Genomic DNA, 144,179 nt, shown 5'->3' on the forward strand with positions numbered 1-144,179 from the left:
TAATGATTTCATATATTGAATCATGTTATAGGCCTTAGTATAAATGCTTTATTTACACATTATCACATGAAACTTTTAAAAATCTAATGAAATAAATAACATGATGTCTTTATTTTACAAACAATGACAGTGAGGAGAGAAATGGTGGAGCTGAGATTTAAATATAGGAATTCTGGTCCCAGCAACCACGCTATTAAGCATTTACAGTGCTACCTCCCTTGAAATGTATCTATTATAAGATGGCATTTAAGACCTAACTGCCAACCTTGGAGAGAGGAGTTTTATTAAAGTTTGGGAGTAAAATAAGACTTGTTGAGAAGAAGTCCCTGAGTTTCAATTATTATTTTTAGCTTTTGGCAGAAAGAAGACAAAAAATGATAGTAGGCCATGTGGTTAATAAGAGAAAGGGAAATTTTCACTTTTTTGCTTTTGTTATTGTTGTTCTTTAAAGGTTAATAATAATCCAAACAAAGAGCTACTAGAGAAAGAGAAATTAAAGATTCAGGAGTGACTGTAGATAATTGAATAAGGTCCCCATGGTAGAAGGAATTGAGGTAGGAAGCATAGGTAAAGTTTAAGGTTGTTAGAGGCTATTTTTGTTATAAAAATGAAATTCTTTTCCAAGCTTAGAGGTTGAGAGATTTTTCAATGTAGTAAGAGAATTATATTTAAAGCTAAAAAGGACTTTGCAATTAGATGAGATAAAAAAGAAACAAGTACATTTACCTTATAGAAAATAGCAGTGTTGCCAAATACCAATGGATTATACAAACTCAATTAAAATGAATTATTATTAATAGTTTTTCATGTTAACTGACAATATGGATACATTTAGATATGATTAAAATAATTATGTTTCTAGAAGCTAGTCTAAAATCTCATTTATCTAATCAATGCCTTCTATGTCTGTAGTGGAATAAAGATTCACTTTACTTTCCAATTAATAGCGAAGATAAAAGAGATAAACTTTAGAGATAGGGCAGATGTAAGTAATAAAAAAATCAAACAAATCATAGCCACATGTGGATTAGCTTATGTACCTGAAAAGAAAAATGTGTGCTATGATGAGATTCAATAATAGTTCAATTACAATAGATCTTATGAAGGGCCAGTTAAGGGCTTGAAACAAATATATCAAGTTCAAAAATAGTTTCTAAGAGTCAATTGAAGGCACTGACAAGCAATTATATATCTACATAGGAATCCAAAATCAAATAAAGTTGGCTTAGTTATCCATATAGCAGCTAATTGACCAGATGTATTCCAAAATAAGACAATCTCATATTTGCATTACAGAAGTAAATGAAATTGTTAAACCAATTTCTTCTAAATAAAGAGAGAGAATAAAATGAAATTTGCAAGCATTAAGATAAAATTCAATAGCTGACATGAAGCATTTGTGAAATTGTGAAGAGCTCATAGAAAACTAAGGAAAATGCATTGCCTTAAATGTCCTTCAAAAAAGCCTTAAAAGTGTCTAATATTAACTAAGAGTAACATAATACTAAACAATAATAAAGATTTATAGCAATCTAATATGGAAGTACTAAATGCCTTTTAACTATCACCTTTCTGTAGTGTATTTTTCTGATTATTTATTCTGATGATGTTAAAGTTGAACTGAAAGTAAAATTCTTACTTATGTTGTGCAGTGTTTAAAAATGTGATTTTCAAAAACTAATGGGGGCCAGTCACAGTCACTCACTCGTGTAATCTCAGCCCTTTGGGAGGCTGAGGCAGGAGGATTGCTTGGGCCCAGGAGTTTGAGATCAGCCTGAGCCACATAATAAGACCCTATCTTTATAAAAACAAAATAAAGTGAGCTGGGCATGGTGGCATATGCCTGTAGTCTCAACTACTTAGGAAGTTGAGTCAGGAGGATTGTTTGAGACCAAAAATTTGAGGCTATGGAGAGCTATGATGGGGCCACTGAGCTGCAGCCTGGGCAACAGAGAGAGATCCTGTCTCCAAAATAAAAACAACAACAACAAAAACGAATGGGTATGCCATGTATCCCTGTTTTATTTGTTATATGATCCAAAGAAAAACTATCACTATATTAAATTTTATTGTTTTCTTGTCCTTTCCAAAAAAAAGATGAAAATTTAAAACACTTTGCAACAATAGTCCTTCTATAAGCAAACATCCACAACAAAAAGTGAAGTCTCCATGGGCTGGGTATTTGGGAGAGAGCTGTCAGAGTGTTATGTAGAATATGAAGGAGGAACCAAGTTTCATTGCTTTCTAATCCAAAAGGCAAACTATCAGCTAGATGTCTGGCTGTTTTCAAGTAAAATATTCTAAAGTTGTTTATAAAATACGCTTTCAGACTTTTCAAGACAGTGCATTTCTTATCAATAACTTTTTGGGGAGCGGGGAGATGGCAGGTGAAAATGAAAATGAAGGCTATATAAGAAATATGAAACAACACAAGGAAAATAGAAGATATAAAAAGTTCTAAGTATCTGTTGATAAATGATTGTATGATAGCTTCCCCATTAGTGAACAAGATTAAGAGGTACTAGCCACTTAAATTTAACCTAAAATCAGATCTGTTTAAAAGAAAGATGGTTAGACCATACTTACACAGGTATAAGGTTAGAGGAGCAAATTATTTGACAGCTAAAACCATTCCTGCACACTTCTACAAAATATCCCAGATTTCTCAAGTATTCATCACCTCATGGGTAGATGAGAATTGTGCATTCTTCTGCAGCACTGTGATAGGATTCACACAATTGGACCTGGATTCCAGCTGTAAGCCAGGAAGGTCAAATTTAATTTCAAGAATTCAGAATAAAACCAATGTTCAGCCTGTGTTTAATAAATGAAGTTTATTGCTTTCCTTTATGCATTTTAGTATTATTTTAGCAATTAAGAAGCTACTTTCAGGAAATTTCCCTTTCCTGTAAGATCTGGAACAAGACAAAGATGTGCACTTTTAGCACTTTCATTTAACATTGTACTGGAAGTCCAAGCCAGAGCAATTAGGCAAGAGAAAGAAATAAAGTGCATTCAAATTGGAAAGGAAGAAGTCAAATTGCCCTTGCTCACAGATGACAAGATCCTATATTTAGAAAAACCTAATGACTCCACCAAAAAGCTGTTAATACTGATAAACAAATGTGTATAATTATTGCATAGCAATAAAACAATCTGTGAAAATATATAGTTAAAAGAATGTATGTTGTGACATTGTTTTTTCTTAAAAAAGGAAATATATTTTCATCAGTTATGTGTTGGTGTATTATGATCTCAATATAATGAAAAACTAGTAATTGAAATAAAATTATACATAAATATTAGTTGATACGGAAACATTTCCATACATTATTGAATACAACTAGTTTTAAAATAACTGTTCATGAAAATATAATATTTTCACTAACCTTCTTACCTATTTTACTTCCCTATCCAACATACATAATTTAAAAGTTTTAATGTGTTATTTTATTTTATGGTTCTCCTATGTAATGGAGAGAGTTGCTCTTGTTGCACATACGTTGTTAACGTACATAATTCTTATTGTTCCCTCACCCCACTGATTGAATAAGCAATATGTTCTTTGTAATACAAATCTGTTTCTCTATATAAATATGAACTTTACTTTTCCCCAAATATTGGTTAGTTACTCTATTTGATAAATTTATCTTGAAACAAATGTGCTGTTCTTGCGAGTGAATCCCCAGCCAATCCTCAATGAGCATGTAGCATGATTAAACCTCAGTTGCATAAACTTCTGGCTTTGATTTTTTTTATCCCCAATTGTAATGTAATCAATAGACTAATATATGTAATTTGAAATCAAAGTATACTAACACCATAAAATGAGCTGAGTGGCTTACACCTTTTTTATTTTCTCAAAGAATGTTGCAAGGCATAAATCATTACTTAAATTTTTGGTCTGTTTTGCCTGTCCATATATTAAAACTTGTTTTATTTATGATTTTTATTTTTTTCTTTTTGAGAGAGGGTTTTGCTCTGTCACCCAAGCTGAAGTGCAGTGGCACAATCATAGCTCACTGCAGCCTCAATTTCTTGGGCTTAAGTAATCCTCCCGCCTAAGCCACCACCAAAGTGCTGGGATTACAGGTGTGAGCCACTGTGACTACCCTTGTTTTATTTTTTAATTAATTTATTTGATACTTACTAATCAATTAAGTTCATTCTGTCTTTTCCTCTGATTTTGGGCCCTATTTTTCCACGGTGAATATATTTATTTTATTAAACAACAAAATTTATCATACAATAAATTATAAAAGGAATCTGATTTTTTTCATCCTCATTTTGCAGTAGTCAGAATGGATAGACTTACATAGTCATTCACTCTACAATTTTGAAGTGAAATCATTTTTATCTTTCAATATCTTATCAAAGTGGAAAACATCCTCTGTATGGTAGTTGAAGAAAACTAATACCATAAAATGTTGAGGAAAAGCAAGACAACAATAAAGTGTTTATTGAGTACTTACATTATGCCAAGCAATATTGTGAGTGGTCTGTGTTTAAGAGCACAGATTCTAGAATCTGATTTTTTGAGATTTTTGAACCTAATTATTTTACATCCCATTTGTGTGATTTGGAGTAAAATATTGATTCTTTATGGGCTTCTGGTGTGTAATTTATGAGATTAAAATAATAACAATATGTATCTCACTAGACCACATAAAGATAAAATACTTTATTTTGGTGGCTTTGTCTTTTTCCCACCAAACTCTTTTATAAATACAGAGAACCTTATATGTGAGAGGCAAAAACAGAGAGGCAAAAGCAAAACTATTCTTTTGAAATGGGTAGGAGGGCTCCTTGCCTTATTCTCCCTTGTATGTGTTCTACTCCTTCCCTCAAACCAGGTAGCTGAAGAAAGTACCTCTTCAGAAATATAGGCATTAAAGGAACAGAAATAAAAAAGAGAGAGATGTCTAGTATTTTTTATCAGAAATGAATCATCAAGCTACATGGTTAATTTTGCCTTAAATAGAATTTTGCCATCTTCTGAGTGGCATAGATATGTAGGAAGGAATGATATATATTTTCTTTCTTTACATCATCACCACAAACATTCACCTTACTGTAAGCAAGTCACTATGCCATGTTTTGGGTATGCAAGTAATAAATAATTGGGCATAGGCAGCATGGGGCTGGTGTCTCTCTGTGTTGTTTCAGAGGTCGGGAAGAAACTTGTCCTTAATGATAGACGAATCTTGGCATCAGATTCTGGCCTCACCATTTACTAGCTGAAAACTGTATGAAAGTTAGAAAACCTCTCTGAGACTGAGTTTGTTTGTTTTAAATTTTATCATATGGCAACCTTCAATGAATATTTTGAAGAATTCTGATGATATGAGGTCACAAGTTGATTGATTGTGATATACCTCTTAGGGCTTTCCATATAGTGTTAGTAATTTCCTATTTCTCTAAGGGATGTTTAAACAATTGTCTCTGTCTGGAACTACACATGGTGCTTACAGCAGTCTCTGACTTTATCAATGTGAATCAATAAATCCAATCTGATATTTTATTCTGGAAAGACCCAGGTTTGGCTCCAACTTGTTTTGACCACTACCAATATGTAGACTTTCTTGTGCCCATTACTGGCCCTAATCCTTATCTACATGAATATATCTTAGCCTAATCCACTAAGAGTAATTGTGCATGTTTGATACCTGGATCAAATAATTTGGCACTCTTAACTTTAAAAGGAAACAGAACAGTCATTGAAAGCTCAAGTTTTTAAAAAATTAAACTTATATTACCATACTATAAGATTATAAGTGCTGAGTGACCTTCCTAGATGGCGGTTGCTTCATCTTAAATCATGTAAATAGATAAATCAAGAAAAAACTCATTATGAAAATGTACTTGATTTACATGTGCTAAATGCTTACAACATTCTGCTATAGAAAAATATACACTTTTTAAGGGAATTAGGGGAGAAAATGATGGATAGGAGGCAGAATTAATTTGAAGCCCCTACTTGGATAGACAGAGCAGCATGTGGTGGAGGCACATCATGAACTTTAGGTCCACGACCTACTGCAGGAACATCCCAGGAAAGCTGAGAAAATCCATGGATGCTTTGAAGGAAGTGAATTGCTGCTGCAGGCTCAAGGAGACAGCCAAAAAACTGTGAGTGCCCAAAGTGTGAAGGTGTGAAAGGGAGATCATCTGCCGCCCCGAAACACACATCCTCACTGGGAAAGCTAAAGGTCCAGGTCGCAGGAGATGGATTTGACCTCACCTGGAGCTGATATGAATTTATAGAGCCCAGTGAAACACAGGTGTAGAGGAAGCAGCAGCAAGAGCCCTGTGGGCACTCTCAGTGCCCAGAGAAATATTTGTGACTTTGTCTCATAGACGTCCTTGGGGAGGGCTACCAGGGGAATTAGGGAAAGATCATAGGGAGAAGGAAACTTCCAGCTGACCTTAGTAACAATTTTAACCAAACGAGAAGTTTCCTGGACAAAACCTGGGGGAGGGGGCAAACCAAGAGTGCAGAAAGGAGAACAGAAGCCATGGCAGGCGAGGAGGTGCAAAACCTGAAAGTCCTGCTTGCTTTCTTAGCAGGAAGGCTTATAGCCTGGGACAAGTTCTCAACCCTGCTCACTCACTGCCTGATAATAAACTCGGTGTTGTGTGGGGCACAATGGGAGTGCGACCAGCCTTGTAGGCTGTGTGGGAGCTGGGTGAGGCCTGTAAATGCCAGTTGTCCCCCACTTCCTTGGCTACCTGTAAAATTCAGCATAGGCAGCCATAATCTTAGGAACATAGTTCCATTGGCCTGAGAACCACACCCCCATCCTCAACAGCAGCCACAGCAAGCCCTGCCAGAGGAAAGTCTGAGCTCAGACATGCCCAACACTGCCCCCACCTGATGGTCTTTCTCTACCCACCCTGGTAGTCAAAGACAAAGGACATAATCTCTTGGCAGCTCTATGGCCCTGCCCACTGCCTGAGAAACCAAGTACTTATCCAGCTGACCCTAGAGCAAGCTCGCATCCTCCCTATACTACCACAGGTGATGCTGTCTTGAAAGTGCTACTTCCTGGCTGGAGGCCAACCACACAAAACTAGATCCATAAACAAAAATACCAAGGAACCTCACAGAGTTCACTTTACTCCTCTGCTACCTCCCCTGGAGCAGGTGCTGGTATGTATGGCTGAGAGACCTGAAGATGGATCAGGACATCATGACTTTTTGTAGATACTCCCCAGTACCAGACGAGCACCTAGTAGCTCTGTTGGATGGCTATATCCAGAAGAGAAACAACAATCACTGCAGTTTGGCTCTCAGGAAGCTACAACCCTAGGGGAAGAGGGAGAGCACCACAGTAAGAGAGCACCCTGTGGGACAAAATAATCTGAATAGCAGCACTTGAGTCCCAGATCTTCCCTCTGACATAGTCTACCCAAATGAGAAGGAACCAAAAAACAATGCTGGTAATATGACAAAACATGGTTCTTTAACACCGCCAAAAGATCAAATCAGCTCACCAGCAATGGACCGAAACCAAGAAGAAATCTCTGGATTGCCAGAAAAAAAACTCAGAAGGTTAATTATTAAGCTACTCAAGGAGGCACCAGAGAAAGATGAATACCAACTTAAATAAATTTTTTAAATGTTACAGGATATGGAAGAAAAAATCTCCAGGGAAATAGTTACCATAAATAAGAAACAATCACAACTTCTGGAAATGAATACCACACATAGAGAAATGCAAATACACTGGAAAGTCTCAGCAATAGAATTGAACAGGTAGAAGAAAAAACTTCAGAGCTTGAAGACAAGGCTTTTGAATTAATCCAATACAACAAAGACAAAGAAAAAATTTTTCAAAATGAATAAAGCCTTCAAGAAATTTGGAATTATGTTAAATGACCAAACCTAAGAATAATTGGTGTTCTGGAGGAAGAAGATACATCTAAACATTTGGAAAACATATTTGAGGGAATAATCATGGAAAGCTTTCCCAGCTTTGCTAGAGATCTAGATATCCAAAAACAACAAGCTCAAAGAACACCTGGGAAATTCATTGTAAAAAGATCATTGCATGGGCACATACTCATCAGGTTATCTAAAGTTAAGAAAAATGAAAGAATCTAAAGAGTTGCAAGGAAAAAGCCTTGGGTAATCTATAAAGGAAAACCTATCAGATTAACAGCAGATTTCTCAGCAGATCCCTACAAGCTAAAAGGGAATGGGGTCCTATCTTTAACCTCCTAAACAAAATAATCATCAGTCAAGAATTTTAGATCCAGCAAAACTAAGCTTCATAAATGAAGGAAAGACACAGTCTTTTCTAGACAAACAAATGCCGAGCGAATTTGCCATTACCAAGCCAGCATTACAAGAACTGCTAGAAGGAGCAAAAGGAGCACTAGATCTTGAAATAAACCCTTGAAGTACATCAAAAAAGAAGCTCCTTAATGCATAAATCTCCCAGGACCAAAAAACAACAACACAATTAAAAAACCCAAGGTACTCATGCAACAAATAGCATAAGTAATAGAATGGTACCTCATATCTCAATACTAATGTTAAATGTAAATGGCTTAAATGCTCCACTTAAAAGATACAGGATGACAGAATGGATAACAATCCACCAATCAAATATATGCTGTCTTTAAGAGACTCACCCAACACATAAGGACTCACATAAACTTAAGGTAAAGGTGTGGAAAAAGATATTCCATGCAAATATACACCATAAGCAAGCAGGAGTAGCTATCAGACAAAACAAAGTTTAAAGCAACAGCAGTAAAAAAAGGCAAAGAGAGACATTACATGATGAAAAGACTTGTCCAACAGGAAACTATCACGATCCTAAATATATATACATCTAACACTGGAGCTCTCAAATTTATAAAACATTTACTGCTAGATCTAAGAAATGACATAGACAGCAACACAATAATAGTGGGGAGCTTCAGTACTCCATGGAGAGCACTAGACAGGTAATCAAGACAGAAAGTCAACAAAGAAACAAGGAACTTAAACTATACCTTCAAACAAATGAGGTTAACAGATATTTATGGAACATTCTACCCTACAACTGCAGAATACTCATTCTATTCATTAGCACATGGAACATTCTCCAAAACAGACCATATGATAGGCCACAAAACAAATCTCAATCAATATAAGAAAATCAAAGTTATATCAAGTACTCTCTCAGACCACAAGAATAAAATTGAAAATTGATATGGTTTGACTGTGTCCCCACCCAAATCTCATCTTGAATTCCTACATGTTGTGGGAGGGACCCATTGTGAGGTAATTGAATAATAGAGGTCTGTCTTTCCCATCCTGTTCTCATGATAGCAAATAAGTCTCATGAGATCTGTTGGTATTATAAGGGGGAGTTTACCCTACACAAACTCCTCTCCTCTTTGCCTGCTGCCATCCATAAAAAATGTGACTTGCCCTCCCTTGCCTTCCACCATGATTGTGAGGATTCCCCCAGCTATGTGAAACTGTAGGTCCAATTAAACCTCTTTCTTTTGCAAATTACCCAGTCTCGGTATGTCTTTATCAGCAGAATGAAAATGAACTAATACAGTAAATTGGTACCAGTACAGTGGGATGCTGCTGAAAAAAATACCCCAAAATGTGGAAGCGACTTTGGAACTGGTTAATAGGCAGAGGTTAGAACAGTCTGGAGGGATCAGAAGAAGACAGGAAAATGTGGGAAAGTTTGTAATTCCCTAGAGACTTGTTCAATGGCTTTGACCAAAATGTTGATAATGATATGGACAATGAAATTGAGACTGAGGTGGTCTCAGCGGAGATGAGGAACTTCTCAGGAACTGGAGCAAAGATGACTCTTGTTATGTTTTAGCAAAGAGACTGGTGGCATTTTGCCCCTGCCCTAGAGATCTGTGGAACTTTGAAACTGAGAAAGATAATTTAGGGTATCTGGTGGAAGAAATTTCTAAGCAGCAAGGCATTCAAGAGGTGACTTGGGTGCTGTTAAAAGCATTCAGTTTTGGACTGGGCATGCTGGCTCATGCCTATAATGTCGGCACTTTGGGAGGCCGAAGCAAGAGGATAAGCTGAGGTCAGGAGCCTGAGACTAGCCTGGACAACATGATGAAACCTCATCTATACCAAACATACAAAAATTAGCTGGGCATGGTGATGGGTGCCTATAATCCCAGCTACTCAGGAGGCTGAGGCAGAAAAATTGCCTGAACCCGGCAGGCAGAGGTTGCAGTGAGCAGAGATTATTTCATTGCACTCCAGCCTGTAGAACAAGAGTGAAACTCCATCTTAAAAATAATAATAATAAAATAAAATAAAGCATTCAGTTTTAAAAGGGAAACAGAGCATAAAAGTTTGGAAAATTTGCAGACTGACAATGAGATAGAAAAGAAAATTCCATTTTCTGAGGAGAAAATCAAGCCTGCTACAGAAAATCAAGCCTGCTGCAAGCCTGCTGCAGAGGTCTTCATGGCAGCCCCTCCCATCACAAGCCTGGAGGCCTAGGAGAAAATGGTTTTGTGGGCCAGGCCCAGGGTCCCCATGCTGTGTGTAGTCTAGGGACTAGGTACCCTGCCTCTCAGCTACTCCTGCCATGATGAAAAGGAGCCAAGGTACAACTCAGGCTGTTGCCTCAGAGGGTGGAAGCTCCAAGCCTTGGCAGCTTCCACGTGGTGTTGAGCCTGTGGGTGCACAGAAGTCAAGAACTGAGATTTGGGAACCTCCACCTAGATTTCAGAAGATGTATGGAAATCCCTGGATGCCCAGGAGCAGTGCTCTCGTGAAGAACCTCTGCTAAGGAAGTGAGGAAGAGAAACGTAGAGTCGGAGCCACCATACAGAGTCCCTACTTGGGCACTGCCTAGTGGAGCTGTGAGAAGAGGGCCACCATCCTCCAGACCCTAGAATGGTAGATCCACTGACAGCTTGCACCATGCACCTGGAAAAGCCCCAGACACTCAATGCCAGGCCACGAAGGTAGCCAGGAGGGGTGCTATACCCTACAAAGCCACAGGGGTGGAGCTTCCCAAGACCATGGGAACCCACGTCTTGCATCAGTGTGACCTTGATGTGAGACATGAAGTCTAAGGAGATCATTTTGGGGCTTAAGATTTGACTGTCCTGCTGGATTTTGGACTTGCACAGGGCTTGTAGCCCTTTGTTTAGGCCAATTTCTCCTATTTGGAATGGCTGTATTTACCCCATGTCTGTACCCCCATTGTATCTAGGAAGTAACTAATTTGCTTTTGATTGTACAGGCTCATAGGCAGAAGGGACTTGCCTTGTCTCAGATGAAACACTGGACTGTGGACTTTTGAGTTAATGCTGAAATTATTTAAGACTTTGGGGGACTGTTATGAAGCCATGATTGGTTTTGAAATGTGAGGACATGAGATTTGGGAGGGGTCAGGAGCAGAATGACATAATTTGGCTGTGTCCCCAACCAAATCTCATCTTGAATTCCCACGTGTTGTGGGACAGACCTGGTGGGAGGTAGTTGAATAATAGAGGCAGGTCTTTCCCATACTCTTCTCATAATAGCAAATAAGTCTCATGAGATCTGATGGCATTATAAGGGGGAGTTTCCCTACAAGGGCTCCTGTCTCTTTGCCTGCCATCATCATTGTAAGATGTGACTTGCTCTTCCTTGCCTTCTGCCATAAGTGTGAGGCTTCTCCAGCTTTGTGGAACTGTAAGTCCAATTTAATCTCTTTCTTTTGTAAATTGCCCAGTCTCAGTTATGTCTTTATCAGCAGTGTGAAAATGGACTAATACAGAAATCAACTCCAAAAGGAACCCTCAAAACTATGCAAGTACATGAAAATTAAATAACCTGCTCCTAATTGATCATTGGGTCAACAATGAAATCAAGATGGAAATTTAAAAAGTCTTTTAACTGAATGATAATAATGACAAAACCTATCAAAACCTCTGGGATACAGCAAAGGCGATGCAAAGAGGAACGTTCATAGCATTAAATGCCTATATCACAAAGTCTGAGAGAGCACAAATAGTCAATCTAAGGTCACATGTCTGGAACTAGAGAAACAAGAACAAACCAAATCCAAATGAAGCAGAAAAAAAAAATAACAAACATCAGAGCAGAACTAAATGAAATTGAAAAAAAAAAAGATAAATGCAACAAAAAACAGGTTCTTTGAAAAGATAAATAAAATTGATAGGTCATTAGCAAGATTAACCAAGAATAGAGAAGATCCAAATGAACTCAATTAAAAACAAAATGGTAGATGTTACAACTGATAGAACAGAAATACAGAAGATCATTCAAGACTACTATGAGCACATTTACATGCATAAACTAGAAAACCTAGAAGAGATGGATAAATTCCTGGAAATATACAACCCTCCTAGATTAAACCAGGAAGAAATAAAAACATTGAACAAACCAATAGCACGCAGTGAGATTGAAATGGTACTAAAATAAAATTGTCAACCAGAAAGTCCAGGACCAGACAGATTCACAGCTGAATTCTATTAGACATTCAAAGAAGAATTGGTACCAATCCTATTGACACTATTCCACAAGCTAGAGAAACAGAGAATCTTCCCTAAATCATTCTATGAAGCCAGTATCACCCTAATACGAAAACCAGGAAAGGACATAACAAAAAAAAGAAAACTACAGACTAATATCCCTAATGAATACAGATGCAAAAATCCTCAACAAAATACTAGCTAACAGAATCCAACAGCATATCAAAAAGATAATCCACCATGATCAAGTGGACTTAATACCTGAAATGTGGGGATGTTTTAACATATGTACTTCAATAAATGTGATAAACCACATAAACAGAATTAAAAATAAAAATCACATGATCATCTCAATAGATGCATAAAAAGCATTTGACAAAATCCAGCAACCCTTTATGATTAAAACCCTCAGCAAAATCGGCATGGAAGGGACATACTTTAATGTAATAAAAGCCATGTATGACAAACACAGAGCCAACATTATACTGAACAGGGAAATGTTGAAAGAATTCCCCCTGAGAACTGGAACAGGACAAGGATGCCCACTTTCACCACTTCTATTCAGTATAGTGCTGGAACTCCTAGCCAGAGCAATCAGACAAGAGAAAGAAATAAAGGGCATCCAAATCAGTAAAGAGGAAGGCAAACTGTCACTGTTTGCTGATGATATGATTGAATTCCTAGAAAACCCTAAAGGCTCATCTAAAAAGCTCTTAGAACAGATAAAAGAACTCAGCAAACTTTCAGGATACAAAATTAATGTACATGTATCAGTAGCCCTGCTATACACAAACAGTGACCAAGTTGAGAATCAAATCAAGAACTGAACCCCTTTTATAATGGCTGCAACAATAATATAAAATACTTAGGAATATACCTAACCAAGGAGGTGAAAGACCTCTACAAGAAAAACTACAAAACACTGCTGAAAGAAATCATAAATGACACAAACAGATGGAAACACATTTCATGCTCATGGGTGGGTAGAATCAATATTGTGAAAATGAGCATACTGCCGAAAGCCATCTACAAATCCAATGAAATACCCATCAAAATACCAATATCATTATTCACAGAGGTATAAAGAGCAATCCTAAAATTCTTATGAAACTAAAAACAAGACCACATAGCCAAAGCAAGACTAAGCAAAAAGAAAAAATCTGGAGGTATCACACTACATGACTTCAAACAAAAACATAAAGCGGGGAAAGGACACCCTATTCAACACATGGTGCTGGGATCATTGGCAAGCCACATGTAGGAGAATGAAACTGGATCCTCATCTCTCACCTTATACAAAAATCAACTTAAGATGGATCAAAGACTTAAATCTAAGACCTGAAATCATAAAAATTCTAGAAAATAACACTGGGGAAACGCTTCTAGAAACTGGCTTAGGCAAAGACTTCATGACCAAGAGCCCAAAAGCAAATGCAACAAAAACAAAGATAAATAGATGGGACTTAGTTAAACCAAAAAGCTTCTGCGCAGCAAAAGAAGCAATCAGCACAGTAACACAGACAACCCACAGAATGGAAGACAATCTTCACAATTTATACATCTGACAAATGACTAATAACCAGAATCTACAAGGAACTCAAATAAATCAGGAAGTAAAAAACAAACAATTCCATCAAAAAGTGGGCTAAGGACATGAACAGAGTTCTCAAGAGAAGATATATAAATGGCCAACAAACATGAAAAAATGCTCAGCATCACTAATAATCATGGAAATGAAAATCAAAACCACAATGCAATACCACCTTACTCCTGCAAGAATGGCCACAATTAAAAAATAAAAAAAAAAGAAATAGATGTTGGCATGGATGTGGTGAAGAAGGAGCACTTTTAGACTGCTGGTGAGAATGTAAACTAGTATAACCACTATGAAAAACAGTGTGGAGATTCCTTAAAGAACTAAAAGTAGATCTGCCATTTGACCCAGCAATCTGACTACTGGTATCTACCCAGAGGAAAAAAAGTCATTGTAAGAAAAAGATACTTGCACTCACATGTTTATAGCAGCACAATTTGCAATTGCAAAAATGTGGAACTGGCCGAAATGCCCATCAATCAATGAGTGGATAAAGAAAATGTGATGTATAAAAGAAAATTTTGTGTGTGTGTGTGTGTGTGTGTGTGTGTGTCTGTGTGAGAGAGAGAAAGAAACAGAGATGCACTTGTAATTTTAGGAAAATTCTATATTTTTCATTCACGTATGTCTTTTATATGTGTCTAAAAATCTCACTATAAATGAAATATGTATATGCACACACACACACACACACACACACACACACACACACACACCATGGAATACTACTCAGCCCTAAAAAGAAATTAAATAATGGCATTCAAAGCAAGCTGGATAGAAATGGAGACCATTATTCTAAGTGAAGTAACTCAGGAATGGAAAACCAAACACCCTATGTTCTCACTCATAAATGAGAGCTAAGCTATGAGGATGCAAAGGTATAAGAATGATAAAATGGACTTTGGGGACTTTGGGGAAAGGGTGGGAGGGGGTGAAGGATAAAAGGCTATACATTGGGTAGCATGTACACTGCTTGGGTGATGGGAGCACCAAAATCTCAGAAATCACCACTAAATAAATTATTCATGTAACCAAACATCACCTGTTCCCCAAAAACCTATTGAAATAAAATGTTTTTTAAATTAAAAAAAATGTTGTTGTCACTGTATAAGGACTTCACTAATGTACTTAGCATTCTTGATATGATAAAATCCTATCATCTATGCTTTTTTAAAAAAAGAGAAAAATATATACTTTTTATGATAAATATGATTAACAAATATGTAATATTTTAGTCCCATTTCTACATTTAGTTTCCCAAGGTTTATAAGCATAAATAAAATACATTAGGAATAACTAAAGAAGTATATACATGTTTATATTAGATTTTAATTTTATATATATTTTATATACATGTAGAGAGCATATATGCATATATTTGTGTGTGTGTGTGTGTGATATGCACTCGCAATTTTAGGAAAATTCTTCTACATTTTTCATTCACGTATGTCTTTTACATGTGTCTAAGAATCTTGTTAGAAATGAATTAAAAATCAAAGTAAATTGATTTCTACCTTTGAATAAGGTGGTACTTTTAGTTTTTGACAACCCAGTGGGATCCTGTTTGATATTCTTCTTAGTTCTTCTGTGAAGCCTAACCATGTGTATGTTAAAGACAAAATGAAATAAAACAAATGACCCTGATACAGTCTCAACTAAGAGAATCCTTGAATAAAATTGTGGGCTGTAACTAGACCTTCTTCCTATCATCTAGAAGGTCGGATTCTACAGAGTGGCATTAGGAATCAGAGGTCTATCTCACTGTTCAGCATGAGTACTTTTGTTTCAGGAATATTTCAAAGTAAAGCTAACTGAAAGAAGTTTTTGACTCTGAGAAGAGTGCTCCTTGGGACCTTACCTTATAAATTAGGAGAGGTTTTCTCTTATTCTTATTGTAGTAACTGGGAGGAAGGAAGCATGATAATTATGACAGATTAATGCTGTCCATCAAAATTATATTTTCTCCCTCTTTTTAGGTGAATAGCAGGATTGGGTTTTCCTGCCACCTTTAAATGTGATTATGTGACTGGTTCCAGCCAATGAAAGGTGAGAAGTGAAGCATGCCAGTTTGGAGCAAGAAGTTTTAAGTGCAAGCACACTGACAATGTGCACTGTTCTTTACTTTTGAAATGGTGATTTGTGTGTTCTAGATAGTGGCTGTTGTGTCATCATCAGGTCCAGAGAGAGAACATGATGACACAGAGCAGAGTTCTGTAGCTGACCTGAAATGGACATGTACCATGTCTGAAAAATAAATCATTTTTTAACCCTTTGAGCTTTTTGCATGTATTTATTATGGTAGCATAACTTAGCATATCCTGACTGAAGCAATAAAGTATTAAACTACTGGTTTTAGAAGTATACCATATTATACCATAATCATGACAAGAGTGTTATCATTGTGTATAGCAGTTCTTTTCATTTTGAAATTCTTATATTTTCCCACTTATGTATTAAATTCTTAAATCTATCATCTTACTGAATCCTTACAATGACTTTAAGAAATAAATTAAACTTCTCTCCTACTCGTACGTTAGAGAAAACAGAGGCTTATAGAAATTAAGTAAAGTCCCCAATACCACACAGAAAGTAAGTAGAGGCAGATCTCAAATACAGATTTATTTTAAATGGCAAATCTCATACCCTTAAACATTATGTTACATTATTTCTCTTATACAATGCCCCAAATCAACAAATAAAATGAACTAACCAAACATTGAATAGTTAGCAACTAAGTTACTGTTTTATCCATGTGTATCTAGGAACTATATAAGTGGGAGGTGAGGAAGTGGTAGCTGAAGGATCATACAAAAATGAATATATTAAGTCTCATAATGAGCAAGCTGGAGATTGGGACAATGTGGCGAGGAAATTGAATTGAGAGTCAGGGGTATGCACCTGGAAGCAGGAAACAGGAAGGAACAAAGCACTGGAGCATGACATGTTGAACCTGAAGTGGCCCATATCAGAGAAGACTGGTCATGCCGAAGTGATGAAAACCATAGTTACATAGTGGAAGAACTTAGGGAAATTAAGGGTTCCAGAGTAAAAATGGCCAACAAATGAAAGTATGAGTGCACAAATAGGATAAACTTTACAATCATTGCTGTCAAGTATCCAATATTAGGACAGTGTGTATACCTAATGATATCTGGAATGGATTTGCACTATGGAAAGTGTGATAAACTGGTGAAGGTAATTTGTATTTATTTTGTACATCTAAACTTCTGCAATGAAATTTAAGAATTCATTTTAGTTATTTACTATATGTTTTATTATTTATTTATTTATTTATTTATTTATTTATTTTTGAGACGAACTCTTGCTGCATTACCCAGGCTGGAGTGCAGTGAAGCGACCTCGGCTCACTGCAACCTCCGTCTCCCGGGTTCAAGGAATTCTCCTGCCTCAGCCTCCCAAGTAGCTGGGATTACAGGCATCCATCACCATGCCCGGCTAATTTTTTTTATTTTTAGTGGAGATGGGGTTTCACCATGTTGGTCAGGCTGGTTTCGAACTCCTGACCTCAGGTGATCTACCTGCCTCAGCATCCCAAAGTGCTGGCACCCAGCTATTATCTGTTTTATGTATATTATCTATATAGATTATAAAGAATGCTTGTGGTTATTTATTTTTCGTATAAGATGAGTAAATACCTTACATTTAAACTTAGTGGAAAATTTCTAAAAATAAATGGGAAATTTTAAATAAATGACACTGAACATGTAGATATTTTAGATAATGATTTGAAAGCAAAGTATATTTCTTAAGATATACTTCTAAACATCAAAATCTTAAAAACTGGGAGAATCAAAACACTATATATGTTTGGGTTCTTTGAGACCCACAAATAAAGATATAATTGGATGTGCATTTTTGTCCATAATATTTCAGGACTGCATATTAACCAGTTCTAAGGTGCAGTGAAGTTTTCTTTTTTAATATATTGAATTATAAAAAGTATCACTTTGAAATGATCTGTAGGTCACCTAGTATACTTAGAGAGCAAATATGATGATTTTAGAATCCTTTTTCAAAGCACAGAATTGTAATAAACAATGAATCAAATTATCAAATATTTTCCCAACCATTTTTGCTCAATATATTTAGCAATTAGAGATTTATCATGTGTAAGCTTTATTCCAAATAAAGCAAGGATTAGGGAAATGCACAATTAAATAGTCAAATGTTTATTTAAAGATGATTTTCTTGAATCTCCTTTAAATAGGGAACAATTATACTTAAATTGTTATTCTTCTTTTCTTTTCATAAACCTTCTTATTCTCTGTTTGAATTCATAATGATGTGGGGTATTATCATATGAAGTGAAGCATTGTGGAACATTACACAAAGCTTTAGAGTTAAAAAATAAAGCTGAACAACTTTCACATTTTTGGCTAAAGATTTTGTTGTCATGGTTTATAATAGCATTCACACAGTCTCATCAGTCTTAGGTGGTTGAAGATTTATTCCTTGGTAGTTTTAATTTTTGTTATTTTTATTTTATATTATAGGTGGACATGAAGACCATGACATCATCGAGAAAGACCACCAGCTGCCCAAGCCAAACTTCTAAACAGTCTACATTTAAGCTTATGTTGCTTTTTCCATGAACCCCAAAGTACATTTTCAAACTCATCATAGGTGGCTGAATTCTAGCATCTATTACAAGGATCTAATACAAGGATCACTGGTCCAGTTGACTGGTCCAGTCAACTGGGGAGGTTAGGGTGAAGACACAAAGCATGAAGGTCCAGGTGCAAGTTTATGCTCATGACTACTCTGGCAAACTGATTCTTGGAACAATATCATTTAGACATTCATGAACTAGCTACACAAAAGCAATACAAAGCGGCAATTCTTATTTCATGGTATTAAAAAAAGTTGTTTTTTCTATTGAACTTCCCATGAATTTTTATCTAAAATAACATGTTGTTGTAGATTCCTTGTTTACTTTATCCCTGATACTATTTCTGGCTTATTTGGAATTTCCCAAATCTGCCTTTAGATCACAATTTATACTCCACAGCTCAACCCCTTGAGCTATCTGGATCTACCCATATAAACTAGAAGCCTAATTCTAAGTTTTTTGAAGATGACACAATTCTAATATGTGATATCATATCATAAGCCCTACTAAGATAGCCTAAATTATTTTATAGTTGCTGAGAAACGAAGGTGCTAAGTTTAAATTCTGTAAGTCTATGAACAGCTATTTTTCTGGACCAGTACCTAATTTTGTCGAACATAAAAAAAGTTGTCTGGTTTCTTTCAAGACAATTTAGATTTTCTAATTTCTGTGAGAACTACAGCCAAAACTTCCAAAACGAGAGATTCTTTGAATTCAGCTGTCCATTAAAGTGTTGTCCAATGCCTGCTTTTGCTGTCAATTTGTTATACTTAAACACTGTGTGAAGAATTAAATTAGAATAAGCGTAATTCACTTTGATCTCAGTTATGACATTCCTTACTTTCTGTGTAATATACAACCTGTCTTATGAGTTGCAAACTATATTAACCTTGAATATATCAACATTTTAGCCTAATGTGCCCTTCCAATATTTTCTGATCTGATATGTGCCACCAATCAATACATTTCAGACACTTTTTCATACTCCACAAAGCTGTTAACATGTTAATCTATTCAGTCTATTCTTGTCCTTCACATGTCCTGACATTTTTAACTACTTAAAATAGAGGCATTTTCATCTTAAAGTCTTTATACAAGATTTTATTTCCAATACATCTCTTATACCTTGCCAACATTCTTAAGGATTCAAAAATGAGTTTTTTCTTTCTCGTTTATGAGCATGCCAGAGTATATCCAGTGATGGGGTGGGTGGGGCGGGGGTACACTCTAAAGCCATGTAGGTCTTCACGTTCTGTAATATTTATTCTTTCTTTAAAATTTTTCTCTATAGGCTTCTCCATGAAATTTCACAGAGTATAAAAATATCTATTTTCATATTCAGTTGGGACAGGGTCCCCAAGTCATATTCATTATATAAATTTGTCAATATTGTAATCAAAATCTATTCATTACTTTAGACTGTATACAGTGATTTCAAATAAATCATTCATTTAACTAGGCATGTGTACCATTCTTCATTTTAAGGAGAGGTGCCAAGGAGTGTAATGACTTGCCTTAAATTATGTAGCTAGAAAGTGTGAAAAGATTCCAACTCAGGAACTCTACTTTCAAATAGTCTGAACGTCCTATCAGACTATTTGACCCTAACTTCTCACTGCTGGACTTAACAATATGTCATGATTTAAAAGATAATAAGAATTATACCGTGATGTAGTGATGCTCTAAATTACTTAAAGATTTTGCATTGATACATGAAAAGGGACAGAGGGAGAATGAAAGCCGTGACCTCACTTTCAGGAATGTTATAGTGAAAATTATATTTATATTATCTGTTTAATTATGCAGTAGTTGATAAGAGCAAAGTTACCTAAATACTAAAGCTGGAACAAGTTCTATTCATTCTAATTATTTATTGTTTATCCCATCCTGAACAGGAAAAACAAATACAACCATTTAACCCTTCCCATGCCTCCAGCTTTCACCTGATTATTTTGATCTCACATACATGCCCCTTAACTCATTTTTTTTCTTTCTTTTGACTGCATCTTCTATTACACTATGAACTCAGCTGTGATATAATATAGGGCAGATAGAAGTAGCTCAATAGTCTGGGCGCAGTGGCTCACGGCTGTAATCCCAGTATTTTGTGAGGCCGAGGCAGGCAGATCACCTGAGGTCAGGAGTTTGGGACCAGACTGGCCAACATGGTGAAACCTCGTCTCTACTAAAAATACAAAAATTAGCCGGGCATGGTGGTGGGCGCCTGTAATCCCAGCTACTCAGGAGGCTGAGGCAGGAGAATTGCTTGAACCCTGGAGGCAGAGATTGGAGTGAGCTGAGATCGTGTGACTGCACTCCAGCCTGGGTGATAGAGTGAGATTCTGTCTCAAAAATAAAAGAAGTAGCTCAGTAAACATTATCAAGTGAGTTAATAAGATGTTCCATACATCAAAAATTAATCATTTTGTAGTAATTCCACTACATAGCCAGTTGTAAATATTTTTTATGTTAGAATGGATTATACTTTCAAGATATGTATTCTCTTCTGATAACCTTTTTAAAGTAGGCTAGAGTACTGTAGAAGACCTTTGATTACTCCAGGTCCAAATAGATAATTTAAGTATGTCTTATTCCTCTAGCAACATTTGTGCTTGATGCCTATAGTTAAAACTTGGGATTCAGATAAACAAACTGGAAAAAATAAAAGGGAACATATTTAGCCAAATTTAAAAACAAAGATTTTAAATAACTTCATAGGCCTCCATTGATATGCAGGAAACTACTGATGCTAATTACAAATATTTATATAACAATACTTAATGATCTATAGCTATTTACAGGGTAAGTAAAAGTGAACAATTATAATTTACGTGAAAGTAATAGTATGATTCTATTTTCTATGTTTATGGAATCAGGTTTTGGAAAGTTAAATAATGTGTATGTATTTTTCTGATGTTGAAACTATTAGTGGTAAAAAGCAATTCTAAATTTGAAATATTAAAATATGTGGATAACACATAATTAATATCACATCAAGTAAAATTTAACATCTTAACAGAGCTGATTAGGATGTAAATATGCTGGAGTTAAATATAGGCTCTTCTTTATTCTTCTACCTTTAGTATATTCTAATTAGAAAAGAAATAGTGTAAGACTTACCTTGGAATCCCAGCACATTTTGAAGGACCCTCTTTATTTGCACTGCCAGAATATTCATAACATCAGCGAATATTTACCTCTTTTTGCCTAAAGCCCTAACTGCAAAGCAACTTCAAATGACTCCTAAGTGAGTACTCCGTTACAGCAATCAGCTATCAAGGAGCTTCCACTACTCTAGTTGGCTTTACAAGATCCTCAACAAACAAAATCCAAACAGGAATATTAGTCAAATCTTCTGGTTGAAAATTAACATACCAGGCTGATCTGCAAAACCGCCTAAATTTATATTAGAAAAAGTAGTTGAGGCCAGTTGTAATGAACAGTTTTGGGGTTAGGATGGGTGAACATTATTATTTAGATTTGAAGAATTTTTCTTACATTCACGGATGGAATTTTCAGTCCTTAATTTTTATGACTCCTAGAGGCATTGGCCTTCGTGCGGATTCCACTCCATCACCATTCTTTGTGATTTTTTCTCTCTTATGTACCTTCCCTCTTCATGCTTCAATTTGTAAAAATCGTGATTAATAAAAAGATGATTATGATGCCACATGCCTTACAGAAGTTGAGGACAAAATGAAGGTACTTTCAATTAATATTTTTATCCACAGTATAATGTCATCTTTTATTCTGTGATCCCTTGTGTTCTCATTTTTTCTTTCTGTAGTTCAGCCAGGGGTACCACTCCATTAAATAGCCAGTTACTGCAGCCCAAGAGTTCTATTTGCATGAAGACTAAAAGTTCAGTCGTCTTCCATGTGTTTCACACATCTCCAGGGAATATTTTCCTTTTCATAATCTATCCTGGTCTGACTTTGCACCTTTACTCTCAGCTACACTAACTTCAAATAACATGCTATCCCTGTCTCTAAACTACTCATCCCCATTGTAAACAGAGCTCTTTGTTTATTTTTCTAAATACCAGATTATGGTATTAAATAAAACTTTACCTGAAGGGGTGGGAAGAAAAGAAAAGGTAAAATAACAGTCTATCATTGCTTTATAATGAGGAACCCTAGCTTTCTACAAAAGTGTCCTTATTAGCTACTTTTTTCCTTACCCGACTTCTTACACAGAAGTCGTCCTCATATGTGGAAACCCCATCAGAGAAGAAAATTCATTTGGCATTATAATTTTTGCCTAGGAAGTTGAAAAACTTTTACATATTATACAGACTCATTTCCCTAATTTGGCCCAAACTTTCCTTTTCAGAAAGGAAAGTAAGATTGTACCTTTGTGTAACCATGGTGTCTAATAAAGCGTGTTCCCTAAACAAGAGAATTCTCAAGAGAATACTGCTTTTGTTGAAACAGTGTTTTGCTTCCTTACACTAGAATCTGTCAGTAGAGATTCTAGAATCTGTCAGTAAAGATTCTTTCAAATTTTTAAAAGATTAAATCACAATATTACCATAAATTGAACGTTAAAAGGCCTTTGTAATTAAAACAAATAAAAATAGTATTGTAAATTCTCACCAGAATATCTACCTTAAATAAAGGTAATTAGAAATATATGGTTGACTTCTCATTTTCCTTCAGAAAAATGTTTACCAAATGGACATATTGACCTAAAATGCATTTTCTCTGTCTGCTTCAAGTTTGTTTCTGCAGCCAATTCTTTCTCAACATGAGGTAAAATTATGTTCAAGCCCAATCAAAAAAAAACTTCAGAGCCAAAAATAGTTGTGGACTTTTTCATTAGTTAAATTAAAATCAAATAAATATATAAGTGGAGCAGTGTTACTATGAGAAAATACGCCTATTTTCCAAAATTTTCAAGAGAAATGTGATGTCTTGTTTTATAGGAAGAAAAGGAATCCTGTGACTTGCTTTGGTCTTTCCAAGGTAAACCCTTCTCCTGACTCTATTTTTTGTGAACTATGCTAAATGGATTTATTCTATCATAAAGAGTTGAACACAGAGAGGCTACTGAAATAAAAGGTTTTACAAAACAGCTACTGCTATCTACCTTCTGGTTCTGAGCAGAAAGACTATTGAATACATATACAGAAGTATTAGTTTTCAGTCTACTTGAGGTAATCTAATGATTCATTTTCAAATTATGTGGTTATTGAAGAGAAATGGACAGGGTTTTTTAACTGTTCACAGATGAAAGCAATTACCACACCAGTGAAAGCACAAGAACTGTAGTGCATGGAAATTATAAGAAAGAAAAGCAAGGACTGAAGATACTTTTTACTTTTAATTCAATGTATAAAATATTTAGAGTAATGGAATCAGATTCATTAAACACTTTTCAATTTGTATTAAATTGTAAAAAAGTTATTGCAAAATCAGTCTTCCATCTAATTAAAAAATATAAAGTCTAGTTTCTATACAGTGCTACTAATTGAACACACCTGAATAATTCATTTACCATAATTCACCCTGGTCATCATATATCAAAACTGGCCCTGACTAGAAGCACCTAATTGTTCTCTCAGCAAACAATTTCTGGAAATATGCTTTTGGCTATGCACAATGCTAGGTACAGGCCCATGAGCTTAATAAAACTTTAATATGTAAATAAGAATAACGTGTACTTTAAGTTACTTATATACTATTGTATTAGTCCATTCTCACATTGCTATAAAGAACTACCTGAGACTGGGTAATTTATAAACAAAAGAGGTTTAACTGACTCACTGTTTCCCAGACTGTACAGGTAACACAGCTGGGGAGGCCTCAGGAAACTTACAATCATGGTAGAAGGCAAAAAAAGAGGCTGATACTTCCTACATGGCTGGAGTATGAGGAAGAAAGTGAAAAGAGAGGTACTACACACTTTTCAACAACCGGACCTCGTGAGAACTCACTCACTATCACAAGAACAGCAAGGGGAAATCCACCTCCATGATCCTATCACCCCCTGACAACCCTCTCCTCCAACAATGGGGATTACACTTCAACACAAGATTTGGACAGGGAAACAAATCCAAACCATATCAACTATATACCTTGTGAAGTACATAGGGCAGGGTGGTGAAGTTGAATGGACAAAAATGGCTTAATTCAAGAATACTGCAATATGAGAGAGAGGTTAGAAGTCCATCACAGCTCAACTACTCTGAAAATAAGAGCTGGAGAGTTATGAGCTGGGGTGTGGTGAATTATATAAGCCACCTGTGTTTGCTACTTGGCATTACCCAAAGAAAACTGGCAAGAAAGCTTTAAAATGATTTACATCTTAAAGGGGAAGAGAAAAAAATTACAAGTTTTCTAAAGTAAAATCTCTAAGAAAAGGGAAGTCAGGCCAGGCTTGGTGGCTCATGCCTGTAATCCCAGTACTTTGGGAGGTCAAGGCAGGTGGATCATCTGAGGTCAGGAGTTCGAGACCAGACTGGTCAACATGGTGAAACCCCATCTCTACTAAAAACACAAAAAATTAGCTGGGCATGGTGTCAGGTGCCTGTAGTCCCAGCTACTAGGGAGTCTGAGACATGAGAATCACTTGAACCTGGGAGGCAGAGGTTGCAGTGAGCCGAGGTTGCACCACTGAACTCCAGCCTGGGCAATAGAGTGAGACTCCATCTCAAAAAAGAAAAAAAAAAAAAAAGAAAAAGAAAAAAAGAAAGAAAAGAAAAAAGAAAAGGGAAGGCAGGAATAGAGTAAAGAGAAAACTATATAAAATGTAATCAAACTGAGGGGAACATTAAGGCCATCTTGGTCAGTGAAGAGAAAATACAAATTGACTGTAAACAATTTAAACAAATGATGCAAATTACACGGATAATCTTAATTAAAGCATATGTGGTACAATCACATTTTTGCTCATTTGTATTTCCTTTTGAGTATCTATTCATGTCTGCAAGCAGTAGAAATCAAAAAATGGCAGTTTCACTTGTCACAAGAGTGGATATCAAAATGAACAATCTTTACATTGCATGGATTACACTAAAAATTTAAAGGTGCCATGAAATTTATTTGGGCATAGTACAGTGCTTCAGTTTACTATAGCCTTCTAGACTGGGCCTACAGAAGCCATTGAAAACTCTCATTATCTTCTACTTTTTAAAGCTTGCCCTTGAGGTTTTTGATGAAAGAAAGGTACAGAAATGCATTTATTGTGGCCCTATTGATGTTTAGCATCACTGTAGACAACATTTTAGATAAGAATCTTCCTTATATTTTGTAGGTATAGAAAACCTTAGAGAACACTAACACAAATTTGCTCCACACACATGCAGCTTTTGGAGGAAGAAATACTATCTCACCTTATAAGACATATCACAAAAATAAAGTACAAAAATGACCAGATATTGTAGGAAAAAAATAAGTATTTAAGATGACCTTACTAAAAGTGCATTGTGAGAAGGCCTCTATGATCAGTGAAATAGTCTGAAGAATGAAAATGATGTTGTTTTTCATAACTGCCCTAATATCAGACTGGTTCTCATTGTTTCTCAGAATAAAATAATTGAAGCAATTTGTCCTCAAGACAAGTACTATATAACTCTATCTATTATTGCTGTTGTGAGTGTAGTCAAAAGTGTTAAACTACAGTTTGAATGAAACTTTCCAGATGTATAAAAATTGTTGCTTCTTTTAGTAGTTGTGGAAACCTTGCTTGCCAAATTACAGTGACAAATGGCCAAGTATGTACTAGTCTGCGAGCTTCTTGTGAATTGCTGATGTCATATTTCACGTTATGCACATATTAGCTCCCATTAAACATTTAAACATTTCTTGAACACATAAATAAGGGAATGTTCTTTGTATTTGGATCTTGGCAGAGTTTCAGTTCAGAAAAGGGAAATTAATCAATAGAGGTTTAATCCCTAGGAAAAGAGGAAATTTGTAAACTAAAGCTATTTGAAAGTGTTTTGTTTTTCTCATAATTGTAGAGTTACCATGTCATTTATTGTTCATATCAGAAAACGTTTGTCCAGGACAAGTATTAAACTAGACAGGAATCCCAATCATATGTTGAAGTTTCTATTACTCTACCCATTCTACAGATGATGAAACTGAAATTTATTTAGGGGTCAGACTTGACTCTATATAAAGTATCTGACTATGAGGTAATAAATAGGCCAAAATCATTAGAGAAAATGTGTTTCCGATTTCTATTTTGATAAGCTTTGTGGGATGCAAATTTTCCAATTTCTCTTGCTCTCACTAGCAAGTCCATTTGGGGACCACACAGGATGTTGCAGTCCTGATGGGAACTTCATTTGTCATCACTAGAAGCTTCCTTTGCTTAGGGCTTTGTAAAGTTAGAAGTGAATTAATTGAAAATAACCTGGTATATTTAAAATAATTATAATTATATGAAATTTATAAGCCAGTATGTTTAAATAAAAATACATATTTTAGGGACTATAAATAAGGTGTTATAGGGTCCAACTTTTAAACTTTCATTGTTCCCCTAGTAACCTTTCTATTCCCCAGGAATAGGGAAAATTGTAACTAGTTGATTATTTTTAAGAAAATTGTTTCTTTTCTTGTTCCATCAAAATTTCTCTTCTGGTCTAGGTTTAGCCTACCATTTTCTGTGTAGCATGATGTTTGAGTTTGCTGTTGTTTATCAGGAGTTGACTTTTTGTTTTGAGGAGAATAGTTTCATATGTGAAAAATGTTCATGCTTCAAGTAAGAACATATTATTTATATTATCTATTTCTATTTTTAATTTCCCAGCAGTTATACAGATCCTCTGTCTCAAATATAATTAACAATATCTGCTATAGAATTGTGCTGTGTTGTATAGCACTGGGAAGCTATTATTTTGCCCCCCTGTTCACCTTCCTTTCCTTGTAATGATGAGGAAAATCATGGGGAAAGCACATTTTAAAAGAAGTCTGAGCCAAAAATGAATCATCCATTGGGCAAAAACTACAGCTGTCATGTTACTTAGTGTGTTGTACCAGTAAACCAGTAAACACACTTCTTGGCTACAGAACACCAGAGTTTTAATATTGAAACATTTTATGTCATAAATTATACAGTTGCACATTCAAAATTCCCTAGTTCAAAAATATTTGTGTTTTTTTTCCCCAAAGATGGCAGATTAGAAGCTTTTAGGATGCCTAAGCCATTTGAAAATAGCAAGATAGTGCATAACGATCAACTCTGTGAGCTTTAATTCGAGAAGGGAAATGGGAATCCACCAAAATCATGAAGGACATCCCAAATCCTGGGGAGGAGAATGTGGGCAAACAGCCCCTGCGAAGGCATCTGGCTGATAAAAGTGAGTGAAGTCATTATGTGAGAGAGTCAGAGAGCCTCCCTCATAATTCACCTTTCCATTGGGGATCTGAGCAACCCAGGACAAAAGAGAACACTGCGTTTCTCCTAAGCCACGGAGGTAACTTGGGAGGCGGCTTGGAGACCCTGAGAAGGAAAGACACTAGGAAGAGCTGCAGGCATTTCCCCCAACCCAGGACCTAGAGCAGGATGGCATTTTTAATCCAGACACATACGCAGCCAGGCGCAAAGCCAGGCACGAAGCCATTATTTGGTGACCTGGCAGTGTGCCCATACCAGCATTGTAATCTCAGGCCAGAGATTGGAGCACTTGCTCTGGAAAGTGCCTGAGGACTAGGCACTAGAACTGTGCTGTCCCCCATCACAGGCCTGGAGTGGAAGGAGAGCTGCTACAGCTCTGGTTTCTCCTAGATTATAAGACATGCAGCCAGGGCCAGCTTGATGACCAGTAACCGGTCTGGGTGTGTCTTTGCTGGGTGCTCCATTCTGCTCCCCGGATATCCTGGTGCAGCAGAGCCCTCTCCACTCCTCCCCCATGCAGAATTTCAGGCATTTGGAGTGCCACCTTGCCTAGATCAGCAGCCTGAGATACCCACTCTTTCTGTGCATAGATTATGGTGCATTGCAACCCTCTCTGCTCCACACCCAGGCAGATTTCTAGGCATTCAGAGCCCTGCCTGCCTGGGCCTGCAGCATGAGCTCCTATCCTTCCTGGGCATAGATCCCACTGAAGCAGGACCCTCCCTGTTCCACATCCACACAGAACTCCAGACATTCGGAGTGCTCCCTTGCCTGGATCAGCAGCCTGAGACACCCACCGTTTCTGTGCATGGATCATGGTGCAGAGGGACCCTCTCTGTTCCACATCCAGGCACATCTCCAGGCATTTGGAGTATTCACTCACATGAACTAGCAGTCTGAGTCACCCTACCCTTCCTGTGCAGAGATCCTGTTACAGAGGGTCCCTCTCAACTTCAAGCCCAGACAAATCTCCAGGCACTTGGAGCACCTGCTCAACTGGCTCTGCAGCCTGAGCCACCTCACCCTCGCCATGTGGACACTGTGGTGCACTGAATCTTTATCCACTCCACACTTAGGCAGATCTCCAGCCAGTCAGAGCACCCACTCACTCAGATGAGCAGCCTGAACAACCCAGATTTTCCTCTACAGAGACCATGGTGAAGTGGGGCCCTTTCTACACCATGCCCAAGCAGACCTCCAGACATTAGGAGTTTAGGCTGCACCCACTCCCCCTCACCACCCCCGTGCAGAGAACTTGAGGTAGGGTTGGAGGGGGGGGGAGAGAGAGAGAGAGAGAGAGAGAGAGAGAGAGAGGAGAGAGGAGAGAGGGAGAGAGGGAGAGAGGGAGAGAGGGAGAGAGGGAGAGAGGGAGAGAGGGAGGGAGAGAGAGAGAGAGAGAGAGAGAGACTACAGAACCTTGAGCATAAACAGCATTTATATGAATGTGGTTACTTTCTCTTTCCTTCCCACTTGTTGAGGAATGCGTCTTTAGCCTTAACTTGTGAGTGTAGACCAATGCGTGCTTTAAACCTGAGGTTTCTGAAACTAATTACACCATCCAGGGTCTTCAATGTGCTGCTTGAGTTGAAATACAACTGCTAGGAAAAATAAAAACTCAGATATTATCTTATCTGGGCAAGTTATAGGGCAGTACGTTGCTAAGCGCCACCTGAGTAAAAGGATTTATTGACATGGAAACTACTATAATTCACTCACATTTTGTTATAAGTTCAGCATGTTTTATAGTTTCCTTATACTTTCAGATAAAAAAATCTCTTTTTGAAGTTACTGTAAAACACATGGAAGAACATTGAGTTTGACAGGTAACCTCTAATAAAAACAACAAAAAAAGCAAAAACAAACAAACAAAAAACACTTTTAGAATATATAAAGGATAAAATGCAAAAGTATTTTATAAAATTTTGTGGAAAAGGACATTCACTAGAAGACACATGCATTTGGCTCTCTAAAAATTCAAAACATGAGACAAAGGACAAAGCCAGGGAGTCTATTTGATGCTTCCTATCTCTATAGAAACTGTATTATTGATACCCACCCCTTTTCTATTTCTATGGTTACAGAACACAGAAGACCCTTAAAAAGCAAAAGGATAAAGAGATACATCTCTTAAGTGTCCATGGTGGTGAGTGGAGCCTGATGATAATAAGAAGAATGGATGCTCACAAATTCTTGACAATTTCTTAGAGTTATGGAAAAATGTTTAAGTCAGGGCTTGAGCTCAGAAGACAGAGATGTCTTGTTCACAGGTGAGAACACCATTAAGCTAAACTGAATTCATAAGATGAATTTAGTGTGACCCCACATGAGTTATTTTATATGCATACCTTAGTAGGTTTTCACAACTGAAGCAGAATAAAAGTTTTAAAAGTTTAATAAAAAAAACGAATATGTTCTTTTTTATATTTATACACTGGTGTCTCATTTTTTTCATTAAATTGCTACATAGAAGAAAATAACATAATGTTTGGTACTTGGAGGAAATAAGATGGAATGAAATACATACATAGAGACTACTTTAGACATTTAGTTGTTCTTTGTTTCTAGCTTCTCCATGTAAATTTATTCTTGAATTTTTTTTTTCTCCAAAACACCAAAAGTTTAGATGGTAAAAAGAGGAGAGAAGAAAAGGAGTCAGACAATTTCAATACTTTAGTAGTAAGAGAATGAAATTACTCACAGCCAGATAGGTTCTTAGCTTTTCTTCCCCATTGACATATGCCAAACACAATACTGACAAAGAAATGAAGGACAAAGACATTTTGTGCCATCTCCTGAATTATTTCCTACAATTCCTTTAAAGTTAAAATTACTTAACATTGCAGGGGAAAATGAATCAGGAAGTCACATGGCGAATTAAACAGTATAAAGTACACTTACTGACGTACTCTGCTACTGAAAGTACCAGCTCAGTTGGAAGTGAGCAGTCATCTAAGGTCTACGTGCTCTATTCTGTGTAGTCAATAGAAATCTCATGAAAATAATAAGATTGGTTTATTCTTCTTTAAACAGAAGTGCTTTATTCTGTATGTGTGTATGTTTGTGTGTGTGTGTGTGTGTGATTTTTTCATGTGAACCTTCCTTGTGAAGGATTATTGATTTATGACCATATTTATAACACCTTTGTCTTAACATTTTCTCCATGAATTAACTCCTTCTTGTTTTGAAGGAATAAAAACAACTCTTGTGGAAGATTTGCCATCTTGCTTTCTTTTCCACTTATGCATACTTCAGTGGAACAGTTTTCCTGGGAGGAGACAGTGAGATTTCACACTCTCAGATCTGAGGAAATGAGGTAGCTGTGGCAATGATAATAGGACCAGGTGTAGAAGGTAAATAATGTGCCTTTTAAAATTGGTGTGATGGGAATGGCAAAGCCTTCTTGAAATGCGAAAATGTCTAATTGGTGTCCGCAGAAAGTTTCACTCAATAAAACATTTTAAGTCAGGATGTGATCATTTTAATCAGTCATGGATGAAAAACGTAATTTTGAAAATAAGTCCAGTTAAGAAAGCAAGAACAAATATGCCAGCTTTTTTTTTCCTTATATGAGACACTAACATGAGAAAATTAATCAAATCACATTAATGTCTCCTTGCTCAATGCAAATTCTTTATTCTTATTTTGTGCAGTTTTAGAGTTGAGTGAGATAAGATTGTACCTGTACCATAATATTTACTTCATTATTTGAGGACAAAACTAGTCAATTTTTACAGAAAAAAAATCAGTGAAACTAGCTATTTGATATAAGTCTTCAATTCAGACAAAAAGTCACGTTAGTAGTTTCTCCAGAAACAGTTCCATATATGTCTATGCCTGCATTTAAATTTTTGTGATAGCTTTAAAACCCTTCAGATATTTTATTTTATTTTTTATTATACTTTAAGTTTTAGGGTACATGTGCACAACGTGCAGGTTATTTACATATGTATACATGTGCCATGTTGGTGTGCTGCACCCAGTACTCGTCATTTAACATTAGGTATATCTCCAAATGCTATCCCTCCCCACTCCCCCTACTCCACAACAGGCCCTGATGTGTGATGTCCCCCTTCAATTATAACTAAAATTGTGCATTCATTATATGTATATCACTAATGAAGAAATTTTAAATTGGTCAATTCATATGATCAATGTTGCTAAAATAATCATCTACATGCTTTGTATTATACCAAAATTACAAATTTATTTATAATCTTAAAATCTGAAAAATGGGCAAGAAGAATGATATCTGAATTTTTACATGTGAATTCCAGGACTTCTTCAAATAGGTATTCCAATAAAAACATTTGGTTTTGCCTTCCTATTCTAATATTTTTATCTAGATCTTATTTAGAAATTCATCATGAGTCACTATGACTGTGGGTATGACATTTGTGGTGTGCATGTCATTGCTTATTCAACAAATAACTTGTCACTATGGCCATTTAGCCCATTACTTGTCTTTATGGTTGGCTTTCCATAAGGCAATAAAAATTTCATGTGTTATGAAATAAAAAATTCAGTGTTCAAGTAAAGGTTTTATCCTTCATCAGATTACAAAAATCTTTCTTTCCTCTAAACGACTTTTCCATTTGTTAATTTTCAAAATTGTAAAACACTTTGCCAAACTAAGGATAGTATGGGGTGATGAAATGGAAAAAAGTGGACTTGAGTGGGGTAGTCCTGCTGTTTGAATCTGGCTCTTCCAATTCCTTACTAGAGATTTTGGTCTCATTAGTTATGTTGCCAATTTTTGATTTGCTCATCAAACTAGAAGAAACAACATTTATTTAGGAAGATTTTGTGGTAATGAGAAACAACATCTATAAAAACATAACCAATAATCCAGAGTATGATACATGTTCAATAACTGTTAGACCAAATATCATATACTTTTAATTTAATTAGATAAAGTTTTCCATGAATTTCCTCTCATGTTGTAAAGGAGAGGAAAGGAAAGAAACCTAATATATATTGACCATTTACTGTACTCCAGCCACCACGCTAAAGTTAGAACTTTGATTTCTAATTCAGGGCACTTGGGATAATTTGGACACTCACGTTAAATAAAACACTACAGTGTTTCTGCTGAACCTCCTCCCCAGCATAACTAAGTTCATGGTGTTAACAAATAGGCCATATATCCCATGTCTTACTCTAGGCATAAAATTTCCAGAACTTCAGTTGCTACCACAACAAAAATGAACAAAACTGTGTTTTTCTGGATGTGTCAGTCCCCTTCCTGTTAACTGGACCAAGGCTATCATTTCATGGCCGTTCGGGGATTGGGGAGAGTGGAGGGTAAGACACACCTCTCTTTATCTCTCCAGCCCCCACAAAATGTCTTCTCTAAGATTCTCTGTGTTCAAATATTTCTCGTTTTAATAATAATCTCTCTATATATACTAGAATACAGATTATTTAATAATCTATATATAATAATTAGATATGTATATGTGTATCCCCAATACATAGAATTATAAATTATATATTATAGATATTACTATATGATTATGTTATATAATTATATATAAATTATATATTATATATTTATATAGAACACATATCAATTTTATATTATATATTATTGTATAATATGTATTATATTTATTGTATAATACATATTATATATTGCATAATATGTATTATATATTATCGTATAATATATTATATTGTATAATATATTATATATTATCGTATATAAATTATATATTATATTACATGTTATATTATATATTATATAGTATATTATAATTATAAATTAATACATATATTTTATATAATTACATAATTATAATTATAAATTACATATTATAATTTATATTATATAATATGTACTATATATAATAATTACATATATGTGTATATATATCATATGTGTATATATATATATCTCTCCCCAACCTTAGGTATTTTTATGTGTGTTATCACCTTTAATAACTTTTGATACCTCAGACTGCCTCCTAAATTGCCCTTTTAGGAATGAAAAGAAAATATTATTATTAACCACAATGCCAGTTCTGTACAATTAATCTACTAGATTTCACAAGGCTGGAAGAACTGAAGCATTTGAATTGAGTATAATCTTCTAAAATGAGAAAATAGGATGTAACTGTTTCTGGGGGCTATTACATGTAATTGAGATCGAGTTTTGTTTATCAATGCTAACAAATAGGAAGTAATAAGTATAGAATGAATAATCTTAGGCTATAACCCACAAAAAGCAAATAACTAAGAGTCATTCTTTGGATTTAAAACACTCGATTTTTGTTGGTATGTTAATGTACCTCGCTTTCATCTAATATTCTGTACAAATCTATCTGACATTAAAACCTGTTCTTTTCTGGGTTCATACAGATTACTAATTAAGAAAAGGTACTGACTGGATATATAGATATTTCTTCTCTATTTTAATCAATGTTGAATATAATTTATCAGAGAAGTAATAAAATAGTAATGTGGCCTTATGAAAGTCATGAATTCAGATTATTACCATTTTTTGATCTTAGTAGATAAATTTTTTTTGTATTATTCAAAAAATATATAAATAGCTTTTCCTGAACTCACCATTGCTGCATCTCTAGGAATTTTCCTTAAGGACTTTCTAGGCCTTGTGTCACTTAATCCTTATAAATTGCCAGATTTAGCAAATAAAAGTAGTGGATGTCTAGTAACATTTGATTTTCAGATAAACAGCTTATTAATTAATTAATTTTTGACACAGGGTCTCACTCTCTCATCTAGGCTGGAGTACAGTGGCACAATCATGGCTCACTGCAGCCTCGACCTCCCAAGTTCAAGTGATTCCTCAGCCTCAGCCTCATGAGTAGCTGGGATTACAAGGGTGGCTAATATTTGTATTTTTCATAGAGACAGGGTTTCACCATGTTGTCCCAGGTTGGTCTTGGACTTCTGGGTTCAAGCGATCCACCTGCCTTTGCCTCCCAAAGTTCTGGGATTACTGGAGTGAGCCACCATGCACAGCAACTTTTTTTTTTTTTTAATTACAGGTATGTCCCATGCCATTTTGGGCATGTATACACTAAAAAATAATACTTGTTTTTCTGAAATTCAAATGTAACTTGGTATCCTATATTTTATTTTGCAACCCTAAAACTACTTCATTGGCCAGCCACTGTTACTGATCATCCCCATTTTAAATAAAAGAAATTGAGGTGCACAGTGATTGTCATGTGCTCAGCGTTACATGGATTTTAGTACGGATTAAAATCCAACTCGTTTTATAGTCTGGTTTCCTGGTTCATATTCCCAACCATTTCACCACTTTCTCTCTCAATATCTACTCCTATGAGTTTTAAGACTGCCTGATATTATCACTGTGGTTCCTCTCAAATCCAACCCTCCATGACCTAATTCTATTTATCAAGGTAAAAAGGGGCTTATCCTTTAAAAGCTTATTCTACCTCATCGCTCCAAAATGAATGCCATTATTTTGGCAGCATCAGTAAAATATCACTAATATAAATAAGGTCTACATTTCTCTTGAAAAACTTTCCAGAGATCAATGTGGCATAACTAGCCAACCACCGTATCAGAAGAACTGATTTTTGTAACGTATTCAGTGAACCTTGTAGCTTCTCTCCAAAGTTTACCTGCTAATTACTATCTATTTACTTGTAAAAATGCTAATCGAATATACGTGGATTTAAAAACACGGGGAAATTCCTCTTCAATTACCACAATGGTTCATTCTCTTCACTGTGGAAAGGATGCAGTCCATGACAGACAGAGTAGCCTGTGGAATTGAAAATTAAAAGGAAAAAGGACCTCCTTGTTATGTAAAAAGTAGTTTTATTCAGTAGAGTGCTGGGTAAGTGTGGCAAAATGTGTTCCACATTATCTGGGTGCAGTAAAGGATTTTAATTTATCTTGTCTACGATCACTTTAGGCAGCTCCAAGTGACATCTTTCACACCATTAATTCATTGATATGGGTCCAAGATCCCCTTTTTATCTGTAATGGAGGCAGCATAGAGGGTGATACAGACTCTTCACCTAGAGTGGTCAATTGGGGAACTGACCAATGTCTGAGGTCCAGAAACATTACGTACTGATAGTAGAGACAATTGTCCCATGCTAAAGACAAAACAAGAAAAATTTATAAATATTCTGGTTACAGGCTATATAAGGTGTTCAAGAGAAATCAGCAGATGCAGACTGGACCGTCTGTGGGTCTGAGTGACTGCCAATCATCTCAGAGATACTAGTGTTAGATGGTACTTTCTAGGGCAGTGGCAAGAGCCAAGGACTTGACAACTCTGTTCCCTGCCCTGGAAAACTGGCTACTCTTGCTGGATGAAAAAGAAGACCTCACAATAGGGTGCAACTAAGCTTAGAGGACAAGAAATCATGTTTAGTAATGAAAACCATTGTTCTCATCTGATTTGCTATTTTATACCTTCACTATTCTACTGGAGTGGTTTTTATATTTTTCTCTTTCCTACAGTAATATTTCAATCATGTACATATGAGACACATTGTCTAGGATCCCAAATAATAAATGTTGTTTTGATAAAATACACTGCTGGTCATGCACAACACCTAGATAACTATAATCTCTTTTTCTGCTACATTAGAAAGCGTGTCTGAGTGAGAAACACTTCAAGTGATAGTCTTATAGAATTACTAATTTATTTTTTAAAGGAAAATATTTGCTAACTCATTGTTAGCATAAAAGCATTGCAATGTGATGACACAAACATCATAATACCTTGAATAAGAGCCACTATGTATAAAAGTAGGAAGCTACCCATAAAATTATGATAGTTCTCTGCTTAAAATCCTTCAAAGACTCCCTCTAAAGTCATCACAGTTCATTAGACACGCAATGCCCTTTATAATGTGGCCACAGCTTATCTCTCCAGTCTTTCTTCTTTCACTTTCTCCTATGCTTCCCTGGCCCCCAGAGAAGAAGAAGAAGAAAAAAAAAAAAAAAACTGGCTATGTCTGAATTACATCACGTAATTTAATTTTTAGGGCCTTTGCTTGTATTTTCCTATCTGCTTGAATCACCCTTTCGCTATATTCTATGCATACTCATCTTTCAAAACTTAACCAGAATGTTACTTTCTTCATGATATTTGCATGCCTCAAAATAATTTTTTCTCAGTGCTCAAATAAAATTTCTTAGAGCTCTGCTTGAATAATAGCATTCTTTGTTGATAAATTCTTTGATATTACATAATGAAATCTCTTGTGATGGGATTAAAATGTATTTCTCATTATATCTCTAACATGATGTATGTGATTTAGAAGTTGTTTAATGAATGTTTGTTAAAATAGTAACTAAATGGCAAACAATTATGTATAATCTCAGACTATCACCAAATACATACCACTTATAAGCAAGGAAATTCTGCAATACTTATTTCACAGTTAATAGGGACTAAAAATAATTTTGAGGATCAATAAATTAATTATGTGATTGGGGTGAAATATGGAAACAGTATAGTTTAAAGAAAAAAGCATGGTCTTTGAACTAGACAATTAGATTTTCATCTGAATTTCTCCACTTTTAGTTGTGAAGTCAATGAGTAATTATTTGACATCTTTGAGGTTCATTTTTGTTGTCTTAAGGAGAAGAAGAAGAAGAGGAGGAGGAGGAAGGAGAATGAGGAGGAGGAGGAGGAGGGGAAATATCGGTGAACCCAGTTGCTGGTACATAGTAGGTGATCATTAAATATGAATTCACTTTCCCTTTCCTGAGTTCTTCTGAGCTAAATGCGTAAACAGAATGACCCATGATGATGGAACATACCAGGTTAAAGCTGTCTAGAAATAGGGAAGTAAAAGGAAAATGCAGAATATGTAGAAATTAAGCTATTTGATTATGAGGATAATAAGATAAAATATGCCAAAATAGATTTAAACCATTTTAAATACTTACTTTTGTATTCTAATGTTGCCTTTTCCTAAATCCAATTTTATAATATTCCAGTTTCAGGTGCAAAATAGAATACTAAAATTCTCTTGGCATGTTTGCAATGTTTCTTTTATTATCATACCCAGTATCCTTCTTTATTGCAGTGACTCCACGTAGAAGCCAGCCTCTTTATAGTTTCTTCTTTTGGAAACTATGTCAGCCTCTCTGAATCTCTCTGACTATCACATTCATCTTGAGCTTTCCGGTATGTTATATAAAACAATACTAGCACCTTCTGTTTGATGTAGATAAAAATGACAGGATGAAAAGCTGACTATGAGACAAACTCCTGGCTCATTTGTAAAATAATAAAACACTTTCAGCTGCCTCATAGATAAACATTTTGAAACAAAGTATAGCTTGGGTCCATTTTATACTAATTTTGTTTCTTTAGTATTTAGAGGTCTGAACAGGACTCATGATAAAACTGACATTTTTGGTAGTTAATTCACTACCTACTTCATTGACTTCTACTTGATAGGAAAAGAATGTCTAGACAGGAAGACTTTCTTTTCATTAAGAGACTAGGAACTTGGGTTAAATACTAAGAAATAATTTATGATTCTGGCTGGTCACGGTGGCTTATGCCTGTAATCCCAGCACTTTTGGAGGCTGAGGTGGGTGGATCACTTGAGGTCAGGAGCTCAAGACCAGACTGGCCAACCCAACCTCTCCTAAAAATACAAAAATTAGCCAGGTATGGTGGAGGGTGCCTGTAATCCCAGCTACTCAGGAGGCTGAGGCAGGAGAATAGTTTAAACCTGGGAGGCAGTGAGCCTCCCGGGTTGCAGTGAGCCGAGATTGTGCCATTGCACTCCAGCCTGGGCAACAGAGCAACACTGTCTAAAAACATAAAAAGAAATAATTTATGATTCTGAAGGATTAAAAGATAAAAGATTAAGTATGATCAACAATCTAAATAGTCTATATACAACTTGACTACAGTGATTTAAGTATTCACACAAATACTATTATCAGGAAATGATCTCAGGTTTAGGCAAATAGGTATATCTTAACTTACGGGAATTAGGAAACCCAGTAGCTGTTCTCTTGAGGGTAACCAGAAAGGCTGTTCCACATTTACCTGTACTTACCTTACAAGGCTAAACCCTTGAATTTTCTAGAAGTTCCTAGAATATGGTTCTCTATAAACAAAGAATGTCAATAACATTATAATATCAAATATCTTTGGAAGTTTATTTTTAGCATGCTGTGCATTTATATTCCAGGAGAGGACTCTAAGGAGCATCTATAGAGGTGCTAACTGTGTGGCCTATATAGGCTACTGTGTGGCCTAACATTTATTGAAACCTCAGTTACAGAACAAGAAGGCATAGACACATTTTCCCCTAATTGTAACTGCTATGTACAACTAAAAACCCCAGAAGTAGGGGAGAAGGAAACAAAAGGGTGGTAGGCAGAATGCAAACTGATTTGGGATCCAAGCATTGCAGAAAATGGTCATCTGGGTCCAAGATTTTCCAACACTTAAACTAGAAACAGAAGGCATTCCAGGCAGGCCCATTTCTCTCTCTCAGGCAAAATGGGAACTGTACATAGAACACCATGTTAGCCCTGGCATATTTAGCAAGGGAAATTGATTGGGAGCGCCACTAACAATAAGTAGTCAGAGTGAATACTCTCTTTCCTTACTAGTCCTGTGAATTCCCTACTGGACCTAGAGATGCTGGAGAAGCTGATGAGATCACAGGGGAGGAGAGAGAAACCTCCAGGGAGATGTAGTGAATTATTATAGTTTTATGTTGCCTCAGGATCCATTTTGAATATAGGTTTAATTTTCTCATGCCAAAAGCAGGACTTAGTCACCCTTGACAGTTTCCAGGTCTCTGCCTTCTCCTGGTTCCTCAATATTGACAATCCAGATATCTACCTTATACAACCACATCCTGGTGATCAGTTTCCTATGAGACAGCTAGATCAAACTTACTTGATTTGTCTCACTCACTTCCATATCCTGTGTGGACTGTGCAGATGTGCCTCAGGGATCACCTCTCAGTCACAGTGTGTCTCCAAGGATCTCATACCTACTCGTTCAAAACCCAGTTAAAATTTCCTGAGGAAAGCCTGCTTGGGTAATGCTTGGAACCCCAACAAAGGCTTCATCCAACAGACCCCTCTCTCTTTAACTTTCTCCCCACCTGCTTGTTGAGAGTGCATGTCCCAGAAAGCAGCCCCCCTTCCTGCTGGACCTGCAAGGTATGCCACCCAACTTCTCTCTGGGAACTGTCAGTAATAAAACTGCTTCTGTTATTTTATGTGTTTTGTTGTCTTGCTTCCTCTGTGTTTTATCCGACCAACACACCTGAGCCTAACTTCTTTCCAAGTTAGGGCTCTGTTAGAGAGTGACTATATGGGTAGAAATAAACTGGACACAGGTCAGGCAAAAGCCACGAAAGGGTCTTCCAGAATAAACAAGTTTTCTTTGAGAGGGACACCTAGTCAAAGGTTGACACTTAGGTATTAGACTGTTCTCCAGGATAGAGGTATCCCATGAAGGGCACACTCTAAACACACGAAACAATCTCCCTGAAGCCCTGTCGAGGTTATACTTTATATCCACTCTCAAGAGAGAAACCTCAAACTCAAATTAGAAATAAAAAATAGAGCAGAGGCCGGTCGCAGTTGCTCACGCCTGTAATCCCAGCACTTTGGGAGGCCGAGGCGGGAGGATCACAAGGCCAAGAGATCGAGACCATCCTGGCTAACATGGTGAAAAACCGTCTCTACTAAAAATACAAAAAATTAGCCAGGCATGGTGGCACACACCTATAGTCTCAGCTACTCGGGAGGCTGAGGCAGGAAAATCTCTTGAACCTGGGAAGTGGAGGTTGCAGGGAGCCGAGATTGCGCCACTGCACTCCAGCCTGAGTGACAGAGTGAGATTCTGTCTCAAAAAAAGAAAAAAAAAACACAGCAGAAGATCACATCACAACAAGCAGTTGGGGAGCCACTATCCATCCCCAACAGACAAAGATTGAACTGTCACAACAAGCATCTAACAGGGAAGTGTTTTTACACCACGGTCCAGGGACTCCTTTCCTCCTTCAGAATACACCAAGTAAGTGGCCACACAGAGGCCACCTTTCTGCCTCTGTAGACAGCATCAGCAGGGGCCAGTGGGAGCACCAGTAGTACCACATGAACCAGGCAAATCAAAACAATGTAATGAAGTCTTTGAAAATTAAACTGTTATTGGAATCATAGCCCACATAAGTAGGCCAGAACTTATTTAGTAAATCTGAGCATCTTATCCTGAATTCTGGTGTACAACTCAGTCCATCCTGTGTTATATTTAGCCAATTCCTAGATTTAGAAAAGCTTACAGATACAGATCAAAGAAATGGGTTGGAAATCAACAGAAAGCAAGTCAATGAAAAGGCTTATTTTGGATCTATGGAGAAAATGAAGGGAATGCCAAATGGGTAAGGTACTGAGTGTACAAACAGTCTATTTGCCTGGAAATTGAAGCAGATAGCACTTCAAAGTTTGGGTCAGTGATATAGGTAGTCGTGTGTGGCAAATAAACAGCTTTTTAGTCTCAACGGTGTAATTGCTTTATACGATCTGTGAGTTTTATACTTTTAATGTGCGTTTAGGACAGGAAGTATCATCCTTTCATTTCCATGTTTAGAACTCCTTTGAGCATTTCTTGTAGAACCAGGCCAGGGGAGATGAATTCCCTCAGCATTTGCTTGTCTGAGAAATACTTTATTTCTACAAATATAAAGCTTGGTTTGTCAAGCTACAAAATTATTGACTGGAAGGTTTTTTGTTTGTTTGTTTGTTTTCTTTTTAGAGGACAAAATAGGATCCTGGCTTGTAAGGTTTCTGCTATGAAGTGCACTGTTAATCTGATAAGATTTCATTTATAAGTTATTAGATGCTTCTCTTTTGCTGCTTTTAGAGCTTTTTCCTTCATATTGACTTTAGATAGTCTGATGACTATATTCCTTGATGAGGTTCATCTTGCAAAGTATCTCCCAGGTGTTCCTTGAGCTTCTTGTATCTGAATATGTAACTCTGTAGCAAGACCAGGGAAGTACTTCAGAAACAGTCCCTCAAATAGGTTTTCTAAGCTTGTTACTTTTTTTTTTTCTTCCTCAGGAATACCTATAACTAGTAGGTTTGGTCACTTCACATAATTCCATATTTCTTCGAAGCTGTGTTCATTTCTTAGAATTCTTTTTTAGTTATTTCTGACTGGGTTAATTCAAAAGGCCTATCTAAGCTCTGACACTCTTCTGTTTGGTCTGGTCTGTCTATTGTTAAAGCTTTTGACTATATTTTGTAATTCCTTCAATAAATTTTTCATGTCTAGTTCTGTTTTTTTTAATCTATCTCTTTAGTAAATTTTTCATTCATATCCTGATTTGCTTTTTTTAAAAATTTCTTTGTGTTGGTTTTCAACTTTCCTTTGGATCTCATTGAGCTTCCTTACAATTCATATTTTACATTTTTTATCGGTCATTTCACAATTTTCATTTTGCTTAGAATCCATTGCTAGAGGGCTAGTGGGACCTTTTTGGGGTGTCTGCCACTCTGTCCCACTTCCTGCCTCACCCTTCATGCAAGTCCTGGCTGGTGGGCACACTGCCAGTAGGTTGCAGCCACCACCCCCCATAACCTTGGACATGTTTTCCTAGGTGCATCCATCCCAAACCCCAGTGGAAACAGCTATGGCCATATGTGCAGCAGTGGGTCGGGCGTAGATAGAAGTTCCCGTATCCATGTCTGCTCCTGGGCACTGGTGCCACCTTTCTGTTGGTGTAGGACCATACTCTTTTCCTGTAGAGCCCAGAACTGTACCCATGTCTCTGCTGGGAGGGATGCATTTACCTTCTTCTCACAAGTGGAGAGATCTCTGGCAGAAGAGAGCGCACAATTTGGTTTCCTTTCTCCCAGAGGGTGCTTTGGTATGCTGCATGCTTCCCCTAGAGGCAGCCTATGCTGAGGGTTGAACTCTAGGAACATGCAGCACCCCAGGGTCCCACCAGCCCTTTGCAGTTGTCACAGTCTAAAATAATTCTGGGAAATATTTGTGGAAGATATAGTGATGCAAAGACATAAGGGCTGAGAATTCCTGGGCAGGATAGAGGCACACAATTGATGCACAACCAGTATGGTGCCCTCTACCTCAGGTCAGGTGTTGGGGGCAAGTGAGTGAACTTATGCCAGCTGGCCACCCAGCATTCTGCCCTCAAGAAGTTCCCAAATTGCCACCCACAACAATACTTGGGCTAGCAAAGAAAGAGGTGCTATCAAATAGTTTGGCAGTCAGCAGTCTCCTGAAGGAGTTAGGAGAGCAAAATACACCCCCACCTGCCCTTTCTACTGGACTCTGAGTTCCACAGGGGTCAATCACTGCTAAACTCTTGCTTCCTTCTTTTTCTGCACCCCAGATTCTTCCCATGCATTCTCGGATAGGTTCTGGCACTGTTCCTTCAGTATTTCACTCAGACCATGATTATTCACTTGCAATTTTGGTTCTTCTCTTTGTAGACAACTGGCATCCAATGTCTCTAGTTAGACATCTTGGATTAAAACAACAGCAAAAACAAAAATAACAGAAACAGCTTTTGTTAAAAGACGGGCTTTCCCACATCAGATCATATCAAAGGATCCAATACTGGTTCTAGTGGTAAATTCAATAAGGTTAGAATAATTGCCTTATCATAGTAATTCTAGTGTTTGTTTACATCACTCTTGAGAAGCTGATTGTCTTTGAATATTACTATGGGCTCCATATCAACTTGAGAAGACAAAAGAATAATCAGGGAGCATCAACCTCAATTGTCACATTGAACCTTCAGAATGTGTTCAGCATCAGAGGTGACGGTGAAGCAGTTCTCTCCTTCTCAAGTTCTGTCAGCCTGTAAGCACCACATCAGATACCAAAGTGTTTTCTGTCAAATTGAGGTGATCGTCCAGCAAGATTTCAGTGAACATAAATAAAGAACACTGTTGGAGAACAATGGTTTTTTGACTATTTTTTCTTGTCCCTCTTAATAAAAAAGGTAGCTGAAAGAATGTGTACTTCAGGGAGATTTTTATAATCCTGCTGAAAAGACAAGGGAATCAGATTAAATATATGTCTATATAAGTCAGATGTTCAACAAAAATTAGGTGACTGACTAAAGGCTCTTTTCTCTAAGTGTTTATTCAGAGGATTGACATGTCAGTTCTCACCAATCAAACAGGGTTTAAAGCATAGAAGTCCCTTTCAGCTGTGTTTCTTCCTTCCAGTCCCTCCGTTTCTTCCCAGTTTTCCAGTCTCCGAATTACTCTGATCAGACGCCTGCTAGCAGCTTTTTGGGATTCCTTGTAGAGATAGGCTGTACTACTCTATTATACTATATAGGCATATATTCATATTTATCGCTCTTATTTTCACTTAACAAAATAGCTTAAAGTTTGTCGAATATCAGTTTGTAGTGAGTGGTCCCTTTTTTCCCCAGTGGGCAGAAAATAGCATTCTCTTTTATGAATTACTATAATTTATTCAACCTATGTTCTCCTAATGACATTTGGGATTTTCTCAAATTTTGCTATAATAAAAATCCTGTGATGGATTTTTTTTTTTTTGGTGGTGGTAGTGTTGTTTCTGTGACAGAGTTTCTCTGTGTTGCCAGGCTGGAGTGCAGTGGCATGATCTCCGTTCACTACAACCTCCACCTCCTGGATTCAAGTGATTCTCCTGCCTCAGCCTCTTGAGTAGCTGGGACTATGGCGCATGCCACCACACACAGCTAATTTTTTTTGCTTGTTTGTTTTGTTTTGTTTTTTGTTTTTATTGAGATGGAGTCTCCCTCTGTCGCCAGGCTGGAGTGCAGTGGCGCGATCTTGGCTCACTGCAACCTCCGCCTCCCGGGTTCAAGCAATTCTCCTGCCTCAGCCTCCAGAGTAGCTGGGACTACAGGCAACCACCATGCCCAGCTAATTTTTGTATTTTTAGTTGAGACGGGTTTTCACCATGTTGGCCAGGAGGGTCTTGATATCTCGACCTCATGATCTGCCTGCCTCGGCTTCCCGAAGTGCTGGGATTACAGTCGTGAGCCACTGCGCCCAGCCGCGATGAATGTTTTTAAGCTCATTTCTTCATGAATATGCGTGATTGCACCTACAGTGTATGTTTTAAGAAGTACATTTTCTGAGTCAAGGAATATGTCCATCGAAATGATGATAAGTGAATGTGAGAGTGCTTTACAAGGAAGCAGAGCTAGTTACACTCCTGCTAACATGTATGAGAGTTTCACTTGCCTCACTGTTTTGAAATATTCAAAACTCTCATCTATAATCCTATCCTTCCTGCTAACTCCTCTGTTGGATACAACAGAGCTATTGATTTTTTAAAAATGGAATGAGTCAGGAAACAGCTTCATCTAAATCTCCATCAACAATATTTTCAATATAGGTTTTTCCTATGCATTGTAACAATAGCATTTTCATTGGTGTCAGTTTCCTGCTCAAATCTAAGTGCTTGGACATTATGGCCATACCAGCTGAGTTATACTATCCAAAAAATAAAGGGATTGATTTTTTTCTCAGTGGCCTGCTCCTGACTCCAATGGTGAATACTTTCCTTGCCAAAATACATGACGGGTTAGATGTGCTTTCTCATTCATGGTCAGCCACAGCCCCACAAAACAACAGAGAACAGAAATTTTTATTCATCATTACCAAAGTATGCTTACATAGAGAAATGACTAAAAATGTATACCGATTTATGAGGATCCTATAAAGTCTACAGTTACTGCTATATCTTTCCTGATAAAGATTTGTATCTGAGGAATTTAAAAGTATATACAGTACACTTTTAAAATAATCTCTTATAGCATTCAAATCAGTATTTGCCACACTACACCCAGGAAATCAAGCTAGTATCAGAGCCAAAACACATTGTTAAACAGCATTGTCCATTACTTGAATAATTTGAAGATTGATGTCTAGAGAAATGTTGAAAATAAATTGCTTTAAAGGACTATCTGGAAAACCCAAAAGGCAAACTTAGAAGTTGGTTTTGTATCTTTGTATATCGAACAATGTTTTTTTTAGTTTTATTTTTAAATGTCCAGATCCTGTCAAATGAACAAACTCATGCAAAATGTCAGATCTAGTAATTAAAAACTTGAACAGACAGAATCTATGAGGAGTAATCATAAAACCCACCATCCCTTTAAATATCATGAAGCTCAACTTCTGGTTAAATTTACTAATTAAAACTGGTTTTTCCTCTTTTTGTGAATTGTGATCGTGAAGTTTAAAACTTTTCTGATCATTCCTGAGTAAAACAAAGTATCAATCCAAAAATTAAAATTTCTAAGCATGAGTGATAGTTAAATCTTCAAACATATTTGAAATTGAGGACACACCTTTCCCCCATATGCAAGAAGACCGAAGGTTGAGAAATGGATATGATTGGCTTCTTCTCTCATCTTGGTCCATTGTTAGGAAGATTCTATACCAGCTTTCTTTCTCAATGTGTTGCCAGGAAACATACTATTTATTTGGCTAAACCGTGGAGAAAAACTGATTGAAATGCTCTGTTAAAGTAGCTAGGCTGCCTATGGCATGCCCTTTAGAATTTCCAAGAAGTTTGGTTCTCAGATGCAGTTGGGTTCTCAAAATGTAGGGGCCGTAAAACTTAAAAAAACAAAAAAACAAAAAAAACAAACAAAAAAAAACTCTGATTATTTGAATGATGAATTAACTTTACAACTCACTGATTAATTAAACAACTTAACAGAAATATCTACTCCATTTTCAGTTACAGAGTTTAGAGCCATTTTCTTTTAAGTCACCACTGAATAATATTAAATCCCCCCTTCCTTTCTTATCTACCATGGGAAATATTAAGTGGATGCATGTATTTCTCCCATTCCCCTCTTCAGGATTTAACTTAAAATGTGTGTTAAAAAGGGATGAGTTATTTTAACATTCCCATAATGCGACTTGGAAAGATAATTTCCTGGTGTCCAAAAGTGGCTTAGATGTTAATAAAAAAGCGGAACCACTCTGAATGCCAATTAAATTATAGTTTATCTTTATTAAGTAGAAAACAAAATAGATGTATTATAATAGTAATTTGAGGTGCTTGTGTCAACTGAAGGCTTACTTAAAAGACAATTAAATTATCCTAAAGGAGAAATTTTTCCAAATTCCGTACAAATGAGTATAATCTTGATAAAAAACCTGACTATAACTTTACCAAAAAAAATCATAGAGCACTTTTATATTTGGTATAAGAAAATTCTTAATGTAATATTAATACACGGCTTATTAAAATGACAGCCCTCATAATTAGATGTTTTTTTTCAGGAACTTAAGAATGTTTTAATATTAGTTATCACTATTAATATAATATAAAATATTAATATTTATAAAAAATACATGATCTCTATAGAAACTAAAAATTCAGCAAAATTTTGGATAAAAATAAAAAATGAATATATATATATATAAAAATATTTTACTTCATAAAATAGAGTATTCTCCGGCCCAAAGCCATCATCATGTTTTATGGGAAAATATTAAAGGCATTTCTATTAATGTAAAAAATGAATGACAAATGCCTACTCTCATTGCTGTTATTAAATATTGTATTTAATACTAGTCAACTCAAAAGAGAAAAACTTTGTAGAAAAAAAAGTAAGATGATTTACATGTGAATGACACAATGGTATGCCCGGAAGTCCCAAGAGAATCAGCTAAAACACTAATCCCAAAATAAAATGATGTTATAAGACTTTGTTAGGGGAGGAGCCAAGATGGCCAAATAGGAACAGCTCTGGTCTACAGCTCCCAGCGTGAGCGACGCAGAAGATGGGTGATTTCTGCATTTCCATCTGAGCTTTGAAGAGAGCAGTGGTTCTCCCAGTACGCAGCTGGAGATCTGAGAACGGGCAGACTGCCTCCTCAAGTGGGTCCCTGACCCCTGAACCCCGAGCAGCCTAACTGGGAGGTATCCCCCAGTAGGGGCACACTGACACCTCACATGGCAGGGTACTCCAACAGACCTGCAGCTGAGGGTCCTGTCTGTTAGAAGGAAAACTAACAAACAGAAAGGACATCCACACCAAAAACCCATCTGTACATCACCATCATCAAAGACCAAAAGTAGATAAAACCACAAAGATGGGGAAAAAACAGAACAGAAAAATTGGAAACTCTAAAAAGCAGAGCGCCTCTCCTCCTCCAAAGGAACGCAGTTCCTCACCAGCAACAGAACAAAGCTGGACGGAGAACGACTTTGACGAGCTGAGAGAAGAAGGCTTCAGACGATCAAATTACTCTGAGCTACGGGAGGACATTCAAACCAAAGGCAAAGAAGTTGAAAACTTTGAAAAAAATTTAGAAGAATGTATAACTAGAATAACCAATACAGAGAAGTGCTTAAAGGAGCTGATGGAGACGAAAACCAAGGCTCGAGAACTACGTGAAGAATGCAGAAGCCTCAGGAGCCGATGCGATCAACTGGAAGAAAGGGTATCAGCAATGGAAGATGAAATGAATGAAATGAAGCGAGAAGGGAAGTTTAGAGAAAAAAGAATAAAAAGAAATGAGCAAAGCCTCCAAGAAATATGGGACTATGTGAAAAGACCAAATCTACGTCTGATTGGTGTACTTGAAAGTGACGGGGAGAATGGAACCAAGTTGGAAAACACTCTGCAGGATATTATCCAGCAGAACTTCCCCAATCTAGCAAGGCAGGCCAACGTTCAGATTCAGGAAATATAGAGAATGCCACAAAGATACTCCTCGAGAAGAGCAACTCCAAGACACATAATTGTCAGATTCACCAAAGTTGAAATGAAGGAAAAAAATGTTAAGGGCAGCCAGAGAGAAAGGTCGGGTTAACCTCAAAGGGAAGCCCATCAGAATAACAGTGGATCTCTTGGCAGAAACCCTACAAGTCAGAAGAGAGTGGGGGCCAATATTCAACATTCTTAAAGAAAAGAATTTTCAACCCAGAATTTCATATCCAGCCAAACTACACTTCATAAGTGAAGGGGAAATAAAATACTTTACAGACAAGCAAATGCTGAGAGATTTTGTCACCACCAGGCCTGCCCTAAAAGAGCTCCTGAAGGAAGCGCTAAACATGGAAAGGAACAACTGGTACCAGCCGCTGCAAAATCATGCCAAAATGTAAAGACCATCGAGACTAGGTAGAAACTGCATCAACTAACGAGCAAAATAACCAGCTAACATCATCATGAGAGGATCAAATTCACACATAACAATATTAACTTTAAATGTAAATGGACTAAATGCTCCAATTAAAAGACACAGACTGGAAAATTGGATAAAGAGTCAAGACCCATCAGTGTGCTGTATTCAGGAAACCCATCTCACGTGCAGAGACACACATAGGCTCCAAATAAAAGGATGGAGGAAGATCTCCCAAGCAAACGGAAAACAAAAAGGCAGGAGTTGCAATCCTAGTCTCTGATAAAAGAGACTTTAAACCAACAAAGATCAAAAGAGACAAAGAAGGCCATTACATAATGGTAAAGGGATCAATTCAACAAGAAGAGCTAACTATCCTAAATATATATGCACCCAATACAGGAGCACGAAGATTCATAAAGCAAGTCCTGAGTGACCTACAAAGAGACTTAGACTCCCACACATTAATAATGGGAGACTTTAACACCCCACTGTCAACATTAGACAGATCAACGAGACAGAAAGTCAACAAGGATACACAGGAATTGAACTCAGCTCTGCACCAAGCGGACCTAATAGACATCTACAGAACTCTCCACCCCAAATCAACAGAATATACTTTTTCAGCACCGCACCACACCTATTCCAAAATTGACCACATACTTGGAAGTAAAGCTCTCCTCAGAAAATGTAAAAGAACAGAAATTATAACAAACTATCTCTCAGACCACAGTGCAATCAAACTAGAACTCAGGATTAAGACTCTCACTCAAAACCACTCAACTACATGGAAACTGAACAACCTGCTCCTGAATGACTACTGGGTACATAACGAAATGAAGGCAGAAATAAAGATGTTCTTTGAAACCAACGAGAACAAAGATACAACATACCAGAATCTCTGGGATGCATTCAAAGCAGTGTGTAGAGGGAAATTTATAGCTCTAAATGCCCACAAGAGAAAGCAGGAAAGATCCAAAATTGACACCCTAACAACACAATTAAAAGAACTAGAAAAGCAAGAGCAAACACATTCAAAAGCTAGCAGAAGGCAAGAAATAACTAAAATCAGAGCAGAACTGAAGGAAATAGAGACACAAAAAACCCTTTCAAAAATTAATGAATCCAGGAGCTGGTTTTTTGAAAGGATCAACAAAATAGATAGACCGCTAGCAAGACTAATAAAGAAGAAAAGAGAGAAGAATCAAATAGACACAATAAAAAATGATAAAGGGGATATCACCACCGATCCCACAGAAATACAAACTACCATCAGAGAATACTACAAACACCTCTACGCAAATAAACTAGAAAATCTAGAAGAAATGGATAAATTCCTCGACACATACACTCTCCCAAGACTAAACCAGGAAGAAGTTGAATCTCTGAATAGACCAATAACAGGATCTGAAATTGTGGCAATAATCAATAGCTTACCAACCAAAAAGAGTCCAGGACCACATAGATTCACAGCTGAATTCTACCAGAGGTACAAGGAGGAACTGGTACCATTCCTTCTGAAACTATTCCAATCAATAGAAAAAGAGGGAATCCTCCCTAACTCATTTTATGAGGCCAGCATCATTCTTATACCAAAGCCTGGCAGAGACACAAAAAAAAAACTTTAGACCAATATCCTTGATGAACATTGATGCAAAAATCCTCAATAAAATACTGGCAAAACGAATCCAGCAGCACATCAAAAAGCTTATCCATCATGATCAAGTGGGCTTCATCCCTGGGATGCAAGGCTGGTTCAATATACGCAAATCAATAAATGTAATCCAGCATATAAACAGAGCCAAAGACAAAAACCACATGATTATCTCAATAGATGCAGAAAAGGCCTTTGACAAAATTCAACAACATTTCATGCTAAAAACTCTCAATAAATTAGGTATTGATGGGACGTATTTCAAAACAATAAGAGCTATCTATGACAAACCCACAGCCAATATCATACTGAATGGGCAAAAACTGGAAGCATTCCCTTTGAAAACTGGCACAAGACAGGGATGCCCTCTCTCACCACTCCTATTCAACATAGTGTTGGAAGTTCTGGCCAGGGCAATTAGGCAGGAGAAGGAAATAAAGGGTATTCAATTAGGAAAAGAGGAAGTCAAATTGTCCCTGTTTGCAGACAACATGATTGTATATCTAGAAAACCCCATTGTCTCAGCCAAAAATCTCCTTAAGCTGATAAGCAACTTCAGCAAAGTCTCAGGATACAAAATCAATGTACAAAAATCACAAGCATTCTTATACACCAACAACAGACAAACAGAGAGCCAAATCATGAGTGAACTCCCATTCACAATTGCTTCAAAGAGAATAAAATACCTAGGAATCCACCTTACAAGGGATGTGAGGACCTCTTCAAGGAGAACTACAAAGCACTGCTCAAGGAAATAAAAGAGGATACAAACAAATAGAAGAACATTCCATGCTCATGGGTAGGAAGAATCAATATCGTGAAAATGGCCATACTGCCCAACGTAATTTACAGATTCAATGCCATCCCCATCAAGCTACCAATGCCTTTCTTCACAGAATTGGAAAAATCTACTTTAAAGTTCATATGGAACCAAAAAAGAGCCCGCATCGCCAAGTCAATCCTAAGCCAAAAGAACAAAGCTGGAGGCATCATACTACCTGACTTCAAACTATACTACAAGGCTACAGTAACCAAAACAGCACGGTACTGGTACCAAAACAGAGATATAGATCAATGGAACAGAACAGAGCCCTCAGAAATAACGCCGCGTATCTACAACTATCTGATCTTTGACAAACCTGAGAAAAACAAGCAATGGGGAAAGGATTCCCTATTTAATAAATGGTGCTGGGAAAACTGGCTAGCCATATGTACAAAGCTGAAACTGGATCCCTTCCTTACACCTTATACAAAAATCAATTCAAGATGGATTAAAGACTTAAACGTTAGACCTAAAACCATAAAAACCCTAGAAGAAAACCTAGGCAATACCATTCAGGACATAGGCATGGGCAAGGACTTCATGTCTAAAACACCAAAAGCAATGGCAACAAAAGACAAAATTGACAAATGGGATCTAATTAAACTAAAGAGCTTCTGCACAGCAAAAGAAACTACCATCAGAACGAACAGGCAACCTACAAAATGGGAGAAAATTTTCGCAACCTACTCATCTGACAAAGGGCTAATATCCAGAATCTACAATGAACTCAAACAAATTTACAAGAAAAAAACAAACAACCCCACCAAAAAGTATGCAAAGGACATGAACAGACACTTCTCAAAAGAAGACATTTATGCAGCCAAAAAACACATGAAAAAATGCTCACCATCACTGGCCATCAGAGAAATGCAAATCAAAACCACAATGAGATACCATCTCACACCAGTTAGAATGGCAATCATTAAAAAGTCAGGAAACAACAGGTGCTGGAGAGGATGTGGAGAAATAGGAACATTTTACACTGTTGGTGGGACTGTAAACTAGTTCAACCATTGTGGAAGTCAGTATGGAGATTCCTCAGGGATCTAGAACTAGAAATACCATTTGACCCAGCCATCCCATTACTGGGTATATACCCAAAGGACTATAAATCATGCTGCTATAAAGACACATGCACACGTATGTTTATTGCGGCACTATTCACAATAACAAAGACTTGGAACCAACCCAAATGTCCAACAATGATAGACTGGATTAAGAAAATGTGGCACATATACACCATGGAATACTATGCAGCCATAAAAAATGATGAGTTCATGTCCTTTGTAGGGACATGGATGAAATTGGAAATCATCATTCTCAGTAAACTATCGCAAGAACAAAAAACCAAACACCGCATATTCTCACTCATAGGTGGGAATTGAACAATGAGATCACATGGACACAGGAAGGGGAACATCACACTCTGGGGACTGTTGTGGGGTGGGGGGAGGGGGGAGGGATAGCATTGGGAGATATACCTAATGCTAGATGATGAGTTAGTGGGTGCAGCGCACCAGCATGGCACATGTATACATATGTAACTAACCTGCACAATGTGCACATGTACCCTAAAACTTTAAGTATAATAATAAAAGAAAAAAAAAGACTTTGTTATGTAAAATTACTGTATATAAATTAATAATTTCCACATACAATATACTGCAAGAAATTTCCAACTTAAAATATTAATGACATATTTAGGAGTGTGTACAACATGAAGAATTCTCACTAAAACAAAAGAAATCTTGAAAAAAACAAGACATATTCTTGAAAAGAAAGACATATTAAAATAGATCATAATTATTTTTTAGGTAATTCATAAATTTAATATGATACCCATGAAAATAACAAACACTAGCTGGCTGTTTATTTATTTTACTAAACAAACTAATTCTAAATTTTATGTGAAAAAACAACTAACTAAATTAGAGAAATTTTTGAAAAATAATGTATACATCCTAATTGTTTCATGTAATAAAACATTATAAATTTCTAATAATTAGATAAGTATAGTGTTAAGACATAAGCTTTCAGGGAGGACAATAGAAGAAAATAAAAATCATAAATAGGCCCAATCACATATGAGAATGTAGTAAGTGATTAACATAGCATCTCAGCTCAGTAGGAAAATATGTTATTTATTATATCATACTCTGACAAAGGGACAGACATCTGAGCAAGAAAATAGGATTAATATAAATCTGACACCTTACAATGAGGTAAATTAAAAATGAGTCAAAGATTTAATCTAATCAGGAAATCCTTTCTAATGATTTAAGTCCAGCAGCATATACATATATATATTTGTGTTTGTGTGTATATATATGTAGAGAGAGAGAGAGAGAAATAGCACATTTTTTTAAAGTTTGCATTTACAAAAATTTATAGGCAGATTCAAAGCATGATAAACTGAGGACAAGACAATATTCCCAATTTCTGTCAAATACAAAGTGCTATTCTCTCTAATATATAAGAATTACAAATGTATAACAAGATGGTTAGTAAGAATTAAAAATAAATTTTAATTTTGACTAGGAAGTTCACAGCAAAAGAGAAAAATGGCTCTTAAACATACAATAAGCTAGTTAACCTCAATTCTAATAAGAAAACAGCCTATTAAAACAGTGCCTAAATATCCTTTTCTAGAAACAATATGATTAGAAAATCCTAATGTGTGTCAATTATGTACCTGCAGAGAAACAGGATACTCTCATACATTATCAGTACAACCTCTATAGATTACAAAAGTGCAAATGCATATACGTTTAACCCAGATATCCTACTTCTAGAATTTTTTCTAGATATATCCATGTAAGTACCTAATGATAAACTGTACAGTGGTTTTTATGGTCAACCATATGCATTAGCAAAAAGTTGGAGATAACATAAATGCTCAGTACATGCACGCTAGCAAAAGTTATGTACATGTCTGTATAAAACAAAGTGGAAGCTCTCTGTGTATTAGTAGGGAACAATCTATCAGACATAGCAAAAAAAAGCAAAAGTTATAGTTATTATATAATTCAAAAGTTATAGTTAGTGAAAAAAGTAAGAGTGCACCACATTTTAAAAAAAAGCAAAAGTTATAGTCATTATATAATTCAAAAGTTATAGTTAGTGAAAAAAGTAAGAGTGCACGACATTTTAATCACTAGCCACTGTTTGTGTAAGAGTGGTAAAACAAAATATATATTTATATTTGCTTTGATATAAAGGCACTCTAGGAAAATACCTAAGACATTAGCAACAATAGTATCTATAGTTGAGCACGGAGGGGAATCTAGGTAACTAAGCAAATTAAGTTTATGGTAGAAGAGAGATTTTTATTGTTAAGTGGTTTTTTGTTTGTTTGTTTGTTTTTGTTTTTTTAAGATGGAGTCTCGCTCTGTTGCCCAGGCTGGAGTCCAGTGGCACCATCTCAGCTCACCACAACCTCCACCTCCCAGGTTCAAGAAATTCTCCTGCCTTGGCCTCCCGAGTAGCTGCGATAACAGGTGCCTGCCATCATGCCGAGCTAATTTTTGTATTTTTAGTAGAGACGGGGTTTCACCATGTTTGCCAGGCTGGTCTCAAACTCCTGACCTTGTGATCTGCCTGCTTTGGCCTCCCAAAGTGCTGGGATTACAGGCGTGAGCCACTGTGCGAGGTCTATTGTTAAGTGTTTTTATATTTACTCCATGGGAACATCTTACCTATTAAAATAATCTATATAGTTTATATATATAGTGAATGGTTACTTCAAATGAGAGTCATGAATTGGCATATCTTTGTATTTCCTTAAAGAATCTGGTATGATAAAATTTCTATGGGTCACTCTTTGGAAAATGCTAGCATAGGAACGAGAAGGCTCTAGTTTAAGAAGTATTGTGTCAATTAATTCAAACAAGTCATTTACCTTCAGGACCTCAGTTTTCTTCTCTATACCTAAAGGGGTAATAAAAGAGGAGTTTCCAAGAATTTATCCAGGTTTTAAATTCTGTAAGTACAGCAGAGTACGAATAATTAAATCTTTACTCTTTCTAAGCATCAGCTTTCACAACATGGAATCCACTTAGTTACAAAAATGCAGGAGATAGAGAGTGGCCTCTAATTCCAGGACATCCCACCACAATTTTTATATAAAATTCCATGATACCAATCTATATTGATGTAATTTTTCCATATAAAAGCTGTCAAAAACATTTAATATTAAAATCTTTTTATTTTTACTCTTTTAATCAAAGTGTATAACTCCACTGAGAATACATAAAGTAGTGATGAGAGAAAAATGAATTTACCTGTCAGGAGCCTGTGTATTGATAAAATTCAGTATTTTTTATTTATATGTAATTTTTCATAATTTATGTTGCTCTCTTTGTTCTATCAGCTATTTTTGTTTTTTCTCTATTTTATTTCATTGGCCTAATGAATTAGGTAATATTGCAGGCTGGTGATAACTCATTGATTCCTCATCTACCCTTGGGTGTGTTCAACATGCAGTAACATTCATTCTCCCCCATAATGAGTTTTAAAAGGCAGTGATTCTGGAATAATTTCATTTACATCCTGAAAATGCAACCAAGGGTATGTAACAATAAGAGTTCTAATGAGAAGTTTAGTGTGCTGTTCACATTTGCCCCCTTTGCTACTTAAATCCAGAATTCTTCAGACCAGTGAATCAGAACAAGGAAACAAACTGAGAAGTAAACAGATGCCTGTCAGAACTGTCATGTTGTTTTCATGAGTATGATCTTGTTAGAAAGTCTGAATGAAATACACGGAAAAAAATGATAAATCTGACAAATCAGTCAATTCACAAATTCAAGAATGTACATGTTGATTATATAGCCACTTTTGCAGTTTTAATATATCTCAAGATTTTAGAAATCATGTTTTTTAAACAGAAAAATATCCCCAATGATTACTCAATGATTACTTATAAACAGTCTTTTAGTAACATACATTTAAGCATCACTATTCCTTTGGGCCAATGCAAGGCTATAGTAAGAATCTGAGATTTGAATGTCACTGATACTTGTTTTTATTTTTTGTATCATATCTACCATTTAGTAACCAAATATTTGACATTAGGGATTTTTAATTTTTTTCTGGTTCTTAATTTTAATTTTTGGTACAAAATAGATGATACTACTATATACTAAATAATATTATACAAATTATTAAATAATATAATACAATTTAAATAACATAAAGTGTTTTTGGCACATTATATACTGCATAAAAGGTAGTTATTACTATTTTTTATATTTTATTAAGTTATAACTGAATCAGCCTCCATCCTGATAAAATTATACCTAAAGTGTCTAAAGTACTTAAAAATAATACGTAGCCAATGTTATTCCTTCTCTCTTTAAGAATGATAAAATATACCAACTGCTATTTCTGGCCCACCTATATTTTTTTCTTTGCATTAAAAAAATGTATTGATAAAATGCGAGATTAAATTTTTTATTCTACAAAAGTTGAAATAAGACAGTCTACTCTAGCTGGGAAACTACTGCAGGGCCGTCATTGTGGTGGATTGTATTTGCTGCTGTGTCAATCATAGGTGGCAGGCACCACATGGTTCCCTAGTCATCTGACAGAATTAATGAATCCATTCAATTGCTTCACTTACTACCCAGCGGTGTTTTAGACTCCATGGAAAGAATACAATTGAGTGGTATCCCTCAGAGTTTTGATAACATGTCTTAAAGTCAGGGTTTTCAACGTGTGATTCATGAGTCACCTGCTTCAGAATAATCAATTGCTTTTTAGAATTTGTTTTAGAAATCACATTCACAATTTAATTTTATCTTTAAAATAAATCTTTGATATGGAAACTTAGTAATTATGAAAGTGTTAATATTATATCTAATAAAATATTAGTGGATAGTTTCTGTGTAATTACTATGCTCCAAGTTTTGTACCAAACCATTTCCACAATTATTTATTCCTCAAAAAGAGAAAAAACTATAAAGTAGACATATATTCTACCTATTAGATAAAGAAACTTAGACCAGAGAGAAACATGATTTCCTCAAGGTTACACAGAGAATTGATTAACTGAGCTGGACTAGAAAATTTCATTGCTTATAAAGTCACATTTACTGAGCTCCTTTTGTGTGCCAAGGCTTGTATTTGGCTCCGGGAAAAGGAAACTAAATAAGATAAAGCCTTCAATCCACAAGGTAGTGTTTCTCCTATCTTCTTTGACAGAACAGGGCAGGGTCAGGCCAAAGGAGCAATGAAACCCAGAACAACATGGATACAGTACAATTTTTGGAAGGTATGTGGGTTGCTCTGACTACATTTGTAGTATTTAGTAATTTGTGCATTAAATATATAATCAGTTTATATTTGTAACAGCAATAACGGTCAGTTGTAACCCCAAACTAGAACTGAATCTAATGATAGATGGTTGATAAAGAGTTGCTGAAGGATAGAATGAATGAATAGTCTGCTCTACATTGAGCCCATGCTGAGATTTCTGAAACCTTACGAGCTAAACTCTTTTAAGTTTTGGCTTAGGTTGCAGAGTAACCTAATGCCATTTCTTCAATGATACAATCACTTTACCAGATCCTTGGCCTCGCCTCCTGCAAGTGTGTCTTCCTGATGACTGATCTAAATGGCCTCCTCTACAAAGTTGTAGAGTTTTCCCAGAAAGTTTCTTTTTTTTTAGTCTATTTCCTCTGCTTTGCATGAAGTATACATTACCATTTCTATAATTATTGAGCCTCTACTTCATTTAAGGCCCATGGTGGGCTCTGGTAAGCAAAACAGTCATAGACTCAGAACTTGACTGGTCTCATATTCTAATGAGAAAAGTAGGTATGTGTTGGGAAAGGAAATATTCAGGCTTGTCATACGGTAAAATATAATAAACAAATTAAAATGATCAGAAAATCTAGAAACAAACTGGATTTAAGTAGCAAAAGGGGCAAATGTGAACACCACACTTCTAGAACATCTAGAAACAAAGTGTCCTTTAAGTGATGATAAAACAAATTAGTCCACCAACATTAATCCAATTATATTGTTATTCATTATTCTATCTTTGAGTTGTTTTTTAAAATACAACAGATTTTACTGTGCCAATAAAATTTATGTATAGTAAGTTAATCAGGGGAAATGTACACCCCCTTCTGCCTACTTCTGACTATTTCTGCTGCCAAATGCTAAAAGATCCATATTCTTAAAGAAAGTTGAAAAACTCTGGCATTTATCTCTATAAACTTCCATTCATAAATAATTCTAGGGACAAAATGAAACTGAAAAATGATGACAATAGCAATATGCTGGTTATGTGTTAAATATTCACTCAACACGTATTTATGGAAAATTTACCCCGTGCCAGCTATGGAGCTCAAAAGCTGACTTCCTTTTAGTCCTCATAGATTTAACAGTCTACAGAGCACAGAGCTATTGACAAATAATAATTAATCTGGAGATTGAGTGAGGGCTTCTCTGAGGAAGAAGTAGCATTAAACAGAATGCAAGATGAGGAGTCAAGCTAAAAAAATACGTCCTGCAGAGAAAAGAATGTGTGTGAATTGTCTAGCTGGAAGAAAATAGGTGAGGCTGCGCAATAGGAAAAGGGGCTAGGGATACCCCTGAGTCCTAATAGCAGTAATATTGCCACAAATAATTTAGATTAAGCTTTTATTCATTTCTGTTTGGCATGGTAGTATTGATATCCAATTGTCTAAAGACTTGGAAGGCTTCTTTACTTGTTCTGCAAATTTTTCTTAAAGTAATGAAGATTCTTACATGGCATGACTGTAACTACTGATGCCTCACAAGATTACACTGAAATTCATTTGTGAAAAGTTTTTTTTTAATATCTCAATTTAATGAGTCTGAAAGCTGAGATTCTATACTTATTTCAGTGTTATTACAACTTGAAGAAAGTACTGATACTCTTATAGATATGAACTTTGAACTTCAAAATATATATTATTTAAATGTCTAATAAAAAGACATAATTTCTTACAGTACTCTATATTAAGTAATGCCTATGTTCTCAGAATGCTTTTCTACAAAATCAGTGTTTCTGTAGTTGTACACTCAGATTGTATATGACAACTTTATTAGACTATCAAGCTTTCAACCAGAAGAGCATTGAAAAAAATCTGCAAAATGGAGAAAATACAGTTTTTTTTGTGACAGCTAAATCATAGAGTTTTCACAGGAACATTTTTGGTATTGATTCTTGAAAGCAAAAATTATTTCCAAAATGAGAAGCTCCTATTGGCTGTAGCTTTTAACATCTTCCTTTTCTTCTCATTGCCAGAGTTTATCAGAATAGTTTAATATGAGAAAAGCTCTCAGAAAAAAAGAAAGAAAGCTGAAATTGCTTGATCTAGTTAAACATGATTTTTTTCTAAATGATGTTCAATATTGCTAGAGGTTTTTTTTTCTTCTCATTTAGTCTCCAATTACTACATAAGAAAGCACTTGACATTCGCACACCAGCCTTCCCTCAAAGAGATATTTTAAGTTCTTAAAGAAAAAGGCAAGTGTATATGAGTATTCTGAGAACAGAGGCCTTTTAAAAAATCACCACCAACACTGTTATAAAACTATAGTACAAAAACATGCAGAGGTAGTTAGGAGTGGGGCTGACTTCAGGGAAAGATCTTTGGCAGACTGGGTGGGAAGATTTGAAGGAGATACTGAACTGGAGGAAAGATGATTCTGGATAGAAAACAAAAGATATGATTAAGGAAGAAAGATGATGACGATACCACAAAAAATTCAAGACTTCTTTCTACATCAAAACCAGAGAAAAATTTTGCATGTTACTATTGGATTTTGAAAAGTAACTAAAAGCATTTAAAAGTCGGCAGCAATGTAGGCCTATAGAACTCTGTGGGGCCAAGAGAGGAACTGAGGGCAGCATGAGCATTAATAAGCAGTCTACCTGGTGAAAAGTGGGCTCTCTATCTCCAGATAACAAAAGCAAAATAGCAACAGTAACGAGTTGGGGACATGATACCATGGTATGAAGGAAAACAGAATTACCTACAGTACTTTCCAATTTCAAAGGTGGTCATAAAACCTCTCAATTTACTCATATCCAATACCAACAAGTTGATGAGGTGAAAAATAGGGAAAAGCTACCATGAATATCACTCATATTAAATGTAAACTATATCTTTCCTTCCTTTTATATTCCACTTCATTACCACTGCCTCATTTAGAATCTCATCTCTTTATCCTTGGACTACATCAAGTTGTAATCTCCAGGCTTCCCGGTTATCTCTGGAAACAATTTTGTAATTATATCCATCATGAGTATATGCAAAATCAATCTCATTTCATTCTTAGTTCATTAAGCTACAATGACTTCCTCAATGAGTTAAGCCACTCTGTTCAGCTTGCAAGGCCTTAAGTGTGTTTTGTACATTTTCATCCATTGTTACTTCGCATGAATCTCAGTCAACTCTTTCTCTGTTATATTGTCTTTATCATTTTCTTTTTTATCTCTCCTATAATTTCACATTTTCAAAATTCTTTGAGGCTCAATTTAAGTTCTAGTTCTTTCATGACACCAAATTAGAGTACACTAGGTCCAGGTTTTCTCCAACTTTGATCTCATAATACATTCATACCCAGAACCATACATATTAATTCCCCATTTGAAAAAGATTGGCTTAATTTGTCCCCACAAATAGATGTTAAATTCTCACAAGCAGGGACTTTTTATACTACTTTTGTATCCACTGGGGGGCCCAACAGTGTTCTGGGTGTTTGATCATTAATTCAATAAATACTTAGACTGGTTTCAGATAACTTTCTTAATATCAAAACTGGACTGCCCTTGAAAGATTATTCAGCAGAAGATACTGATTAAAACAGTCGTTTACAACAAGAGAAGGTTTCCAGTTCATAGATTTTATTGCCTGTTTTTTAGATAATACAAACACTGTAACAGGAAGCATCTTGTAAACAAAATTTGCCTTGACTGTTGGGCATAGCCAGCTTTAACTGCTACTTTAATCTCCGCTGAAGGCTCAGAGAGGAACTGAAATGTGAAGTGTTTAGCAGGGAGATGGTCCAAAAATCAAGTTAGTGTGGAAAATAACCTGAGTGAAAAATAGAAAAACATAGAAACTATGCCAGCTGTAGGAGTTGAGCCTGCACTGTGTCCCTTCACATTTTCCATTCATTCATAATTCTGGGCCACGCATGTTATATCCTCACTCTTTTCAATACTCACAACTTTAAGTGTAGTTTATCACAATTCCTGTCTTGAAAGAAGTGTTTACATTTTAGTCTTCCATTGACTTCTCTATTCTTAGCTCTTATCATTTGAATAGTCTGAGCCTGTTCAACTGTTTCCTTTGTCCCACCAACAAATTTAACCACAAGTTTTGGGGTTGAGATTAAGAAAAATAAATAGGCATAGATTTATATTAAGTTACTCCAGGTTATAAGAAAAAGCAACAAGAAATGGGCAGGTGCAGCATAGCTAGATGACTTGGAGATGTTGTTTTCTTTCACATCTGTGAAAATAAAGGTATATGAGGAATCTACCTCGTGGAATGTCTTGAATTTTAGAATAATAGAATTTCAGATTTAGAGTGGACTTTAAACATAATCTTGCTGAAACTTTTGACCAATACTGTGTATATTACTGAAATTAAGACTTAGTTTCTACATCTATAAAACATGGGTAACAAAATAAAGTTAAACATAGAATTCCCATATGACCTAGCAATTTCAGTTCTAGGTATGTAGGACTCAAAATAATTGAAAATAGGTATTCAAATAATTATTTCCCACAAATGTTCATGGCAGCACTATGCACAACAGCCAAAAGCTGGAAGCAATCCAAATGCCCATTAATAGATGAATGGATAAACAAAATGTGGTATATTCACAAAATAGAATATAATTCAGCTATAAAACAAAAATGAGTTACTAATATATATATTACATCGTGGATATGAATGAACCTCCAAAGCATTGTGTTAAGTGAAAAAAGACAAATACAAAACGTTAAATATAGCATAATATTATTTTTATGATACATCCCAAAGAGGTAAATCTATAGGGACAGAAAGTAGATTAGTAGTTGCAAGGCACTGATGAGAGAGAAGTAGGATATTGTGCTTTAAGGTATATGGAGTTTCCTTTGTGGGTGATAAAAATGTTTGGAAGCTAGAAAGAAGTGATGGTTGCACAACATTTTGTATGAATTAAATGCCATTGAATGTATATTTTAAAGGGGTTGGCTTTACATTATGTGAATTTCATCTCAATTAAAAAAAAGAAGGAAGGAAAGAAATGCTAGAGGTTGAAATATTTCTGTCTTTTACAGGTCATGTTGCAACTGACAGCATTATCCAATTTAAACTCTCTAACACCATTTACTCTTTATGGTCCATATAAATTTGACTAACATAATTGTTAATTCATAGATATCCATCTAACATAAATATCTACTTTTACTTTAAAGTATTGCCATGTTAATTAGTTTAAATAAGAAGTAGTATACATACATTTAGAACAGATTATAACTCTCCTGTCATTTACATTTGGATGCAGTTCATGGTGAATTTGCACATCCTTTGAAGAAAAACCTTCATGCTTTAGTTTGTGTTCAGCTATACAATATCCACTATTTTAAGTTGTTGGCAGGAAATAGCTATTTAGTATTAGTCATCTTGCAGAATTTATAACATAATGATTGTAATCTAACCCCAACAACAGAATACTATATTGCCAAGAATGGAATCGGGCTCACATTTATCTTTAATGGAGAAATAAGTTCTATTTTAAAAAGCCAAGAAAAAAATAAACAGTCATGGAGGGTTAAAGTTGGCAGAATCTAGCCTAGGTATTACTTTTCAACTTTTCAAGCAACTAGTGAATCACCTATGACAAGTCTAATTAAAACAATTTCTGCTCTGTAACTGGGATACTAAGCAGATGGTAGAAATAAAGATGTGCTGAACAGGCCATAAATAATTGAGGCAGGAAAAAATACAAACAGAAGTGCAAGTTAGTCCTTGCAGTTTATGTGAGTATGCATAGTTTTCTCTGATATGTTAGCATATGCTTTTAGCATTGTACCTTTACAAATATACATTGTAAGATATATGACATTATTCTTGGAAGCTGGGCCTTGTAGATGTTATAAATGTAATCCACAAAAAGTAGCTAAGGATTATGACATAATAATCTGTTGGGAAATGAAATAAAAGGAAAGGCATATAAACCAAATAGACAATTGGAAGGAGACATAAGAGTTTATAGTCCCAGTGAGCCGTGAACTGATAGTGGTAATTGGATTATATCATTTCTCATCATAAAGCCAATACTCATTGTCACTGTGAAATCTGTTTTGCTTCCTGTGCCGAGCCTTCCAATTGAATGGAATTTCACTGTGAAGGGGATTTAAAATATTAAAGAAACAAATGAGCCTTTAAAATTTTTCTGTCTAAACTGTACAATAGTCAGGGACTCTGCACAACACAAGTACATGATATTGTCTTCACAGAACACATATTCCCAGAGCAAGTTCCTTGGCTTACACTATTACCAATCACACTCAATCAAGTATAGCCCTTCAAGGATTCCATGGGGAGAAATGTGTGAAACAGATTTTGGATCTCCTATGGGGGCAGTGGGCAAGTTATCAAGGGACTAGGAAATCAATAAACAATGCAGACAATCTAATTTTCAGCGATGCAGGCATAACATGGAGGTATTGCGAATAACTTGGAGATATTTATTTCAGTGGTTTGGTTAATATTACAGTAAATTGAGTCATACAAAATTTTTCATTTCTCAGTGCATACAAAACCATGCAGTAGCATTATGTCTAAAATACCAATGTATATACCTTAAGTTAAAGTATTTTATTGCTAAAAAGTACTAACAATCATCAGAACCTTCAATGAGCTGTGATCTTTCTGCTATTTGAGGGTCTTGCCTTGATGTTAATGGCTGCTGACTGAGCAGGAAGGTGGTTGTTGAAGCTTGGGGTGACTGTGGTATTTTTGTAAATGAAAGAACAATGAAGTTTGCTGCATGGATTGGCTCTTTCACGTGAGATTTCTCTGAAGCATGCAATACTATTTGATAGTATTTTACCCAAGGTAGAACTTCTTTTAAAATTGCAGTATATCATCTCAAACACTGCCACTTCCTTATCAACTAAGTGTATGTAATATTCTAAATCCTGTGTGGTCGTTTCAACATTGTTCATAATGTCTTCACCAAGAGTAGATTTCTTCTCAAGAAACCACCCTCTTTGCTCATCCATAAGACGCAACTCCTCATTTGTTCAAGTTTAGTCCCAAGATTGTAGCAATTGAGTCACAGCTTCAGGCTCCACTTCTAGTATTTTTACTCTTTGTTTTGTTTGTTTGTTTGTTTGTTTGGAGACAGAGTCTCACTCTGTCTCCCAGGCTGGAGTGAAGTGGCGTGATCTCGGCTTACTGCAACCGCCTCCAGGGTTCAAGAGGTTGTCCTGCCTCAGCCTCTAGAGTAGTTGGGACTACAGGCAAGTTCCACCATGCCCAGCTGATTTTTGTATTTTTAGTAGAGACAGGGTTTCACCATATTGGCCAGGATGGTCTCGATCTCTTGACCTCATAATCCACCCACCTCAGCCTCCCAAAGTGCTGGATTTACAGATGTAAGCCACCACACCCAGCTATGCTCTTAGTATTTCTAACACATCACACTTACTTCCTCCACTATAGTCCTACAGCCTTCAAAGTCCTCCCTGAGGGTTAGACTCAACATCGTTCAAACTCCTGTTATTGTTGGTATTTTGACCTCCTTTCATGAATCATGAATGTTCTTAATGGCATTTAGAATGGTGAATATTTTCCAGAGGGTTTCAATGTATTTTGCCCAGACCCACCAGAGTAATCCCTATTCACAGCTGCCATAGGCTTACAAAACATACTTCTTCAATCATACTAGAAAGGCAAAATTGCTCCTCTAACTGTGGGCTGCAGAATGGATGTTAACAGGCATGAAAACAAGATTAATATCTTTGTACATCCCCATCGGAGCAATTGGATGACCAGGTGCATTGTCAATGAGCAGTAATATTTTGAGAAAGGAACTTTTTTTTTTCTGAGCAGTAGATGTCAACAGTGGGCTTAAAATATTCAGTAAACCATGCTGTAAATGGATGTGCTGTCATCCAGGCTTTCTTATTCTATTTATGAAGCACAGAGAGAATTGATTTAGCATAGTTCTTAAGGGCCCCAAGATTTGTGGAATAGTCAATGAGCTTTGGTTTGAACTTGAAGTCACCAACTGTGTTAGCCCCAACAAGTTCAAGCTGTCCTTTGAAGCTCTGAAGCAAGCCACTGACTTCTCTATAGATATGAAAGTCTGAGATGGCATCTTTTCCCAATACTTCAAATATAAGGCTGTTCATCTTCATTGAAAATCTGTTTAGTGTGGCCACTTTCATCAATTTTCTTAGTTAGATTTTCTGGATAACTTGCTGAGCTTCTACATCAGCACTTGCTGCTGAACCTTGCAGTTATAAGCTCTGGAGATGGCTTTATTCCTGAAACCTCATGAACCAATCTCTTGTTAGCTTCAAACTTTTCTTCTGTAGCTTTCTCACCAGGCTTTGCTCTGGATTAGGCTATAGCTTAAGGAATTTTGTGGCTGGTTTGATCTTCTATCCAGACCACTCAAACTTTCCCCATATCAGCAATAAAGCTGTTTATTTTTCTTATCACTTATGTGTTCACTGGAGTAGCATTTTAAATTTTCTTCAAGAACTTTCCCTTTGCATTCACAACTTGGCTAAATGGTGCAAGAGGCCTTGCTTTCGAACTATCTTGGCTTTCAACACATCCTTCTCACTAAGCTTAATCATTACTGGATTTTTATTTAATATGAGATACATGTGACTCTTTCACTTGAAAACTTAAAGGACATTATAGGTTATTAATTGGGCTAATTTCAATATTGTTGTGTCTCAGGAATTAGGGAGGCCTAAGAAGAGAAAGAGAGATCAGTGAACATCCTGTAGATGGAGCAGTCAGAATATGCATAATTATTGACTAAATTTGCTGTCTTGTATGGATGTGGTTTGTGGTGTCCCAAAACAAATACAGTAATAACATCAAAAACCACTGATCGCAAATCACCATAACAAATATAATAATAATACAAAAGTTTGAAATGTTGCAGAAATTAACAAAATGACATACACAGACACATAGTAAGCACATGCTATTGGAAAAATGGCACTGATAGACTTGCTGTTCACAGAGTTGCCACAAAGCTTCAATTTGAAAATAAAACAAAACAAACAAAACACTGTATCTATGAGGTGAACTAAAGCAAGGCACAGTAAAACAAAATATGACTGTGTTCTTCTATTTGTCAACATACATCAGAAATAGCTGTGAAGTCTGAATATCTAGCTGAACAAGAGATTTAATCTGTGCATGGACCTCTCGGCAATGACTGATCTAAAGCTAGTGCTGGCTTGGGTGATATGCTGTGAAAACAACAACACTAGAAAAGGCAGATGTAATTAAAGGTAATGAGAGATCAAACTTTAATTGAACTATAAAAAAGCACCACCTCTTCTACTTGATAATTACACTAACACCACCAGGATCAGCTCCACCACGTTTATTTCCCTTGAACCTTTATTATCACATTATTGGCATGTATATCTTACAATTAAAACATCTTGAATTTATAAAAATGTTAGTTATCAAAGAAATGAAAAAGAAATAAGATGCAGTGATGTGCAGTGGCATAACATCAGCCCATGAACTCATTGCCCCAAATGGTAATGCTCTAAAATAATGTGAGGTTCCTTAATATATGCTAATTAATGAAGGGAATTCAGTTTAAAAAATCATATACATATGCTCTCCACTCTTCTCTACTGTGAAATATTTTTCTGCTCTCTTTAGTGCATTGAAATTGCACAGTTTCTTTCTACTTAAAGAATATCTGATAGTTTGTATACATATTAATTTGATTACTTGCAGGTTCAATAGTGAGCACTTTTTGGGAAGGCATGTTGATTCCAATTTTGATTAAAAATAAGCAGAGAACATCTGAAGTTTGATTTGGGCAAATGAACCAATGTCTGGTGTAATAAGTGGAAGAATGGCTCTTAGCTAAAGACACTTGAGAGTTATCACAGAAGATTGGGAATAAAAGCTACTTAAAAGTTTGAAGTACTATATAATACTTCATGAAATAATCACTCTTTAGGAAATAAACAACGATGACAAAATAAAACAATGATTTTGGAATAATTAAAGAAAAATTTCAATTCACTTTAAAATTCTTACTGCAGAAAAACTCTCATTACCTACTCAGAACTTTTTAGAAACTGATTTGTGGCTTTTTTTTCCTCAATTTTTCAAGTCCTCTTGGGATTTTGATGCTATTTTTGAGGGAAAATGGTCTCAATTTTACTCAGCTGGGCATGTTTCTAACATGTGTTTCACTGATTGTAGAATTATTTATTAGCCTTCTTAAGATAACATAAGTTTAAAAATGCTGTAAGCCTCCATTTTTTTTCCTTTAATGAACTCAGGTCTACGAAAACTGTCTGGTTAGTTTAAGAGAACCTTAAATTTGGTGGAGGGATGAACAGTGGAATGATTGGAAGTAATAAAGAGTTTCTAAAAGTGGAAACAGGAAACAAATCAATGATGAAATATAATTTTGCTTTCATGAAGGCCTAAAGAATAATGGGCTTTATAAGGAATGATAAAATTAAATTTTAGAAGCAAGGAACGCAGAGTTCTATAGAGGAAGACTTATTCTTTCTGTTAAGACTAAAAATGATAGCTCTACTTAAATCTCTTTTGGCACTAGAAAAATCTTGTGAAATTGAGTTTCATATTCCATTGACATGTCAAGATATCTTATTCACCCAAGAAACAGTTTCACTTAAATATATGACTTGTTCTGCACCATCACAGGACTTAATTTAAGCATAGCACTTCTGCTACCAAGGAGGATCATGCTTGTATCAGCTCCATCAGGGTTACAAGGCAAGTGGAGAATTGAGGCCATCAATTTTAAGGCCATAGAGTTGAAAAGTCTAGTCTTTAGTAAGTAACTTAAAACGTCTTGTGTGGGCTGTATTTATTGGTTTGATGCCACAGCATAATGAAATTTATGAAACAATTATTTCAAGTCTGAATTCATGACTAAATTGCTAAACTTAACTTGCCATCCATTTACAGAAAGAACTCATATGAGAGTTCAGTTTTAGAAAAGACACAGGTCATTTAAAAATACAACTAAAGGTCACTATTTCTAAGATCTCTTCTATAATAGGGGTGAGGACAGTCCATGTTTAAAGTACTAACAGTAGTAAACTGAATATATAGATGAACTTTTAAAATACAGAGAAGGAAAAAGGAAGTCTCACGGACAATAATGTTTTACTTTCAAAACTAAGCTAGCTTTTTATTAAAATATCATATGAAATTAAAGAAAATTTAAGAACCCCAATCACCAATATTGAACCACAGTTATCCTCAGAAAAGGTAGCACAAATATACTCTCAGAAGACATTTTTATTATAAGTGGATTAACTTAGGTGGTTTTGTCTCTATCTCAAATACGTAGGTGAGAAAACACAGGTAATTATACTTTGACAATTACAGTAGCCACAAAAAGTTAGTGCTTTCTTCAATTTATGGTACTGAAGAGTATCTAGAAGGTAATATGGCTAATCAGTACGACGGAAAAACCATTAATAGACCTTCTGTTGTAAGAAAAATTATATGGGGCTAATACCTTTGTAATTAAAATGTGAAGCAATCCATGTTCATGTCAGTTACCCTTGATTGCCAGGTTGGCCTATAAATCTATATTGCTTGGAGTGCTGTCTTTTCACTACTTAATAGTTTGCATTCAGTGGAGGAGGATATCCACCCTGAAAAAGAAGTAATATTCTTTCTTCAAGGACATTAATTTTCTTTATTCAAAAACTATTAGTCAGCTATTTATTTTGTCAACAAATATTCTAGGCTTTTGCAGTAAGCACGGTTTTACAAATGCCTTTCCCTATGGTAAAATGTTATTTATACAGCTTACTTTCCATTCGATATATGGGTATTTTTATTTTTCTTCTAGAACTTTTGTAGTGAGGAACATTGGAACTTTACCCTAGCTAATTTGCACTCTTGACCATGACTATTAAGTTAGTGGTTGTGAACTTACTTGTTTTCACTCTAGGATATCTTTTAATGACCAACTAACAATGTTGACACAGAAAAAGCAATAAGCAAATAGGGACTATTTTTCCCCTTAAATCTGGTTAAAGTTTAAACCAGCATTTTTTGAGACATTGAGCTATGTATTAGTCAGCATATTCCACTCATGCTTTTCAACATAGAATAACATGTTCAACAAAAAGAAATCTGAAAATCCTGTCAGTAGTCTTCTCTAACCATCACGGTAGGGCATCTTTCATAGTCAATACCATTGCCTCAGACTAGCCACTTGCTTGAGGGTGATAAGGTATAACTGTGATAGTTCTGATAAGGTTTGTGCACTCAAATATTTTAAACACTACTAGAGTAAATGTAGACTCTTTGTCCAAACCATTAATTGCTAGCTAGCCATGTGTTGCAGATAACTGCAACAGAGCTGTTGAGTTGAAGTGTGAGCTAGAGTTACACGCATTTTCCACTACTTTGAGGAAAAATCTATTATAATCAATATATACTTTCTCTGGATTGGTGCAACTCTATCAAGATGGAATCCTGACCAATACTTTTTGGTCAATTTTCATTACAAATTAGGATATTTTGTTTGGTGATTTTGCCCATGTTGAAAATAGATATTTTTAAGTATTTAAATTTGAGTATAAGCTAAATTCTTTTTATTTTTTCATCACGTTATATACCAACTGAGACCCTATTTCACAGGTACTTACTCTGGGATCCATTTTAATAAAGCAGTTTCCATTGGAGTATTGTCAATCACTATATCACAGGACAGGGATATTTTAAACCAAGATTTGGCATTTAAAAATAATATTCTACTTGGCACTGACATACACCAAACTAAGTCTCATGGCCATGATAGATTACAGCAGAGTGGGAATATGTGATCTTTTCACAGGCAGGAGTACCACAAAAAAGACACCAAAATAATATGATGCATAATATTTGTATCTACTTTGGTAGTAACATTTTAGGAAATAAATATTATGATGTCATATAATACATTATAGCCAATCTTTTATCTGCTAGTCTTGAGACAACATCAGTGGTGATAAAGAGTAGTTTATATTTATTTTAAAATGGTAATACAGGTACAGAATTTTTAAAAAGCTTGATTGTTTATCCATCATCTTGGAAAATACATTAAATACAGTTAACTATATCATAGAATATTATAGTAATGATTATCTTTATAAAGGTGGAAAAAGTACTCTGTATAAATGTAGCAGCAACAGAAATGTCTGAAAATCTTGTGTTGTCATTGAAATGACTAAATTATAGACCATGTACCTTATCTTCAGTGAGTTAAATTCCAGAAGCATTGATGTGATGGCTCAACTTGTGACACAAGATAATACATTTTCACATTTTTAAATTCAGAAACTCATATATCCTATGTAGATCTGTCTGAAGTCATTCTGATGGTCACTTATCTGTATATTACGTGATCCTGACTCTCTGGAATTTGTACTATACTTTAAAGCCCTAGTATTGAGGAGCAGGAGAAGGAGGAGGAGGAGGAAGAAGAAGAGAAGGAGGAACAGGAGGAGAAGGAGGAGGAGGAGGAGGAGACATATATCAAAGAATTCCAAACTGAAGTATATTCTATGGAAAGAACTTTAATAAGTGATGGTAATAATTCATTACTAGCCTAATGCTCTGTTTCCAGTGACAAAAAGAAAAATGACACTCTCTGAGCAAGCATAGGGCTTTGTTAAGTGGATGGCATCTTTGTGCATCCTTCCTTCCAGGTAGGTGTAGCCTTGCACCATGTCATATGGCTTGAACCAATCTCAGTTTCCTTTACCTCCTCAGCTAGACAACCTCAAACAATGCAAAAACTATTCAAGCAAATGTGAGAGCCCTAGTTATTGAGTATTTATGGTAGCTTAATTAAAGATATGTCTTTATACACTTAGCAAAACCAAGTTTCACAAAGATTTTGCTCCAGAAGTAAGTAATTGCTCAAGTGTTCATTTCACATTGTATTTCCACTCTCCATGATTATCTTGCCTCTAGCTGAGCCTCTGACTTAATCTCCTTCACTTCTAATCCCACTCAAAAGTTACACATCACTAATACTGGCTCTACTTATACTTCCTAATCATAACTCTGCTTCACATGTCCATGCATTTGCACTTTGACAGCTTCCCATTTCACATTCCACCTGCTATAGCTTCTGAAAACCCAGCACAAATGTTTATGTTTTCTATGGAAGTCATGAAAATACAACATAGAGACTTTCTGCTGCAGAAAAAATAGTTGATTCATAGCCCTGTTTCTGTTCTCTGAATCTACCAGTGTTTATGCCAAGATCATGCTTCTCTTGAGATGATCCAAGCATTGATACAACGGCAGATCTATTCCTGCAAAATATGTCTTCTCTGACCACTGACTTTGGTTCAAGGACATTCTATTGATGTGAGCAAGTCTTTCTTAGAGATGTGCTACAGTCTGAGACTGTTCCTAATCTTACCTCTTTGCTACTGTTTTTCCAGAAGTCAGACCTGTCTTATTCCTTCTCTGGCTCTGCAATCCCCATTTTATTTTACATGTGTTTCCTCAATAAATCTCTTGCATAGATAAACTCTTCTGAGCATCTATTGTTAGAGGATCTGAACTAACACAATTGATACTGAAAGGTCCAAAAATAGGTGGCAAGATGGGAATTGGAGACAGGATCAATCACCTGCCCACAGGTAAAATGGATGTCATCCTAAGTGGTAGGTGAGGCATAGAGAGTCTCTGGCACAAGATGGTACCCTAATTGCTATTGATTTCACCACTTGAGACATGAAAATATGTTCCAATGGAATAAAATACCCTTTCAAATGCAACAATTCAGGCATTTGAAAGATAAGAGTTTAGGAGGCATCATCAAAAAGACAAGGACTTCTATATTATGTTGGTGCCTTGCAGAGAAATAATGAGAAACTGATGGATGTAAACAAGCATTTAACAGCAAAATGTGAGCACCAGAGGGTCTTTTTGGTGGCTTAAATAGATATCCAGATCTCCTGGAGAAGAACAGATACAACAGCAAATTGAAAATTTGATAATTATATTTGCATAACTTCAGAGACATCTGAAAGTCCTTCAAGACAGATGTTTTTGTGCTAAAATCAAGGCCCTGGTTAAGAAAATCTGGGACTCTGAAGCTTGGGATGAGAATATCTAGACAAGTGTCCATGTAGATGATGACTTATAGACACCCTTGAACTGGCAGAGCTTGGAGAAATAGTTCACTTTTGTGCAGTAAACTAGTTCTTTCACTCCTTTATTAGACTATAAGACCCAGCCTGGGTAGAGTGACTTGCACCTGTAATCCCAGCATTTGGGGAGGCCTATGTGGGTGAATCACTTAAGCCCAGGAGTTGGAGACTAACCTGGGCAACATGATGAAACCCTATCACTACTAAAAACTACAAAACTTTGCTGGGCGTGGTGATGTATGCTGTAGTACCAGCTACTCAGGAGACTGAGGTGAAAGGATCACTTGAACCTGGGAGGCAGAGGTTGCAGTAATCTGTGATTGCACCACTGACCACTGCACTCCATCCTGGATTACATAGCAAGACTCTGTCTAAAAAAAAAAAAAAAAAGAAAGAAAGAAAAAGACTATAAAACTTTAAAATACTACACAGTCCCATTTCTCCTTGCTACTAGGTTGAAAACTAGAGTTGAAAGTTACCATGATCTACGTTAAGTGTGTTCCGGGCCTGATAAGAAAAGAAAGAAACAACACACTTAAGGAACTGCAGTACTAAGGTAGCGTTTATTGACAGGAGAAGACATGTACAACTGTGATTGCATTTTGAGAGTACTGGATCAAAGTGATAGAATGTAAGATCAGAAAAACAAGAATTCATTGACATGGGGTTCACTCTCCGACTTTGGTCTTAACATCTTGGCAAAGAACCTAAAAAATGAGGAAAACTCTCTGTAAGTGTTATTCTTAGAAACCTGGAGAAAGTGATGGCTAATACTAAGCAAAATGGAAATTCTTGAGTTGCTCTGGAAGAAAATAGTGAAAGGAATAAAGAGGCTGAAGCACTTGGGAACGTGGAATGGATTTATTATGTGAGGCCTGAAGACCTACCATATGGTTATGCTCCACAGGAAGAACTAGAGATCAAGGCCATCAGGATGTGCCAATAAGACAGAGACAGGATCACTAATAAGTTTGGGGGTGGCTCTCCTCTGTAGGTCAGGGTTGATGGTAGACAAGGTTTTCTCAGATTTGAGCTTTGTAATACCCATGAGATAATGACACCCCAAAATATTAGAGGCCAGGTATAAGAGTTGAGCACCAGAAAGCAGGGAAGGCAATTACTCTGATGTCCAGCAAGGTCACATAGGCAGCCAAGGGAGCTTGACTTACAGGGAGCTGGGATGATTAAAAGAGCAGGAAGCCTCTAAAGGCAAAATAGATGGGCAGACAACAAGGAGGCTGCTTGACATCTACAACTCCCCTTCCAAAAACAAAGCAAAACAAAACAAAACAAAAACAAAAAAACAAAACAAAACAAAAAAACAGAAGAAAACAAAAATCAAGACACAGAGGTTTGGCACAGTCACCCTCAATAAAAAGCCATTACTCAACTTAAGTGTCCAGAGATTGATGACTGGAAAAAGAATGTGGTATATATACACCATGGAATATTATGCAGCTATAAAAAAGAATGAAATCATGTCTTTTCAGTAATATACATAGAGCTGGATGCCATTATCCTAAGTGAAATAACTTAAAAACAGAAAATCAAATATCATATGTTCTCACAAGTGGGAGCTAAACAATGGGTATACATAGACACAAATATGGAAATAATAGACACTGGGAACTCCAAAAGTGGGGAGGGTAGGAAGGAGATGAGAGTTGAAAAATTATTTATTTGGTACAATGGTCACTATTTGGGTGACACGAGAAGCCCAAACCTCACCATCATGCAATGTATCCATGTAATAGATATGAACATACACATTCTGAATCTGTAATTTTTCAAAAGAAGTCATGATTACTTGCTGAGTTCTCAGACCTGTGCTAAGTTTGAGATTTGGAAGCCAATGACTGAAGAGGTGGTCAGGTTCATAGGAAGAAGCACCATGCAACACTACAGAACATCAGAAGTTGTGATTATTTCCCCATTCATAACACTGTACACTAAAGAATAGGAAATACTCATATATTTGAAGACAGTTGGACAGAGCCTGAGTGTAACTTGACATTGACAACTAAAGTCTTAATGTGTCATCACTGACCCTATGTAAGATTGGAGGCTTAAGTATAATAGGAAATAAATGGAGCACTGACTAAAATCTAACCCACAATGGCCTACTGTGTCCATGGATCCACCCAGTAGTTGTTTTCCAGGTACCCAAATACAAATTGGACTTGACTATGCAGTTGGAGTAATACTCACATTGAGTCTTTGGCTTGCAGAATGAGAGATATGACTGTGAAGAAGGGCCACTTGCCACCTCTTGAAATGCCATCCTCCCTCCAGCTAAGACTGAGCCAAAACAAATATCACATCCCCAGAAGGATGTTGCAGGTTATTACTACCACTAAAGATCTAAAGGTTATAGGGGAGGTCATTTTTATTATATCTCCATTAATTTACTAGTCTTCCCCTACAAACAACTGTATAGATCTAGAGAATGATTATAGACTACTGTAGACTTAACCATGTGGCTGCTATAGTTGTGGATGCTTCGCTGACAGTCACCATTACTAGAATAATTTAATAAGGTTTCAGGTACATGGCATATACAATGGCATATAGTTATTGACATGGAGAATGGATTATTTTACCTTCTGATAATAAGACAGGATTTTTATAAGTTCATGTTCATATGAGAAAGTAAAAATGTTTATGTGAAGTTTTGTTTCAGAGGTACATTAATTCTTTTTACCCTCTTTTATAACTTCTGTTATAGTCTAAACTGAACAGCCTGGGGATTCCATCAAATATCCAATGAATTCCTCACATCAATGACATTAAGGTGATCAGACAGCATAAGCAAAAGGAAGTTAGTTCACTGGCAGCCTTAGTAAGATATAAGTGTTACATATTATAGGAAATAAACCATCAAAGATTCAGGAACATGCTACTTTAGTGATGTTTTCAGAGTCCAGTGTTCAGGATGTGTCAAAAAAACCCCACAAGAGAAAAGGAAAATTGACTCATCTTTCATCCTTTATTACGAAGAGGGAAGCACCTTACATGGTAACCCTCTTAGGGGTTTGAAGGCAACATATTCTGCACCTCAGAATGCTATCTCGCCCATATAACAGATGGCATTGATTGCAGCCAGCTTTGGGTGAGGCCCAGAGGAGGAAAGTGTTCCTGTTACTGAAGTTGATCAGGCTATGATGCTTACCATCAGCTATCACATAGCAGAGTGCTGTAGCTTACTCCACTTACCATCTGTATTTTCCCCTCAGCAAGTGAGGCCTGAAAGAACCAAGGAGGATGTGCTCCCCAAAGCTAAATTCGGAAGTGATTTTATGGTACGTATTAGCTCATTTTCATACTGCTATGAAGAAATACACAAGACTGAGTAATTTATAAAGAAAAAGAGGTTTAATGGACTCACAGTTCCACATGGCTGGAGAGGCCTCACAGTCATGGCAGAAAGCAAAAGAGGAGCAAAGGCACGTCTCACGTGGTGGCAGGAAAGCAAGCATTTGCAGGGGATCTGTCCTTTATAAAACCATCAAATCTCATGAGACTTATTCATTGTCATGAGAACAGCATGGGAAAACCCGCTCCCAAGATTCAATTACCTCCCACCTGGCTCCTCCCACAAAATAAGGGATTTACAGGAATTATAATTTATGATGAGATTTGGGTGCGGACACAGCCAAACCATATGATGGCACAAGGGGTGGACTGTGGCAGACACTTAAGATTCTACTCGGCTCTCCTGCTGTGGGAAATATAAGTGATGGACTTCTGTATTCTTCATTTTTCACCACATTCATGCTGAAACTATGACTTTCACTGGCTGCTCCCAGCCAATGGCTGAGCATAGGGTGATAGTAAGGAAGGCCCATTTCTGCAGAACTCCTCTAACAGGAGTGGCTGCTCAAGGACTCCTTGAACAGCAATTTTGGCTCAAGGACTCCCATCAACTTTATCAAAACTTTCTTAAAGCTGTGCTACAATCTGAGACTCTTCCTACTTTTTCTTTCTCTTTCACAGGAGTCAGGATTTCATCATGCTCTGACAGATCTCCCTCCCACTCAAGTTTCTTTCCCCTTTTCTTTCACGAGCATTTCCTCTTAAATCTTAACTAAGTCTCTTGCACTTCTAAACCTGTTTTGGCATCTGCTTCTTAGAAGACCTGAACTAAGTTCTTACCACAAGCTTGACATTTTGACACTCTCAAAACCCGCTCTTTAGCTAGTTGTAGCCTTCCTAGACTAGCATTTTAATAAACACATCCAAAAATTCTATAAAGTAATTTTATTCATTAGGTATTCACATGGTAAAAGTAGATGGACACAATTGTCCGTTTCCCAACAAGCCAGATTCAGAGTTCCTCTCAGATAGTAACAGGCAGAGATTGGAACTGGGTAACAGGCAGAGATTGGAACGGTTTGAAGGGCTCAGAAGAAGACAGGAAAATGTGGGGAAGATTAGAAATTCCTGGAGACTTGCTGAATGACTTTGCCCAAAATGCTACTAGTGATATGGACAATAAAATCCAGGCTGAGGTAGTCTCAGATGGAGATGAGGAACTTGTTGGGAACTGGAGTAAAGGTGGCTCTTGTTATGCTTTAGCAAAGAGACTGGTGGCATTTTGCCCCTGCCATAGAGATTTGTGGAACTTCGAACTTGAGAAAGATGATTTAGGGTATCTGGCAGGAGAAATTACTAAGCAGCAAAGCATTCAAGAGGTGACTTGAGTACTTTAAGAGCATTCAGTTTTATAAGCGAAGCACAGCATATAAGTTTGGAAAATTTGCAGCCTATGTGATAGTAAAGAAAATCCCATTTTTTCTGGGAAGAAATTCAAACGAGCTGCAGAAATTTGCATAAGTAGCTAGGAGCCCAGTGTTAATCCCCAAGACCACGGGGAAAATGTTTCCAGGCCATGTCAGAGACCTTCACATCAGCCCCTCCCATCAAAGTCCCAGATGTCCAGGAGGAAAATGTGGTTTCATGGGCCAGGCCGAAGGTCCTTCTGCTGTGTGCAGCCTAGAGACTTGGTCCCCTGTGTCCCCGCCCTCCAGTCATGGTTGAAAGGAGACAACGTGCAGCTTGTGCTGTGGGTTCAGAGGGTGGAAACCCCAAACCTTGGCAGCTTCCACGTGGTGTTCAGCCTACAGGTACACAGAAGTCAAGAATTGAGGTTTGGGAACCTCCACCTAGATTTCAGAAAATGTGAGGAAATGCCTGGATGCCCAGGCAAAAGTTTGCTGCAGGGGCAGGGCCCTCATGGAGAACCTCTGCTCGGGCAATGTGGAAGGGAAATGTAGGGTCAGAGCCCCCATACAGAGTCCCTACTGGGGCACTGCCTAGGGGAGGTGTGAGAAGAGGGCCACCACCATCCTTCAGCCCCCAGAATGGTAGATTCATCGACAACTTGCACAGTGCACCTGGAAAAACCACAGATATTCAATGGCCAGACTCTGAAAGCAGCTGGGAGGAAGGCTGCACCTTGCAAAGCCACAGGGGTGGAGCTGCCTAAGACCATGGGAACTCACTTTTTGCATCAGTGTGACTTGGATGTGAGACCTGGAGTCAAAGGAGATCATTTTGGAGCTTTAAAATTTGCCTGCCCAGCTAGATTTTGGACTTGCGTGGGCCCTGTAACCCCTTTGTTACAGTGCACCTGTATTTTGGCCAATTTCTCCCATTTAAAATGGCTGTATTTACCCAATATCTGTACCCCCATTGTATCTAGGAAGTAACTAGCTTGCTTTTGATTTTACAGGCTCATAGATGGAATGGACTTGCCTTTTCTCAGATGAGACTTTGGACTGTGGACTTTTGGGCTAATGCTGAAATGAATTAAGACTTTGGGGGACTGTTGGAAAGGCATGATTGGTTTTGAAATGTAAGGACATGAGATTTGGATGGGCCAGGGGCAGAATGATACAGTTTGGCTCTGTGTCCCCACCCAAATCTCATCTTGAATTGTAATTCCCACAATCCCCACATGTTGTGGGAGGGACCAGGTGGGAAGTAATTGAGTCATGGGGGCAGGTCTTTCTTGTGCTGTTCTCATGATAGTGAATAAGTCTTATGAGATCTGATGGTTTTATAAAGAGGAGTTCCCCTGCACAAGTTCTTTCTCTTTGCCTCCCACCATCCATGTAAGATGTGACTTGCTCCTCCTTGCCTTCTGCCATGATTTTGAGGCCTCCCCAGCCATGTGGAACTGTAAGTCCATTAAATCACTTTTTCTTCCCAGTCTCAGGTATGTCTTTATCAGCAGTGTGAAAACAGACTACTACAACAGACCTCCAATAGTACAGATATAGTCCATTATTCCTGTAAAACCATTTCTGGTTAACTCCATACTGACACACAGCAGAAAACAACTAAAAAATTTACATGCACATACACACACACGTATATGTATACACATATGTATATGTACACATATATGTATATGTGGGTAGTCACTATAGCTATAAACTAACATTGAATAATTTTGAGTTCAAAGTTTTAAACATTATCAAGAAAAATTCAGGTGAACATCCAAACTGTCTTAAATGTTTATTCCCTAAAATTTTCTCTAAAATAGCAATTTTTTCTTGTTTAACATTATAGGCCAAGGTGGGCGGATCATGAGGTCAGGAGATCGAGACCATCTTGGCTAACATGGTGAAACCCCGTCTCTACTAAAAATGCAAAAAATTAGCTGGGCACGGTGGCAGTCACCTGTAGTCCCAGCTACTCGGGAGGCTGAGGCAGGAGAATGGTGTGAACCTGGGAGGTGGAGCTTGCAGTGTGCCTAGATGCAGTCCAGCCTGGGCGAAAGAGCGAGACTCCGTCTCAAAAAAAAAAAAACAAAATTATACAAACTAAGTACAACAGTAAAGTATACACAAGAAAGAAATATAAATGGATATACATGTGGACATGCCCATCTTCACAAAAACAACTTTTTGTATATATGGACATATATATAGAAACATATATACACATACATATATATATAGAAATATACATATATACACACTTATACATATATACAAACTAAGTACAACATTAGAGGCAGACACAAGAAAGAAATATAACTGGGTATACATGTGGACATGCCATCTGCACAAAAACAACTTTCTGTAAATACGGACATATGGACATATATATAGAAACATACATATATACACACACATATATAATATATGTGTATATATACATATAAACACATACATATATGGAAACATACATATATACCCATATATTATATATGTATAAATACATACACACATTATGTATGTATAAATATATACACATATATGTATAAATATATTTACACATATGTATGTATATATGTATGTTTCCACATATATATGTATGTATGTATGTTCTTATATATGTCCATATGTCCATCAACAATTTATGTTACTGTCACCAAAGAAATAGATTAAAAGAAAGTGTACCAGACTATACTAACTCTGGACAATGGACAAATATATAGAAACATATATATGAACATATGGAGATATATACAGAAACATATATGTATATTGGACATATGGATATACATATAGAAACATACATATATATTATATGCATGCTTGTGTATATATGTATTTTATATATACACATATAATATATATGTTTATATATGTATTTCCATATGTCCAATATATATGTGTCTATATATATGTCCATTGTCCAGAGTGAATATATTCTGGTACACCATCTTTTAATCTCTCAATTTCTTTGGTGACAGTAACATAAATTATTGATAGCCAACAGTATAATATATATTTAATTTAATATTTGTTTATGTAAACAACAATATAAGTTTTTTATGTAATAATGTTATAAAATAATAATACAATACCTCTGGGGTGGAGGTTATAACAGGAAAAGTATTAATAATAATACTGTTGAATAATACTCTTGACTATACTGTTGAATAATCTATATTATTATATTTTAAATATAATGTATTTATCTTTTATTTTATTTTTTTAATTGAAAATCTTTTATAAAACATTTCATGAAATGCTAAATCGCTATTTGTTAAAGCATAATAAGTTGTTTCAGAATATTGTAATTTCATGTTTAGTTCACCTTCCCCTCTCCACAAATTATGGATAATTTTAAACACAAGTAAAAGTAGACAGAGTAGTATAATGAGCCCCAAAGTACTTATCACCTGTTTCTTTTTTTAATATATTTTACTGACTTTCTTTTTGTTTAATGAGTTGAATAAAACCTATATTGTTATAGGTTATTCAACATATATTCGATATATAATAATTATATATACTAGATATATTTTAATCATTAATAATATTAATAATGGTTAATGTTATTAGTTATTATGAATTATATAATATATAATAATACTGTTGAATATACAGTTGAATGACCTATAATAATATATAATAATATAGGTCACTCAACATATATTCAATATATTATTAATAATAATATAATGACCTATAATATGTAATTATAGGTTATTCAACTACAGGCAACCACATACCATAAGTCAAAAATATTAAGGGTCACTTCCTATAAATCATACCCAATATATAAATGACCAATTGGTTAGTATTGTATCTGAGAACTAGAAGAAACTTTCAAGGTCATTTAATTCAGCTCCGCATTTTCTTCAAAGTAGAGGTGATCTTTTAAAGTATTTCACAAATATGAAGTACTATTGACTCCACAGGCCTGTACTATCACAAGCTGTAATAATATTTATATAAAGATCACATAATTATTTTTTCATAAATTTGAAAGCAGACCCAAAATTGGAAATGCTAAATCAAAACCAAATCAATCAAAACAACAAGAACAAAGCAACATCTCTGATCTGGAACATAGTTAACAAACCACCAAACAAATATTCAAAGTTATTTTCCTAGAAAAAAAATAAGACATTTAAATTTACTAAACCGACACTTTTTGTGTGCATAATTTAGTGGGTTTTTTTTACAAAAAACATGCAGCATCATACAAAATATTAGCAAAATACTGAAACATATATATTAAAACAGTTCTTTTTAATATAAAGATAAAATCAGTACATCTTCAGTATTTGTATATTTATAATATATGTTTTGTTGTTCTTTAGTTTTAAAAATTGACAGATATAGTATCATATTTAGTAGCTTAGGAAATAAAGTTTGTAGTTGTGATTTGTTCATGTTATATATCTCACCCATATTAACCAATAATTTTACCTTATTTAAAACCAAGTTTATGATATATTTTGAAATATTTAAAACCTTTATGATATAAGACAGTGGGATACTAAAGTAACTCAAACTTTTTCTATTCACCTTTGACAAGAAAATCCAAATTTTAATCTTAGGTCTCTCATAGTGATGTAGGGTCAATCTATTTAACTTTTTTGCCCCTCAGTTTCTATATCTTTAGAAAATTGATAATATTAGGAAAGACATCAAAATGTTGTAATAAAGATTCAACAAGTGCATAAAATTGCTAATGAATAATACACTTAAGCTATCTAATATGAGACAAAAAAACTCGGCTCTGGGAATAAGAAATGCCTGGACATGTATCTGGAGGAATCTTTTGCAACAACTCATCCAACATTATTATAATTCATCAGGAACTATGAGTGCCCTTGAATTTTAATTCTTTTCTGTAGCTACTTGGAATCGGGGAGAAAAAAATGAAGCCTCGTGGCTCTACTCAGGAAGTAACAATAAATAATTCAGCTCAGTACAGAGATGCCAGGGCATATTTGGGGTATAAAAATGCAACAGGTAAGAGCTCAATGAGCAAGATTCTAGTGAGAGAGGATTAACAAGTTTTCCACCCACAGTCATAGATTTGTTCACCTCCATTACCTCCCCCCACCTTACCATCAAAATACAATTAATTTAATATAACTGTTTTCTCAGGTTGGAGTTTGTCCCTTAATTTGCTTTTAGTATGATATATATATTTTTTACAAACATGATTATGGTGAACAATCAGATATACAGTACTGTGTTTCTCAGAATCACAGGGGGTAAAAGGTGGCCTTATAATAATTTCAGTGTATATAAACCAGAATGTTAAGTGTTGGTCCAAAATGTGGAAAGAATAAAAAAAGCTGAGGAACGTATTATTTTTCTCATATTTCAAGGGGCAGAAACTCTCGAATGGAAAGCAATTGAGACAATGCTGGCACAGTCATCTCAGGACTCTGAGTCAATTCTTAGCTATCACAACTCTGGTGTCTCAGGAAAAATTTTGATAGAAATATCTAAACTTACCATGACAGCAACCTCATAGTGCCAGAGAGGAAACCCTGTACTCAAGAGAAGGGTGAGAAAAAGTAGGAAATGTCTGTAAATGGGAAGAACTTGAGTTTTTAAAAAAATTATCTGAATGTTGCAAATAAGCAGAAGAAATTCCTGGGTGTTCTTTCATTGTGGTTCTGAGTTTGAACCTTTGATTTATTTTATATTGACTGGACTATTCCACAACTCTGTAGGAGTGAGTTTAACTTGCAGATTTTTTTCTGGAAAAGATGCAAGTAATTAATTTTGATGGGAAAGATAACCCCAAGGGTAGGACATTAAACAGGTTTGTATCTAACCCAACAATTTTATGCTAGATTGATCATAAATACCCAGTTCCTCAAATATTCTTTGAACTTATGTGTGTGTGTGTGTTTTAAATATATTTTACTGGTTTTCTTTTTGTTTAATGAGTTGAATAAAACCTTAGACACACATTCATTTTATATTTGCATGAGAGTAACAATGTTACTATTTTGAAAATTATACTTTACATCTCTCTTGGCAGAGGATGAAAAATATCTAGGCAGACATATGCTAGAAAACTAAAACTATTTATTATGTGAGTATTCAAGGAGAAGGAGGAAAGAGTTCTTATTTGTTAATCAGCTCTTGTGCTCTTCATTATTGTGAAGAGTCTGGGCCATTGTTAAGTAGGAGGATTGGAAGAAGCAAGAAGAACTAAATTGATGCACATTAAAAAGAGCTGAGCCAGAGAACTGACAGGTGAAATAATGGAGAACCTTATAAGCTGTAGTCCAGTGGGAGGGTCATTATTTCTTTATTGAAATTGTTGAGAAGATTTTGGAGTACTTGTGATACAACAGAAATATAAAGATTGACAGTAATGGCCAAAAGAGACTATTAAAGGATTGTGTGGTACTTAATGAGAATATATTTTTGTGTATTTTTGTGAAGAAACTAACCACATAAAGACGTATGTGGTTTTTCTTTAAATATGTTAAAGCAACTTCTCAAGACAGAATATTTGTGAGCATGTTGTCTAAAGTTTCATTTAAATTTGCCACTAGGGAAATATACTTCTAAAAAAGACATTTCAAAATTTTATATTTAATAGAGAATTTTCTAGGGGAAAAAAAGGTACTAGATTAAATTAACATAGTTACAAGAGGGGAAGAATTTGCTAATATTATTAGCATAGTAATTAGACTGGTTAAAGGATCTTGTGACTTTAAATATCTGATTTGAGGATTTGGGGCTTAGAACAAGCACAGTAGCTGTCCCGGTTATAATCTAACCTCCCAGAAGTTTCTGTTCATCACTTCTAACAGTCAAGTTGGCTCCAGATTATCTTCCAGAAAATCATTCGAATTATTTTATTCAAAATGATCAATAACATAACATTGGCTTTTCTCAGGGTTAGCAAAATCTGTTTTATTGTGATAGCTTACTGGACTTTGTATGTGTTAAATGTAGATTAAGTGCTTAATACATTGCCTGACGGTAAACATTTAAAAAACAAAAAAAAATTAGTTATTTCCTATGAATGAAACAAACATAAGTACTGAGTATGAATTGAATAATAATTATAAAATTATAAACAAATGATAAAAAAATTGAGGCACACACACTTATTTTACAATTTATCTATTCATCATTAACTCTATCAAATAACTGTTATTTGATAAAATAAATAACAGTTATTTGATAAAAATTATTTTAATTACTCCCCCAAATATTTCAAGGCCACCCTGAGCAACAGGCCGTATTTATTTCTTGGCACCATAGCTTCCAAGAGGCTTTCATAAGCTGATTCCTACTCTGTTAGATATCAAATGTCTTCCACTCCTTCTCCAGCTATTTCTCAATTCTCACATTCTGTGCAGTTTTCAACACCTATTTCACATACCAGCATTTCAGATAAGTGCTTCCTATCATCCAGCCTCAAGCAATTTCTTGCTTCTCTGATGTTCCCTGGCACCTTTTCTTACATTTTTGTTGACAGGCATTGCTTGCTACCATGTATTAAACATATTTACATCCTTCCTTCCCTATTAGGCCATAACCTCCTTTTATACAACATTTCATTTTCTAAATGATTGCATCTTAATTTTGCTTTGTTTCCTGAATCAATACTTTGCATCCATATTGTATAGTTAAGATTTTGCTGAACAGGAAAAGCAATCAGACTTCCTCCGCACTCTGCTAAGAATGATGTGTGATGTGGTCATCCATCTCCGCCACAAAAGTGGCAGTGATAGCTGTGTCTGTTCTTCTTTCTGGTTTACAGAAGAATACAGCCCTGGTCAGCTAACGGTGACAATGGAAGGATGGTAACAGCTGGTTGTACCTGTAGTCCTAAAAATTCTTGATAGGATCTCCTCCACAGGTCAGAGGGCTGGAAGTTAATTATATTTTACAATCACATGCCCCTAAAGCAACCACAACTTTTCAAGCAAGGAGCAGTATTTCTTCTTGCTTATAGACTGCTCTGCACAGAGTTTCAAACACAGGGACCAGAAGCACTATCTATGCCTCATTACCATTTAAATAGGCTGATCAATGAGAATTAGCATGTAATTTGAATTACAACACCCACCTCCTGCTTCTTACAAGTGTTGGTCCTCCAACCTTTTTTGAGTAGTTGCTACATTTTCCAGAGAGGATTCACTCTTCAAATCTAAAAGCAGGTGTATGTCTGTGTTTTGGTGTAACAATTTAGATGGAGCCATTGATCCCTGATTCTGCCCAAACTTCATCTACATCCAATATAATCTATTGTCCTATTAAAAAAAAAATTTGTAATAGCCACCTCAGCCAACTCCTTACAACAAATATTTTGATTCAATGTCATCCTTAGTTTTAAGTCTATACTTTCACTGCATCAATTTAACCAGTAGACCTACAGCTATATTATCATGTCTCCACATAGGCAAATATACTGACAGGACCTAATTAACACTTATGGTAGAACTATTTTATAATTTCACATACTTTGTCAGCTTTATTTATGTAGACGACCACCTCGAATATTTTTGAACTGCAAATTTTCCTATGTATATGGTGAAGATAGCAAAGAAGTACTTTCTAGGATGCAGTTGTAATTGCCAGTCACCAGTATGTACTCTGGAACTGTAAGGAATTTCCAGCTGAGAGCTCGAAGAGTATTGTTTAATGTTCAGATGATATAAAATTCTCTCCTTTCAACTAGTAATTCTTTTGATCCTCAAGTAACTTTCCAACTCTAGGAATACATAATTTTGATGTAGTTGAAAAGGGAATGATAGTGTTAGGCAGGCATATCCAATTCTGTAGGGTCTGGGGTTCATAAAATATTTTTATATCTGTGTTCCAATATTGTATTTTTTGTTCCATCATATTATTTTCATTTAAAAGTGCTATTTATTCTTGTTGAATGTTCTCTCTTCCTCAAATATTCAATGTCTCCTTGGGACATAGTAGACTTTATTTTTTTTTATGTTACTATATCTTCATATGATAGTGTACTATCATAGTGCCTGGATCACAGTTAGCATTCACTACATATGAGTTGAGTGAATGGACAATGGTATTTCCAAGTACTAACCTGAATAGGTTTTCATTCCCTATTAAACTCCATCAATTCCCTAGGCTACTCCAAATAAACATATTATACATAAAAAATTCAAAATTAGTTTGGATATGCAACCTCAGGGAAATTTCCATAGCCTATTTTTCCATCCAGATTGCTACTCGTAGACTTCTGCTATGTAGCGACAAATAAATAAATAAATAAATACGTGAAAACTGTAGAGCCAGCAGACAAATTAAAGAGGATTCCAATGATGTCATAAAATGGTATAGTGCTCTCTAGAGCCACTTTTAAGATGATTAGGATTTGGAATTCATAGATCTGTTATTTGGAAATGTGTAGGTTGAGGACCCAGTCCTCAAATAGTTATTTATTGGAATTATTTTAACTTTAAATATTAAATAATTATATGCTATATTTCCTGTGCATCTATAGTTATTTAAAAATTTAAATAGATAGAAATGATATAAATCCATTTTAGTTATCAAAATTTTTTTATGTTTTTGTTTTCATACAGAAATGGTACACTATTTAGTTTCTGTAATAATCTTGTGTTTGCAAGAATTTGGGATGATAGTATTTATAGAATTATTCAAGGTGGCAAGAAAGCAGTAACATCAAAAACAACAAGAAAGTAGGAAGATTTATTTGGATTTTTTTGTTGAAACATACTTTTTAATGGTGATATAGCCAATGTATTTAGAGTATGAGCTATTTTCTTATTTTATTGACCCATTATTTTGTGTAAACATTCACACACAAATTGAATTATATTCCCTATATGTGCCTAAAGGTCCCAGTCATGTTTCCATGTTCAGGCTACAATCACTCTCAAGAAATTCTTTCTTCAGTAACCTTAGAAATCTAATTTAACCATTATATGCTCAACGTATTTTTCTCTAATCTCATCAGCTAAACAAATTTTCTTACTCCTCTGAATCCCCCCTTTTAAAATATATATACTGTCCTTGGAACTGAAATAATTGTCTACCACATGTAAAACTGTATTATAGGCATCATTATGTTCCCTTTTGAACCATGTTCTCCCAGAGGGCAAGATACATCAGTTAATCCCCTTTACATTTTGGAGCCTCTAGTTGACAAGTATTTTTGAAAGAGTTAATGAGAATTTACATTTACATCCCAAAATATCTATCTTGGTTTCCCAACATTCACACTTATCATTCAAAACTTGTGAAATGGAGAGACAGAAGAAAAAAGAGAGAGGGAGAGAATGGAGGGGAGGGAGGGAGTGGGGGAGAGAGAGACAGAGAGACAGAGAGAATCTTATAATATACCTCTGACTTTGCCCAATTTAAATGTTTCATATTGTACTGTGCTGGAAATAAAGTTCATGCCAGCAGGTTCAAAGTTTTAAATTATTAGAAATAATTGTTATCCTAAGGAACTACTATATATACGGTCAGAATGGTAAAATGATTTTTGTTAGAAATCACATTTAAATTAAAGTCATTTATTATGGATGTAGTCTGTACTCTGAAGTGCTGAATATAGTACTTAGTCAGCTGGAGTTCTAACCCAATTTATTTCTTTACTAGCAGTCAGTCTGGAAGTAGCAGAATATCTGGGGACTCATTGTCTGAACCAAAAATGAAATTTGTTGCTTTTTTTTAAAACCCAATGCTAAAACACAGTCACTATTTTTTATAGTTCTTATTATTCCTACATATTTATATAGCTCATATAAAATTTTACATTAAATTATTAACTAATAATATGAAATAAATTATTAATTTTAAAGATTCTGAAAAATTACCACTAATGGTGAAAAGAGGAAAATCCATGGAGGACAAATTGATATAGCCAGAATTATTTTTTTTCCTCTTCTAAAATCGATACCATTTTTATATATCTGTAGCTAAACATAAAAAAATTTCAACTTAATTGTGTTAAAAGTATGATAATCCTTCCTGTAATTTGAGAAAATTTAATCTAAATAAAGATCAGCTGTTCTACTGTTAGGGTATGATATTAGCTATTCTAGAGCTATTTCCTCAATTTATCAGTAAGAATTTATGTAAATTTATGTAAACCGTACTGTAGTTTAGAGATAGGCTGTGATTTATTTATTTAGGGCTCTTATAGAGTTTAAAATTGTTGGAGAGGGCAGAAGAATATGAAGAAAATGAGTTAAAAACAAACCAAAACAAATAAAGTAATAAAAATAATTGTATTATTTATAAATTTTACAATATCAAAATGAAAATATGCCTCCATTAACCTATGGATTATTTTTCTCCATTAGTATGTCAAAGTCTTTAACTATTACTGAATCAGCAATTTAACAGATTTAATCACACAAGAGGATGTAGTCAGCCTTCTATGATTGATAATACAATGACTTACCTTAATTTTTTCATCAATATTTTAGGAAAATGACAGCAAACAAGTAACAGCATAACAAAGAAGACAACCATACGCATATACTCACATGCATTTTTTTCTCTCTACACACAAAAATCTGACAAAAATCTGCTCAAAACTCATAGACGACATCACTTCTGTGAGGTGACTTTCTAAAGCAGATAAAAAATGCCTTAGTATGATAGATGCCTCTCAAATATGCATAAAAGACATAGAATTTTTCTCTTTTGCTCATTAGTTCATTAAGATTCAGTGTATCTCCATTTTTCAGAAGATGGGGGATCCATGAGGACATGTGTACTCTTATTTGTTTCCTTTTAGTATCGCCTAGCTCAAGTTGTCATATATGCAAAGCACTCAGTAATTAAGTTTAAATAGCTTTCTTTGTAAACAAATCTGTTATTAAAATAAACTTAACTATTTTATTTATTTTTACTCTATGTTTGCTACAGATATAAGGAAATTAAGATAAAAATGTAACTTATTATTGTCCTAACAAGTGATGACTTCTGCTAAAGTTTTTGTATTAATATGTGCATATTTTTCCATAACATTTAGAAAAATGGGACTGTACACTTTTGTAATTGCCATTTCTCACTTGTTTATATCTGCAGTTTCTCACTTCTCATTTCGAAATATAAACATGCATTCTCACTTTAAATTCTACAGTGTGTTTAATCTACATTTTATCATTTTTAATACTGTGATTAATAATATTTTGCTTATATAGGACTATACTTAATTATTTCCTCATGATGAATTCACTAAAGTGAATTTAGGGTCCAACATGTAAGAAACTTGGAACTCATCAAACATGTCCCAGATGCAAAAAAAAAAGGAGAGCAAACTGAAAATAAGCAACTCTACTTCGATTCATCAGAGAATTGAGGTCACAGAGCAAACTGTTGTCCATCCCCACCAAAACTGGGGGGACAGAAAGATATAGAGAATCACATTTTATTAGAGCAAAAGTCCAGAAAGAGAAACCACAGTCAGAGCCAGACCAGGATAGGAGAAAAAGAAAGGAAAAAGAAAAAGAAAAGAACTGTAATTAATGAATTGCTGGAAGTTCCCTATATGCTGTATACCAAAAATAAATTTTCAAGTGCTCCTCTCAGCCAAGCGCATTCCAAAGTTAACCTGAAAAACTAGTTCAGGCCATGATGGGAAGGGATAGCTGGACATGTCTCATTATACTCTCCTCCCTTTTGGAATTACTGATAGAACAGGCTCTTTAAGTCTGATAAGAAACATTTACAGTCTATTCTCTGTGAAGCGTGCTAAGTGGAGGCTTCATCTGCATGATAAAACCTTGCTTGGTCTCTACAATCCCTTATTGTAATCCAGACATTTCTTTCTATTGGTAATAACTCTTCCAAGCAATTGCTAATCATAAAATATTTAAATCTACCTGTGACATGAAAGCCCCTGCTTCCAGTCAGCCTGCCTTTCTGGACCAAACAGAAATATGTACCATACGTGCAAGGTACATCTTACATGTATTGATTGATGTTGCATATCTCCCTAAAATGTATAAAACCAAGCTGTACCCCAACCACCTTGGGCACATGTTGGTAGGACATCCTGAGACTGTGTCACTTGGCAAAATAAACTTTCTAAATTGATTGAGACCTGTCTCAGATACTTTTGGTTTACAATACAAAATGAGTCTTAAAATTTTGGTGGGGCCCCATCTTAAGAAGGTCACCACATTTGTGTCTGTTTTGCCTCCAAGAGCTCTACCAGGTTGACTCAGCGAAGAGCAGATAAAAAGCCCCAATACCATGTCTCTGGCACTGGGAGGGAAAAAGCAGCCATTTTGAAATAAACTAAGAGCTTCTCTTTCCTTAACAAAGCCTGCAATCAAGGGAAAGGATTTTACTAAACACAAATTGAGTGGGGTTTTCCCAAGGCTTAAGCAACGTGGGGAAAGGAAAATACTCAACCCCAGTCCACTCTAGGCATCCATGTGAAGGAAGATACCCATCTCCATCCCTCTCTAGTCTTCCTGTCCCACTTACGGAGAAGACAAAACAAAATACAACCAAATAGCTGGGCACTAATGAATAAACAGTCTTACCGAAAGACTGAGATCTAATCGCAGAACTGTAGTATACTTTCCCTCACCTCACACCTTACAACTATATCAATAGGCTTCTATATAATAATAGAAGATTACAACTAAAAAAATTGCAAGTATCAGGCTACTTAAGAAATTTCTTTGGAGACTCAAAGAAAAAAAGGGAAACAAAAACAAGGACATCAGAGGAAATTTTAGCCTCTGATACCTGCAGGTATAGCGAATGGTAAACACAGACTAACTCCTAGCCAGCAAAACATAAAACCTCACACTAAAGACCTTTATACCTCAGTTCCTTTTACCTAGTACATCATATCCTGCTTTCAGTAAAAACAACAAAAAAATCAAAAAGCACTCTAAGACACAAAAAACACAGTTTTAAGAGAAAGGACAAACGTCAGAGCCAGATTCAAAAATGGCAGAGATTTTAGAGTAGTTAGCCTAGCTATTTAAAATAATTATGATTAATATCCTAAGGGCTCTAATGAAAAAAAAAAAGAACCACATGCCAGAGCAGGTGGGTAATGTAAGCAAAGAAATGGAAACCCTAAGAGACAAAAGGAAATGCTAGAAATAAAAAATACTGTAGGAGAAATTAACAATGCATTTAATGAGCTCATCTGTAGATTGGACATGGCCAAGGAAATATCAATTAGCTTGAAGACATGTCAACAGATACTTTCAAAACTGAAATGCAAATAGAAAGCATTTAGAAAGATGAAACGAAATATTCAAAGACTGTGGGAACAATTACAAAAAGTGTAACATATGCATGTAGGAATATTAGGAAAAGAGAGACAAAATAAATATTTGAAGTAATAATGACGTAGAATTTTTATTAAAATTAATGACATCAAACCACAGATCCAGGAGGTCCAGAGAAACAGGACAAATATCAAAATACCTATAATGCAGAAAATCAAAGACAAAAAGAAAGTCTTGAAGGAAATCAGAGATAAAAACACCTTATCTATACAGGATGAAAAAACACCATATCTATATAGGATGAAGGATAAGAATTACAGTGAATTTCTCATTAGAATCCAAAACAAAAAGAGTGTGTACCCTATTGATGTCTCAGTTTTCACTTCATGTATCCCTTTTTTTTTTTTTTTCTGAGACAGAGTCTCACTCTGTCATCCAGGCTGGAGTGCTGTGGTGCAAACTCTGTTCAATTCAACCTCTGCCTCCTGGGTTTAAGAGATTCTTTTGTCTCAACCCCCTGAGTAGCAGGGATTACAGGCATGTACCACTACGCCTGGCTAATTTTTGTATTTTTAGTAGAGATGGGGTTTCATCATTTTGGCCAGGCTGGTCTCGAAATCCTGGCCTCAAGCGATCCACACACTTAGGTTTCTCAAAGTGCCAGGATTACAGGTGTCACCCTTCGTGCCTGGCCCATTTATCCCATTTTTAAATAGCTGTTTAAAGATTTCTATCTAGGATGACTTGCTTGACTCTCCCTTAGTTTTTGCTTTTTGTCATTCTCTTGTGAATCATCTTAATTTTCTTAGCTATTATTGCTTCAAGGCCCTTTCAGCTGACAGAGAAAGAAAAAAAAGATATATATATATACACACATGTGTATACTCTGTGTGTGTATACACAAACACACACACTATATATATATATACGCACACACACATATGCATACTCACACACACATACTACATATATAGATATATATATATAAAGTGTGAAACCTGGCCCCACTATCCACCATCCATTTACTTAATTGTTCTCATCTATATACCCATATAGAAGTACGAGAATTATTATCGTCCTCCGCTAAGGGGAACAATTTTATCAACTGAAGTATAGTTCTTAAGTACAATTTCTTTTATCTTTATTTTTACAGACTCTATTTATTTCCAAAGTTATATAGGTAAGCACCATTTCCCCAACTCTCTTCAGTAAGGTAATTTTATGCATTTATCGTATATTTATATTTTGTCCAATTTTGCATTTCAATCTGGGATCCTCCGACTTACTAAGTGGTTATATTTTCCTAATTTGGGTGCATTAAGATTAACTCTATATACTATATAGTTCTGTGGGTTTTGACAATAAGAATAGTGTCATATACTCCCTAATACAATATCACACAGAATAATTTCACCACCTTAAAATATCCTTGCTTCATTTACTTAACAATCTTTCCCTCCCTCAATTCCTCGGCAACTAGTGATCATTTAACCATCTCCTTAGTTTTTTATTTTTCAGAATATCATGTAATTGGTATGAAACAATATGTAGCCTTTTAAATGGTTCTTTCACTTAGTAATATGCCTTTAAGATTCCCTCATGTCTTTTTATGGCTTACTAGCTCATTTTCTTCAAATATTGTTGAATAATATTCTGCTATATGAATATATCACAGTTTGTTAATCCATTTACCCATTGAAAGGCATCTTGGTTGTTTCTAGCTTTAAGTGACTATGTAAAACAGCTACAAATATCTGTTTTTGGTTTTGTATAAGTCATATAAATCCTTTTGCCACCAAACAGAATATTGACAATTGATTTGTATTCCTAATTATTAAAAGTGTTTTAGTTAGGATATGTAAAATTAGTATCTGAATATTGCATAATTATAGTAAATCCTTCAAGATGATTATTTTATAGAAAGCAATATAAAGTTAATTGATGAAAAACAATTACTACTTTGGAAACTTTTGAATATAAATTTTACAAACTAGGTCTGCTTTGCAATTTTTTACATGCCACCTTAACAATACCTGTTCTTCAAAATATCCTTCCTGAAAGCCAGACTTATATATTATTGAATTTATCATGGTGGATGCAAGGAAAATGATTGGGTCAGGCTTGTCTTAGGGTTGCCAGCATCAAACATATGAAGTTATTATAACCAAGGTCTACAAAAAGTCATAAAGAAGCAGACTTGAGAAAAATGAAGGGAGCCTGTGAAAGTTACTGTACTATTTGTTCACTATGAAGAGGTTGGGGAATGATCACTGACCTCTAAGTAACAGAGAATGGAACTCATCTTTCACTTCTGAATGAGCTCCTCACTGTAATTGATGGCATTTCCTGAAATGGCTGCGATCATTAGGGCTCCAGTGACTGAATTAAAAGAAAATGAAAGATGCAGATGGCTGTAATAAAGCAGGAAAATGCATTTCTTCCTGGTGACAGATACAACTGATCATTTTACAAGGAAGTGCTTTACTAAAAGTGTTTCAGCTATGTAGTTCTCAGGGAAAATGAAGAGTAATGTAAAAATTGGACAAGATGAAACTGGCTGTTTCATTCCAGATATTGACTGCACAAGTCACTTTCAATAAATCAGCTGCTTATGGTACCTAAGACAGCAGTTTGTTAATATTATGAGGCACTACAAAATGTTCTCTTTGGTTAGGCAATCTTTGAGCGTCACATGATAAACTTAAAAGTTTTATTTAATTTTTTATTTGCTATATGTTTTTCGAATTATCAACACTTGAAGTACTAGACATATTTGTTTGGAAACAGCTTTGATCATCTAAAAGATTCAAGGGTCAGCAATCTTTTCCTGGAAATGTCCAGATAATACTTATTTTAGACCTTTGTGGGCAATATAGTCTCTGAAACAACTGCTCAACTCTGTAGTTGCAGGGGGAAAGCATATGCAGGCAATGATAAAAGAATGGGTATGACTGTGTTTCAATAAAACTTTACAAAACCAATGTACAACTGGATTTGGCCTTCATACTGTAATTTGTGAATCTGTAATCTAAAAAATCTATTCAGCATACCAAATGATGTTGTGAATAACAACAATTAGAAATCTTAAAAGCTTTCTACACTGAAATAAATAAAATGCTAAAGCTAAATATTTTAGTCTTCTACTAGAAATAGGGATATGAGCATTTATAGCATTTAAATAAATAAGGAATACTGTTTTAAAAGAACCACAGCTTAATGACAACCTGTATTTTTCAGCCATGAGAAAAAAAAACACTGTTATATTAAATGGAGTTTTAATAAATATAGTTTTTTTTGGTTTGTATGTTTTTTAGCTTGAAGAGATTCTGTGTGTCATACTCTGAAAAGATTACTCTGAGAGTCAGAATTGTTCATTCTATTATTTCCTAGACATTGACTTACCACCTTCACACTTCCCCTTTCAATACCTAAATTAAGAGAAGCGCTCCTCTCTGTTGTCAAGTTCAAAGATGTTCGTGAACTGTCTCATTTTTGGGATTCAATTTCTTAGAAGTCCTTTAGTTCTTCCCCAGGGCCGAGGAGATAACAGCTGTCTTTTGCTTTGATTATGTAGTTCCCTGTCTATCAGGAATCGCTTTAGTTTAATTCAAAAAAAGCTGAGTTCTCCCCGGTAGCCACCTTGCCCATCACTACCTCAACGGTAAGTGAGAAAAGATGGTAAGGTGTTTTCAGTCTAGAAATCTTTGTTGGGTCAAGAGTTTAAAACCTTTTCCCAGGAAGCTTGCTGGAAACCTAAAAATGCTATTTTGAAGTATTTATGAAATGCTAGTTTGTCAAAAAAGTAATCATAAATACTGCTTTAGAAAAAGTATAGAATAAAAACCTGTTTTTCATCTGGTTTTAATGTTAGAAGCTTCCATCAAACATTGATGTTTACTTTCCAAGAAAGGTATTTAACAACCCACAGGGGTTCAAGGTGTACAGACCGTAATTTAATCTTTTGAAACATTATTGCATATGAACTCAAAAATACCCTTTTGGTACAATAGCTATCAATTTTTGAATAAATCATTTTGTAAAAAAATTTTAGAGCAAAAAAATGATTTTAGATTATGGGCTAGCTAGACTATCAAGGACTCTTTTAGCACATATTCTCTCTAACAGTCCAAAATGCACAATGTGTAAATTCCAGTCATCTAACTTCTGGCTTTGCAGAACACAGAATACTACTGTTAAAATTCCAAGAACTGGTATTCAAACATTACATCAACAAAATACCATTTTTCTCATTACAAATCTTAATGTGTTAGTTACAGAAAACATACAAAGTAAGAACATCATAAATTTTAGAGACTATTATTACTGATACATAGTATAATACATTTAATTGCAAGAGATAATAGAACCAAGTCCCTTTGGAACCAAAAAAAAAATCATTGGGGATGTATTCTATCTACATTATAATGATTTCTTTTGTCTAAATTTAGTTACATGAAATTAAATGAGGTAATGACTGTGGAAATAAGTGGGAGAATTTATAAGTTCAAATGGTATTAATAGAAACAAGAAAAATCTGGCTATAATTGTGTATATATATGTATGTATGTATATATGTATGTACACATACATGTATATGTATACACAGAGAAAGAGAGAGTCCTTAAAAGAGTAAAAAAAATAAGGATTTAGCTATTAATGGGGCCAAAAGTGACCTCTGTAAAAGAACTCTAGAGCAGCACTCAGTAAAACTACAGAAATAAGGAGTATATATATATATAATATATATTATATATAATATATAATATATATACTCCTATATATTATATATATACATTTTATATATATATAATATATATAAATATATAATATATATTATATTTATATATATTTATATATATATAATTTATATATATATAAAATGGCCCACAAACTAAGTTTGGGCTACTGTCTGTTTTTATATAGCTAATGTACTACAATCTTTTTTTACCTATTTAAATTGTTTTAAAAGAGGCAAAAATATATTTTGTGGCATATGACGATTATGTAAAATTTAAATTTTAGTGTTCAGAAATGAAATTTGAATTTCTTCAATTAAAAATTGTATGGAAACTTCTTTTTTTTCATTTAAGCATCTACTTATACCCTTGATTTTACCTCTTGGCTTTCCTGAAATATTTACTATCTGCCCTTTATGAAAAAAAAAAGTTTTCCGATTCCCACTAAAGCATATCTTCTAAGATCAAGGTGTTTCCACAACTCCAGTTCTTTACCGTAAGTTTGTGTCACTCTCTTGCTTCTTAGAAAATTGAGGGTATTTATTCTTTCATATCTATCTTTTCTGGGGAAACCTAAAATTATGTTAAAAGTCACAGACAAACTTGTTTTTCAAAATTCTGTGCTTGGAAAATCATAATACATATTGAATATTTTTCTTTAAAATAAATTTCAAGTTTGAGCTATCTATTAATATAATGAGAAACAGAAGCCAAAATATGGAAAGATTGTACTAGAAAAATTGAATAAATTTCTTTACTTATATATAATAGAGGTCTCAATCCCTGGATAATCGCAAGTGTTGCAATTTCCTGGGAGTTGTCCAGACATACAAAACTAAAGTAAAAATTGGATTGAACACCTATGGTAAGAAAATCTGAAGATGTACTAAAACTTTCCCACCCCTGGTGTTCATGCCCTGTATAATCCCTTTTCTTTTAAACTGGACAAGACCAGTGAATATAATGAGATTTCACTCTGATGATTAGATTATGTTATATGGCACAGTCGGTTTTAAGAAGATTATCTGGGTGAGCTGACTTAATCACATGAGCCTTTTAAATCTGGTTCTAGACGTCAGAGAGAAAATCAGTGATGCAAAGCAACAAGAGGAAGGCTTTAGGAGTTCAGAACGGCCTAGAGTCAATATACAAGAAAATAGTGACATTAGTTCTATATCCTCAAGGAACTGAATTCTGCCATGACCTGAATGAGCTTTAAGACAATGAAGTCTCAGATGAGATAGCAGCTCTGGCTGACACCTTGATTTCAAACTTGTGAAACCATAATCAGAGCAACCATGCTATGCCAGATTACTGACACAGAAATTGTGAAATATTACCACATTTGTGTTGTTTTAAGCTTCTAAATTTGTAGTGAGTTGCAACGCAGCAATGGACAACTGATACACACCCAATTCGTTTCCAAAGGTAAACAGAAACCTTCCTCTTCTTTATAGAGAAGCTTGGGGAACTTCTGCTTAATCATCTCTAGTTCTGTTGTCATTTTTCAACCGAATGTCAATTTCCTTGTATGTTTATTGTCTCCTACCTTTGAAGTCCCTTTTTTACTCTTAGATACTACATTTATGGCACTTTTGTTTTTTTGGAATTATTTGAAGTAATTAGGGTAGCACAAAAAAGCAGGCAACATGAAAAGAGGAGTAGATATCTCTCTAAAAAGTATCCTTTGACCCTGTGATCCTGAGGGAATTTGGGTTGTTTTTTATTTGGATTCCTGTTCTCTCATGTTTCTAGACTGCCTCCCTTGTCAATTTGCCCCTTATTTTCAAATTCCTGATGAAGAACAGTTCATCTAGTCTCAATTTTTTCAAGTTTTCTCCCAGAGGCCTCCTTTTCATAATCAAATATGTGTATATCTCTTAATCTCCAAAGAAGGATGTTCTTCCTTGAAAGAAACCATTTTATTGACTCATAGACTTACCATTTTGGGGGATGAAGGTAGAGGCAATATACTGTAAGACTGCAATGTGTAAATGTCATCTTTAATGTAAGGTAGTTAAATGCATAACAGGTTTGTGATGACGATAGAATAAATTAAAAATGACAATGACCTTTGCTGAGAAGCTTTAAAATTGCTACACCCTCTCTAGTGATTGTTTTATTGCTTGGAAGAGAAAAGTAATCAAAACCTAAACATATTAAAACTAAAGTTGGCTTCTTTTCTACTAATTTGGTGTAAACATCAAGAGGCTAGATATATTTTCTAAGATGTTAGTTGTAGTGAATAATGTTCCAAATGTTAGGCTACAACATTTTGGGAGATAACTTCACAGAAGCTTGTGATGTTTTAATTTCATCTCAATTAGAGCTCTTATTTCTATGTTTTTCACCTCTAATTACTCTTATTTTCATCTTTTTATGCTTTATATTCTATAATTCGCAACAATAATAGCATTTGCTTCATCCACTTTCTGGGTGTTCCATCCAAATCAACCAATTTAGAATTTTCTCTGTAATAAGTATGGCTCTCATTGCTCTTTTCAAGGTAAACAATGTAGTCCTTCTTCCAATTTTCTTCAAAATTTCTCACAAAATTACACTAAAAGGTTATTTTCTTAACCAAATATCTCTAGCACTGACCATTCTTTCTGTGTCTAAATATGTTGCTTGTAGGTCAAGTTTTTTTAGAGCAAAAAGAAAATCCAGAGATGATCTGACTCAGTGTATTTATATTATAGGTATAGATACAGCAGGTCTTTGAATAACTTTGTTTCATTGTCGTTTGGTTATACATTGACGAGAAAAGTCAATTACTGGCTGAGGCTACTGTCTGTATGGAGTTTGCATGTTTTCCTCATGTCTGCATGAGTTTACTCTGGGTACCCTGGTTTCCTCAAACATCCCAAAGCTGCATCCATTAGGTTGTGTATAAGCTGTGCACGTGTCTAACTGTACACAGTTAAAACAGTTTTAACTTGTCCCAGTTAAAACAAGTGTGAAGTTTCTCATTGATTCCCAAAATATTGGGTAAATAATTATCTTACTTGTTTTTATTAATCTTTCTTAAACGTATGTATAGTTTACATTTACTTCAGTGTTTTACATTAAAGTGTTTTGGATTTTTATTTAGAACATTAGTGATGTTTCTGTGACCAGAATTGTACTGTAGGAACTTAACCCTTGTTTATATCACTTAGCCTATGGTGAAACTGATTTCCCTGTACTTTATTTTGCTTAAAGTTGCTGTTTCTAAGAACTTATCAATGATTTTTAGTGAGGACTTACAGCAGTAAGATTTTAGCTAAGTTTAACTCACTTGCCATATAATGTATTCTGCATTGTTATTCTGCTATGCGGTTAGTAGCAGAAGCAGTATGAGGCCTCAGTTCTAGTTATTTTTTATATACTACTATTAATCATTTTTAAAACCTTTTTTGGTTCTGTCTTCCTATGCTTGTTGATTACTACTAGATTGCTTTATAATGTTATGTTGTGCACATTTCCGACGGACAAGTATATATTCGCATAATAACTGCTAAGTTTAGTTTTTGACTAGTTGATGGACTTAATGATATTCTATGTGTACTCTCTTAGAAATAATATAGTAAGGTAGATATCACTAACATCTCTATGAAGTTTTTTTTTCTCATTCCCCTCAGACTCATTTAATTACTCTCCCTTTTATATTACTGAAGTATCTTGCCTATTTTATATTTATCTTGAATTTAAAATTTTTACTTACTAAAATAAATTAAAATATAATGTTTAGCCAACTCCATTGCCTAATACTGTCACAATGTAAGTGCTTAATTCAAGATAAGCTTTTCTTGTGAGTGGACAAACGAGGCATCTTCCTTAAAGACTGCGTACATTTGATTGAGCTCCTGTATTCTGGTTATGTATGCTCTTAGGGTTCATGCCCTCACTTTCATATCACATGGAAAGCATGCCCATAAATTCCACAGGATTGGAAACCAGTCATTTTTATGGCTACCATTAGTGCTATATTTTTTCTCTTAGTTCTCTATTATAGTCATTTGATCGAATTAATGTTGAGTAGATGATGTGCAACTCATGAGTTTATACACTTTCCTACATGGAGGTTTCACTAGAGTGGGCAAGCTAACATTCATGAAATCATGATGCACATAGAATATGGTCGTTCTAAAAATTTACTATGTTCTTCACACAATGATTTATTTGCATAGCAAATTATATTCATATACTTTTTCTATGTATTTACTAAAATACATTTTTAGAAGCATTTTTTTATTTGCTGAATATATTGTCATAATAATTCCAAATAACCTTTTTAAAATGCAGTATAACGCAAAGGACTGAATTAGTAGACCATCCTGTTTTAATTACATAGACATGAAGGTTTGACTCTTTACAAAATTTTAATGTGAACTTTTAGAGGCTACTTCATGCTGTAGTTGAGCTTGTATCTTTTCTGGCTACTAAATTATACATTTTGCTTTGTGTCACCATGTTGATGTAACATCTGCATTTAAAAAGCAAAGTGAGCATAAAATAATGGAATTGTGTCCTTTGTGCTATTTTTAAAAGAAATCATCCAGATTTTTAACTTGTATCTTTTGGTACACACAGTGCTCTTTTTTCATTACTTCAGCATGAGATTTTTTTAAAGTCCATTAAACTTTCATATGGACAATGCCATGCCTACTTTTCTAAGAATAATGGCTTAGCCAAATATTCTTGTTAAATGTTTTGTCAGTCCCTCAATGTATCTAAAGTGTCTATCATATGCCATTTAGCAAGATGCACTGTTAGTAGTCAGCACTGACAGATAGGATAAATGATAGGAAGAAGAGTGATGGAGATATTATTTTGAAATCTTCTATTTTTTATTGTTTGTATTTTAACATATACTAGATGAAACTGTATCTTAACAGTTTCCACTCCAGTGAAATATTTCAAGACAGTATTTCTTTTGCAATACAAAAATTTCCTCATTTTCCCAAGCACCATAAATAAACAGAAGAGTATGAACAGATCTCTGAAGATAGGAGAAAATGAAAAATGATTTGTCAAAAATAGCAACTTAAAGGAGGTAGGAGAAACAGATTTTCAGAGAACTACTAGATATCAAAGGAATAAAAATGGTCTTTGTAGTTCCTTAATGTTTTGTTAAAAATAGAGAGATGAATAAAATCATAATGACTATTTTCTCATGCTCACGGTTGTCAGACTAAATTTATTTTAAATGGTGGTGGGGGCAGGATTGTTGATACATAAGCTATTGATGAGAAATCAGAAATTAGCCTTTAAGTTTACTGATGTTGAGAGAGTTTGTGGTTTTTATTGGAACACCTCTGCAAATTACATTGAAAGATGTTATTTTCCTCATGACCTCAATTAAACATTTAAAATGAGGAGGGCCTCCAGGGACATTGAAACAGAAATATGAAACTTTGCATTTTGGCAAGATGATTACTTATCTGTATTTAATAACAACATTTCAATCTCGTTAAAGTGAATTGTTGCTTCCATGTTTATTTTTGAAAGAATTATTATTCTTTTAAGAGTTTATCTTTAAAAAGTCAATATTCTAATATGCTTTGTGGAGGAGGATGAATCTATTAAACAATTCCTATCTCTCTTTTCAGAAATTTATAGTTTTACTGCACTTAACATAGTCTAGCAAATAATACTCAGTGACAACATTTTTTAACAATGTATGCATGATTTACCTAAAGTGAAAGGTACATATGTTAAGAGTAAAGTTCCATGAGTATTCACAACTGCATACACTAATATAATCCAAACATCTGTCTAAGTATAGAACATTTTCATCAGCAAGATCTGTTAGGTCACTTCCCAGTCAATTCATACTCCTCATCTCCAGGTAATCACAGCTCTGGTTTCATTTACCATCCATAGTCTTCCTTGTTTTAGAACATCATACTAAATGAAAAATATAATATGTCTTCTTTTCTGTCTGGCTTCTTCCAATTAGCATTATGTTTTTGAGATTCATTCATTTTGCATGTATTAGTAGTTTATTCCTTTTTATTGCTGAGGATTATTTCATTGAATTTTTACCCATTTGGTGTAGATGAACACTTAGGTTGTTCTTGGTTTCTAACTATTATGAGTAAAGCTGTTACAAATATTATTGTTCAAGTTTTGTATATGTACATTTTCTTTCCTCTTGGATTAATTCCTAGAATTGGAGTTGTGGATTCTAGGTTAGGTATATGTTTAACTTGTCACAAAAATTCAAACTTATTTCCAAAATAGTTGTACCTTTTTACAGCCACACCAGCAATGTATGAAAGTTCAAGTTGTTTCTTATTCAATCCAGCAGTTTGTATTCTCAGTTTTTAAAATTTTATCTATTTTGGTAAGAATGTAGTTTTGCTTAATATACATTATTTTCTGATTTAATAATACTGACTAGTTTTTTGGGTTTATTGGCCATTTCCAAATCTTCATTTGTAAAGTACCTATTCAAGTTTTTTTTTTTTTAATTGGGTTGTTCGGGTTGTTTACTTGTGTTTTTTAAACTGGGTTGTTTGCAATTTTATTATTGACACATAAGGAAAGAAAGACACACACACACACACACACACACTTCTGTTCATCTAAAGACACAATGAAAATAGATGCTATATGTATCAAAGGATATAACTCTGCCGTGATGTTGACTGTGGTTCTTGCCTATTGGTTTGTGGACATAGAAGCGCTAAATGTCTAGGTGTTAATTGCCCCGTATGATTCAATATGACCCTTCCTGTATTACCAAGAGGAAGTATGCCCCCTTTAAAAAACAGAACTTTTATCCCTGCTGATTCCAGAATTGTGGAAACAGGATGTACTCATTCTCAAAATGGACCACTGGAAGTGATGGTAAACAGCAATATTTATACTTCCACTCTTTGGTTCTTGAACCTATGTAATCTTCTGATAGAGGGCACCATTTTATATAAAACTTTTTAATTCAATGTGTACCCTATGTCTTGATGATGCCCAATCCTGGCAAGGTAATACCACTGAGCTGGTGCTTCAGTTCTGCATTTAACTGGCCATTCCAATGCTCTAATAGAACCCTTATTTACTCAACAAATGGGCTCTTTTGGTTTTTGTTGAATAAATAAGGACTCTATTAGAACATTGGTTTTTCTCCACACCCACTCTCAAACATCTTTTACTGTAAAATGTGTCCTCTGGTCTGTTATAAGGTCATAACATATCCCTTTTGGCAGATGTAATACTTTGTGAGCCCTTAGACAGTAGTGCTGATTGAGATCTTACAGGCATAAAATACAAACATACCCCTTAATTATATATCTATTCCTGTGGAAACAAACCATTAGACCTTCCCAGTTGAAAGAAGTCCAATGTAGTCAACTTGTGAAGTATTCAGTTGGTCTCCTTGAGGAGCAGAACAAATTAATGTCATTTGCTTTTTGTTGCTGCTAAGTTTGTTACTCAGAAGTGGCACTAACTGGGTCAGGATTGCTAAAAGGGAGTCCATGCTATAGTGCCCCATGCACAGCCTCCATCTCTGCTACTGTAGCCCCTTCATTTATGTGACTGTTGTTCCACACTGGGGTTGCCAACAACAAAGTCTGGCTAACATCAACTAAATACACTTATTTGTGTGTGTGTGTGTGTGTCTGTGTGTGTGTGTGTCTGTGTGTGTGTGATGGGTGGGACTCTACCATAGTGGACATGTTTTGGTAGAAATTTACCTGTAATACAAAAATCTTCACGCTTCATACCAACTCAAGTATAACCATGCACATCCTCCTACTGTAACCCTCTTTGTCCCAGATTTTTCAAATGCTTCTTTTCCAGTCCTTTCAACAACTGGCCAGGCCATTTGCTTCTGTCAATTTGTCCATATATATTCTAATTTGGGACTATATTTCTTTTCACACAAAGTGAACAACCAAGTACACTGCCAGAAGCTCTGCCCTCTGGGACAATGTTCCCTCTCCACTGTTTTTCTAAGTTGCTTCTGCTCTACAACCACATACCATAAAATAGGATGTTTCTCTTCTTTCAGCTAGTTGTATGAAAGTTTCCAGTGGATGGATGTGTCACAGAGAAAGGGGCACTGGTACAACCTTGGTGTATGACATGAGTATCTGGAATACCTGCTCAGATAGCTTCCTTTGGTCTTGTTTTGCTTGTACTCAGTCCCAGATTTATCCGTTCCGGCATACAATGCATTATTTTTATATCCCCTGAGCACTAAGTCTTTGAAGTTCTGAAAGTGCTGAGGTCATAATGAGCAGCTCTGGATACATGGGCAACTAGTGTCTAATACTAAGGAATTCCATCTTTATCAGAGCCTAATAGAAATTCAGGAATTGGTTTTCAAATGGCGTATAATTATTATCTGTAGATGTCATGGCCTTTCTTTGTAAACCTAAAGAAATGTGTTGAGATTTTTCCAGTGGAGCTTTCCCCAAACGCTACACAAGATTATTGTTCACAACTGATATTTCACAACTAATGTTCCAACACCAACTACATGAGTATCAGCTCATGTAGTCCAATTATTTATTTATTTATTTATTTATTTCACATGTTTTAAGAATAAAGTCTTCATAATCTTTGAATTTTCAGCTGTTTTGTCATAATGTTACCACACATAGGTGAATTGTGTCACGTGTTTAAAAAAAATTGCCTATGGATATCAAATCAGTAGGAATTTTCATCCATGAAAATCTCAGATATACCTGTGATCTAGATTAAGCAATTATCTTTAAATAATAGTTTTTTTGTTTTTGTTTTTTTTAGCCAGTCACATGGAGTTACCTCAGCCTGGGTTTAATATCTGTATGTTTAGTTTTGAAGCAGGACAATTTTCCTGACTGCTTTGCAGGCAGAAACTGGAATGCAGGCACTGGAGCTAGCCGGTTGCTTCAGCTGGCTTCACTAGCTCGGACCCACCACACTCTACTCCTCGCAGGAGGGCGAACACAGCTGAGTGGGTGCAGGAGCTGGGGCGAGTGATTCTGGGTGGCAACAGGAGCAAAACTTCATGCAGGCCCCGTGGCAGCATCTATGGGAGTACATATGACTCCTCAAAACACCAAAAGGAGTATTATAGGCAGTGCTGTTTTAGCTTTGCCATCCACAGACAGCTTAAGTGTTTAACAGCTCAGTGGCCTTTTAGTGAGGGCAGAGGGTCAGTATGATAGCCTTCGGTATCTCGAGCTCTTGTCCAGCATCCAGGAAAAATCAAGTTGCACAAACGAAATGAAGGATAGTAAATGCAGGGGATTTTATTGCTGATGGAAGTGGCTCTCCGTGGGAAGAGGAGCTGCAAAGAGGATGGAGCGGGAAGGTGTTCTTCCCCTGAAGTCCAGCCATCTCTGGCCAGGCTCTTCTCCAAAGTCCCACCATCAAGCTATCTCTCTGAAGTCAAGCTTCTTCTCTCCAATGTCCAGCTGCTGCTTCTCTTCTCTTCTTCTCTGCTCTCTGCCAGTGGAGCCTGGGGTTTCTATGGGTACAGGATGGAGGATGGAGTGGGCCAAGGTAATTTTGGAAAAGGCAACATTCGAGTGGGAAAACAGGGATGTAAAGTTTTGACTTTGGGCTACAGTTCCAGGCTTGAGGGCGGGGGCCCTCACCGGGCACCCTGCCCTTTTCTGCCTAGAATTTCTCTGCCTACTGTCCCTATTAGTTCATGTGGGTCCCAGTACATCTTCATGTATAATACTTGGTTTTCTCATTTTTTTTAAGTAACATTTTCTTGCCAGTTGGACTTGGGATTGCTAACTCACTTTAGTTTGTCTCCTTTTTGTAGATTATTTTTGTCCATACTTTCTGATTTATGCAAAAAAAAAGAAAATTAGAGTATTTCACTAAGGATAGCACTGACTGCATCCAATTACTCCCAACATAGGTGCTTAAATCCCAAAATATCTATGTTCATATATTTAATACAGCATTTCTGTGTGTGAGAATCAAGAATGACGTCTTATATGGGTTTCGTCTGACATCTTGAGCAGAAGTTACAATATAAATGTAATATATCTCTTCTTCTTTGTCAAAGCAACTTATATTTGTGAGTCAACCAAATATAATGTTTTGATTATGCACACAACATAATTATATATTATTAACGTATTAAAGATACTCATTGATAACACTGCTCAATTTGAAAATATTTTAATCTTTTAGCATACCAGAAATTATCCCAGATATTTATATTCATTAAATTGTTTAAGTGCCTGGAAAATTCTATGAATTCTGTTGGGATTCTCAAAGTCTATGAAAGAGATGACATTTAAAATTATATTATTGACTATAATAATTATGAATGATATAATATGTATCAATTTTACTTCAAAATAATACAGTAGTAGAAGTTAGGGGAGTATAAATTTTAAATGATTCACCACAAGTTGGCTAATTTTGAGCTTGGGTGATGGCTTTATAAGGGTTCATTATACTACTCTCCACTTTTTAAAGGGTTAAATATTTTCACTGCAAAAATGTTTGGAAAATAAATATTAGATCTTCAGATTTCCTTAAAAGTGTTAGAAGCAATCATGTAATTATGATATTCACATAATTCCTTCATGACAGTTAAAGATACACACTTTGTTTTCAACATTTAAACTCACCATTTATTGCTAAAGTCTTATAGCACATTTGTGCTACCTGAAGCACAATATTTAAAAATTGTTTCTAAATACAAATGCATTGAAAAGCTAACAAACCCTAAGCAGAAGCCTCATGATGGAACAAGGCATTGCTATCAATTTCATTTATTGTTAATAACATACTCACAAATGGAGCGATGGTTTTAACTGAAGCTTAATTTGAGGAAAACACAGCAAATTTCTAAAGCCTTTTTTTCTTTTTTAGTGAGTTTCTTAATGTTAAATTTGAAAATAAAAATGCACACATAATATTTTATTGTTGAAAATTAATTTTCATCAGAAATATATTCCCCTGTAAGAAAACAAACTGGAAAGATAATTAGAGAGAAAGAAAAAGGTATGTAAGGAAACATGGGAACACTATCTCAAATGAATGTAGCTAGGACTAAATTCAGATTACACTAATACTGAAAACATAATGTCATTTGATACTTTTGAATGCCTTTTGGCATGCAGTGCAAGGACCACAGCTGGGCTTTTAGCTTGCTGATTGATAAATTTAATGAAGCCATTCTCTTATATTGTTATTTGTCCTTTTTAAAAACAAACGGAGTTTTCATAAATAGTTTGATTATCTTTTAAATGTTTTTCCTCTTCTTCAAGCAATTATTTTCCAGGCAGTATCAACCAAGCAGAAAGAGAGCATTTTTAAATCGTAGTTACTATTTTTCTGTAGCTTCACTTTGACCTAGAAAGAAAGCCTGATATTTTATTCTCATTCTTCTAAGATTCACTAACTTAACTTGAGGGTAAGCCAAACCACAATTAAAAAATTCCTGCCTTCTTTAAAACAGGCTGTTGCATCCAGGGATGTTTAATGTGCCTAAGGTTGAAGGCACTTTGAATCCATTTTGGAAGCAGCTTGAGTTATTGAAGAAGGTTGTCTATCTTAGCTATTGTTCAGGTCTGTTCAGATCTGTTCCTCCAAACACTTAGTACACTCTGAAGGACAGAAAACCTGGCCTCTTTCCTTTGATAGAATACATTTCTATATATAATGTATGTCTATATGCTGAAAGAGAGAGTAACCCTTTATATGTCTAATTAATCTCTACACGTTCTTCACAAAATGTCCTCCTTCTATGTAGAAGAGGAGGACGCAGTCAATTTTCTTTTATTTAATAATAACCTTTATCTATTTGCATTTTAGAAGTAATACGATAAGGCTTTGGATATTAAAATATCTCTTATCTCTAACTGGAGATAAGGTATGGCGTACTACATTTCTGGAGTCTGAACCAATTAGCCTAAAGGCAGTACATGCTCCCTCCATGCACCTTTTTTTTTTTTTTTTTTTTATAAGGAGCAGTCTTCTCTCTTTGATTTATAGTTCTCATAAGGAAAGTAATATATTTCATGATTAGTTTTAGTCCCAAGTCATTTGCATATTGAATAAGAGATTCAGAAAAGACTAGGAGAAAATAACTATGTACCTTTATTTACATTTAATAATCAATATGATTTATGCATTCAACACATCTCATAGCTTTTATTTTAAATTAATCTCATGAAAATACACTGACAAGATAGCTATTATTTTAGATCACCTTTTTTATGTTCTAAATTTAAAGGCAATTTAGAACCTTGTTTCCGTCTATGCCTCATTTCAAGACCCTACAGTCTAGAAAAGTTAACTAGATGAACACAGGTTTTAGTTTTACTTAAATGCAACCTCATCTTGTCTTGTTAGGGACCATTTCAAGTGCCTCTAATATTTGTGATGCCTAAATGAAACTACTGAGATACATTCATGGGCCATCCAGAAATGTAAGGATTTTAACATCCTTCAGGTTACCCTTGGCTGATGAGAGCTGGGAGACAGGACAATGAATAAAATGCCTTCCCCTAAAGGAAGGAATACCTGATTTTATTATCGTATCAAAGCCAGTGACCTACCGAGATACTGGTAGAATTCTAGCCTCAGTACCCTCGCACAATTTTGTTCCCTGGACAATATTCCCAAATAAAGCTTCATCTCAGTGTCTGCCAAAACAGGCTTTTACTCTGGAGCTAGATTGCCTGAGTTCAAATCCTGGCTCTATCTCATAATATATGTTACCTTAAAGGGTTATTAACATCTCTGTGCCACTATTTTCTTATATGTAAAATAGAGGTTATTAGACCTACCAATAGCAGTGTTATAAGGATTAAAATATATAACATATGTAAATTACTTAGGATATTTTTTAGCCTACAGTGAGCACTATATAAGCATGTGATTTTATTTTACCTGTTACATGTTATCTAATCAAAAAATAACTATATTTTAGAAATATCCATGGTCACACAAATTGCTTACGGCAAAGGCACTTTTTATAATTTTTTTTTCACTCAGAATAAATGCTATTCCATATACTTTTGAGGCTCACTTTCATAAAACAACTTTTTCTTAAAAGTTACTTTTAGGCTAAAACAATTTATTCACAATCTAAAGCATTTTGTACAAAATACCTTTTTCTTTTTGCAATACCTCAGAAACTGTAAGTAAAAGCTCTTAATTTGGACTAATTACACAAGTTAGTTGTCAACACTGACTAAATTTATTACATAACCCAAGTTTTAGAGTTTATTCTATAGCCTTTGAATTATAACTTGTCAAGATTGATTGTGTGTGTATGTATGTGTATGTGTGTGTAAATATATATTATATATATGAAGAATGTACACATATTATTATAGTGTATGAAGAAAATGGCAGGAAATGTTAGAAGTTTAGGTGATAGGATAGAGGCTGATGACATATTTATTCACTCGCTATGTAGACTTCAAAATCATTTCATTTCCTATAACAAGAAAGTATATCCTTCCTGTTGAATTGGTGCTCATCCTTATAATTTACTATGTCCTATAAAATCGAGCAGGATTGATGTTGTGTAAGATCAGAAGCTAGACCCAAGACACCCAAGACTTTGCTACTGTCTCTGGAAACCCTGAGATTATCAAGTGAAACATATTGGTATGAATGAAAAAACACATGTAAAAGAACCATCTCAGGCAAGGTCACCCAGACCAGTTAGTTCTGCCTGCCCCCATATGTGTACACATGCTGACCTCGGACACATAAGGCTACCCAAGATTAATCTAGTGCAGCCAATCTCAAAAGAAAGTTCTAAATAATGATACAGACAGGAAGCTGGGAAATACTAGGCAGAAAAAGGTAGGATTCCCTGGCGCAGCCCCACTCTTAAGCCCGGACCCATGGCCCAAAGTGAGGACATGCATTCCTGTTTCCCCACTCAAATGTTGCTTTTTGTCCGCCCCACCCGCCTTGTGTTCAGATAAAAACCCCAGGCTCCATGGACAGAGTGGCAGAGAAGGAGAGAAGAGAAGCAGCCGGATGTCAGAGAGAAGCAGCTTGACTTCAGAGGGACAGCTTGACGGTGGGACTTCAGAGAAGAAGTCAGCCAGGGATAGCCGAACTCCAGAGGAAGACCACCTTCCTACTCCACCCCTTTCCAGCTCCCCTTCCCACGTGGCGTCACTTCCACCACTGAATAAAATCCTACAGATTCACCACCCTTCAATTTGTTCATGCAACCTGATTCTCCCTGGATGCCAGACAAGAATTTAGATACCAAGAAGGCAGGTGCAAAAGGCTGTCACCCTGACCCTCCACTGAGCTGTTAAACACGTAAGCTGTCTGTGGACAGCAAACCTAAAAGAAGACACTGTAACACACACCTTCTGGGGCTCCGGGGGTCACAGGTACTCCCTAGATACTGCCACAGGGCTGCATAAAATGCTACTCCTGCCAGTGCCCAGAAATATTCGACCCAGCCCCTGCACCCACTCATCTGTGTGCCGCCCCTTCCATGAAGGTTGACAGCTGTGGGCTGAGTAAATGAGCCAACCCCTTCTCCAGTCCCGCAAAGGGGTCAAAGGAACTATCCCATTTCAATAACGTGTAGGAATATGACTAATAATTAATGGCTATTTTCTTCAAGCAATTTGCTAAATTTTGTAATACCTCAGATTTATTGAAGTATCATGTATGAAGAATAAAACCCACCCATTTTGGGTGTTCAGGACCATGCATCTTGACAAGCATGTATAATCACATAACCACCATCACAGTGATTGTATAGACTATTTCCATCACCATGAAGGGTTTCCTTGTGTTCTTTGTAAACAAATCCCCAAACATCATCACTGCTTCAGATCCTGGCAGCTATTCATTTGATTTCTATCTCTATAGTTTAGCCTTTCCTAACATGTTTCATAAATGGGATCATACAGAATGTAGTCTTTTGAGTCTAAATTCTCTTAGGATATTGCTTTTGTGATTTATCCGTGTCATAGTGTAAATAATAGCTCATTCCTTTTTATTCTGAGTAGTATTCTACTATATGGATATACAATAATTTCTTTGTTCATTAAGTAGTTAGTGGACATTTAGAATGTTCCTCAGTTTTGGTGGTTATGACTAAAACTGCTACAAACATTAGTATACAGGCTTTTGTGTGAACATAACTTAATTTCCTTTGCATGTTATATATTAATATATACATAGCTGTATAAAAAACTACCAAACTGTTTTCCAAATTGGCTACACCAGTTCACATTCCCAACAGCTATATATTCAACTTCCAGTTGCTTTGCCTGCTTGTAAGCATTTACTATTGTCATGTTTTTGTTTGTTGGACGTTTGATGAGGTATGTTGTGATGTCTCACTGTGGTTTTAATTTGCATTTTCCTGGTGACTAATGGTAGTGAGCATTGTTACTAGGGCTTGTTTTAAATCCATATCTCTTATGTAGTAAATTATCTTTTAATATATTTTACCCATTTTTATTTTTTCTTATTAGTAATTTTTTCATATTTCATTATTCTTTTGGTTACCACTATTTTATTAAGTGTGTTTTGCAAATATTTGCCCTGAAGCTATGGTTTGCCTTCTATTTTTAAACACTATTCTTTAAAAAGCAAACACCTTTTGAGTCCTATCTAAAAAATCACTGCCTTATCTCAGATCACAGAGATTTTTCTGTTATGTTTTCTTCTAGACAGAAGTTTTCAATTTTAGGTTTTACTTTAAGACTACTGTTTTCCACGCACATGGGATATGTGTTTCAGAACTATTTGTTGGGTGATTATACTTTCTCTGTTGAATCATATTGCCAACTTTATCAGAAATGATTTGCTCATATATAGGTGGGCCTATTTCTGTATGTTTTATTCTGTTCAACTTACATGGTGACAATTGTATTACCAGAACCATACTATCTTGATTACTATGGCTTCATAGAAAATCTTAAAATCAGGTACTGAGTCTCCTAACTTTGTTTTTTATTTTAAAAATGATTTTGGAGATTTTAGGCCTTTTGCTTTTTCATATAACATTAAAATCAGCTTGTAGGCTTCTTCGAAGGCCATATGGGATTCTTTTAAATTGTGTACAATCTATGGATCAACTTTAGAAGAATTTTTGTCTTGACAATTTTGAGTCTTCTACTCAATGAATATGATATAATTCTCCATTTATTTATATCTTCTTTAATAGTTCTCAAAATGTATGTTTTTTATTGAACAAATCATGTCCATGTTATTTAGATTTACTCCTAATTAATTGTTTTAGTGCGATTGCAAATAATATTTTTAACATTTCAATATCCAACTGTTTATTGCTAGTATATTTAAAGATAACAGATTTTGTGGGTTAACCTTGTTTTCTGTAACCTGTCAAACTCATTAATTTTGGTAAATTATTTGGAACTTTCTATGTAGACAGTCATTGCCTCTGAGTAAAGACAGTTTTATTTCCTACTTTCCAATTTTATTACTTGTGTTTTCTTCCTTGTCTTATAGCACTGGCATGTATGCTGTAGGATAAGAGTTGTGAAAGTGGACATTTTTCTTTTGACGCTACTCATAAAAAAAAAACCAATTAGTGTTAAACAATAGAATATGATGTTAGCTGCAGTTATTAATATCCTTTTTAAGATTGAAAATTTTAACTTTCATTCATAGCTTGAGGAGAGATTTTGTCATAAATGTATACTGAATTTTGTCAAATGTTTTTCAGGCATGTATTAAATGAAAAGAAAAAGTTTTTTTCTTTATTTTTTAAAACAGTTGTATAGCTGGGCATAGTGGCTCACACATGTGATCCTAGCCACTGGGAAGGCTGAGACAGGAGAATTGCTTGAGGCCAGGAGATTGAGACCAGCCTGGGCAATACAGAAAGAACTTGTCTCTAAAAAAGTGTTTAAAAATTAGCCTGGTGTGATGATGCATGCCTGTAGTACAGGTGCTCAGGTGGGAGGATTACTTGAGCCCAAATTTGAGGCTGCAGTGTACTATGCTTGCACCACTGCAATCTCACCTGAGTGACAGAATGAGACCCTTCCTCTTAAAAAATTGAATAAATGAAATAAAAATTTGTGTATAAGTGAATTATACTGATTGATATTTGAATGTTATATTAAACTTGTATTTCCAGAATAAACCTCACTTACTTATATTACTAATTTAAATATGCTGGATTAATTTGCCAGTAATTTTAAAGGATTTTTACATCTATGTTTATGAGTGATATCAGTCTGTAGTTTTCTTTTCTTATAATATCATTGTCTAGTTTTGGTATCACTGTAATACTGGCCAAATAAAGAGTTAGCAGGACTCTGTCTTCTATTTTTTATAAGTTTTTTTGTAGGATTGATATTTTCCCTTTAATATTGTGTAGAATTAATTGGTGAAGCCATTTGAATCAGTTTTTCTAGTTGAAAGTTTTAACTATTAATGCAATGTCTTAATAGATATAGGAGTATTTGTTTGGACTATTTCTTCCTGAGTAAGCATTGGTTATTTATGTCTTTCAACATTTAGAAAAAATTTCTGTCATTAAACTTATTGGCATAAACCACTAAGTTACAGAATACCCTGTTCTATGAGAACAGCTAACTGATACAGCCATTTATTTATTCATCAATTTATCAATACATCCTTCCGTAGAAAGAAAAAAAAAAGAGGGGCATGCTCGCTATTTAGCAAGGTTAGGAAGGTATCACAAAAATGTGACCAGGGTCAAAAAACGTAAATTGAAATTGTGCAGATGTGGAATAAGCATTGAGAGGCTCTCTAAACAATAATGACATATTTTATATACTTATATGTTTATATATATAAATCATTAGATTTGTTGAAGTCTAGACATAATATAATAAATATATTTTATATGTTTACATAATATAAAGATATAAAATGTCTAGACTTCTTGAACAAATCTAATGATTTTCCCTGACTTTTCCCTCTCTAGCTACACTGACCTCTTGGCCATTAATATCTCATGCTTCACATATTTCCACTTTGGAGTCTCCATACCCACTTATCCCATTGCCTAAAATCTCATTTAGAATAAACCTTAAATGTTAACTCTCCAGAGAGAGCTTCCCTAGCCATGCTGTCTAAAAGTATGTTTCACTATGTTCTCCTATTTTCTAACCCTTTCTAATTCTCTTATAGCGTTATATGACATTGTACTATATTTATTTTATATGTATAATAAAATATGTATGTAACATATTGAAGAATAGTTTTAGTAGTAATTAAAGTGAATCATTGATAGTTGGAACATTTGATAACATTATCAGGCAGAAGTTAATTTATATAACAATGCATGTTTCACATACATGTTTCTGACAAAGGATTCTTTCCGTGCTGTTTCAACAGCTGGAAATCTCCACACCTGGTGGCACCACTGCCTGTGCTTTCCTGGAGCCCACTGGGCTCGCTCTGCCCACTCAGTCCAGCAGGCTGTGCTCAACTCGTGCCACCAGCCTGGATCCTGCACCCGCCGCAGATCTGTGCTCAGCCCGTGGCTGATCTGGGTGTGCTGCGACCACTTTCCGCCTTGGGAACCAGTGTCAGGATGAGGAGGACATGGCGGCACCTGGAAACTTAGAGATACCAGCAACCACGGAGCTCCCAAGAGAGTGTCACAGCTTCTGCTTGGGGAGTCCCGAGGTCTGAATGCCACAGTTTTCTCTTTCATTCCTGTCACTTGCAGCTTTGCGAATGGGGGTGTGTTATAATCCGTTTGTTCCTGCAGCCCGTGGCTTGGTGAACAGAGGCATGTTATAGCTCTGGCTCAGGGACTCCCAAGGTCTGGGCCCCCAAAATGGTCACAGCTCTTCACTCCCTAGTCCGGCGAACGGGAGCGTGTCACAGCTCTTTTCATTCATGCTGCCCACAACCTGGCAAGCTGGCCCAGAAAGTGTTAAAGCCCTCCAAGAAGAATGAAGCATGCAGACACTGAAGAGTAAGCAAGGCAGAGAAGAATATTGAGCTACAGAAAAGCTCTTGACAACAAGAAGGGACCCAAAATTGGTAGTCCTCTGTGTGATGGGGGCCTGAAAGTGGGTAGCCGTCTGTGTGGCTGAGTCCAGAGGTTTTTATAGGTTTGGAATGAAGAGGCATGGACCGTGGATAGCCTTGGAAAAGGCAATGTTCAATTGGTTAAAAAGCATCATTCAGAAAGAACCAATTGGGAAACAGTAGGCAAACAGGAACAAAAGTTCTCATTCTGATCATGGACTCTATCTAGAACTGGCAGCTCCGTTTTCAGGTTTTAAATTGTCTTTGGTGTGAAGGTCGGGTTTCACTGGGGACCTGCCCCTGTCTGCCTAAGAATTTGTCTGTCTCCTGCCACTATCATTCATATACTATCTTGCAACCTTCCTTTAGTATATATACTCCACAAAGGGAGGGACTTAATTTTGTTCACTGCTTTGTTTTGCTCTCTGCTATATCTCTAGCAGCTAGAACAGAACTTGATACATTAAAGGCACTCAATACATATTACTGAACAAATATGTAAAGGTATGGCAATCATCTTAGGAGCTGTAAATTGTTTTCTTATTTAGAATTATAAAAATCTGGCTTTGATACTCTTACTACTAATATTGAGCACATTATATAATTTTTTGATATTTTATTTTCTAATTCTAAAATTTAAATTTTTAATTTTTTATATAAATTAACTTCTGCCTAGTATGTTCAAATGTTCTATCAATGATTCACTTTTATTACTAATTAAAACTGTTGTTCAATATGTTACATACTTCTACATTTATTACACTAATTTAAATTTTAACTTTTTGTATATTTGTACATTTTCTTGAACACAGAAACTGAATTGAGGGGAATCAGTCATATTTTTAATTAGCCACATCAGTTCAATGGATCAAATTCTCTCTCCTCACATCATCTTTAATGAAGAGATCTCAGACATTTGACTGGGCTCTGATACTTTTTCTGATCCTCTCCCTCTTCACATCCTTTACCCTCAAGTAGGCCTCAGTGTCTGTTGTTCTCCTCTTTGTGTCCATGTGTTCTTCTCATTTAGCTCCTGTTTATCAGTGAGAACATGCAGTATTTCCATTTCTGTTTCTGTATTAGTTTGCTAAGGATAATGGCCTCCAACTCTGTCCACGTGAAAACTGATGAGATTGTCCAGGCATTCAACTTGGTGTGTGTGTGTGTATTTTTTTCCAGCTGTCAAAATTTGACTGCCCAGATTAAGATCTCTTCTCATATAGACCATATTTCCCATTTCCACTTGTCATCAACCTTTATGCCTGCTCAAGAATCATAAGCTTTCTTTTATCCCAAACTGGAGCCCTTCCCTCTAAGCTTCCTCTTTGGTCTCAGAAATCTTTAAGCCCCTGACTCTACAATTGCTTCCTTTTCTTTAGGTTATAGAGAGGGATAGGAGAACTTTATGCTGAAAAAAATGGACCAGGAAAGGACATCTATCATGGTTGTAAGGATGTAGACACAGAGAGGTAACTTATATTGTCTCCTGCCTTGACATCAGGTAAAACTAATAGAAAAAAAAACAAAAACAAAAACATTTATTTTTACTCTGATATTAGAAATATCAGTATTCACATACTCTGTTTATTTAAAAAACTTTTATATTAGGTTCAGGAGTAGGTGTACTGGCTTGTTATATAGGTAAATTCATGTCACAAGTGTTTGCTATACAGATTATTTTTTCACCCAGGTACTAAACCTAGTACTCAATAGTTACTTTTTCTGATCCTCTGTATCTTCCCACCCTTTACCCTCAAGTAGGCCTCAGTGTCTGTTGTTTTCCTCTTTGTGTCCATGTGTTCTCCTCATTTAGCTCCTACTTATCAGTGAGAACATGCAGTATTTGGATTTCTGTCTCTGCATTAGTTTGCTAAGTATAATGGCCTCCAGCTCCATCCATGTTCCTGCAAAGGACATCATCTCATTCTTTTTTACGGCTGCATAGAATATATGCTTTATGTATTTCATATTCGTAACTTTGTCAAGTAATATATTCTGTGTAGAATAAGTTCTTGATAAGTTTTGACGATAATGATAAAAATTAAAATAATATAGTTTACTTCTAAAATTAAAATAATATAGTTTATTCTTAAGGTGGTTGCTTGCCTTTTTATTTACATAGGCTTAATGTTGTTCTTTCTTCTTATAACTCTAATTCCATTTTTTCCTGTTATATTTAACGTTTTACCATCTATTCATAACCTCCCTTTTTCTTATTCTCATCTCCACAGTTAAAGATGTAGGATTTTAAAATTGTATGTTTATGTGCATTTATTTGGATTAATAGCATCTTTAAAAATGGTATTTCTCTTATCTCTGATTGTCTTTTCAGAATTCATCCATGTAATGTATTCACCATAGAAAGTACTTTATACGCCCTCTCTAGTTAGACCCACCCAGCACCCTTGAGGAGAGCAGAATGGTACTATTCTCATCTGACTGTTGACAAAGCAGGAAAGTTAAGAAATACATGTTCATACAGATTGGGGTTGCAGCGATAGAATTCAGGCCTCCTGCCCCTACTTTTCAGTGGTATCCCTATTATATCAAGGAGTTCCTCTTGAATTATACTGCAAAGTTTCCCAGTATTATATTGTCAGGAGCTGTGTAAAAGAAGCTAGTCACTAAAGAGCACATACGTTAGGGTTTTGTTTGAAATCTATAAAAATTCTAGAAAAGGCAGAACTATAATTTGCTTACTGGTAGATCACTGGGTGTGCCTAGCTGCAGAGGTTGGATCAGAGATTGGCTGGAAGGGGCAGAGGGGACTTTTTGAAGTGGTGGTTGTGTTCTAAACTTTGACTGTGGTAATAAGTCAACTTTCCTCAAAAACACTGGGCCATACACTTAAAATGAATAAAAAATTTGGATGTTTACTATAGCTCAATAGAGCTTAAAAGATAAATATTTTCAGGAGGCTGTTACTTATGTATCAAGAATATAAATATAGGATATTGTTTAATATATTCAATTTATTGCTCACTGTGGTTAATCAATTAACATTTTCTTTTCTTTCCCTTTAGATTCCCTGGTAACTGATTTACGGCTGGGCAGGTGGTTATAAGTGCAGAGCTATGTGTTTTTCTCCCATCTGATCTGATGCACTAATCACTAGGGTACTGTTGTGTTATATGGAACATGCAATGAGGTCATATTTCTGCCTGGTAGAGAGTAAATAGCAAACAGAAAAAATAGCTGGCATTTGATGTCTAATCCTTAAGATTAGTTTACTACATAAGGAAAAAAGGCCAAATATATCTATTTCATCACAAAAGAATTTGACAAAAACTTTTGGTTGACAAATTTCTGTATGTCTAGTTATATTCATTTGAAAATTGGAAAGCCAGGGTACATTTGACAGTGGGTTGAAACAATGTGAAACAAAAAGATTGTAAAAGAAGGTAAATGAAGCATGCATAAGCTTAAGTTCTTTTTCATTGTTCCTCCTCAATCAAAGCCTTTAAATAACTTGTAACAAACATTTTCTCTCATCAAATACTATTTGGTCTTTGAAATTATTGTTGGTACTACTTAAAAAATTCTTATGAAAATGTATTAACATATAACAGAGAGAAAATAACACAATGAATCTTTATCAATCCAATATTCAGTTTCAACACAGTGAATATATTTTGCTCTAAGTCTATATCTACTCTTCATCCCATACCCAACCCTAGGTATTTCTTTAGTCCAATGTAGATAACATATTATTGCATTTACAGATCCTTCAGTATGTATCTGTAAGAAACTTTAAAAATAGTTATTTCCATATTTTTGTTATTCCTAAGGTAGATAGCTATGATTCTTTAATGTTATAAGAAATGCAGTATTCACAAGTCCTCCAATATCTCATAGTACTTTTAAATTAGAGTCAGTTTGTTTGAATCAGGAGAGTATACACATTGCAGTAAATTGGTATAGTTTTATTTTATTTTATTTTATTTTTTTACTATTTATTCAATAAAGAAACTCATGGCATTGACTCTATATAATTTGGCATATTTAAGATTTTGCTAATTGATTTTGCTCATTGTGTATTGTAACCTTTTGTGACACTTAAGATGGTCTGCAGACCTCTTTATTTCCTGTGAAAAACTACAGTGTTAATCTAATATTTTATGTCCTACTTTTTAATAAGAACACTTCATAGGAGGAGTTGTAAGCTTTCAGCTATGTCACATCCATGGATGATCATGTCTGGTTTTTATTCTCATTGTTATTACTGTGACTGATATAGTTTGTCATTTTACTTTTTTAGTATCAGTATAAACTTATAGTGAAACCAATACCATTATTATTACTGAAATTATGATTACTGAAAACATTCGAAGATGTCCTTGTCTGACACTTTTTTATTTCCCATACCATTTTAAAAATTGTTCATATTTATATGTATTTAAGTATGGCAAAATATATACAACATAAAATTTACCATTTTAACCATTTTTAAGTGTACAGAAAAATATAAAACATTTCATAATTTGCATGTCCTTATTGGTCAGGCATCATGCTAATCTCTGTATCATTCTAATTTTTGTATATGTGCTGCTAAAGCAACACCTTGCATTTCTTTTTGTCCTTAGGATGTATCTAAATTGTCTGCATTACAAAATTACTGTATTATAAAATCCTATTTAATGATTCTTGATGGACTTTAAACATTTTTGTTACAAATATGTTTCACTATTTTGTCATTTGTCATTGTTGATCATAATATTTATTTGTCATAGATATTTTTGACAAGTTACCTAACTAAAATTAACTCTTTTATTGCTTCTATATTGTGAGTCACAGGTAAGACTATTTTACCTACTTTTAGATTTATAGATGAATCCATACATGTTTCTTCTAATATTTGTATATGCAGTAAGAAAATAATTCTGTTTTCTTCATATAACTATGCCATTATCCCAATACCACTTATTATAAAGTACATATTTATTCACCAATTTCTGATGCAACCTTTATGATATACTAAATTTATATTTGCAAATGTGTCCATTTCCAGATGTGCTATTCTGGCCCATTCATGGTATAATATCTTACTGTCTTAATGATAGAGATACATAATACATTTCATATAGGACATGGCTGGCATATACCCTTTTCACAATTTTTATAATCACTCTATTCTTGTTTGTTTGTCCATTCACATGAGCTTTGTAATAAACTTTTCTAGCTCAAAAATGGTGTTTATATTGCAATTATATTACATTTACAAATTGAAATTTTTTATTAATATTCACATGAAAAATTGTTTTATAGTTTCCTGTTTTGTGCAATTTTTATCAGGTTTTATAATCAATGTTATATTCACCTCATTACAAGAATTTTTGAAGTTTGTTCCTTTTATTTATGCTTTAAAATTGTTGAAGTTGTACTAGGATTATCTTTAAAGTTCTTTAAAGTAATTCACTTGTGAAATCATTTGAAGCTTAAGTCAAATCATTTTACCATAATATGTGTTGGCTTTGGATGCCTGGGAAAAGTTCTTCAGAGGCATGGTATTCCTTTTCAATAGGAAGACACAATTCTTATCTTATTTTGGAAAAAAATTTATTAAATTGCAGTTTTTAATATTTATTCTTAGCTCTCGCTTTTGTTTTCATTTTGTCTTTTAATACATGTATTAGAACTACTTTCCCTATCTTTTTTTCTTTCAATTCCTCCCTCATTTACGTCTTTCTTTATTTTTGCTTGATTTTAATTTCATTTTTTCTGTTTTCTACTGCCTATTTCTTTTACCATATTATTTAGAATATGTATTCATTTTCATTTTCTATTTAGTTTTGTCTTCACTTTTGAAATTTATTTCTAAATCATTTCTCAACTCTGAGAGAGTTCAGAAGTTCCTTACTGACATAATTAAAAATTTTTTTTCTAGTTCTCATTTATTCTTTTTTCATAAATTAATTTCATTGCTTATTTTGAAATATTAAGCTAGTCTTCCCACCAAAAAAAATGTTAAGTGGGAAGGTCATGTTATTTTGGTATGTCTTTGCTGTTTGAAAATAGTTTATTTTGCTCATAATTTTCTTTTTACCTGGATTGAGTTTGTATGGAATTCATCTACATCCTATTGTATTATAAATATTTACACGAGATGGGTTTTTTTAAAGTATTTTTCAAATTAAATTACCCAGTATGCGAATCTGCCAGAATAACTTTCATAGCTTTATGACTCCAGAGCTTTCTATAGTGAAGCATCAACAAGTTAGTTCAAGTACTATTTGAGAACCTTCTTTTTTTCCCCCTTCTTCATTGTAATCAATATTTTCTGTCTCTCTTTCTATGTTTCTCTCTTCCTGTTAGAATTTTTTTTCTTGCTGAATTTGTATTCTATTCCCAACAGTTTCTCTTTAGCATGGGCTTTCTCCTTGAAGAAACCTTCTCTGGCTGGTTGATTTCAAACTTCCATGACACCCAGACAATCTCAGCACTAACACTCTTGACTTCCCTCAAACCCACCTTGAAATGGAGAGAGCAAAGCCTCCTCTGCTGTTGTTTAGCTATTTTTCTCAGATTGTTCCATCTGACTTCGACTCCAGAGTGTCTTCTCTTGCTTTCTGAATGAATCATTTTTAGCAGTTTCTGGGTATACCAACATCAGAGCTGCCAGAAATTATTTTAACTTCTTTCTAGTTTCTCACATGCTGTTAATTATATACAAAGGTGTTGTTTATGTTGGTAGTTTGGCACAGATCAATGGAATTTGGAAATTTTTTATGCTACCTTTTTACCTACATTTGTTCAAAATAATTTTGATGTTTTACTTATTTACTTGTTTCTTTCTTAACATATTATTCCTGGTGTCTATTTTCTTGGGAAACTCAGAAAGACTTAAACGCACTGCTGCTCCACAAACAGTATTTTTTGGTTACTGTTTTTTTTATTAAAAAAGAAAACAAACAACCATTATTCTTTTTCTCCTTTGGTCAGGCCTTTCTGAATCTAGTGAGAAAATATGCTTAATAATTGAAATAACTGTATACAGAATTTATCCAGAGTTTCTGCATTAATTATGGTACTCTCATGAATGTGCTGTGTTTCCAAAATAAATCTTGAAATCTCAGTGATAAAACACGGTAAAAGAATGGTTTTTCAAACAACCCCATCAAAAAGTGGGTGAAGGATATGAACATACACTTCTCAAAAGAAGACATTTATGTGGCCAACACACATATTAAAAAAAGCTCATCATCATTGGTCATTAGAAAAATGTAAATCAAAATCACAATGAGATACCATCTCACACCAGTTGGAATGCCAATCATTAAAAATTCGGGAAACAACAGATGCTGGAGAGGATGTGGAGAAATAACACTTTTACACTGTTGGTGGCGTGTAAATTAGTTCAACCATTGTGGAAGACAGTGTAGCAGTTCCTCAAGGATATAGAACCAGTAATACCATTTGACCCAGCCATCCCATTACTGGGTATATACCCAAAGGATTATAAATCATTCTACTATAATGACATATGCACACATAAGTTTATTGCAGCACTATTCACAATAGTAAAGACTTGGAACCAACCCAAATGCCCATCAACGGTAGACTGGGTAAAGAAGATGTGGCACATATATACCATGGAATACTATGCAGCCATTAAAAAGGGATGAGTTCATGTCCTTTGCAGGGACATGGATGAAGCTGGAAACCATCATTCTTAGCAAACTAACACAGGATCAGAAAACCAAACATTGCATGTTCTCACTCATAAGTGGGAGTTGAACAATGACAACACATGGACACAGGGAGGGGAACATCATGCACTGGGGCCTGTTGGGGGGTGGGGGGCTGGGGGAGGCATAGCATTAGGAGAAATGCCTAATGTAGTTGACAGGTTGATGAGTGCAACAAACCACCATGGAACGTGTATACCTATATCACAAACCTGCACATTCTGCACATGTATCCCAGAACTTACAGTATAATAAAAAAAAATTTACAAACCCACAGAAAAGTAAAAATATATGACAAACCACTCTTTTGTACACCATCCATCTAGATGTACAAGTTGTTAACATGTTTCTAAAAAAAATCACTGAGTTGTATACTTTAAAATGATTAATTATATCTCAATTTAAAAAAAAAAAGAATGGTTTTTATTCACATGTAGTCCAATGCTGCTTGGTTGATTTCTGCTAACTAGTGACTCAAGAATTTTCTTGTCATATCAAGAGCTTCAAAGGGAAGAGTTCTTATGAGAATTTTACGAGACTTTTATTATATTATTTTTGCTCATATATTTTATTATATTATTTCTGCTCATATCTCTTTGCCAGGATTGGCACAAATCCCAAAGCAAGTATGTTAGTCTGTTCTCACACTGCTATTAAAAACATATGAGAAATTGGGTAACTTATAAAGGAAAGAGGTTTAATTGACTCACAGTTCCACGTGGCTGGGGAGGCCTCAGAATTATGGCGGAAGGTGAATAAGGAGCAAATTCACATCTTACATGGTAGCAGGCAAGAGAGCTTGTGCAGAGGCACTCCCATTTATAAAACCGGCAGATCTCGTGAGACTTAGTCACTACCACAAGAACAGTATGGGGAAAACTGCCCCCATGATTTAATTATCTCCACATGGCCCAGCCCTTGACATGTGAGGATTATTACAATTCAAGGTGAGATTTGGGTGGGGACACAGCCAAACCATATCAGCAAGAAATTAGAAAATATGGGTGATGTTTCATAAGCAATAAATACCTATACCATATTTTTTCCTCCTAGTTTGTAAATTTCACTTTCCTTCCATGCACAGATTTGACTGCATTACATTTAGACAATATTCAACTTCTCTTCAAGGAAACATCTGTCCCATGAAATTTTGGAGTTACAAGAAAAGCACACCCCAGCACTGTCCATGCAGATGCTATTTTACTTATTCTATCCACTTAGTAACTAAGTAATAATAATAATAATAATGACAACAACAACAATAGAAAGCTTATGTAAACACTTCAAACAGGCACTGGGAAATTAATGCAGTTGAGAGTCCTTGAGAGAAGAGAAGCACATAAAGTGAACTATCAGTCTTGCACTCTGGCTTTCTTTCTGTCTAGGAGCACTTCCAAAATCACAGTGCAGGTAAATAGAATTCAAACAGAAAATGGCAATATCACTGAGATTGGTTTGGCTGTGTCCCCGCCCAAATCTCAACTTGAATTGTATCTCCCAGAATTGCCACGTGTTGTGGGAGGGACCCTGGGGAGGTAATTGAATCATGGAGGTCTTTCCCATGCTATTCTTATGATAGTAAGTCTCAGGAGATCTGATGGATTTATCAGGGGTTTCTGCTTATGCTTCTTCCTCATTTTTTCTTGCCACCACCATGTAAGAAGTGCTTTTTGCTGCCTGCCTTGATTCTGAGGCCTCCCCAGCCATGTGGAATTGTATGTCCAATTAAGCCTTTTTTTCTTCCCAGTCTCAGGTATGTCTTTATCAGCAGTGAGAAAATGGACTAACACCGTGAATAGGTACCAGGAGTGGGGGGTTGCTGAAAAGATACCTGATAATGTGGAAGCGACTTAGAACTAGGTAACAGGCAAAGGTTGGAACAGTTTCAAAGGTTCAGAAGAAGACCACAAAATGTGGGGAAATTTGGAACTTCCTAGGGACTTTTGGAATAGCTATGCCTAAACCATTGATAGTGATATGGACAATAAGGTCCAGGCTGAGGTGGTCTCAGATGGAGATGAAGAACTTCTTGAGAACTGGAGTGAAGGTGACTCTTGTTATGTTTTAGCAAAGAGATTGACAGCATTTTGCCCCTGCCATAGAGATTTGTGGAATTCTGAACTTGAGAGAGGTGATTTAGGGTATGTGTCAGGAGAAATTTCTAAGCAGCAAAACAATCAAGAGGTGACTTGGGTTCTGTTAAAGGCATTCAGTTTTATAAGGGAAGAAGAGCATAAAAGTTTGGAAAATTTGCAGCCTGACTGTGATAAAAAAGAAAAACCCATTTTCTGGGGATAAATTAAAGCCAGCTGCAGAAATTTGCATAAATATCAAGGAGCCTAATGTTAATCCCCAAGACCACTGGGAAAATGTCTCCAGGACCTGTCAGAGACCTTCATGGCAGCCCATCCCATCACAGGCCCAGAGGCCCAGGAGGAAAAAGTGGTTTCATGGGCCAGGCCCAGGGTCCCCGTGCTGTGTGCAGCCTAAGGACTTTGTGCTCTTAGTCCCAGCTGCTCCAGCCATGGCTGAAAGGGGCCAACAGACAGCTCAGGCTGCAGCTTCAGAGGGTGGAAGCCCCACACTCAGGCACCTTCCATGTAGTGTTGAGCCTGCAAGTACATAGAAGTCAAGAATTGAAGTTTGGGAACCTCCACTTAGATTTCTGAAGATTTATGTAAATGCCTGGATGCCCAGGCAAAAGTTTGCTACAGGGGTGGTGCCCTCATATAAAACCTCTGCTAGGGCAGTGCAGAAAGGAAATGTGGGATTGGAGCCCCCACACAGAGTCCCTACTGGGGCACTACCTAGTGGAGTTGTGAGAAGAAGGCCTACCCCAGAATGGTAGATCCACTGACAGCTTGCACTGTGCACCTGGAAAAGCTGCAGATATTTAATACCAGCCCATGAAAGCAGCTGGGAGGTAGGCTGTACCCTCCAAATCACAGAGGCGGAGCTACCCAAAACCATGGGAACCCACCTCTTGCATCAATGTGACCTGGATGTGAGACATGGAGTCAAAGGAGATTGTTTTGGAGCTTTAAAATTTTGACTGCCCTGCTGAATTTTGGACTTGCATTGGCCCTGTAACCCCTTTGTTTTGGCCAATTTCTCCAATTTAAAATCACTGTATTCACCCAATACCTGTACCCTTATTGTATCTAGGATGTAACTAGCTTGCTTTTGTATTTAAAGGCTCATAGGCAGAAGGGACTTGCCTTGTGTCAGATGAGGCTTTGGACTGTGGACTTTTGGGTTAATGCTGAAATGAGTTAAGACTTCGGTGGACTGTTGGAAAGGCATGATTGGTTTTGGAATGTAAGGTCATGAGATTGAGAGAGGCCAGGGGCAGAATGTTATGGTTTGGCTGTCCCCCCACCTAAATCTCAACTTGAATTGTATCTCCCAGAATTCCCACGTGTTGTTGGAGGGACCCGTGGGGTGGTAATTGAATCATGGGGGCTGGTATTTCCCCTGCTATTTTCATGATAGTTAATAAGTGTCATGAGATCTGATGGGTTTATCAAGGGTTTCTGCATTTGCTTCTTCCTCATTTTTCTCTTGGCACTGTCATGTAAGAAGTGCCTTTCACCTCCTACCATAATGCCCCAGCCATGTGGAACTGTAAGTCCAATTAAACCTCTTTTTCTTCCCCATCTCAGATATGTTTTTATCGGTAGTGTGAAAACAGACTAATACAATCACTGGCTAGAAAAAAATGAAATTGTATTCATTGCTGCCATTCTGACTTGAGTTTCAGGAGTCCAAGAGAAAATTGTTATGAAGAAGGAGTCACAAAACTCTATAAAATACTGTATATTTGGCTCACTAGTTTGGATGATGTTTGATAAGCAATAAATATGTCATATTCTTCTTTTCTAGTTACTTTCCTTCTAGTAGACGCAAAACTCTACAAAGATACTGGAATTCAAGCTCAGTAAAAAAATAAGCTATTTTAGTGAAACCCAGGGCTTCTGGTAAAAGGAAAACCATGCTGTAAAATGAAGAAAAAGATCCTAGGGTTAAGATCCATGCCCTACAAATATGCCTAGGAGATGTAGAAGGCAACATAATCCAGTGTCTCTACAATGTATCATACCCAATAGGTGAGATAAGATATAAAATCAACAGTCATATGACCTAATAGGAATGAATTATATGTAATAAAGAGATACAGTAGTCTGTAAACAGAGCTGGCCCAGAGATGATATAATTATTGTAGCTGTTCTATAAGGACTTCAAAACACAGATATTTATACACAGTAGAAAAAGAGAAAAGGGAAAACAATGGGGATTAAATAGATGGAGAATATTAATAGAATGTTTATATATTTTATATAAAGAAGAGTTAAGTGGGTCTCATCAATGTGATAAATAGTAGAACCATACATTGCCTAGAACATGCATTGAACTCAGAAATACAGTATTAGAAAAATACAGAAACTAAAACAGAGAAAAAAGAGTAGATACATAAAACACACAAAGCATAAGAGATATGCAGAACATGGTAAAAAAAAAAAAAATAGGCGGTGGGGGGTGGGGCAGGGGCGGGTTCTCAGAGGAGAATGCAGACAGTTAGAAAAAAAAAAAGAAAACTGGAAAAAATCATGGTGAATGACTTCCCATGTCAGTTGAAAGATATTGCCAGAGAATTGAAGTAGGAAAAATACAAAGAAAAAAATACCTAGGTGTATTATAATCAAATAGCTGAAAATCAAAGACCAAGTGATGATATTAGAAGAAGCTGGAGGGGAAAAATGATGTATAACATTTAATGAAAAAGATATATAACTGAAAGCTGAGATCTTAATGGAAAATGGAAGTCAGGAAATAATAAAAGGATGACTAAACTAAATTCAATTAGCCCAGAAGCCTAGGAAAAACAATTTGTTGGATATCTTCCCTCTTACCCCCAACCAGCCACCCCCATGTGCCTGATCTCCATATGGAGTAGGGCAAGATAGGTTCAGAAAATATATGGGAAAACAAAAACATAAATTATCTGTATTGTAGGAAATAATAATGTTGGCAGGTGAAATAGTTACCCGGTGTTTTAGTCAAACAGATCACGGGTCAATAAATTTATATTTTTTTGTTTTTGAGACGAAGTCCAGCTCTGTTGCCCAGGCTGGAGTACAGTGGTGTGATCTCGGCTCACACAACCTCTGCCTCCTGGATTCAAATGATTCTTCTGCCTCAGCCTCCCCAGTAGTTGTGATTACAGGCACGCACCACTGCCACATGTTGTGGGAGGGACCCTGGGGAGGTAACTGAATCATGGAGGTCTTTCCCATGCTATTCTAGCACTCCCAAAGTGCTAGGATTACAGGCAAGAACCACTATGCCCAGCCAATTTCTATTGTTTTTAAGTCACCTAGAAAACTACCACATTGCCTTTATTCTCAATTCCTTCACTTATTTCTAATTTGTTATCCTTCATTGTACAACATGTATTTTAATAATACTTCTTGAATTGCACTTTTATTAAATGAGGCAAAATACCTTCATCTATGTACTGTCTATTCTATAGTATAAAAACATAAGATGTAATTCATGTCATTCAGTAGCTTACTGTCTTATGTATGTTTTAAGATTCAATGAACAAAAGTTAGTGAAAAACAAGACGATGAACACCTACATTATAAATTACTCAGAGCAAATAGTATATCTGCCAAACACTATAAAAAATAAACATGAAAAGTGTCAATAAGTAGAATTTAAGATGAAGCTTAAAGAATGGATAGGAAGAATTTCAGCTTATGAAGGAGAGAAGATGGGTTTCAGCAAGGAAGCCGGCTGAGAAATGTTATAATAGGCAAGTACATTGTACACAGAATGACGATATGAACTCTAGAGAAAAGTCCATACTTGGGAGTAGTGGAAAATAGCCTTGTCTAAGTGGGAGATAAAAATAATGCAGAGAAATGAAAAAAAAAAGAAAAGAAAAGAGAGAATAAAATTTAAATCTGCTTAGGAAGACAACTGGGAGCTGTTGTAGATTTTTTGAACACTAACAGAATGAAAGGACCTAAGGGACATTAATTCAGAGATCATGTGCAAGATAAATTAGAGTACAAGAAAGGAAGAAAACAGTCACAGAAAAGACTCAAGAGGAGAATCTGATAGTTATTTTAGAAAACTGGTTAGAGAAGCCAGATGTTCTATGTTAGGGGCCTAAATAAATGCCACTGACCTAGGAGGATCAGCTAAATTTTCTGTGTTTTTCTTAAAATCCTGATTTCTCTATTGCAGTTTAATTTCTCTCTTTCATCTCAGTTAGATTTCAAACATTGGCATCTATTTCAGGAAACTTTTCACTGATAATAAAAAATTTCTGCCTAACCTTGGAAGACTTTGCATAAACTTTGATTTCTAAAAGCACTTAACATCCTTGGCATATATTTATAATTCTCACTACTAAGATTCAGTATGAGAAAATGCCAAGTTTGAAATTTTCAGTTATATTATCTTTAATTTCCAAGCTGTATTAATTTTGCTGACTGTAGTAGCTTTCTTTTCACCTCATTATTGTGTCTTTTCTTGAGACTACTCTAGCTAGCAGGTATTTCTGAAATAGGTGAAATCTATGTTCTTATACTTTTCCTTTCAATTTTACCTTTCTCAACCAACATTTCTGTTTTAGAAAATGCACCCTCTTTATATACAGATTTCAAGGGTACCTCTTATGGCATAATTAATTTTGAGGACTCCTCGGCCTGATGCTTCTATTTAGATTGAAATTTATGGAAGTAATTTGAGATGTCACTCAAATTGCAATATCAGTATTATATGGCAATTCTTTTCTTTGAGCAACAACACTGAAAATCTATTATCTTTAATAAAGGAAATGATTGTTTTTTGAAGATATTTTTATTTTTAAATAAAAATTATAGAATATGTGTTTTTTTTCCATAAAATATAAGTTTCTAAGGCACAATCCCTTGAGCCATTTATGCAGATTTAGCCCAGAAAAACAAAGCAGGGAACAGGCAAGTTTGAACTGACAGACACTGAATATCCCAAGTGTATTCATTGAGAGTCACTCAAATTTGCAGAATCATAATAATTGATCAGTATTGAGAAAAATGAGATGATTGAAGATTGTTTAGAACATTTTTTACAGATAAAACATTTTGGAGGTGGTTTGTTTTAAGATGTAAAATTCTGACAATTCCTTGAATCAGAGATAACTGGGGATTCATTCTTTTTAAAATCTCTATCTGCTGCTGCAAACTCAGTCTATGTAAATAGTTACATATAAATAGTTACATGGCAACCTGTATTGCATTTTCATAGTAAATTCCTAGGTTAGTTATTTTCCACTAGTATGTACTATTCTTGCTAAAAATATTGTAAATGCTTCTAATACCATTTTTTTCAATGAAAACTTGGAAGTAATTTTTAGCTGTATCAGTTTTATAAATATAAATTGTAATAGAATTTAATGTAAATTAATATAAATTATATATTTAATTTTTTAACTTTCTACCTCTATAATAAAATACAAAATTTATTTTAATTTTGTCAAGTTTCTCATGATTACTTTTTCACTGAAAGTGTATGTAAAACAACTCTTCTGTGTTAAATATGTATTTTCTTTGCACTTGATAATATTATCTATATCATAAACTATAGTGATGTTAAAATTTGAAAACATGTTTATTTACTAGAATATAACTCTTGAAGGCAGAGGATACAAAATCTTTTATAGGAAATGAGTTCTAACGCAATTTTACTTAGTAATCTGTACTTGGTAGGTGCTTAATAAATGTTTAAGAAAATGCATGAATTATTTATCTCGCATATTAATCATTTGTTATCCCTGAGTTTGTTTCAATAGAGGAACATTGGCCTCTAGGCAATTAATTTTACTTTAAATTAATACATAGTTATTTCTGGACTTTACAAAATTAAACCAATTTAAAATTATCCCCTGGTAAAATAAATGCATTTGTTTCATAGGTTTTTATAAGAATATGTTTTCCTAGATGATCCATTGCGTGTACATTATAAAATGCTTGTTAAGAGCTGTGATTTATAATCACCTAATTTAGATTTTGGTTATCAATTCTGGATTTTTTTTCCATAAAAAATATGACAGTAGTAGTTTTCTATAAAAAATATTACAATGGGATTATAATTCCAAATTACTGTGAAGACATTTTTTAAGCTTGGTTGATGTGGCTTATGATAACTTGATGGTATTTTGGATGAGTATATCTTGTTTTGATTCACAATGTATGAACATCGAGGGAATACTTCAAGAGAAAAAAGCCTTCATATGGTTTCTTGCCATAATGAACACTGAATAGTATCCATTTGACAAATGTTTACTTCAGTATTTATAGAAATAGCTAACTCAAACCAGTAATTCTTAGCCAGTGGAAGCATCATAATAGCGGGAGGAACTTTTGGGAAATACAATGAACTGCATTATTTAAGAAACGCTTATATAGAGTAGGAATGGCATTCTGCTGTGTGCCATTCAAAATTTGCCCAGGTGATTACTACATACAACCCCATTTCCTTAGTTCATTTTGTGCTGCTGTAACAGAATACCAGAGACTGGGTAATTTGTAAAGAACAGAAATTCATTTGCACAGTTCTGGAGGCTTGGCAGTGTAAAGTGGAGGGGCCCACATCTGGTGAGGACCTTCTTACTGTGTTATCCTTTGTCAACAGGCAGAAAGGCAAGAAAGCACATAGGAGAAAGAAGGAGGGGGGCTGAGCTTATCCTTTTATCAAGAACCATCTCTCTGGATAAGTAACCCACTCCTGAGATAAGACCATTATTCCATTCATGAAGGCAGAACCCTCATGACCAAATCACCTCTGAAAGGTACCACTTTTCAACAATGCTGCATTGGGGATTAATTTTACAACACAAGAACTCATAGGACACATTCAAACATTAGTACCCATTATAACCACTGGATTATAGGCACACATGTTCACACTAGGGACACACATTTATTTTTCTGGACAAACTCCATATTCATATTAGTTTCCGTGTTTGTGTTTTGATACTCTGGAAATCAGGTCAATAAGCCTAATGATCAGTATATCTTGCTGATGGTGATAGTGAGTACTATTTTCTCAGTCTAAGTGTGGCTTTATTTATGACAAGTAAGGAAGAGCCTATTATTAATATTAGGAATATTAGTTAATATTAGGAAGTTAGGAATTTAGATATATTTATGTGTATACATATATATGTGCGTGTACACGTGTGTATGCGTGTATGCATAAACGTTTATAATGCCTTTGTATCCCAATGTCTCATTCTCCACTCCTTCTAAGAAATTTCACAATTGCCTTTCCTTCTGTACTCCTCTATTTCTAACCTCCTGAATTGATTCTTCATTTCAAGGAAGTCCATTCTTCTCAAAGGATGTTGAAAATCTTTCTCTTTAGAACTGCAATTGAGAAAATTAACTAATACTTACCAAGGGTGCCAAACCCAAAACCCCTTCCAAGTAGGTACTTAAGTTAATAATTATGCTTAGTGCAGATCGAGCAAGGCTTTGCACAGAATAACACACTAGGCGTTGTTACTTGGATCCAAGGCTGCCATCCTAGACACAGAAAAGTTCAGGATCCATTTGGGAATTTAATGTGAAATTTCTCCTCCACAGTAGCACATGTCACTAGCTAGTGACTAACCATTTTAACCACAACTTGCCTAATATAGCTAAAATCTGAGACAGGCATGTGGGAAAGAGGCAGGAGAGTGGTGCAATTGCCAAGAGATATGAGCAGGCAGGAACCAGAAATAATGTAGGGGTAGATTCCAGTATTTGCATTTCCAGTGTGCAAAATGCATGAGCCTCTCCTACAACACTTTATACTAGCACCTAATTTAGAACATTTTTACCCTGAGATTCCACATGTGCACTCTGATATCCCAGAGGAAAATAAAAATAATTCTTGGAAATGTGCTATAGTATGAAACATAATAGTACCTAAAATAAGTTATATGGGTCTACATAGGGAAATGATTCTTTTTACCCTGAAGCAATGTTAAAAAACCGCATTAAAAATCATCAAAAACCTAACACATGTACATAGGTTAACACCCATGAGAGATTATGCCTCCTGATCTAGATGGCCTTAATGTTCACCTCAGCTTGACTAAACTTTAACCAGGCTTCTTTTTGACTTTAGGCTCTTGACCTCTCTTTCCTTAGAGAATTTACTTTAGAAAACTTGTAATTGTGAATTCTTTTTCTGCTTCTTTGAGATGTAAATATTTTTAAAAGCTCTTGCAAGGTTTACAACCCAGAAATGTTTCTCAAGGACCTGGGAGGCACTCCTTTGAAATGCAATCATCAAGACAGATAGTGCCCTGATCTCCCAGTTTCTCTGGGATGGTAAGAGCCTGCATTCTACAGAGCCTTGCTCCAAACTGTAAAACTATCTCCTGTCATAAAGATAAGAGAAAGTTTATTTTTCTTTAGTTTAAGGCCAATTAACAAACACAGGTGGCCTATAGTTCTTCCCACCTTAGCTCTTAAACTCTTTACAACTCTCTTTTTCAATTCAGTATAACTCAGACTGAGTTCTAGACTTGTTCCATTTTTGCAAGAGTCTTGAATAAAGTCTTTGTCAACTTTTAAACTTTATTCTGTACGATTTTTCTTTTGATACTACCACTCTCCCTTCACTTTGCCCTTATACACTTAAAAAATAATAATACTGTTTATGGTAGAAGCAATAAAGTGAAAGATGCCAAGACTACAAAGAAGCCATGTGTTATTTTAGCAGAGAATAGAGAGTGATGGATCGTATGTCTAAGAAAGTTCAAATCAGAAAGAAAGTTGATGAATTAACACAAGAGCAGATTTCCAGGGGAGGGAGAAAGGAGCCCTTGCTTCTGAGGTGGCCAGTTATTTTTTTTTCTTCCAGAGCTGCTCTAAGTAACAGCTTCCATTTCTTCATGAGCTCAGTAAGATGATTTTCTGTAACTTCTTGTAAGGGAGGAGACCACCCCTCATATTGTCTTATGCCAAATTTCTGCCTCTGAAGAAAGAATAAGTAAAAACTAAAAGGCAGAAATGAAATCCATAAGCAGACAGCCTGGCGCCACAACCTGGGCCTGGTAGTTAAAGATCGACCCCTGACCTACTCGGTTATGTTATCTATAGATTACAGACATTGTATAGAAAAGCACCGTGAAAATCCCTGTCCTGTTCTGTTCTGTTCTAATTACTGGTGCATGCAGCCCCCAGTCACGTACCCCCTGCTTGCTCAATTGATCACGACCCTCTCACGTGGACCCACTTAGATTTGTGAGCCCTTAAAAGGGACAGGAATTGCTCACTCGGGGAGCTCAGTTGTTGGAGACGTGAGTCTTGCTGAAGCTCCTGGCCGAATAAAGCCCTTCCTTCTTTAACTCAGTGTCTGAGGGGTTTTGTCTGTGGCTTGTCCTGCCACACTTGTCCTGGATTTCAAAGATCATTTGCCTCTACTGTCTTCATTTTTCCTTAAGATTGAATCATCACCAAGCCCTCAGAATTCTCTCTCCCAAAGTAAATAAAAGTTCTCAAGTTAGGATAAAATGTTCAGTCAATATTTGCTAGAAATGCAGATTTTGAACAAGGCAATCATTACAGGACACATGGATATTGTAGTGAAATTTAGAGGCTACATCCACAGCTGATGTGCTCTATTTCTTTTACTCCTTCCATTTAAACTCCCATTCCTTTTTATTATTGGGCAAACACACTTTCTCAGATTTCCTGCTTTTTTATCTTACTCTGTTTCCTCTGTAATGGGGAGGTCTTTTCGTATTAGAGTTCTTTATAACTTTGCATCTTAAGTGGACAAATATCCTTACACCCCAAGGAAACTCCTTAGAAATTGAAAACAGTTACTCATATTGTTCCAAAGAGGAAACAAAAAGGATAAATGACGTTTAAAGTCAAGTCCCTATAATAATGATAACAATAAACTTTTGTTTGCTCTTGATGTTCTCAAGCTTATATTTTCTCATCAATACTGATTTTTCTTATTTTTGTTTTAACACATATACAAGCAAAAAAAATTCAGAAACAAACAAAAAACCCCTAAAAACAAACAGAAAGACACACACACACAAGCACACACACACACACACACACACAAATAATGACCAAAATTGGTGAAATGAAAATTGTTTTGAAGTACAGACTCCGAAATATTCAATACTGAATATAATTACATTGAATCAGAAATCAAAATAACTGAAATTTATAGTCCATGTTAGCTACCTAATTAACTTTTTGCCTAAGAAATTTTATTTCTAAAAGCCTCAGTGTTTTGTCTATAAATGAAAATGATGTTTCCTGATATACCAATATCAGAAAGTTTTAAAAATAAAATGTATTAACAAATATAAAAATATTTTATGAAATAGCTCTAGAAGATTGACTGTGGCAATATTAAGGAAAATAGTCCACTAGTATTAGATGTTATAAATCTTAAATCAGGTATTAACTGCAATCTTGTTGATATTTTAAAATCTAGTAGTTTACAGTAATAAATTTAAGAAAATGTATCTTAGAGAATTTCAAAAACTTCTGGGCATCATTCATTGTTTGCTTATATAAGGCCAAGTTTGTGTATATTTATTTAACTGAGACTTTTCATTCACAGGGCTAAATGCTTTACTGTTTTAACGCATCTCAGGGGCTTCCTGTTGCAAGTAATAAACTTACAGCTTGTAGGTATATGCATAGCAGAGTGTTTAACGTTGTTGATTATAATGAAGTAAAATTTGACAACAGTGATGGTTTTATGAAGATACATTTTCTCCCTAAATTAACTTAGAACTACATTATGATCACAATAAATGTTAACAGGCTTTTTGTGTGTGAACTAGACAAAAGGTACTTAAAGTATATATGAAAAAATAGGCATATAAAATAATCTACACAAAATTTTATAGAGGAGTATTTAGTAGGAATTTACATTTCAAAATGTCAGATAGATACTTAAAACTTAATTAAAGCATTTCCTATCACCTTGTACTTTAAAGTAAATCATGAAATACAATAGAGAGACATGAAATAACCCCAAATTCCTATATGAACTTAGTAGGTTAATGTCAAGTTATTTCAAATTGTGAGGGAAGTAGAAAGTGGTTATTTTAATACATGAGTTTCAGCCTTCTGGTTCATGATAGATATATGAACAAAACAAAATATAGATAGATGCCTACTTCACTTCTTATACAATATTAAATTCCAGGTCAATAATAATTTAAAGTTAAAAATGAAAGTAGAAGGCTACTAGAGGAATATATAGGATAATTACTTTTTATGTATATTTAGATAAGGAGTCACTTTCTAAGCAGGGCCTGTAACTTGAAATTATCTTTTTAAGCAAATAATTTAAGATGTCATAATTATGAATTTTCCAAATATAAACAAATTATTAAAATGACTCAGAAAAATATCTAAATCATCAATTTCACAAAGACATATTTTCTTAAAAATAAACAGATAAAATACCATTCAATGGTGAAATCGACATGAACATATAGTTTATTAAAAAATAAAAATTTACAGATTAAAAATATAAAACTTTGCCAGTCATGATGGTTCATGCGTGTAATCTCAACACTTTCAGAGGCCAAAACAGGAGGATTGGTTGAGTCCAGGACTTTGAGACCAGCCAGGGAAACATGATGAAACCCTGTCTCTATAAAAAACCACAAAAATTAGCCTGCCATGGTAGTGTGTGCCTGTAGTCCTAGCTCCAGAGGAGGCTGGGAGGTTGAGGCTGCAGTGAGCTATGATCATGCTACTGCACTCCAGCCTGGGTGTCAGATTGAGACCCTGTCTCAAAAAAAAAAAAAAAAAAAAAAGCCCATAAAAATTCTTCAGCTAGACACATTACACCACAAAACAGTCTTCATCAATTACAGCAATAATCATAAGTTTAGTAATACACAATGTCCTGAGTTTACGGAGAAATGATTATTCAAAAAGTGTTGATAAAATATGTATCCACATTTAAAATACACCTTAATTTCAATCCCAAAATTCTACTGGTGTTGACTTATTCTACAGATAGGCTGTGTCTGTACAGAAAAAGTAAGACAATTTGGACTGCATGGAAGACAAAAAAATAATAATAAAGAATAGAGATGATCTTAATGAATATTATGTAATAGCAAAAGACAGATATTTTTAAAAATCCATTAATAGGTACCAATTGAATAATCCAAGATAACTTCATAAAATTAGACAAAATAATACATAGTTATTTTGATTCCTTTTGAAGTGTAAGGTGGATCAATATCAATGATATGAATGATCTGCTAGTTATGTAGATCTAAAAAGGAATAGTGGAAGAGGGTATCGTTTATAGTATATGTTCCCTTTCTGTAAAAGTATAAATTTATAAATGAATGCACATTCGTCTTCATATATGAAGAATATTTGTGGAAGAATATTTAAAAGAAACTGTTAGCAGAATTATTTTTTGGGAATATATTACCATAAATCTGAAGTAATAGAGAAAATCTTACTAATTGTCTAATCTTTTGAATTCTTTGATGCATTTCCTTTTTAATAAAAGTAAATTGTCAATGGCGTCTTATGTTTAAGTAACAACTAAAAAATAATAAAGGATATACAAAAATAAAACACATAATATATTGTAGATGCTTTTCTAAGAAATTACTGTTTACTTTCAGCAGTTTGTTGACACTAAAACGTATAGTGTCTCAAAATAACTTGGTAGACATAGCCCCTTTTTCTTCAAAAGAGTATATTTCCCATAGTTTAAAGGAAGAACATACTAATCAAATCAGGAAAGCCCAGGCCTTTCATATTTGACCTTTTGTATTATTGGTATTTATAAGCTCAAGCCAAATTTTATGGCAATTTATTTACAGAGAAATATGAGAACTCTGCTGGAATGTAAGGATTCTGAATAGCAAATGCTCCTCTCCTAGATCCAGGATTAATTTCTTCTGTGATTTCAACTTTCATCCTTTACGTTTTTATTTTAGTAAATTTTATGATATGTTTTCAATAGTGTTAGCATAACAGTTTAAGGTTTACTCTATTTATTTACATATAAATGTCTCTCTTTATATATCACATGTAGGAAATGGAACAGTAATTTTCTCTCTGAATTTTATATACTGCTTTCTGTTTGTGAAAATGACTTGCCCTCTTCAGAGCACTGCATTTAGACTAGATCTGTTATCATTCACCATGCATAATGTATTCTTTCCCGTCTCCATGCTATTTCTCCCGACTACAAGTGTTCAGACTTGTAATTAGTCCATCTTCCTCTTTTTTCTTCAATGGTATGGAGCCTTTATAAAGTTAATTAAAATATCTTAATAAGAAATCCTCTCGCTTATCTGTTTTGTTTGTGAGCTATGTATAGCTTTATGGCTTTCTTGATATTATTTCCAAAGTCATATTTGTCTTTTCAAAAAGACTGTAATTATCTTAAGAGCAAAAGCAAGTTTCTTCTATTTAATTTACTTCACATACCATTTAGTAAAATACTTCATTAGGTTTTTTAACAAAATTTTAAATGCTTTTATTATATAATAAGGTAAGATTTATAAGAATGTCTTCATTATCAAATTAATTTTTCATACCACTAAAATTATAAGTGATAAGACATTCTCACTGGTCAAATATGCATTAGTATGCATATTTGCGTAGTAATTCTTGCAATTGCAGGACAATTCTCTAGGTAGCCTTGGACCAACTCAGTTCTCCTCTCTTTTCTTGTTTGTAGTTCTCAAGAAATTGTAGAATGTGCTGGACTGCAAAATCCTGAGATGGGGCTGTACTGGTGAGAACAATCTGGGATCTATTCTTCTCTCCCTTAGAAGCAGAATGTTCCTCCAGGTTTTAGCAGCATGTCATGTCGCCCCTGATGTATGTCACCCTTGGGTTTGCCCTTCATGATCCCTCAGCTGCAGTGCAAGTGGGGCACTCACAGTCAAGACTCCAACCACACTAAGCTGCTTTCCTCAGCCTTGGGAGACCAGCTCACAATAAATCCTAAGCCTCCGTTGTCCCTTGCTATCTACTTATAAGTAATACATCCACTTTGTGTAACTTGTACGCACTGGTGTTGTGTCTCACCAGACTCACACGAGTTTGTAATCAGTGCATAGTGAATCGACTTCATATATAAATAAACTATTTTAAATAAATTTATAATAACTCATGCATAATAAAGTATAATTTACTTTTTCATGTATTCTCCTCCATTCTTTTTCCTATAAACATTTTAATGTATTTATAGTCATAATCTATATTTACTTGTTTGTTTCTTTTACTTTACTAACAACTTCAACATATGCTTTGCTAGATTACTTTTAAAAAGTCATAGAGTAATAATATTTGCGTAATATTTTATTACTTACAATATCTTACATCTATTAAAGCAAATGTGTGTGTGCATGTTGGGCATTTAGGTTGGCTTCATTGTTTCCATGTAATCTATATTTTTGTATAAATGTACATTCAATGAAGTTTTTTGGTACATGGGGGTCTCTATAGACTAGATTTCAAACAGTGATAATAGTTGATCAAAATCTGTTACTTTCAAGACTATGAAACACTGGAACACACAATTGTTAATATGTGTCTTTCAAAAATCTCGATTGTAGCTGTTTTTCTAAGAAATTACTGTTTACTTTCAGCGGTTTGTTGACACTAAAACATATTTGTACTGCATGTCTCAAGATGAATTGGTGCCCCTAAAAAAGCAAAAGATGCCAGATACAACAGGAAAATTGGAAACATTAATTTTAAATGATGATTTTGAAAAGCATATCTGGTTTAGAAGTAAAGATGTTTTAATGGGCAGTTAAGATGTTATGTTGGTTAAAAAAAAAAAAATTCCCCCAAGATGGCTGATTACAGACATCAGATGCCTGTTCTCTTCAGAAAGAAGAACCAAAGTTACAGGTGAATGATCATAGCCTGAGTGGAATACTGAGAGAAGAGTTCCAAGACCTGAGCACATCCTACCATGTGCTCCCTCTGCCACCCATGTCAGCATATGTGCTTCTGTTCATCTTTGGGGAATTTGTGGGCAAGCTGGCTTTTACTCCTCAGTGCCACCTACCGGACAACAGATTGGTTGGGCAATTCTGTAATTGCACAACCAAGTTAAAAATCTGTTGACAGAAAGGCATAGTGCTGGTGAATGAGATAAGCTTCCCGAGACCTCCACACTTGAAACCCCACAGAAGATAGTGAGCCAGCTCACATGCTCAGTACATTGCTACAATAATCCGCATTAGAGAAGACCACCGTCCTAAAGCTACCTATAACCAAAGAACTCATATATGGCCTTGGCACCCTAAAGTCACAGAAAATTGAAGCCAAATGATCATACACAATAGACATTACAGTCACACCCTCAAAGGGGGAATTGTCTCATCCAAATGAAAGTAAATTAAAAAATAACAAGTGACAGGTTTTCCAGATGATTAGGATCAGTGCAAGAACTCTAACAGTACAAAAACCCAAAATATCTCAACACCCAAAAGATCACAATAGCTCTCTAGCAATAAATCCTAATCAAAATGAAAATTCTGAAATGACAGATAAATAAGTCAAAATGCGGATTGTAAGAAAGCTCAATGAGGTCAATGAAAAAGTTGAAAACCAACAGAAAGAAATCAGAAAAACAATTCAGGATATGAATGAAAAAAAATACTGAAGAAATGGATATTTAAAAAAATACAGAACTTCTAGGAATAAAAAATTCATTGAAGGAATCACAAAATATGAAAGCTTTAACAATAGACTAAATCAAGCAGAAGAAAAATTTTAGAGATTGAAGACCAGTCCTTAAAATTAACCTAGTCAGGCAAAAATAAATAAATAAATACATAAAATTAAAAAATAAAAAAATGAACAAAGCCTTCAAGAAATATGGGATTATGTAAAGTGACCCAGACATATTAAGTACACATTCTTGACGAAGAAGGAGACATAAAAGTCTTAGGAAATGTATTTTACACAATTCAGGAAAAGCTCCCTGGTTAGGGAAAGAATTAGACATTCAGACACTAGAACTCAAAGACCACCTGGCAGATTCTCTGCAAGACTAACCTCATCAAAGCATATAGCCATCGGTTTACCCAACATCAAAGTGAAGGAAAAAAATCCTAAAAGTATCTGGAGAGAAGTGTCTAATCACTTATAAAGGAAGTTCCATCAGACATACAGCATAAACTGTAAGTGGGTACAGAACAAGCCAGAAGAGATTGCCACACTATCTTCAGCCTTCTTAAACAAAAAACATGCCTGCCAATAATTTCATATCCGGACAAACTAAGCTTTATAGATGAAGAAGAAACAAAGTCATTCCCAGAGAAGCAAAAGCTAAAGAAATGTGTCACCACTAGGCTAATCCTACAAGAAATACACAAAGGAATTCTAAATGTGGAAATGAAAAGGTGATATTTGCCATTATAAAAGCACACATAAGTTCAAAACTCACAAATCCTATAAAGCAATTACACAATTGAGACTACGAAGCAACTAGGTAGCAGCATTATGACAGGAACAAAAGTCCAAACATCAATATTAACCTTGAACATCAATGGCCTACATGCATCACTTAAAACATACAGACAGGCAAATTGGGTTAAGAAAACATACAAGCAAACAAAACATGTTCCAAACTCACCTAATGGTTAAAGACACCTACAGATTCAAAGTAAAGGGCTGGAAAAATGTACACTACACGATGGAAAACAAAAATGAGTGGGAGTAGCTACACTTAGATAAAACAGACTTTAAATCAACAACAGTAAAATTTAGACAAAGAAGGTCATTATATAATGATGAAGTGTTCAATTCGATAAGAAGACATAATTGTTTTCAATATACATGCACCCAGACTTATAAAACAAACACTACTAGGCTTAAGAAAAGAGAAACAGTAATACAATAACAGTGAGGAACTTCAACACCACACTGATAGCACTGACATCATTGAGGCAGAAAATCAACAAAGAATCTCTGGATTTAAACTGGACTCTATACCAAACAGACCTAATAGACATTTACAGATATCTATCAAACACTTGCAGAATATATACTTTTCTTATCTGCACATGGAACATTCTTCAAAACAGACCACGTGGTTGGCCATAAAATAAGTCTCAATGAAGTTAAAAAGAATTAAAATAATATCAAATATCTTTTCAGACAAAAGTGGCATAACATTAGAAGTCAATAATAAGAGGAACTTTCAAAACTTTACTAATACATGGTAACTAAACAACTTGATCCTGGATGATCTTTCGGGGAATGATGAAATTAAGGCAAAAATAAAAAAAATTGAAATAAAAAAAATGGAGCTGAAACATTCAAAACTTTTGGGATACAACCAAAGAAGTGCTAAGAGGAAAAAGTTTAAAGCATTAAATGTCTAAATTAAACAGATGGAAGGAAATATCTCAAATTAACAACCTAACATTACATCTCAGGAAACTGGATAAACAAGAACAAACCAAACCCAAAGCTAGCAGGAGATAAGAAATAACAAATACCTGAGTAGAAGTAAATGAGAATGAAACAACAACAACAAAAATGATAAAAAGGATCAATGAAGCAAAAAGTTGACTCTATGAAAACCTAAACAAAATTGATAGATTGATAGCTAGATCAACCAAGAAAAAATAGAGGATACGTAAATAAACATAATCAGAAAGGATAAAGGTGGCATTATAACCAATACCACAGATATACCAAAGATCATCAGAGATTATCATGAGCATCCCCATGTGCACAAACTAGAAAACCTTGAGAAAATTGAAAATTCCTGGAGACATACACCCTTCCAAGATTGAACCAGGATGTAACTGAAATCTTGACCAGACCAATAGCAAGGAATGGAATCGAATAAGTTATTTTATAAAAATCTCCCCAGCATAAAAAGCCCAGGACCTGATGAATTCACAGGCAAATGTTACTATACACACAAAGGAGAGCTGGTACAAATCTTTCTGAAATTATTCCAAAAAATTGAGAAGAGATTTCTATCCAACTCGTTCTACAAAATCAATTCACTGTGATGCCAAAATTAGTCAAGGACACAACCACAAAATAAAACTACAGGGTTGTATTTCTGATTAACATAGATGCAAATGTCCTCAACAAAATACTAGCAAACCGAAATCAATAGCACATGAAAAAGATAATACATCATGATCAAATGGGGTTTACTCCAGAAATACAAGGATGAGTTGGCATACACGAATCAATAAGTGTGATTCACCACATAAACATAACTTAAAACAAAAACCATATGGTTATCTCAATGCAGAAAAAGCATTCAATAAAATCCAACATTTCTTCATGATAAAATGCTCAAAAAACTAGGCATTGAGGAACATACCTCAAAATAATAAAAGGCATATAGAGCACACCCACAGCCAACATCAGATTGGATATAGAAAAGTTGAATGCCTTTTGCCTAAGAACTGGAATAATACAAGAATGCCCAATCTTATCAGTCTTGTTCAACATAGTGCTTGAAATCCTAACCGAGTAACCAGGTAGGAGAAACAAATGCAGGGCTTCCAAATTAGAAAAGAGGAAGTCAAATTATCTTTATTCCCTGATTACATGATCTTATAATTAGAAAATCATAAGACTACTCTAAAAGACTACTAGATTTGATAAATGACTTCATTACAGTTTCAGGATGCAAAATCAACATACAACAATCATTAGTATTTCTATACACCAATAACGCTTAAGCTGAGAATTAACTCAAAAATGCAATCCCATTGACAATAGCCGCAAAAAACTAAAGTACCTAGGAATATATTTAACCAAAGAGGTGAAAA

General features: G+C 35.2%; 1 long non-coding RNA gene and 1 other non-coding gene across 2 annotated transcripts; both read right to left on the reverse strand.

Moving 5' to 3' along the window:
- Window positions 1–46,030: 46,030 nt before the first annotated feature.
- LOC134730448 (uncharacterized) lies at window positions 46,031–104,892 on the reverse strand. Its single transcript, XR_010112213.1, has 3 exons — window positions 104,702–104,892; window positions 94,274–94,377; window positions 46,031–46,646 (listed from the first exon to the last, which is right to left on the reverse strand). It is a non-coding gene; the product is annotated as an uncharacterized LOC134730448 (long non-coding RNA).
- A 15,224-nt stretch (window positions 104,893–120,116) lies between these two features.
- LOC112439929 (U6 spliceosomal RNA) lies at window positions 120,117–120,218 on the reverse strand. The gene has a single exon (XR_003028150.1). It is a non-coding gene; the product is annotated as a U6 spliceosomal RNA (small nuclear RNA).
- Between the last annotated feature and the right edge of the window lie 23,961 nt (window positions 120,219–144,179).

Source organism: Pan paniscus, chromosome 4 (genome assembly GCF_029289425.2).
Source record: "Pan paniscus chromosome 4, NHGRI_mPanPan1-v2.0_pri, whole genome shotgun sequence".
Lineage (NCBI taxonomy): Eukaryota > Metazoa > Chordata > Mammalia > Primates > Hominidae > Pan > Pan paniscus.